Source organism: Rhododendron vialii, chromosome 4a (genome assembly GCF_030253575.1).
Source record: "Rhododendron vialii isolate Sample 1 chromosome 4a, ASM3025357v1".
Classification (NCBI taxonomy): Eukaryota; Viridiplantae; Streptophyta; class Magnoliopsida; order Ericales; family Ericaceae; genus Rhododendron; species Rhododendron vialii.
In genome coordinates, this window is record NC_080560.1 from 33,698,517 (window position 1) to 33,840,228 (window position 141,712).

The window sequence follows — 141,712 nt, forward strand, 5'->3', positions numbered from 1 at the left end:
CCAACAGGGGGGTAGGTGCTTCCTAGGATTGGTTGAAACCAGAAAACAAGGATCAACCTAACACTGTAGGTCCAACAATTAGTACTATTCTTAAATATCTACTCGATCAGTATAACAAAGTTTTAACAACAATGCTACGTACACTCCTACTGACCACACATCTCTCATATTTGTGTCGGCTCCACATATTTAATTATGGAATCGGCCTCACACGTATGTGAAAGAAGTGTAGTCGGGGAGTGGTCGGTACGAGTGTACGTAGACTTATTTGTAGTTTTAGAAGGTGTTCCGGTTTCTCGGAAAAAGAACTTTTAGAAAAGAAGGTAATTTCAAGCTCAAAAATTATGTGTTTACACAAATAATTTTCGTACTAATATGGATCTTGTTTGATAGATCTCATTGAGATCTTTTATACAGTGCAAAAAAAATTGAAAAAATATTTTTCATTTTCATTATATTTGAGTTTGAAATTACCTTCATTTGAAAAAAAAAAACTTTTACAAAATGTGGAACACCACCTTAAACAACCAGTTTCATGGGAAATGTGGAGTGTCATGTGACTCATGTGATCTTCCTCCAGAATCCAAACCAACTACCCTCTTCCTTATTAGTATAAGTAAAAACTACTATAAATTCTGCAGGTCCTCTCTAAAGTATAGTACAGTAGTAATTTTCTTGGGTTTTTCAAGATTATCCTTAGTAAGGGTTAGTACGTACGATAATATTACTAAAAAAATTATAGCAATAATGACAATTAATAGCTCTTTCAATTTGAGTTTGAATTTAAGGATGAGTTATGCTGTATACACGTCATTCCAAACACTTCTCTCGAACACACCGCCCGAAAGCATTAGTTTAACGGACTATTTGACAATCCGAGCGGTTTTATACTGTGGGCTTTGATATGACATTTAGGCGCACAACAATATAGGTCAATCGGATATCGATAAATACCTTATCAAATCAATTGGTGAACGGAGTGACTTATGACGATTTTTATTTCTCAAGAAAAATGTAAAATTTCCAGATTACGACTAAACCAGATCATAACCTTGAATTTTCTGCATGAATAAATGAGATACCGAGACCTATAAAATAAACAGTTCGAATCGTTAAAATAGGTGATGAAACTCACTCGGTTAGGTGGTGTGGTGGAGATGTGTGCAGGTTCCACTGACTTCCGTATTTCTTCATGCGCGAATCAAGGATTTTGTCTCAATTTAAAATTTTAACCCCAGGGATAGAGCACTTTGAAATTGCTAAAACTACTTTAAATATATAGCACAAAGATCCATCAATTGGGCATTTTGGAATTGCTCAAGCTTATAGTAGCATTTTCATTAAAACTATAGGTTGTACCCTGTTTTGGCACTACTATTTTGTAACCCCAGCCCATCTATCCGGAGAATCTAATGACTGGTAAATCAAGGAAATTTGTCCTATTAGTGCATAACATTCTCGTATTCCAGGAACAAGTGTCCTACCCGTGCTATGCACGAGAGCAACAAAAATATTCTATTCTATTTAATGTTATATGTAGTTACCGGTAAATTTCTAGTTATGTTAATTATTTACCCCCATTATGGATGATTTATCATTAAATGTAAAAGTTATAATGAGACAACGTTTGAGGGAACCGGAGGTGCTGTAATGCACCCCGGTGTAGTGCACGTGTAGTGCGGAACACGGATCGTTGATGTCATTGTAAGATAAATTACACACACATCGGTGTACGCAGCAGAAACTAGGATCGTACTAACCTCTAGCTATTGTTGTTCAAGTGTAACACACACTCTAGATTTAGGTGTCTTCTAACATATGCCTGACTTGAGCGCCTATATTTGATGGAGATCATAAGCTTATATAGATACTAGGTTAGGGACCCTATATCTCCTTAAGACCTTCAAGTTTCCTTCCACCAAAGAAACTAATAAACAAGTACAATAAAGAAAGTGGAAAAGCCAAAAGCTTCTTTAAACCACCACTATATCTATAATGTAAGTGAGCACTTTCATTAATCACAATATGACCAAGTGGGCCCTTTAAAATATTTCTTACAGTCATCAATTAACGATTGCAATGTGTTTTTAATCTTTGACCGGTAATAAATATCTTTTACCGGTAAAAGATTATATTTAATCTGGACCGTTGATTGATGATATCGACGGCTATGTGCTGCCCTACACGTGCACTACACAGGGTTGCACTACAGCACCCCCAGATCCACGTTTGAGGATGAAAGAAAAGTTTGAAAGCTTTTTTTTTTTTTTTTTTTTTGGTATTTTTAAAAGTGCAAGGAAAAAAGAATGAATTTTATTAACAGAATGCCACACAAGAGAGAATTATTAAGGAGAAAGCTTAATCTTATTTTTGAAAACTACATTTGCTAAGTATATAGTACAGATATCATATCTGTATACAATCATACACTGGCCGGAATGCTCACTCTACGGAGAAAAAAACACATATTTATCGGCAGGCAATATTGGGAGATTCCACACTGGGAACCTCTCAATATCTCAGTACTCCTCTATGATTCAGGCACACATCTCACTATCTGTTGTTCTTTCTCTTCCAAGACTGATTACGTAACTTAGTAAGCAACAACTAGGGAGGCCAGTAATGGCCAATCTATCTTCAATTATCCTCCCAAGCAGCTAGAGGTCACTCTTAGGTCTCTCATGGGGGACACTCAGACCTCAAAAAGTCAACATCTTATTCTTGCATATACTTCAAATTGCTACCAAAAATGCTTCTAAGTGACCTATCCATTTTAGGGGTTGCCCCAGTGGTTTGGGCAGATGTCCAGACTTTAGGAGTACTCCTCAAGGTTTTGGATTCGATTCCTCATAGGGTGAGTACCATATAGGAAGTGGGAAGCCGTGACTAGTGTGGCCACGCTAGCTCCCCCGAAGGTTTGGGTTGTGCAGTCGGGTCCATTTAGTAGCCTGACTATAGGGCTGTTCCTACGTTACCCAAAAAAAAAAATTGCTTCTAAGTGACCTATCCATTTCACCCTTTCATGGCCCGATGCAGCCATGAACTTACATATTTGACCAAGTGCAAATAATGGTTTTCCAAGATGTTCTCTAGCTCAACCACAAGTGACAAGATTATAGTATCAAATCAGAAAGAGCCCGCGGATCAAAAAAAAAAATCAGAAAGAGCCCTGCTACACACACAGCAGTCTGTGCACAGATTCCGTTGTGGGGCCCACCACGGGTCCAACACAAATAATCCGAGTCGTTCATTAAATGTAAAACAAGTTTTTGAGGGTTCCCGTAAAAAATTAGCTCAATTCAATACCTATAGATGCTCGATCCAATCGTCTAGCTCTTCATTATTCTTAAATCTGAATGAACAGTTCGACAATTGAAATCGAGCATTTATAGATATCGGATTGAGCTCATTTTTTGCGGGAACCCTTAAAAACATATTTTACATTTAATGAACGGCTTGGATCATTTGTGTGTGACCCATGGTGGGGCCCACATTAAAATATGTGCACAATTTGTGCACAGATTGTCTGTGTGTGTAGACTTTCTGAATCAGAAATTGCAGAAAAAAGGAAAGCCAAATTCAAATCCAGGAAACCCTAGTTACGCGTACCCAAAATGAGAAGCCTAGTTACACCATGCGTAACTAACACTACAAAAATGAGTAGCTGATGCTTTCATGAGTTTCATGCATAACTAATGAGGGAATGAGCCAAAAAATATTTGTCCCGTACATAAAAAACATGCGTAGCATGCACAAAAGATAAGCATAATTCCAAGGTATACCATTGCATAACTACTAATCAGAAAACACGTAGCATACAGAAAAAGAATGTGTAACATACACAGAAAAACGCGTAACACTTCTATGGTTCACCTAGCTTTCTCCTGCTTGAAGGCTACAGAAATCTTGCTAAACTGAAAAAAAAAAACCCTAATGAATCCACCCATTGCAATGGAAAGAATCCCATGTTGAAGTTTTTCTGTTCTACCTAAAAATCATCGTAATGTATCAATGTTGACTTGCTAGGGTGACCTAGTTTGCAGGCTCATACGTCTAGGGATAAACACATTGAAGTAAAAGCTCAAAATGCTCTCTTTTCCCTTCAAAGGAAAGTACTTCAAAGCATGTTTCAAGAAATCCTTTCCCTGGGATAGTGGATACGTTTTTGCAAGCAACTCAAACCTTTCTTGTTCCTTTAATGTCCATGACTTGGAAACGTCTTCTCCCATCTCATCGAACTTCCAGCTCAAGAACGCCGCGCCGAGATCAGATTGCAAACGGAGCCTTTCCTCAATAATGTGGCGTTTCGTGCAATCGATAGACCCAGGAGAAACACATGGGCAGGAGTTTGGTCTCCCTTTCCCAACTGCTCTATCATTGATTTTCTTAGTTCGGCATTTCGGAGGCCAAATTCTGGTGCCCAACCACCTTGAAGTTTTCGAGTCAGAAACTTGAAAGTTGAAACTCTCCTTGTTAGGGGGGCCGTTCCACTCTGGAACATTGGCCTGGAAGCCCGGCCCAACTGGGATAGCCATTCTTTGGAGATGATCACCAATGAAGTTCCTTAACCTGATTGACCGTCGACGTTCCTGAAGATACAATCCTTTTCCCACCTCACAACTTGAGTAGTTTGAACTGTTAATTGAGTCATCATCCCAATCAAATGAGGGTGGATCATGGAGGATTGAACCATTGTCCGATTCTTCAGATTCAAGTGCAGGACATACATTACTTTTGGATGGACCCCTGTCTATTCTATCATCCAGTTGGGAGAATTCTGTGGGTACCTGCTTACCTGAAAAAGTATCCTCAGATGTCACCAGACTCTGTGAACTCTGCGATTTCGAGAGGTGAAAACTTTCACCTGTGTCAACTGAACCAAGCAAGCATTTTCTTTTATTCGCATTTCCAACACTATGCTGATCAGAAATTTCTAAATTCAATCGACGTGCAGCCGCAAAATTGTCTTTTATAAACTGCTGCAGTTTCCGCTTTCTCTGGTAAAAAAGGTCAACTCTGTTCTATTAGAATGAGCAAGAGGAAGAGCTTGAAATGAAAGATGCTTCAAAGTGCAGAAAAAAAATACGAACTTTGGTATCTTAGAGTACAATATTGGCATTGATCTTCGATAGGTATAAAGGGAAAAAGACTAGGCTATTATGTGAATGAATACAGTAATAAATTGGATAGCATCAATGGTCATTCTATTGAATCAAGCTGAAGTTCTGACAGGTGATTCCACTCCTTGTTTTACTTTGTTTCAACAGGAATGTTAACTTAAATGTTAAAACAGCTTGACAGAGTACAAAAATGTATATTTCAGAGAGTTCAAAATAGAAGTTTTCAAGCAACACAACATCTTAATCAAGGCATCAGTAATAAGCATCTGTCGTTTGACATAAGTGAAAGAAAGCAAAAGACCAGAGACTGAGGATCATAACAGTTATGAGAAAGCCAAGTTATGGTTAACGAAACATGCATTTGTAACATTTTAGGTAGATCAAATATGTCAAAGAAAATGAGAAAAACGTTAGCAAAGATGGTTTGACAAAGGGACAGCTCCACCATAAGGATTACTGATTCACATTAACACAACCAGTAGCAAAGGCTACTGGTAGGAAAAAAAAAAAAAAGGATGTTCCTCATCTTACCTGCTGACTAGTAGAGTTAGCATTTAAGGCCTTCTAAGCTATCTAGAAGGCATTTTTAGAAACAAAGCAAAGGCTAATGTACCAAAAAGTTGATGTAGAGGTGCATGATTCCCACAACTTGGTAGTGGTGAGCTAAGAAGTACAAACACTTCAAAGAAGGATACCTGCCCATCTCTGACACGTGAGACATCGACACTTCTCAAACACTGATACTTTCTTTTTTCTAGTCCGATAAATAAGACACATCCCCAACATGTCCATGTCCTAGTTTGGGGACATTATCCTTCTTTTTAGAGAAATAGCGTATTCAAGTGTCCAGGTCATGTCATATCAGTATCATGTGTTCTTGCTTGTTAGGTGGTGAGGAAAAAATTACAGCATGAGGTTAAATCACAATGGCATGTGGCTTCCCCAAGAACATAGGGAACCAGTTTAGAATTGATTTAAGGCTTTGTGCTTACCTTCCAATTCCATAAAGCAAGTATCAAGTGTGAGTGAAATAGGAGGGCATGGTGACCAAAATATACAAACAATTCAGCTTACCCGAGGACATTCAGTAACACTCAAAGCCATAACTTTTCGCACTTTAATGTTTTGATTCCACAATGATCGGACTGAACTCGGTGATGCCCCCGAAGAACAAGGATCTAAGGCAAGTCCTTTTATCCATAACAGCATGTCCAAATCAGAATATTTTCCAAAAACAGATAACCTTCGGATTCCACCTCCTTCAAGCAAATAAGCTTTATCAATTTTCTCCTGTTTGTCGCAATCCATCTTAATTTTGACACAGGGGCCTTCACTTGTGCAATGCAGGGAACTTAGTATCTTAACTCTAGCATATCCAAGGCTGAAAGGAAAAATTAGTGCGTGATGAGCCATGCCAACCCGATCAAATAACACTCAAATGTAGTCTATGATTGTAGGAGTGTCAACAGACTGGTTTGCCAGATGATGTATTGAAGCGAGAAGCAGAAGGGAACCTACGGACTACAGTTCCAGAAAATTAGGAACTGAACCAAACTGTAGAACATTTGGAATCTAACTGCTAAAAGATGGTTGCTTTAATTTCATCCATGTTCTATGCTGAAATATCCATCACTACATAGTAGTATAGTACATACAACTATCTAGTTCAAGAAAATAACATCTTACAAGCATCCGAAAAGGTCAATAAGTATAATTCAACATCCATAGAACGTGTACTTCGTTACTATTTCTATCCCAAAGACTGCATTTATGGAGTGTTATTCATGTAAGTATGAAGGACATGTTGCATATAAATCCATAATATATCTATTCAAATTGGTTATAAATATGGAACTGTTCAGTTTCTTTCTATCCCAATTTTGTAGTCTATATCAGAAATCGAGCAGTAGTTAATGGTTCATAATTACTTGAAACCAGAACAAAGCCTTCCTGGAAGTACAGGACCATACCGCACGGTCTGGATTGGATAAGTTCGGTATTTTTGAACACCCCTGCCTAATCGAGATTGTAAAAGAAAAAAACCCATGTTAATTTCAATTACTTTTGTCCCCAAATGAAAGTTGTTTTCCATTTCATTATAGGTCAAGTACAGTGTAACAGGGATTGGGATTGGGGACCAAATCAATTGATGAAAGTTTAGGAAACATGGCAAAGCAGCACCATAACAAAGGTTATCTGCCTCTGATAGGCGACTTATGCAATCAAATAAGACGTAAAAAATCAAAACAAATTATCAAAAATAATTAACATATAACATAGTTAAAAACCCTATGATATGGATACGTATTCTACTGATTCGTATTGTCTCCATCCAAAAACGATTATCTCATCTCGTATCCTATGATTACATTCATGTATTCCGATTCGGTATATATTCTACGATTACTTAATGAAAAAGAAGTCATGCTATTTTTTAAGAAGCGGAACACCAAAAGCGTTCTTAATTGTTTGATCTAATTATTGCGACATTCAAACCATTAATGAAACCAAAACTCAATCTCTTAGAGCTTGAATAGAAGAAAGAAAAAATTTCAACTATGTTTTGCATGAATCAAATCAGGGCTCTTCTTCCCTTTCTTTGACCAAAGGCTCATAAAGCCTTAATGTGATAGACCCTACCTGGAGACTTGAAAACTTCCATCCTAATAATATGTTTTTCATATATAAAAAACACTTATTTTCATAGATTGTAACTAGGTGTAACAAACTTTTAATTGTGAATTTGCTTTTGTTAACGTGCTTACAATACACATACGCATCCAGATAAAGATTTATGAAACGAAAAAACGATACGTATTTTGATTTGAAAACACTTGCAAATAGTACCATAAAAATTTCATAGTAACACGTGAACTTATGGACTCATGAAAAGGAAAGGAAAAAAAAGATTAAATAAAAAAAAACTCCAAAATTTTCCTATATATACCATTTTTCGTAACTACAAACAAAATACACAAGGTAGACAAAGTAAATAAGTACTACTGACATTTATATGCCATACCTGGCAACATTGAACTCCAAGCACTGAAGAACACAGCACGAAACCCTAATTACAGGGATGGAATATTGTCGGAATCTGGAGAGTGAAAGAGCATTTAGGAATGTAAGCGGATGTAGAAGACACAATTAGAGACAGACGGACCCATTATAGCAACGAACTCCTATATTACTTTCATAAACATTGACTTTTGTAATGTATATTCTGCATTCAGCTCAGCTGTAATGACGTCTGGCGCTTCACTTTCTCTCACAAAATTAGGAGAGAGAATCCATTTTGGGATGGCCACGGGTCACCATCAGCGTGCAGGAGTGCACTGTGCACAATCCGAGAGATTTTTGGGCGCCCAGCGGGCACCGTGCCTGCTGAGCGCATTTATACCTTCCATTTCGGTTTTGAACGGCTGGGATTTGGAAAGAAAGGCTCGGATTTGGAAAGAAAGAGGAGAGAGTGGTGGGGTGGAATGAGAGAGAGAGTTTTAAACTAGGCCATTTTTTAATGGCCCAGATGCGCTACTCGGGCACCACGTGAGCACGGTCACGTGGTACCCACCTGACACTCAAAAATTTCTCCCAAGCCCATCCATCATTTGGCTATCAACGGTGTATGATTTCATCTCGACAATAGACGGCAACAACTTAAGGCCTATGTAGTACAAAAGTGTGCTACAAGGCTGTAGTGCACGATCTGAGCCGTCTATCTCGACAATCAATAGTCGAAATTTCAGCTCTACTCTTTCAAAATTTGAGTCGTCCATTGCAGAGATGAAATCTAAATCATTTATATTCAAGATGGACGACCCACTATCTCTGTTGCAGAAGTTAAAAGTACAAAAATGCTATTTGCACAACTGTTGTATTGGTTGTGCGTGTAATTCTGACCATCTAGATGTATTTGAACGGTCTAGATTTTAAAAAAACTCTTCCAAGGAAAAGTTTAACTTTTATGGGGAAGAGTTCGAGCGAATCTTGGCCATTTATTACAGCAACGGACGATTAGAGATTGGTTGTGTGTTGTATTTTACACAACCGTTGTGTGTGTAGCACTTTTATTAAAAGTACTGGGAAAATTTCAAAAAAGCCTTTGAATTTTTATGAACTTTACAAAAAAACATCTAGACTTTAATTAATGACAAAAGATACCTGAACTTATCATTTCATTAACAATTAGGCACTCGCCATCGAATTCCCCATCTATTTTTTAAGAAATTCAACAGCACACCACTAATCAACTCCACAACCAATCGTCAAAAGCTCTAACCCCAATTTCAGAAATTTTAAATTACTTTAACCTCAACTTCCAAAATATTAACTTTTAACTATTTTTTTTAGTAATAAATAAATATGCAATAAAAAAATTTCTTACTATTTTTCAAAAATTACTTTCACCCCTTTTTTTTAACTATTTACGAAAATTACTTTTAATCCCGTTTTTTAATTTTCAAATCATACATTTCCCTCACTCTCTCTCTCTTTTAAAAAAAAAAAAAAAAATCAACCCTAGACCACCAATTAGCCCCATAACCAACCGATATGGGAATTTCAGATTTCTTCGAATCCAAACCTTAAATCTCGTAGAGAGAGAGAGAGAGAGAGAGAGAGAGAGAGAGAGAGAGAGAGGTAATTTAAAAATAAAAAATAGGGGTGAAAGTAATTTTTGATAAATAGTAAAAAAAAAATGTTGCACATTTGCTTACATCTAAAAAATAAAAAGTTGAAAGTAATTTTTGAAAGTAAAAAGAAAAAAAAGGGTTAAAAAAAGGAGGTTGAAAGTAATTTTGAATTTCTAAAATTTGGGCTTGGACTTTGGTGGTTGGTTGTGGGGTTGATTGGTAGTGTGAGGTCAAATTTTTTTTTAAAAAAAAAGAGGGAGGGGGGGGTGGGGGGTGGGGAATTTAGAAGTAAAAAAAAGGAGAATTAAAGTTATTTTTGTAAATAGTAAAAAATGGGGTTAAAGTAAGTTTTGATAAATAATAAGAAAAAAAGAACTTTATTACATATTTATTTACTACTAAAATAAAATAAAGAGTTAAAAGTAAAAAAAAGAAGGAAGGTTTACACCTTCCATTAGCTCCATCCATTATAAGTTGAAGGAATTGGATAGTGGGGGTCTAATTGTTTACGGAATGGTAAGTTTTTTTTTTGTTATTAGTTAAAGTTCAGGTGTTTTACACGTGATCCAGGGGGTGGGCAGTCGGGAATGAGTGAGGGTGGCGAATAAGGCGTGGTAGGGGTAGTGGCAAAGCCAGAATTTTCGATATCAATTAAACAACCCTTAAACTTTGTAAGGAATCGTATTGAAAATAAGAAAAACTAAGGTTGCGCAAGGTCCGGATTGGTTCGGTTCTCTAAAAAATCAGTAACTAGACCATTCTAGACGGTTTTAGAAAATTAAGAACCAAAACCTAACTAATATATGTGTGGAACCTGACCAGAACCAAACTGCAGGACGGGTCCAATTTTGGTTTTGTTCTGGTTCTATTCAATTAGTATCCAAACACTTAGGGGTTTGGTAGGGTTGAGTAAAGATTATAGAAAGATATTCTGCTCGAATAGAAAAGGTAGGAAGAAAGTATTCGAGTAAGAAAAAATGAAACTGGGTACGCTCAATACTCTTAAGAATCCTCAATGGTTTGGATTCCTATAAATATACTACTAGTATATCAAAACTTTCCTAACAAATAAGATTTATTCTCTACATAAATTAACTTTAATAAGGAAAAGATGTCACGAAAAAGATTAACTTACCAAACAAAATACATAATTATACATATATATGTATTATTTTTTATATATTAGTTCTAAACGATCCAGTTCAGTTCTAACTACGAATCTTGAATTGAAAATTAGTAACCGAAATCAAATTAATGATTCTTATTTTTTGAAACCATAACTTGACCAATGAACTGAAGAACTAGACGAAATAAAACAATTCAGTCCAATCAGACCGATTTTGCAGTTTGAGCGACTTTCTTGAGTTCCCCTAAGAAAAACGCAAGAACAAAAACCAGTGATAACATGGACAGATTAGGTAACAAAAAAAATATTAAAAACCCTACAGGGCAGAACTTAGGATTTACCTCAACTCCTGCGACACGAATGCTGGTTGACTTGTTTCTTTACTGAACTAGACTGCTACAGGACACCGATTACTCGTACCTCCCGATTTTCTGTTGTATTCCCTTATATCTCAATCACGTACCCAAGTGTTGACTCCTACGTGAACTCTGTGTTTTCTCTCTCGCAGCCCACTTTTTGAGTTATGAAAACACATGAGACCTGGAGAAACGATATATTTATATAGGGCTAAGACAGGGACCTAAGGGGAAATAAATTTGGGCTTTTTATGCAAATAAAAAAATCCTAATCCTACCAAGAATATATTTCTTATTTCACAAAATTATTATTCACACCAATAAAGAATTACTATGATGCACTCAGCCACTCACGTCCTTATCTCAATTATATTTCGATCTCCATTTTATTAAATACTTGTTATCACCCCACGTTTAAGATTATTGATATCGGTTGATTAAATTGAATTACTGACAATAATATTTAATCAACATCTATAAAATTTCATGAAATTGTCCACTTAATATTCAATTGTCCATATGCAGGATTTGACATAATTAAAATTTATAAGTTACTCAATGGTATATCACCAATCTTTATCGGAATGTGAATTCCATGGATTAATAATAACAAACTATCATACATGTAATCTTGTGGCCCAACTCACCAGAATATTGATCCCCAAAGGAATCTCATTATCTATTGAATCAAAATCAATTAACAATAAATGTATATATTTGTTAATTACCTTTGAATTAAGAATATAAGTATGCATAATAACCATGAGGTCTTAATTATTTTATAAAGTCAATAGAAAAACATTTACCTCAAAGTGATAATGTTCAATACACACAAGACAAGTACCATTTTCCATAGTCAAGATAAACCTACTAAAACGATGTCCTACAGCTCTACGAATGATGTGTCCAGTTCCAACTACAATTGTGAAGCATATCCTATATTCCACAAGACTCGATAACCCAATTTTTCGTGTACAAATTAAACTCTACACACCGAATCATCTACTATATAAAATAAGAGACACAAATGCACAACATACAATAATATTATGCAAATATTATCCATAAATGCACTGAAAATTTTCATTTATTTTTTTGTATATAAATTAAAATTTTCTTAGTATTGTCAGCGCTGAGTTACTCATGCAAGGTTAAAAATATGAAAATCCAAGTAAATTTGGACCCAAAATATTATAGCTCAATAAAATAAAATAAGTTCAGCCTAAATAAGTTTCACCGTTAAAGAATCTAAAACTTTCAGCGGTGTAAAAAAAACAAAAGTAACAAGTGGAGTACTATTCTTTTTTCACGTGAGTAACAAATATTATACTTTTTTCTCCGTATTTTTATGACGAATACATCTAAAACTTCGCTCCAATCATATAACGTAAGCATGGGCGGTTTTACTAGTCTTTGCAAGGGTTCGAGCGAACCCATTGGGATAAAAAAAAAATACTAATTTTTTATATTTTTTTATAATTTAATTTTTCTTTATTATTGTTGCACTGGGTCATCCGTGCATAACCAATATAAGCGAAAATCTACTTAAACCTGTGAGTAAATAGATAGTGTATGACGACAAAGTAAAATTAATCAGACTCAATTTATTTATAATTAAATAAAAATTTGCACTTAAGATAGAGTTTTGCATTGCAAAAAATTTCTACACAATTTTGTCACCGCTGAATTGAAATCTTGGAGCTGCCACTCTAAAATATTCTCATCAAAAGTGCGGTCTTTCTACTAGGCTAACAATAAACAAACAACAAAACAAGGAAAATACATATTCATGTGCAGTATTTATGCATTTTAGTACACATTCACATACTTATTATTATCAGTCTAATTTAGAATTTCCCATAAACTATTATTATCAATATCAGAAGCTAACTTTATAGCTTTTTGTTTTAATATGAGAATTTTTCTACAATCCCGACTGCATCAAATTTTTACCTCAAACAATAAGATTTTACCTCCAAAGAAAAAATCACATTAATAGTACAAATGCAAAAAAGAAAAGCATATTGTGCATTAATGTGCCTCGAAACTCTCACCCAAACTAAAATATTGAGATTCACCTCCGTGTGGGGATTCTCCATTAAAGATTGACATAATTTGCACAAAGTCAGTATAGAAGACATATTTGGGCTATTTAATCTCTCTCTCTCCTTTATCCAGAGAACAAAACCCCCAAATTTGGTTTGGCCGGGATGGGGCTGCCACCTCCTCTTTTCCCCTCCTCCTCTTCTGGCTTTTCCCCCATCTCCCTCTCTTTCCCTCCCCTCTCTGTTTTCTTGGTTTGGAACCTCTCTGTTTGGGTTGGGTTTCGGGTGTGCTCCGATAGATGAGTCCTAGGCCAGAGGCTTGTGTTCTCTTTCTCTTCCAGCTCCTCCTCGGCCCCCTTCTCTGGTAGCTGTGTTCGGCGGGCGGCGGTGGTGGGGCGGCGGTTTGTGGGTGGGTGGTGTGGTTGAGATTTGGGGTTTTTTTCCTTTCCGTTTTGTTTTCATTTGTCGGTGTTTTACAGGTTTCCTCCGGCTGGTTTCCCCAGTCCAAATTTGTATTGGTCTGGGTTTCCCCAGATCCGGTGGGTGGTGATGGTGTGTAAATAAGATGTGTGTGTTGTTTGCTACTGTCTCTTGTTTCTTTGTGGCGCTATGCGGTGGCTGGATGGAGTTGGTGTTCGGCGCTTAATCTAGTTGCTTGGTGGTGTTGTGGCAATAGAAGCGAGTGTTGGAGGTGACGAAATAAGGCTCTGGGCGTGGCCCTAGGCCATGATTCGTTGTCAGCAGAAGGGGTGATCGGCAAGGGAGTTTCCACGATCATCGGCGCCATAAGGCCAGTGATCGAAGATCCTGCCTGGGATTCCTACTTCGATCTCCGTGTCCAGAGCCTGTCGTGCCAGCGGAGGCTTGCCGGAGATGTTTCTCCATTCCTCCGAGTTGAGTTCCAGTTGGTGCCTCAATCGTCGGTATCAGTTGGTGCCTCAATCGTCGGTACCAGGTGGTTCCTCTCAGCTGGCGTCGGCCGTCGTGCTTTGTGGATTCCATCCACGATGGTCGTGTGTTGTCTTTCTTGTCTGTTTTTTACTCCTGTTTCCATCGGCTTGTATAGTTTATCTCTGATAGGGTTCCTTCATCATGCTGGGGCGGTTAGTGGTTAGATGACTGGCTCCTCGTGTCCCGACCCTTTTGTGGCGGTGAGTCGTGCACAGGTCTAATTACTAGCTTTGCAGTTTTGATCGCTGCTCCTGGGTCACATGTGCTTAGTGTTTTCCTTCGGTGATGGTTTGCTGTAGGTTCCCTTCCTCTGTATTAGGATGGATTCGCTGTATTTAGCCTATTTTGGCTGTTAATGAAATGGGTTTTTCTCAAAAAAAAAAAATATGGAAGACATATATGTAGACTAGGGTGTTCGGACAAATAAGCCAAAGTGGCTTATTTTTTGTCCTTATTCAAATTTTTTTCGTATCACTTGGCTTATCCTCATTTTTTTGGGGATTATTGCATCTTCATGACGAGAGAAATCTAAAAAGTATAAAATTTTGATCGAAATCCAATATTTTTTGAATAAAGACGAAAAAGTGGCTTATTGGCTTATTTTTATTTTTATGTGGGTTATTTGGCTCATTTTTTACGGGAAAGCCAATGGCTTTTTTAAAATTGAATGGAGAGTTTGCAAAAAAAACTTTCAAGAATCTTGACATTATTGGTGTTAAAAATTTTTACTACAACATTTTATAATCGACGAGAACGAGAAAGAAAGTTCTAGAAGAAAGAATGTAAAACATGGGAGAAAGTTCTCAGTATGTAGGCTTAGCTAAATTTTTTTTTAAGGGTTTTGTCCTTATTTAAAAAAAATATGTTCGTTAATTTTGTACTAAACTTTTGTGAATTATTGATTCATTTTGACTAGAGAAATTGGAAAAGTAATATTTGTTTTACTTTTATACAGTTATTTTGAACAATAACCACTTTTCAAAAAAAAAAAGGTAAATTTTTTTTATTTGACTGGATAAAAGTAAGAAGTCAAATAAGTCACTTTTTGAACCTTTTTAGTTTGAAAGTGAATATTTCTCAAAATATTTAGGTAAAATTAATTTTTTTTTACTTATACGATTCCTCTTGTCGAGATGAATAAATAATTTATAAAAATTTGGCGCAAAAGTACTAATGGACGCAATTTTTTTTTGAATAAAGACAACTTTCAACAGGGCGTTCACGCTAATGAATAACTTATTAGTTTTGTTTTTATTCAAATTTTTTTTGTGTTTATTAGTTTTACGCCAAATTTTTATGTGATATTGGTTTGTCTCGACGAGAGAAACCCGAAAGATAAAAAATTATTGCTGTGTTTGGATGGGTTTTTGAGAATTTTTGGATTTGATTTTTTGGATAATGAGTGGAGAGAGAAATTAGGATAATAATTGAAAATATGAATAATGAGTGGAGAAAGATAGAGAGAAAAATGAAAAAAATAATTGGAGATAAAGGTAATATTCTATTCTAGTCTATCTATCTAAGAGAGGGAGAGGGAGAGACGTGGGGATTGGGTGTGAATATGGATAAAAAATTATTATACGCCTTTGGAGCACAGTCACATGATGTCCCATACTTATTCTCCACCACACATACATTTTTTCAGTGCATAGAATGTGCATGAATAATGTTAGCGTGAAAAAATTGAATTATCCTTTTTATCAAATACTGTTGTGCTCGTACTTTTGATGCGCGGGACCAAAAAGCACCAATATGAATTTTTTGCCCCGTACATCGAATGGGCATCAACTAGCGTTAAACCTGTTTGATACATTGGGCCGGAAAAAACCAATGTCATTTTTTAAACCCGTATATCGGACGAGTACAACGCTAATATACACTAAGCAAATGTGTTTTGTCAATAAAAACATCCAAACCCCCAATCCAAATTTTCTAGATTTTTGGATTTTTTTTGTTTATAAAGATTGAGAGAGAGATAAACGTGTTAGTGTATAAAATGAAACTAATACTAGCGTGCATCGAACACGAGATCGGAAAAATATTTAATTGTTTTTTTTAATTAACGTTCGCTTGATTCACGGGAGCACCGCCACTTGGTACCCCAAATGCATTTTCCATCAAACATAACTTTCATTGGATAGAATGAGACCAATTAGCATTGTGCCCGTAAAAAATATTAAACTATTATTTTTCTTAATTAGCATTGTGCCCATTTAATACAGGTGACTGAAAATAAAACCAAAATATATGGTGCATAAGAGCATCTCCAACCTTAAATTGGGGATGTCAATTTTTTTTGAAGGCTGATGTGGCATTTTGGCTTCTCCAATTTGACATCAAAGCCTTCCTTTCCAATCCTTATGCCAAATTCTATTTATTTGACATTAAACTATCCTTCTCCAACTCTTACTGTCAAAATCCAAACAATCATTTTTGAAATTTGGCAGACAAGAGGTAGGTAGTCAAAGTTGGCATGCTTCCTCCCTCTTCATACATGTCAAATGCCACGTAGAATTGGGCCTAATAGAAGACATCTCGATTGAAAAGTGAATTGATGCTAAAAGTTACCGTTGCACTGTCCACGTCATGTTTGACATCTGGGAGATGCTCTAAGTTATTCATTAGCGCGAACATCTGACCTAGTTTGACATCGCAAAGCCAAGGTTTTTCCGTATCCAAAAAGATCAACTCCGTCGCTGGCCGAAAACCTCACCTCCGACTAGGGGTGTGCAAAAAAACCGAGACCCGACCTGAAGGGTTTCGGGCGGGGCCGAACATGTGGTTCGGTCTGGTACGGGTACATGTTTCCAAAAAAATCAGTCTTCGGTCCGGGGCTCGGGGGCTGTTTTTTCTTACCCGACCCGACCCGATTAAAAAGGTAACGAATTCATATAGTTTACTTCGGTTTTGGTCGGACCCGTCGGACCCGACCAAAACCCGACCTGATCCGACCAAAAAAATTGGTTACACGGCCGGGTATCCCCCTCCTTCAGTTCGGGGTCGGGGCCGAACCCGACCCGTCCGACCCGTGCACACCCCTACCTCCGACCACAAACCACTCACCTGAAAACCATGGCCCTAAAAACAAAATGATAAGTAAACACAAACATAACTCATGGCAGAGTTACCCAAATCTCTCTCTCCTCACCACCTCCTCACCCTCCTCAAATCCCAGAACAACCCCGCCTCAGCCCTCTCCCTCTTCTACTCCGCCCCCAAAACCCACCCTAATTACATCCATACCCCCGCCGTCTTCCACCACATCCTCCGCCTCCTCTCCCACCACCCCACCCTCCTCCCTCACTTGACCCGAATTATCCACCTCATCCGCGCCCAAAACCTCACATGCCCCGAAGACATCCCACTCACCGTCATCAAAACCTATTCGAAAAACCTAATGGTCGATAAGGCCGTGTTTGTTTTCCAGAGGATGAAAGAGTTTTTCGGGTGCGAACCGGGTATAAGGTCGTACAACTGTTTGTTGAACACGTTCGTTGTGGGTAACCAGTGGGACAGGGCGGAGTTGTTTTTTAAGCACTTGCAGAAAATGGGTGTGTCTCCCAATTTGGAGAGTTACAATGTTTTGGTTAAGATTTCGTGCAAGAAGTTGCGATTCAGTGAGGCGAGGGAGTTGTTGGAGTGGATGTGGGTGTGGGGACTGAAGCCCGATGTTGTTAGCTACGGTACGGTGATTAATGGGCTCGCGAAGAGTGGGGATTTGTCGGGCGCGTTGATGGTGTTCGACGAAATGTCTGAGAGAGGGGTGAGTCCTGATGTGATGAGTTATAACATTTTGATTGATGGGTTTTTCAAGAAAGGCGATTCTGTTGGGGGCATGGAGATTTGGGAGAGGTTGGTGAAGGATTCGGGCGTGTATCCGAATGTTGTTACTTACAATGTTGTGATTAGTGGGTTGTGCAAGTGTGGGAAGTTCGATGAAAGTTTGGAATTTTGGCAGCGACTTAAGAGGAATGATCGGAGGCAGGATTTGTTTACTTATAGTAGTTTGATACATGGGTTGGGTAAGTGTGGAAATGTGGATGGGGCTTCGAGAGTGTATGGAGAAATGGTTGAGAGCGGAGTGTCTCCGGATGTGGTGGTATATAATGCGTTGCTCAATGGCTATTGCCAAGCTGCAAAGATTAAAGAGTCCTTCGAGTTGTGGGATTTGATGGGTAAAGAGGGAAAGCGTAATGCCGTGAGTTTCAACATTTTGATCAGGGGGTTGCTTGAGAATGGCATGGTGGACGAAGGAATTTCTATGTGGGAACGCGTGGCTGATAACAATTGTCTAGTAGATTCCACAACGTATGGTGTGCTGATTCATGGATTGTGTAAGAATGGGTACTGGAACAAGGCTTTAGTGGTCCTAAGAGAGGCAGAAGATAGAGGAGATGCTCTAAATATTTGTGCATATTCATCCATGATCAATGGGTTATGTGGAGTAGGGAGGTTGAGTGAAGCAGTTCGCTTGCTTGACGAAATGAGAGGGCATGGCTGTCAGCCAAATTCATATGTTTTCAATGCACTGCTAAATGGATTGATCCGAGCTTCCAAAATCGAGGATGCTATTCAGTTATTCAAAGAAATGACAACAAAGGATTGCTCTCCTAATGTTGTTTCCTACAACACGCTCATTAATGGGCTATGCAAAGTGGAGAGATTCAGTGAAGCCTATAACTTTGTGAAGGAAATGCTGGAAAAAGGATGGAAGGCGGACATGATCACTTACAGCTTGTTGATGGATGGTCTCTACCAAAGTAAGAAGGTTGACATGGCCATTAACTTGTGGTTTCAAGTTCTCGATCATGGGCTGCAGCCTGATGTGATTATGCACAATATTATGATTCATGGGCTATGCTCTGTAGGCAAAGTGGAAGATGCTTTGCACTTATACTCGAAAATGGGTGAACACCACTGTGTTCCGAATCTTGTGACCCACAATACACTAATGGAGGGGCTTTACAAAACCCGAGAATGCCAAAAGGCATCTATTATTTGGGCCCGAATTTTAGGAAAAGGGTTACAACCAGATATAATCTCCTATAATATTATTCTGAAAGGGCTTTGTTCTTGTAATAGAATATGTGATGCCATTGTGTTCTTGAATGATGCTTTGACAAGGGGAATTCTTCCTACTTACATTACATGGAGCATACTTGTAAGAGCTGTGCTGAATCATGGGGCTGTGACATGACCCTTGCATTGGAAGTGAGCTTCTGACTCCCTGCTACTCTTTTTGTTTCCCTAAGTTGATTTTATAAGGTTTTTTTTTTTTGTTTGTTTGCCAAAGCCGATATACATCAGTGGGTTAGAGAGTTAGGTGTTAGTGGGGGAAATGGGAAGGGTGGCCACCACATAAGTGGGGCACACGGCATGGGAATCGAACCCAGCCAAATGAAAGGGGCTTCAAGTGCTCTAACCAACTGAGACATGCCCACTTTCAAGTTGATTTTATAAGTTGCAAATGCAATTTAGCTGTGAAAATGAAGGTAATAACTGATGCAGCTATCGCTCTTAGTCTGAGTTTCCACAGGTGTTTGAATTTGTAGCCAAAATGCTCGTCTGTGGATTGGAAGAATTTCTTTGAGGTATGAATAACTATTTCTTGAATTCTTTGCTTGAAGTCTGCTGCGATTTTCTTACTTCTGCTGTAGTATCCAAGTTACTAATTTTGAATCCATTGCTGCAGGTGGTTGGTTGAATAATGGTCAGCTAGTTGGAAAATGGTGATTTTTGCTACCCAACCAGTAATGCCTAGCCTTGCTACTCATGGATCTATCTACATATGCTCAGGATTAGGCACGTCCGCAAAATTTGGCAATGGAACCAGTATTGCTGGTAGCATCTAACTCATTAGATGTAAAAAGCTTCTTTGTCTCTGTTTTCTTTTGCAAAATGATGTATAAAAGGGTACAATTTTAAAGCATCATGCACAGTAACTAAGTTACATGGGTTTTGGTGATCAAGGAATATGACCAAAACTAGTTGTCGATGCAAAAGTAAAGTTGCTTGATGTATCAGCTCTAAGTTGTAAAGATCACACTTGGAGTTATATCTCATGCTATATTTCTATCTGGTAATAAGTGTCACAACAAAACAATTAGACTGAGGAAAGAAAAAACATCAATCTTTCTTGTCCTCACTTTTCTCCTTTTCTGTTTTTTCTGTTTTTGACAATATGTTCTGCTCGTAGATGAGTTGGGAAATCAAACCCACCAAAATCGCTCCAAGAATCGCAACCTTTTGCCATCTGGTTGAAGAAGAGATCAACGAATCAGCGATCCCGGCGGCGACCAAGCCAATCAATGCGAGGTAAATATTCCGCCTAGTCTTTGATCCGGCACTGTCTATGGTAATCTCCTTAATCTTCTGCATTTCCTCTTTAGCTTTTGCTTTGTCAATAGGCTTCCCCTGCCCCAAGTTCTTAAAGAATAGCCCTTCATTCCTGTCTTTCTCTATCAGGCCTTCAACTTCTGCTAACTTCTTTTGATTCTCCTCAATCTTAGCTTTGTTCAACTCTGCAGATTCTTCAAATGCTTGCATTTGGCTGTCTAGATCCCCCATTATCTGTAAAACACAAATGACATTAACCGGGTAATATATCCAAAAAGAAAAAGAAAAAATCATTAGAGGATTCTGTTTAGTTGTGGTTTTGTTTCTAGAATCAATTTTGCAAGATGCTTCTCAAAATTTACTGTTGAAAACAAGAGATTGAATCGAGGAACTCAAGGGTGGTATGTCGTGGAACCATGCTCCCAAAGAAACCAGAAGGCATCATAGAGGTAAGGCCCAGAGACTGTCCAATTTTTGCTCATAACCTTGCTTCCTTCATTCAAAATCCAGAGCACTGCTAAGGTGTGGTTATTTCAGTGATAAAACTTCCTGAGAGCAGTCACTTTGTGCATATATTGCAAAATATTAGATTTGTTTCTATTTCTCCCCGTCCATACCCCATTGATTGGGGATTACATGGATTCTACTGTTGTTGTATAAGTATTGTTGAAAACATAACCAATCGCTGTTTTGATATTCCATTCACTTTCTAGCCTAATTGTTTTTGAGAAAATGAATAAAGATTTGTTTTCTTCATTAGAACTCCGACAAAACTAAGTTCCGTAAACTGTCAACTGCTTTGTGTGTGTTTGTGTGTTTTGAGATATGAATCTTGAAAGCATAGACTGAAAACTACCCAAAACAGGTTAAGAAGTTGAGGAGACCTTGGCACTGGCTTCATTGAGATCTCTAAGAGCATTTTCTCCAAACTGGTCGAGCTCGGCATTGGCTTCTTCAGCGAATTTGGTTAGATAGGTGGACCGCTCGTCCAAGTAATCGGTGAGGCGGACTTTTTGCGCTTCAAGCATTGCAATTTTGGCAAGCAGTTCCTGTTTTTGAACATCTCCTTCAGGTTGGGATTCCTCGGCATTGGATTCTTTGGATTTGCAGAGTGAGATTAGTGTGGGATTCTTCGTGTGGAGTACTCTTGTGTGGAAAAGGGCATGCTTTGGAGCGAAGGAGGTCTGCATGGCTTTGAGGGAAATCATCATTTTTGGAGAGAGAGAGAGAGAGGCAGTAGAAGTGTTTTCAGAGCCTCTCATTCAATGTACCTTATCTAGTTTGACCATATAGTGTATATCCTGCTGTTGGGCCACTTCAGAGAATGTACACAACAATACTTGGTCAGAGCGTAGTAAAAAATCCTAGTAATTGCAGGTTTTTTAGTTTTAATTAGCCATTTTCTGGTTTATGTAATTTTTTTTTAATATCTTTTACTATTAAAGTGATGAGACAGAATTTTAATAGAAGGAGAGAGTCTGAACTTTTTTTACTCCCCACGTCCCTGATTTTTGGTCCCAGTTGACATTTTTTGCTGTCCTAAAAATATTGTCACTGTTCGAAAGTAATGGACAAAAATTGAAGAGTTTACTCATTAGCCCTTCATTTTTGAAATTACAGACAGCATAGGACCAAGGAATGATGGTGGTTCGAAGGGTAAAAAGAGACGATAAAAGTATGACTAGTGCAATGATGATGTTCCTGCAATGATGATGTATGACTAGTGCAATGATGATGTTCCTGCAATGATGATGTTCCCTAAATAAGTTGGAATTCTTAAAAGGGATCAATAAATTGTGACAGAGGGTGTATTATAAAATAATGTTGAATATAGTTGCCGAGTAATTCAACATATTTGTTGGGTTTTATTGGAGGAATATTTTAAAGATGTGTTAGCCTCTCTTTTTTTTTTCGATCGGCAGAGAAAACAATTCATCAAGAGGATAGAACATTGCAAGAAATAAAATAAACCGCGCACTTGGCCATGGCTGGAATGAGGAGCACAGCCCAAACTATGTTGATGCCCATACTCATCCCTCCATTGGTCGAAGCCGCAACCCACAAGAACAAATAAAAAACCAGTTTGGCAAGGAGCTAATCTACCAATCTTGAAAAGCAGAAACCACAACAGCATCATGGAGTCCAAACTAATGCTTAGATCTGACCCAAAACAAGCCCAAGGAACTTCTGAAAAGCTAGACATGAAATCCGTTAGTATCTCAACAGCATCCACAGCCTTCATCAGCATCAGCAACTTCAGAATGTAGATCTGGAAACTGCAGCCAAGCCACCCCCACTTCGCCTTCAAAGCAGCAGACAAAGAGAGTGGCTAACCCAAGAGTTAAAAAAGAAGCAACAAAGCTGCAGAAACTTGGCAGCAGAACTAGGGCAGTTGCAACCATAGACTTGGACACTCCAAAACAGCAACACAGACTTGCTCTTGATAGAAACCCCTTTGAGGAGGCTTGTAGTAGCAACATATAACCACATGGAGAGGAGTTCATCACAAGGATCCAAAAACTCTTCAAGGTATAAACAATAGACATGAAAAACTCAACCCCAAGTTGCACCAGCCCACCAAAAACATAGCAAAGGAGAGACTGACCAGAACACAGAACAGAAACACAGACACTCACCACTAGACTCAGACACCAGACTCACATACCAAGCACAAGAAACAAAAGCAGACAACCCACTAACCACCCAAAAAGGGGAGACACATACACCCAAAGCCCACAAGTAGCACTCCCTAGCCCCAATCAGAAAACAGAACATAAACCCCCCAACTTCATTAACCTATTAGGGTTTTTTTTTTTTTTTTTTAAATGTTAACCAGACTTAACATAGTTTGGGAATAAAGTTAAAAAAGGTGCATTTTGTTTAATAAAGTAGTAAGAAAAATCCTAATAGGTTAATGAACCAAAAACAGCAAACCCCAAAACCCACCCCAGCACACAAACAAAACCCCTTGAAACCAAGTATTCCTTCAGGTCATAGCAAACTTTTGTCCATATTGCCACCTTAGTCTTGATGCTATCCACCAACACATCTTCCTCCCATTCTTTATTTCTGAAAACCCCTTGATTTCTTTCCAACCAAATGGACCAAAGAATAGCACAGAAACAGATTTTCCCAAACACCCTTCTTGACGTTACTGAACTTGCTGGAAAACCACTCACACATAACAAATACATGACGGGCGAACCCAATGTATTCCCCACCAATTAATGATCTTTGTCCAGACAGCCCAAGAAACATTACAATATAGCAGAAGATGAACTGCTGTTTCTAACTCTTGGCTGCAAAGTGAGCATGCTCCTCCAACCAGATCTTCTCTAGCTACTATAATGTTTCTCTGGATGAGTTCACTACCCGTAGCCAATCTCTCTTTTGTTGAGGCTGTTGCTAGTCAAAATAGATAAAACTGAGCTTTTGATTGGAGAATATAAACTATAAAGGATAAGTTTCCCTAAAAGAGCCATTTGGCTCTTCTCTTATGTCTTTATTAAAAAAAAACACATTTGTCAGTTTAGCACCAAACTTTTTGTAGATTATTGGTTTGTCTCAACGAAAGGAATCAGGAAAGTAAAAAAATTATGACCGAAACCCAAATTGTTTGGAGAAAATCCACAAAAAAGCCCAAAATAGTGGTAAGGTTATAGGAAGACATATTATGGCACCTCTTACTCAAATTGGCTGTCTTTGAATATTGGGCTTATGAATGGGAAAGAATAAGGGAAAATGACGGCCAAGGACGTGTTTCGAAACACGTCATTGGCCGTCATTTTCCCAAAGAATAAAAAGGAAAGACGGGAAGAATGAAATAGAAACTGAATATGTTTTTTCTTTCATTATACTGGGCTAGATTTAATTCAAAGAAAATATGTTAAATATTTACAAGCAGTTCAATCACCATGTAATCAATTTAAGCCATGAAACAAAAAAGCAGAAACATAACCAAACAAAAACAATCACCAACCAAACAACAGTTTTCATCCTTACCACCATCACTAGGCGGTTCCTTTGGCCTTCTTGTAAGTGTACCATTTGGAAATCCAAAGGTACACAAAGAAATTAATCACACTGAGAATAGCCAAAATCCAGTAAAAATAGTCAAGATGACCCTTATTCAAGTTATCCGGAATCCAACCGAGCTTCCCATTCCTTGTGGTCACATTCGTGACAACTGTAACGAGCAGAGTGCTCAAGTAATTCCCCAATGCTACAGCCGTAAGCGGGAGAGCTGAACACAAGCTCCTCATCGCATCAGGTGCCTGGTCATAGAAAAACTCCAGCTGCCCAATGAAAGTAAAAACCTCCGCACATCCAATGAGTAAGTACTGAGGGACTTGCCAAAATATGGACATGGGAATTTCCTCTACATCATAGTAGTTATGCCTTCGAACAAAGTTGAGGCGAACTACCTCTAACACACCTGCGGCAACCATTGAGAAAATGGAAATGACGAGGCCAATTCCCATGCGTTGAAGCTGAGTGAATCCGCATTCATGACCGGTATACTTTCTTGCGAATGGCATGATGAGTCTGTCATACACCGGGACCCAGAAGATGACGCTGAGGGTGTCAAAGAGGGAGAGGCACGCAGATGGAATTTTGAACCTTGGACCCATGTGCTGATCCATTGTGTTGCCTTGGAGAATAAACATGGTGTTCATTTGGTTGTAGACAGTGGAGAAGACGATTCCAGTTGCCCAAATGGGGAGTAACCGGATGACGGACTTGAGTTCTTCAACTTGGGTTACAGCGCAGAGTCGCCACGGGTTAGCAGCGCCCTTGACATGGTCAGATATGGTCTCCACCGCAGCCTTGTCAAAAAATCTGGAAATGGGTAGTTCTAATTAGAAATTATGGAAAAGCTGAAACACTGGAGACTCAAATTTTTGAAGTAAGCTTGGCAATCCCATTTAAGAACACAAGTTCCTATAAAACAAAGAAACCCTCATGTCCATTCTCGATATCAAATTGTGGTATCAGGATATGGAATGGCATCGGTCATACAGCTATATACTAACCAACAATGGACGCCATCGGCCGATCCATACTACAATAATAGTATTGGAGGTCCAGAATCCCATAAGAACTGATACTGTGATACATACAATCCGTAATGACCAATATTTAGAACCCTGATCTTGAGCAACTCTTAGCATTGAAGGCAGAAAGATACCTCTAGTCTTGCACAATTGTTATACTGAATTATGGGGCAGTGACATTTTTGCAATTTCAAGACTTCCACGTCATTCTATTCTGCAGGGATCCGCTAAAAATGGCATTACTCATTTTTGTGAGATGTAAAACCTAAAAAAAAGCACCCTTTAGACACATATCTATCTATAATGAACTTAAAGGAAATCTAGGAAGATGAGGATCCAATTTGGCATTCATAAATGAGATAATGAGATTGTAGACAACAAAAGGCAATTGCAATCTAATAAATCAAACCATGTTTTCCATTTAATCAATTCACAGATGATTGAGAACATTTTGGGAGCATTAAATACCCGGATGTGGACCCGAAACCTGTAAGATCCAAATATTAGATCTGTCTATAGTCTTAACCCTGCTAACATCCTTGCTTAACCGCACAGTATATAATAGAACCCGAAAGGTGCTCTCTAAAAGTTATTGAATACATAGAACCATAATTTGTGAGATGAATTATTGGAGTTGACATGGCACGTTTTCCATCATCAGCAATACCTACTAAACATACTTACCTCAACTTTCTTGTATGCTCAAGCTTGCGGCTTCCTTTTATGTTACATTCCTCATCAATAGTCTCATAAAGAAGCGACTTATCCTCGGGGACTTTTACATTTGATTTCCTCAAGGATGCAACCAACACCTGAAACATTCGTGTCAGGGCACTCCCACCCGGTTTTTGGAGCCGATACAATCGGCTACCAGAGAAGAAAAACACAACCGCAATCGCCATCGCAACTGCCGGGATACCAAACCCCCATCCCCATCCCACATTCATCTGTATCCAAACCAAAACTGAGGAAGCAATGAGCGCACCCACATTGATAGACATGTAGTACCAGTTGAAGTAGGAGCTCTTCTTCTTCTTCTCAGTTTCGTCGGTTTCATCAAATTGGTCTGCACCAAAGGATGAGACACAAGGTGTGATTCCACCTGTCCCAAGAGCAATTAAGTAGAGTGCGATGAAGCAGACAGCAGTTTGGGATGATGTAGGGTGGCAAACGTCGTTTTCGCATGATGGTTTCAGTCCTTTGACTGAAGCCGATAGAGTTAAGAGTGTCATCCCCTGCAACGCAACAAAGTTCATCAATTTTCAGAGCAGCATTAAGTTAGCTTACTGGAAATTTGTGTCGGTTTTCCCGGTTAGCATAGAATCGGCAATGTTCAGAATATAATTAGGAAACGTTTAAACAGTGACAGAGAAGTTGATAGTACTTCCAAACAGAAACTGAGAATGTTAAAAAGGCCCAAGATTTAATGACGGAACTGATTCTTATCTACAAGAAACCTAAATTTGGGTCAATACAACTAACTGTTTTGGTGTCCTGTGCTATGACATGGCGTGTTTCACGATGTTCAGGTGTGTTCCAGTGGAAACTCTAGAGTTGCATCATCTGACTAATTTTTCATTCCCGTCTTCTGCTGCTTCAACGGAAACGACAGGTAACTTATTTCCTTGCCTATTGGACAAGATGATACAGAGAGAAGATTGTGGATGTGAGTGGCGGGAAGAGTACCTGAGGTTGTCCCTTACGGCCCCTTTGGCAATGGAGGTGAGAAAAGAAAAGAGAGGGGAGTGGTCTCCCTTATTAGTGAGAAAAGAGAAGAAAGGGTTGTGATTTCTCACCCACCCATCCAAACAATCGTGAGAAATCAAACTCTCTCCACATCTCCGGCGACTTCAACTCCATTTCCGGCGACCTCAACTCCATCTCCGACCACCTGAAACTCTCTGTTTCTCTCTTCTCCGGTGACCAAACATCATTTATGGCAACTGGAACTTCATCTCCGGCGACTATAACCCCATCTCCGGCGACTGGTCCGAAATCAAAGTGTTCAAAACTCAGTTTTGATCACAGAAGTAGCTTCTTCTTGACGAGACGAAGACAACGGTGCAAGTACAACGACAATCCGACGAGAGGGTTGACCACACGTGTTGCCGGAAGTTGCGCGAGTGAGATCTACTCTCACCCACGCGCCTCACTCGCCTCACTATCTCCCTTTCTCACGGAATCTCGCCACTTTTGGTGAGAAACGGAACTGAGGTGTGAGGGGGTTCCCGTCTCCATCCTTCTCTCACCCTCTCTCACCTCCTAATCCTTCCAAATGAGGGAGAGAATCCCTTCTCCCTCCGTCCCCTTTCTTTTCTCTCGAAAATCCTCCTTCCAAACGAGCTGTTAGAGAGGGTACGCTCTGTATAGGTGTGTATGTGTATTCGATGTAATCCGTCTCGGTGTTGTGCATGAACCATCCTTATATGGAGGTCTCAAGGATGGACTGACCACAGGGATGGACTGGCTAGGGATTGTTGCTTACCGAGTATCAAGGGTGGTTGTAATAAACACGGTTGTGGTTGTGGTTGTGGTTATAATGAGGGTGGTTGCAGTAATGATGACGATAGTTGAGGCAGATGTCGGATGATGTAGGCGGCACCCCTCTCTCTCTATGGTTGGTCAAGGTGGAGCTCGCCTCATGTAGGAGAGCCTTGACAATCCCCTAGCCCTAGCCTCCAAGCCGCATACATCCTTAGGTCCCAAGCGAGGTACCCAGGCCCTGCTCCCGACCTGGGTATCAAGAGGAGTCTTTGAGAGTCGCCACGTTCATAAGAGCCTTAATTGTTGTATAGAGAGCGGACATGGCTGAGCATGTCATAGTGTCGTATTTTGGAGACTCCACAGAGGAGTTCCCAATATGAAGGTCCATGAAGTCTAGAGTGCTTGCACGGTATGAGGAGTCGTGAATCCGGAGGAGTTCGCTTGCCTTACCAGTGGGGTATTGGGCCCACCGGTAAGTGCCACGTGGCGATCCTCTTTTGGATACCCACAAAGATCATTTCTCCCAGAAGATGTGGAGTTAGCTCAAGGTCTTAAAATACTCTATTCCACCTTTAACCCAGAGTTTTTTGATCGTTTCACCCTCAGTCAAACTGAAAATTAGAGAGCCTTGGTTTCAAAAGGGTTCAATTCGCAGGGAAAAAGAAACCTCATAATAAGTCGATAAAATCTTGAGGCGGCTTGACTCACAGGCATTATATTGATTAAACTTATGGACAACTTGATTCACATATACACCAAATGGAAAAACATATTGCAGTCTGCAAAGCTTGATTTGAATTGATTTTTCTGAATATAAATCCAGGTTTAAAGCTTCCCAAAAAACTTGGAGGGACTACTTACAAACACACAGAGGATTGAGAAACTAGCAATTGTCCAATATCGACCCAAGTAGGAATCAGCTAGAAAAGCTCCAATCAAGGGTGTGATGGAGCAGGTTCCTGACCAATTTGTGATACTATTTGATGCAGCGACATTCCCCATGTTGAGACGTTTTTCAAGATAGTTCACCAGATTGGTGCACATACCATAATATGCCAAACTCTCAAAGCATTCATTTCCTGTGGAAACCATTTCATAGTCAAGTTCATTAGACAACAACATATTTCAGAAGTTGTGGGGAAGTTATTCGGGGGAAAATGACATTTCAACAATGAAGTAAATTTCCTGGTACATGCTCATTTGAAGAAAAAATATCGTGCATGCTAGGGAATTACTTTGAGGGGAAACTAATCTTAGTGGACAAACTAAAACCATGGGTCGCAAGTTCTTGTTAACTGAACAGTAAAAAACGAAAGTAAGCTAATGTTTTTGAGTGCTTTTCTTTCTTTCCCTGAAAAGTGAACAAGGCTTAAGACCTTACCAACAATAAAACGGCAAGCCTTCCAGTTTCCAGTTTCCTTCTTGTTGGCAGGGTTTTTATGGATATCCACCGTCCCATCATTTGTGATTTTTCCATCTTCCGCCATGGTAATTTGCAGCTACGCAATCTGCTAATATCTTCTAAAGTTTACCTGCAATACCCATGTCTCCATCCTTCAAATTCACAGTAAGAAAAAGGGTAAAACACAACTTTGTAAAGAAACTGTTGTGATAAATCTTACACTTTCTAACAGTACTTGATTGTGCTCAAGCTCTTAATTCAAGCTATGTCATTAGCTTGACGCGGAGATACCGAAGGTAGAAAATGCAGAATATTCTGATTCCCATTAGGAAATAAAATTGTCAAAATCATTTTCCTTTGAACTTCCAAGCGGCAACCTCAAAAGAGACTAACCTACCTACTTAAGCTCGCTTTTTCCTAAAGGGAGTAGTGGGAAATACGCCTACTAATATGAAACCTCTGCTAAGAAGTTTTAGATCCATCAAGGCTCATCTCACTAAGAAAGGTAAAGGAAAGAGTCCATTTTGCATTCCATTTGAAACTATTTGATGAAGATGCGCCCACTGCTAATACAGTCCCTTTTCTTACTCACTCAACGGTCATAGCTGCTATCCCAACAGTTCTAGCTTCCTTCTCTTCTAATGGTGTCACTGGCCACAAACTCGCGGGAATTACTTAAGGAGATTACCCTAGCACTCAAACTATAATGGGTACAAGATAATTTGAATAACTTTCAAAATACACAATAACATCCAACAGAATGGAATACCGCAAATTTGGGAAACGTTCATCTAAATACACATTTATGTACAGTTCTGCAAATTTTGACAGGAGCGACAGGACTCCTATCCAACCGCAGGAGATCGATCCAAAGGTCGCAGTTTTATCAGCTTTTATTGCGACCATGGGGGAATATCAAACGGAATTGCCTGAGGTACAAAGTAGAGAAGGAAAAGGACCAAACTTCTGAACCAGTTAGCGTTCAGACTTCGAGATTGAGGGCCGTGCATTACTGGTCAGTGCAGTCGACACGAGCATCGAGAAATCGAACTGGGTGTTACACTCAGGTTGTTCAGTCCACATGTGTGCAGACAGGAAGAGCTTCCTATAAGATAAATAACACACGTACCGGTATGCGCAACGGAAATAAGATCGAACTAACCTCTAGTCATTGTTATTTAAGTTGAACACCAAACTCACACACTCTAGATTTAGGTGTTCTCTAACCTAATTGCATGACTTGGATGCCTTGATTTGATGGAGATCATAGGCTTATATATATAGATCGATGCTAGGTTAGGGACCCTTTATCTCTCTTTAAGACCTTCTAGCTTCCTTCCATCAAAGAAAGTAATTAAACTAGTATCATGATGAAGTGGGGAAGCCAAGAACTTCTTGTAACCACCACAAAATCTATAATGAAAGTGGGCACTGTTAGTAATTTATTATTCACCATGTGGAGTAGGCCATTACATATTTGTTACACTATCCGGTTTACGAGGCATAAAACGGCGGGATTTTCAGGACGGCCAACAACACAACTAGCAAGATAGTTTGCAAAGGGACAGTCCGGTTTAGTATGTCAGACGAAAGGAGGGTGAGGCTCATAGATATCCATCAAGTTCCGGGATTGAGGAAGAATATGATTTCTCTCGGGATGCTGGATTCGAGGGGTTGCGGATTCTCGATGTGTGATGGAGTTCTGAACGTCACCAAGAGAGATGATCCGGGGTTGCAGGGGGAAGTGTTGGTCAACTGTACGGGCTGGAAGGGAGTGTTCTGACAGGAGGAGCTGCTGTCAAACATGGTTCCAACGGTAGAGGGAATAGACAGAGTGGACAGGAGCAAAACATGAATCTTGAAAACATAAACTTAAAGCTATCCAAAACATGTTAAGAAGTTGAGGAGACCTTGGCACTGGCTTCATTGAGATCTCTAACTGTTCAAAGCACTGCAATTCTGGCAAGCAGTTCCTGTTTTTGAACATCTCCTTCAGGTGGGGATTCCTCAGAATTGGGTTCTTTGGATTTGCACAGTGAGATTAGTGTGGGATTTGCATGCTTAATGGTGGGAGTACTGAAGGGGGTTTGAATGGTTTAGGGGCAAATCATCATTTCTGAGAGAGGGAGAGGCAGTAGAACTGTAGAAGTGTACCTTACTGGTTTTTGGAGCCTCTCATTCCTTGCACTTTAAATAGGGTCCCCTAGAGATTCTTATTTCACGTTTTTAAAAAATAAGCAGCTTATTTTTTATTTTTAAATTCAAAAATTAAAGTAAATAAAAAATAATTTTTTAATTTTTTTTGCATCGTATAAAAGATCTCATCGAAATCTTTCAAACAAAATTCATATTGCATATTTTTAAATTTCAATAAATCCATACTTTTTAAGTTTGAAATTGTTTTTTTAAAACATAAATTTTTTTTTTTTTTGGGATTCCGTTCCGGAACGCAAAATAAGTACTTATTTTTTAAGAAGACAATTTTAAGCTAAAAAACGATAAGCTTATTGAAATCTAAAAATATGCAATATGGATCTTGTTTGAAAGATCTCATTGAGATCTTTAATATGGTGCAAAAAAAATTAAAAGTTATTTTTCATTTACATTATTTTTGAGTTTGAAAATGTGAAATATGTACTTATTTTTTAAGAAGTGTTCTGAAACGGGCTCTAAGTCTCCATCCTAGTTGATTTAAATAATTAAGTTGGCATCTTCAAATTCAAATTGCTTAATTACTTATTGTCCCCTTTATTTATACATATTTTTCACTTTACCCCCTCCAACTATAAAACGGTACAACCTACCCCCTTTATCTTCCAATTCATAACATATTAGCCCTGCCGTTAGTTTTGATCGGTAAAGGGCCGTAAAAAAGGAAAAATAATAATAAATACACACTATAAAAATAGATATAGCCACATACCCCAAAATAAAACCCTAGTTCATCTCTTTCACCCACCAACCCACCCCCATATGTCATATGGGGAAACACCATTCTTCCCCCATAGTGAATATTTAATGTGAACTTTTGAGAAGCCATTAAAGGGCTCAACTGCCAGGCATGAAAACAAGGAAAAACATTTAGTGTTTCGGGGACCACAACCAAAAAAATAATCCGTTCAGCTAAAGAAGTCAACTGACTTATTTTTTTGTTTTTATTCAAAAAAAATTCGTATTTGTTAGTTTGTTTTCAATTTTTTGAAAATTATTGCATCATCATGACGAGAGAAATCTAAAAAGTATAAAATTATGATCGAAATCTATTTTTTTAATAAAGACGAAAAAATTAACTTATTAGCTTATTTTTGTCTTTATTCAAAAAAATTAGGTTTCGATCGTAATTTTACTTTTTAGATTTCTCTTGTCATGACCATGCAATAATCCCCAAAAAATTGACGAAAAATTAACAAATACGAAAAAAAAAATTGAATAAGGACAAAAAAATAAGCCCCTTGGCTTACCCAAACGGGGCCTTAGTGAATCTACTGCTACTTGACAAAAACATTATCAAACACAAAAAAACAAACAAAACACATGCATAGAAAACAAATGTACAATATTAACTACAGTTTCCTTGGGCCTACTAGTAATAAATGAAAAAAATGGTATAAATCCTCACAATCACAGCAACAACTTTCACATGCAAATGATTTAACAACCCTTTTAAAATACGAAATTCTATGTAGTGGACATTTTACAAATCATTTCACAAAGGTAAAGGTTCAAACCTTTTTCTGTTTCACTTTGCAAATGAAACAAATTAATCAGAGAGTAAGAAATGGCAGGATTTGATGCTCTGTCCACTGTTTGATAGCTTTAGGTGGCTTGTAGAAAAGCCATTTTTGGGTTCCAGACAAAGAGTACAGTGAGGAATATCTAGGAATGAGAGAATATTAAAATAGAGGTCTCACCTGCCATTCTAATTCCCGCCAAAAAAATTCTAGTACCCATTCCCCATTCCCACCAGACCAAGGGTACATTTGTAATCACACTAACTTCTATTAACAGAGTTTGGCTTATGGCCATTTCTAATAGATAAAGGGGGTAGGTTGTACCGTTTTATAGTTGGAGGGGGTAAAGTAAAAAATGTACTCCCCCCGTCCCTTATTTATAGTCCGGTATTTCATTTTAGGTTGTCCCTTAATAAGTGTCCATTTTGTAAAGTTAGTGAGTAAAAGTTGGTGAATTATCTATTTTGTCCTTAAAAGTAGATTCCATTTTAAAAATTAAGTAAGTAAAAGTGTAATGATGATGGGTAAGTAGGGAAAGTGGAGGAAAAAGTTGATGTAAAAGGTATAATGATGATGTCTTTTTAATAAGTTGGAATTACGAAGCAAAACACTTAAAAATGGACGAATGGAGTATATAGATAAAGGGGGCAATAAGTAATTAAGCCAATTCAAATAAACCCCAAACTATCCTTTCTTTATCCTAATTTTCTAAATATTTCTCTCTCTAAATCTTTCCTAATTTTTCTCAATTTTTCTCTCCTATCTTTCAAATCTTCCTCTTTCCTAATCTTCTCTCCCTTAAAATCTCAAAAGAAAAATAAGATTGGTAAAATACTCAGTGTTGTCGAAATCGTATGATACTCTATACGTATCGTACGATATGTATCGTATCGCATGGAAAACTATACGTATCTTTCAACGTCTCGTAAATGTACAGAAATCGTACGCTACGAGTGGAGTATCATACGATACGACGCGTATTGGGATACATATGTAAATCGTACGATGTTTAACCAACTTCAAACTTACCTTTTTATACCCAATTAAAGCTTTTAATAGAGACCAAACCCATTTATCCTCCCGAAAAAAGCCCTAGTCTCTACAGCGACAAAACTCCTTTCTGCGGCAGTGACCAAACTCCGATGAAATCGACGGCAAAACTCCAACTACTACTCTCCTCCGCTCTGGCCGTCAACTGAGAGGGATGGTTCTCGTCATCGGGTTACCTCTCAGTCGACTGCAAGGTCGGAGGAGAGCGGAGAGTAGTAGTCGGAAAAAAAAAAATCAAAACAACAGATTATTGACTTATTTTTTTCTTTATTCAAAATTTTTTGAATTTCCATCATAATTTTTTTTTCCTAATTCTCTCGAAGAGATGGGCCGATAATTCACAAAATTTAACGTAAAACTAACAGATGAGGAAAAAAAATTAAATAAAGACAGAGAAAACCAAAGTGGATTATTTGACCCGAACTGGGACTTTTATAACGGTTAAAACTTAGGCCTAATAAGTCAAATGTCTTTCTTTTTCTTTTTCTTTTTGTTCTTATTCAAAAAATTTCCGCATTTGTTGATTTTTTATCGATTTTTTTGTGGTTTTTTTGCTTCATCTTGACTAGAGGAAATTAAAAAGTATCAAAACCAAATTTTTTTTAAATAAAGACAATTGACATAATTTTGTTTTTATTCAAAAAATAAGAACCATAATGGGACCTCATATCTCACATTTTCAATACTAGAACTTCAGGAGAGAGAGAGAGAGAGAGAGCATGAAGCAAATACTGGGATAGATTTTAATTCAAAAAACATGTGTGAAATATCTACAAGCGATCACCATGTCATTGGTTCAAGCCGTGAAACAAATAGCAGAAACAGAAACAATCAGCAACCAAACACGAAACAGTTTTCGTCCCTAGCTACCACCATAATACTGTATATATCACGAGGCGGTTCCTTTGGCCTTCTTGTAAGTATACCACTTGGATATCCAGAGGTACACAAAGAAGTTAATCACACTGAGAATAGCCAGAAGCCAGTAGAAATAGTCAAGATGGCCCTTGTTCAAGTTATCCGGGATCCAACCGAGCTTCCCATTCCTCGTGGTCACATTCGTGACTACTGTAACGAGCAGAGTGCTCAAGTAATTCCCCAACGCAACAGTCGTGAGCGAGAGAGCCGAGCACAAGCTCCTCATCGCATCGGGAGCCTGGTCATAGAAAAACTCCAGCTGCCCGATGAAGGTAAAAACCTCCGCGCATCCGATGAGGAAGTATTGAGGGACTTGCCAGAATATGGACATGGGAATTTCCTCCAGATCATAGTAGTTATGCCTTCGGACAAAGTCGAGGCGAATCACCTCTAGTACACCCGCGACTACCATGGAGAAGATGGAAATAACGAGGCCGATTCCCATGCGTTGAAGCTGAGTGAATCCGCGTTCATGACCGGTGTACTTTCTTGCGAATGGCACGATGAGTCTGTCGTACACCGGGGCCCAGAAGATGACGCTGAGGGTGTCAAAGAGGGAGAGGGACGCGGATGGAATTTTGAACCTTGGACCCATGTGCTGATCCATTGTGTTGCCTTGGAGAACAAACATGGTGCTCATTTGACTGTAGACGGTGGAGAAGACGATTCCGGTGGCCCAGATCGGGAGTAACCGGACGATGGACTTGAGTTCTTCAACTTGGGTCACGGTGCAGAGTCGCCACGGGTTAGCAGCGCCCTTGACTTGGTCAGATGCGGTCTCCACTGCAGCCTTGTCGAAAAATCTGGAAATGGGTAGTTCTAATTAGCAACTGTGGAAAAAACTGAAGAACTGGAGATTGAAAATTTTGAAGCTAGCTTAGCAATCCCATAGAAGAAAACAAGTTCCAATAAAACAGAGAAATCCTCATGTCCATTCTGGATATCAAATTGGGTATTGAGATTCCAAATGGTATCGGTCATACAGCAAAACGGACATTATTGGCCGGTCCATACCACAATCCCATAACATAACTACTGATACAGTACGTAACGACCTATAGTTGGAACCCTAATCTTGAGATACTCTAGCATTTAAGGCAGAAAGACTCCTCTAGTCTTGTACTAGTATTATACTGAATGATGGCGCAGTGACAGTTTTCGCAATTTCGAAATTTCCACACCATTCTATTCTGCAGAGATCCCCTATAAATGGCATTACTCATTTTTGTGAGATGTAAAACTAAAACAAGCACCCTTTCAGATACATTTCTAGCTATGATGAACTTGAAGGAAAGCTAGGAACATAAGGGTCCAATTTGGCTTTTATAAACAAGATAATGAGATGGTAGATCACAAAAGGCAATTGCAATCTAACAACTGAAAACATGTTTTCCATTCAATCAAATCCACAGATGATTTAAAACATCTAGGGCACATTAGATACCCGGATGTGGACCTCAAAGCCTGTATGATTCAAATGTTAGATCTATCTAGTCTTAGGCCTGCTAACATCCTTGCTCAACAGCACAGTACACTATCTAGTATCCGGAAGGTCAGAAGCATAATTTGTGAGATGAATTATTCGAGTTGACATAGAACGTTTTCCATCATCGGCAATACTATTTAGTATAATTACCTCAACTTTCCGGTATGCTCGAGCTTGCGGCTTCCTTGAATGTTACATTCCGCATCTATAATCTCATAAAGAAGTGACTTATCATCAGGGACTTCTACATTTGATTTCCTCAAGGAAGCAACCACCACCTGAAACATCCGCGTCAGGGCACTCCCACCTGGTTTTTGGAGCCGATACAATCGGCTACCAGAGAAGAAAAACACAACTGCAATCGCCATCGCAACTGCTGGTATACCAAACCCCCATCCCCATCCCACATTCATCTGTATCCAAACCAAAACTGAGGAAGCAATAAGCGCGCCCACATTGATAGAAAAGTAGAACCAGTTGAAGAAGGAGCTCTTCTTCTTCTTCTCAGTTTTGTCAGTTTCATCAAATTGGTCTGCACCAAAGGATGAGACACACGGCTTGATTCCACCTGTCCCAAGAGCAATTAAGTAGAGTGCTGCAAAGCAGATAGCAGTTTGGGATGATGTTGGGTGGCAAACGTCATTTTCGCATGATGGTTTCAGTCCTTTGACTGAAGCCGATACTGTTAAGAGTGTCATTCCCTACAACGCCAAAGAAGTTCATCAATTTCCAGGGCAGCATTAAGTCATTATACTGGCAATTCGTCTCGGTTGGTTTTTTCCGGTCAGCACAGAATCAGAAATGTTGAATATAATTTGGAAACATTTAGAAAGTGACAAAGAAGTTGATATTACTTCCAAACAGAAACGTGAATGTTCAAAGGCTCGATGATTTAATAACTGAACTAATTCTTATTTGTTTTTTTAAATTTGTGACAATACAATTAACTGGTTTGGTATATGGCGCTAAAAGTATGATATGGTGTGTTTCGTGTTTTCCAACGGAAACACTAGAGTGCCATCATCTGACCAATAATTCATTCCCGTGTCTTAGGAAACAGAAACCTTTCAGCCGCTTCAACAGAAACAACAGTAACTTAGTTCCTTGCGTATTGGACAAGATGGTACCAAGAGAAGATGATCTTTTTTAAAGAAGATGTGGAGTTAGCTCAAGGTCTTAAAAATACTCGATTACAATATGAACTTTAAACCAACAATTGAAATCTCGAGGCTGCTTGACTGATGGGGATTATATTGATGAAGACTTAGGGACAATTTGATTCACATATACACCAAATGGAAGACAAGTTGCAGTTTGCAAAGCTTGCTTTGAATTTAAATCTAGTTTTTAAGCTTCCCAAAAAAAATTGAAGGGTATACTTACAAACACGTAGATGATTGAGAAACTGGCAATTGTCCAATATCGACCCAAGTAGGAATCAGCTAGAAAAGCTCCAATCAAGGGTGTGATGTAGCAGGTTCCTGACCAGTTTGTGACACTATTTGATGCACGGACATTCCCCATGTTGAGACGTTTCTCAAGATAGTTCACCAGATTGGTCCCCATACCATAGTATGCCAACCTCTCACAGCATTCATTTCCTGTGAAAACCATTTCATAGTCAAGTTCATTAGACGACAACTTATTTTAGAAACTGTGTGGGCAAGTTTTGCGGGAAATGATGTTACACAAATGGAGTAAATTTCCTGGTACATGCTCATTTGAAGAAGAATATTGTAAAAACTAGGGAACTGCTTTGAGGGGAAACTAATCCTAGTGGACAAACTAAAAAAACGGGCTGATCAAAAAAAAAAAAAAACTAAAAAAACGGGTCGCAAGTTCTTGTCAACTGAACAGTAAATCTAAGTAAGATAAGGGTTTCGAGTACTTCTCTTTCTTTCCCTGAAAAGTAAACAAGGCTGAAGACCGTACCAAGAATAAAGCGGCAAGCCTTCCAGTTTCCAGTTTTTTTCCTGTTGGCAGGGTTTTTATGGATATCCACTGTCCCATCATTTGTGTAGTCTCCATCTTCCGCCATGGTAATTTGCAGCTAAGCAATCTGCTATATCTTTGAAAGTTTACCTGCAATACCCGTGCTGCCATTGTTAACATTCACAGTAAGAAAAAGGTTAAAACACAACTTACAGTAAAGAAACAGTTGTGATAAATATCTTGCACTTTCTACCGGTACTGGATTATACTCAAGCTCTGTCATAAGCTAGACGTGGAGATACCAAAGGTAGAAAATGCAGAGTATTCTGATTTCCCATCAGGAATAAAAATGTCAAAACCATTTCATGCCCATGAACTTCCAAACGGCAACCTTAACAGAGATTACTAGAACATAATTTGAATAACTTTCAAACACAATAGCATCCCAACTGAAATCCTGCAATTTTGGAAAACGTTCATCTACATACACATTTACGTACAGTTCTGCAAATGTTTGATGACTATTTTCTGGCCCAAGCTCATTCTCCATATGCTACATGAATTCAAACTATACCTCATAGTAATATCCATCGCAAGATTCTCAACACGATAACATCCCAACTGAACGGAGTACCGCAAATACACATATACATACAGTTTCACAAAATGTTACCATTTGTTTTTAACCCAAGCTCATTCTCCATATGCTAAATGAATCCAAATTATAACATCACATTAATATCCGACATTTGAAAATTTATCTAATGAGAGCCTCAACAAGAAAGCTAATATCACCTCCAAATATCATACATACAGCCTGCAACTGACTAGATGGGATAGCCTTAAGGATAAAAAATTGTTTCCTAGTGGATGTTTGCTCTACCATGATCTCGTTTGCGCCTTGGGACGTGTGCTTCATGGGACATCTTCAAATTTTTCGGTTCATGTATTTAACTCCCAAAAACAACAATTACAGACTGTCCGAGTCCAAAACAATTAAGAAAACAAAGGAAATTACAGATGCAAAAATCCTGGGTACTAAATTTGGGTAGTTAGGTATCGCACCGGCCGTTACATAATCAGCTGATATTGGAAGTCCCATAGCTGTATTCCCCTACATATTGGACAATATCGACCTATGTATGACCACATCACCTATGTGTTGCATATTCCAAAAATGCAATTAAAAACCCTGCAAGCATCATAACTGCGTAAGGTTTTTTTTTTTTTTTTTTGGCACGAGTGTATATGTGTGTGGAGGGGATAAGTCCAATTAGTGGAGTGCATACCCTGGGAAAACAGAATACAAGAACCTCTGATATGTAAACAAAATTCTCCATATGATCATCACTTGGTTAATTACGTATCAATAGAAATATACACACAAGTATACGTATATCTACCTATATATCACTAGGGTTAATTTCTCAAGACCCGCCAATGGGCTCTAGTCCAATTGGCATCTTTTAGCTATGTGGGAGGCCAAGATTCGAGCCCTGTCGTGGGTGTTAGGAATTCAGGGCTATGGATAGCATCTGAAACTCCTTGTGGACTAACCTACAAACACCCTGTTAATCCTCTCGACGTATACAATATTGGCAAAATAAAAATAAAAATTTCTCAAAACATTATGATATACACCCTCCTTTGTCGTATTCAACTATACGAATCTCAAATTCTCAATACAGAAAGCACCAGGACAAACAAGACATAAGCACAAATCAAACAATCCAAAAACCCACTTTACAAGAATCAACAATTTCAAGGAAAAAAGTGTGGAAATTTTCTATGAATGAAGTCGGGCATTCGGAAGGTCGAACCGAAAGGTCCCTCCTTGGTTCATCGAATCTGGACAATGCAAAACGCAAAGTACAAAATCAAGCCCAAAGAAATTCCTTCCCCGTCTTTGAGTATAATGGTCAAAACCCCAGGCAAATCCCAAAATCCAAAAGGGAGTGGATCATCTCCGGTAACTGTCCCAGTATCCCGGAAAGTTGCTGAAGTTGTCTTACAAGTACGGATTCTACAAAACATATCTTGGGACAGTTAGCGGAGAGGATCTCATCCCAGTCCGAAAACCCAATCAGACATATTAATAAAAACATACCTACAGCTGTACACCCCTGCCTACATGTATTGTACCCCTTGCAACCACATTGAAAGGGAGAATCTTCTATGCGTGAGAGAATGTTGCAGCATCAAATCAGATCCATTCAAGAATAAAGATAAATAAAACCCACCTAATTGAACTTTAGTAACCCAGATCACGTATACACGTATGCACAAATTTGTACATATATATTCGTAGAAAAAGTACTAACCAAAATATTTGTTCATGCATGCAAATAGCAGAGAGAGAGAGAGAGAGAGAGAGAGAGAGAGATTACTGGCATTAAAACGTGGAGTAATAAATATGTGCACAAAAGGTGAGAACTTTTACCTTTTTTGTGAGGGCAGCCGAAAAGGCAAATATTCTTTTCCAACGACGAGATTCTCTCTCTCTCTCTCTCTCTCTCTCTCTCTCTCTCTCTCGTGATGGTGTGTTGCGGAGACTCTGATACTTGGGTTTTGTGGACGCGAGCAAAACCAGGACGCAGGCCCGCTTCCCGCTCGTTTACGCCCGCTCTATACAGAGAGAGAGAGAGAGAGAGAGAGAGGGGGGGGACAAATCCAACCGGCTTTGTATTCTCTATTTGATGATGTATTTATAGTTGAAAGCAAACACCCACGAGAGACTCAACTAGAAGAGTAGCAAAGGCAATGGATCTCTTCTGTCCAAGGTTGGATTCGACGAGACAGTTCATGTATCAACCGTTCATTTTTGGAATGGATAGGTGAGATTTGTTCAAAGACTCATCTCTTTTACGAGAGAGTCTTTGAATAAATCCAAACCATTGTTTATGCCAATGAATGGTTTCAATCTAGACTGTCTCGCCCAGTCCAAACTAGGATTCACATCCTATAGCTAAATATGAACTCAAATTTTACATTACGTCCATTCCGTTATGAATCCGGATTCGGACTCAGACTGTCTCGTCCAGTTCAAACTAGGATTCAAACCTTTTAGCTAAATATGAACTCGAATTTCACATTACGTCCATTCCGTTAGACTCTTTTGAAGAATTCTAATAAAAATTGGATAAAATAGAAAATACCCATCATAAACGGAAAAGTTTACTTTTTATTTTTTTTGGTTTTTATCCATCTGTTTATTTTTTTTCCCCGAATTTGATCTATATTTTCTATTTGTTACCTTTTCGAAGCAAGATGAATTGGAATAAAAATTTAACAAGAAAATAGAAAAGTCCTCACATAATTTTCATATTTCCCCTTGTCCGGAGTTATTTTATTGCCTTTTTCGTTTTGATAATTAATTAATGTAGACTTGAGATGAGTTATTTAGATGAGAAAACGTACAACATGACGGAAATATGTAAGAATATTTTCAATTAAAACGATCTATCTGCAGAGCAAGCGTTTCTATCATCTTTCTATATTTCTTAGTTGCTATTGCTGACTTGAAACTAAGGGGTGATTTTGGATTAAAATAATAAAGTTGGCTTCTTTTTTTCGTCTTTATTCAGAAAAAAATTGCATTTGGTAGTTTTGCGTTAAACTTTTGTGACTTATTGATTCGTCTTGACGAGAGGAATCAAAAAAGTAAAAATTATGATTGAAACTCATAATTTTTTTAATAAAGACAAAATTAAGTTTTTTTTTTTTTTTCCAAAGTTTAGGATAGATTTTATTAATCTCAGGGAAATAAAATCAAATACATCAAGAAGGGTTCTCATCCTCACATGATGGATGAAAAAAGCCAAGGGGGGGGATAGAATTCCCACGAACGAATCCCACTCCCTCTCACAGCATCTTTGGCCACAACATGCGCCGCCGAATTGCCAATCCTTCGAATAAAACTCACTCTTGTATCTTCAAACTCTTGCCTTAGCCGGGTCACATCCGCAATTAGAACCCCAACTGCTGTGTTGACATCTTGCTGCTTTTGAATCATGCCAATCACCAATTGGGAATCTCCTTCAATATGCACCTTTTGCAACCCAAGTTCTTTCGCAAAGACCAAACTTTCTCGTGCCGCCATCGCCTCCAACACTAATGGGCTCATCAAAAAACCGAAGTGAAAAGCTCTAGCCGCTCTAAAATGACCACGCGAGTCTCTGATCACAATGCCTAGCCCGCTTGACTTCCGGTGATTGTCCAGTCCCCCATCGAAATTAATTTTAACCCACCCATTCATGGGTTTTTTCCATTCAACTTGCTCTCCCACAATGGTGGCATGACCAGAGTCCCCAATCCTTGGTAAATAGGCAGTCTTTTTTACTCTCTTTTTTTGTCTTTTTCGATTCCTCTCGTCGAGACAAAAGTTTGACGTAAAACTAACAAATGTGAAAAACATTGTAATAAAGGCAAAAAAAAAAGCAAATTTGACTTTTTAATCCAAAACTAGCCTTAGTTATGCTTTAGGTTCTTAGATTTGAGCAAATATCAAGCACATCCTTGCGTGCTTGCGATAGTTGTAGATACAGATGTCGATCAGATTTTAGCTTTTAATGGACTATAGTTGTACCCTGTGGGATTGATTATGATTAAATTGTAGTAAAAACTGGTATTGTTTTACTATAAAAAGCTGAAAATCAGTTTCAGGTGTACGAAGAATCTAAAATCTGATAAGAAAAGCACCTCAAAGCGAATACTCAATGCTGGTATATATTGTTTTGATGGATATCAATTATTTTACGACCCGGATACTCAAATTCAATCGTTCATTCATATAAATATTCGGCGCGAGGTTGTAATGTTTTGCTGTTATATAGTCCATATCTTTCGGAAGAATTATTCTAAAATGTAGTTCACGTTTATTAATTCATGCTATATATGGAAAGACAATAATCATGATAGTATTAAACAACATTACCTGTGCACAGTAAGATTCCATATCAAGTGACATACTAGAATTCGAAATGATTAATTAGAGTCCATAAAAACGTATTCGTCTCGTATTTTATTTTATTTTATTTATATAAGATGAAACATATTGAATTGATCATGTCAGATTATTGCACCGAATTTTTATTAATATAACATGTGGTCATTAAAGGTCCAAAAAAAATGCCGATCAAAAAAGAAGAAGAAGGATAATCATAGTAAGAACAGGGCACTAGAATGCAAAATCCTTTCAGAAAAGGTCTAAGATTCTTGGTGCCCACCGATATTGTTTAGGGTGTGTTCCGTTGATATTCTTTGTAATGATCTGTCTCATAAAACATAAAATAATTACTTAAATAATAAGAACCTTCGCGGAACGGAGCCTAAAATCTGGTTCTTTGTCACTTATACTCAAATTTTAAGTTTGAATATTAAAAAAGAAAGAGCTAGATAACAGGTTGCCATAAAAGCATTTGAATAGGAATGTCTAACATAGGAAACTTTTTAATGGATGATTTCCACAACAATCGCAAGTATAGTAATTTTAGTTTTCAGATCACAATCCAGATAAACTTTGACCAGCACAAAAGAAAACAAAAAATAAAAAATTTAAAAAAATTGTAAGAAGTGGTATATGCACGCTTGACAAGATAGCCGACAGAAATGAAATACTACTTAAAGTGTAATCTCAATATACTTTTTCAAAGTATTTATTTCGTATCTTTTGTGTAATCTCATTATACTTTTTCAAAGGATTTAGATTTTGTATCTTTGATCTAAAGTTCTCGCTTTTTAGTTGAATTACGGTGAAATATGAGATATCTATTTGAGGAAATCAAACCTTGCATTGTACTTTTGACATAGTTTTAATACTCCTGTTTTTTGGTGGACGACATAGTTTCATATTGGATGTGGTTAGAACCGAGAAGATGTATCTATTATTAATGAAGGCGTCCGAGACTTCGTGGCTCCGCCTCAACTAAGTTCTCAGCACCAGTAGTCCTCCCCGTTCCACGTATTCCAAGTAATTATCAGAACTAAACCCTAAATCGCAATCTCAAGAGATAAGTGAAGAATAGAATTGCACAACAATCTATCGGTTAAAGCTTGGAAGTGATATATTTTTAACAGGAGGGCCCAGGATTTGAACTTGTCAATTGAGATTTATTTGAATGTGTGATTTGAATAAAATCCAAGTGAATGTCAACCATTGATCTTGAATTCTGAAAAAAGAATCCAAGATTGTAACACACCATAACATAAGACTAACAACACATGATGAGAGGATCATGATTCAATTTGTCCTGGTTCAATCCTAGCACCCCTTTTCAGAAAAAAATTAGTAAAAAATCCTACCACCAAGCAGATCAGTCAAAAATTTTGAAATCCTTAAGATATGGGGTGGGTTGTTGAGTTGTTTTTGTGGCTTTTGTGTTTCTGGTGGTATTTTTGGTTGGCTTCTTGTCTTCTTTTGAGTATGGTTTTCGAGTGGCTTTTGCTAGTGTGCCCGTGATACTTTTAATCTTGGTTTTTCATCTTCGAAAGGTTAATAAAATTTTCTTTTTGCCAATCAAATATATATATATATATATATATATATATATATATGGGATCGGTCGAAGGAGGCAGGATCCTTTGTGCTGAAAATTTCTGTGCCTCTGTACCAAGGAATTTTCTGACGGTTAGATCGCACAGAAATTTTCGGGACAGAAAAGATCGACCCAGATCAAAGGACTTCTAATGAAAGCATTAAAAATAGATCAAGAATATAAATTTCTCAAAGTACGTTGCTTGTTTTGTTTGTGTGAATCTTCTTAATTATTATTTTTTTTTTTGGTTCATAAGAAGGCCTAAGCCTTAAGAAATGAAAACACTTGACGCAGTAGTTCAATGAACTCCAAGATCATCGCGATCATTGCGCAGAGCCTCCATCACTATTGATGAGGCTTTAATCAAACATTTGCTCTCCTCGATCTAACTGCAAATCCAACCTTGCTAGATCGATTATGAGCACAACCATTAACCTCTCTTCAACCAAAGGTTAGCCACATATCCCGTACAAGTTTGAGACGTCTCCAAATACCCCAAAGTTTAGCCCATAAAGCATCCACATTGCCAATTCTGCAAGCAAAACCGCTAGTCCAATTTCCATCGTCATCACGAACCACGGTCATTGGTCAACCGGGTATCCCGATAATTCAGGATTCCGTTACAGCGCAAATTAAGGCCCTGTTTGGCCAAAAGAAATCCTTCGGGCTTTTTTCTTCTTCTTCTTTGACCATAATCCTACGGCCTTTTCAGTTGACCCATTTTTTTTTTTTGCCTAGATTTTGCGGATAATGCTTATTTAATTTAAGATTCATAGCGCGTTAAAAATTTTGTCGCATGAGGTACAAAAAGTCAAATGAAAATATAAACGCTACTTAAACATAGAGAGATAGAAAGCTTCTGTTCGTTTTTTCTTTTTAACTTAGTTTTTTTTTTATTTTCTAATCGTTATCTTATTTTTCTCTTCAATCATTATTCTATTTCTCCAAGACTAGTACATGTACAAGCTACATGAGAACAGTTCAAGACTTATGTGGGAAACTTAGACCACTGCGCTTGGGCGGGCCAATCCTCTGTATTACTAATCATTTTTGGCGTACTCCAATTTTGGTGCACTTTTAGTTGTAGAATTATGCTTCAAAATTGTCAAATTGTCAAAGATTAATTATACTCCTATAGTTGTATATGCACTAAAACGTGAGTGTCGAGTCCAGTGGCAGACCTACTTCAGGACGCGTGTAGTCACATGTTCCACACTTTTTTTTTTAAAAAAAAGAGAATTTGTTTTAGACATAATAGCCAAAGTAAGTGACCTTGTGATGACAACTAGCACCAAAGCTCCCGCATCAAGATCCTCTATGAGGATTCCTCCCTGTGAGGATTTTCATGGAATTCGGACCGTTTATCTCGGCAATTAATGGTCCAGATTAAAAACAAACTCTTCCGGGAATAAATTAAAAGGACAACTTTCAAGCTTTTCCGATGGGGGGGACTATTATCTATGGAAAAAATACTCTCAAAACGCATACTCGGTTTTTCTTGCCTTTTCATTTAAGTTTGCTTTAAACCACTAAAAAAAAAATTTTGTTTCTCAGCTTATTTTTCTTTCAAAACCCAAAATTATCGATATTGATTCCTAAATACATGGTTATGACATCACAATTTAGTTCCAGTACCTGCATATACACAAAAATACATACATATTTAGATTTTGTACTATGTTTACAAACTTTTGTGTTGAATGTTAATGTTTAATTTAGTATTATGCTAAATTTCATTTCAAACTTAAAAAATATGTGCCCCACGTGATGAAATTTCTGGGTCCACCACTTCTAGTGTCCACCATGGTCTAGTGGAGGTTATGTTCCCCTACTGAAAATTAGCTACTGAAGACCGTTCAGGCAATTGCCAATTAACAAATTTTTTGTCAATTAACGAACTTTTTTTGTCAAAATTGTGCACCGGTCTCTGTACTCATGAAACTCACCCTCAACTAGCACATTTTGGGGTCCATAATGAAGCCTATTCAAGCTCTTAGCTTAGTTGGTATGCCTAGCTCCCTTGGTGGAGGTATGGTCCGAGTCTAGGCGGTTTGGGGTTTAGAGCTATGAATAGTCTCTGAACCCCTTGTGAACTAACATACTAATCCCTCTAGACCAAGGCCCCTGTTCCGTTAAAGTTTTTATTTTATAAGTACTTATTTTTCGCTTTACGAAACAGGTCATTCTCTTACAATACATCACATTTAAACTCATTTTTCAAATACACTAAATAAATACTTATTTCCCTAAACGAAACGGGGCCCAAATCGTAAGGGACAGGTCCAGTTTGGTGTTTTTGGTTGGGCCTATTTATACGTTATTTCAGATCGGCTGAATAAAAAAGCCCAGAAGCTTAGCAAAAACAAAAAAATAAAAATAAAACATTAGTGAATAGGTCTCATTTGGGCCAGAACCACCTGTATTAGAATTCAATAACAGAGCTCCAAAATCACCCAACCCATCTGAAGTGGCCGGCGCCTATATAATGGCTACTGAAACTTTCAGAAAGTGAAACATTTTGATAACTCAGGTACCAAAGCAGCTCACGCGCATATCGATTAAAATAAATGGACGGTAAATCTCATGTACAATACGTAACATCCGACTCAGTATCTAATAAACGTTCAAAAGTGCAAAAAAATTCGAAGCCGATCCCCGGTTTAGAAAAACCGAATACAAACATTCGATTCAGTATGTAACATCCAATTCAGTTTTTTTTTTTTCCCCGTTTTTGTTGCATTGACATTTCTAGACATTTGTCCAAAAAAAATTCCTTTTTTTTACACAGAAAAGAGAGAAATTTATAAAAATGGTCCTCCTAGTTTCACCCGAGTCTCATTTTCGTCCTACAAGTATCAATTGCAACTCTTTTGACCTTCAAGTTTGGTTTTTGTATCAAATTGGTTCAATTGATAACTTCTGTCAGCCAAACTGGACGGAAAAAATCAAATCGAGGGTAGACGTTATTAATTGGATCAACTTGGTACGAACTATAAGATCCAAACTGCCATCAATCTGATTTTTTTTGTCCAGTTTGGCCGACAAAAGTTATCAGTTGGACCAATTTGGTACGAAAACCAAACTTAAAGGTCAAAAGAGTTGTAATTGATACTTGAATGACGAAAATGAGACTCGGATAAAACTAGGAGGACCATTTATATAAATTTCCCCAAAAAATTCTACTACTCTAATTAATCTACCCATACTGGTCGATAATGATTTTGTTCACCCTCCTCGTTACCCTCCCTCTGATTGGTGAAAAAGTGTAAGGTCCACTAGATTAGTACACTATTTATAATAAACGTTTAAACTATCTGGCAAACTCCCTTCCTCAGATAAACTCCAAGAACTGTTTATTAAACGAGATTAATAGTGAATGATATATAATCCAACATTCTTTTTTTTTTTTGCTCGGCAAAAATTAATATTGTTTGAATAGTTAGATTAGCAGCTTATTAGAGGATGAGTTGAACTCCTCGTCACCTTCTTACTAATACTAGCTCCTAGCACCTACATGCGCTCATAGATGCTTACTAGGCTAAATGTCTCATGACATATAAACCAACACCATTATGTTTTTATAAGTTTCACACTTGGTATAAATTCTATGGAGTACTTGATTTATATAATTTGAAACCCAATAATTTTAATCACCCCATAATATATGCAGTCAAATTCATTGCCTAGCTATGTATATCCGTTGAGACAAATAGTCCCAACTCCCAAGGGGCAAAATAACACGCCTCCCCAACGTGATGAATGAAGTGGTCCATGTGGTCCATTTTTAGGCCATTATATATGGCAAGATCAATTTTTAGTATTTGTTTGGATCACCCAGCTTGGCTGGACCCTTAAGCTTTGTTTGGAATATGTGGAAATGAAGGAAAAGGAAGAGAGTTCAGAATTTTTTTTTCCTTTGTTTTGGTTTGAGAGGAAAGAGGAGAGAAAATTGCAAAATAGTTATTATAAGAATAGTAAAATTTCCCCCCTCCTTTTCTCCCATTTTCCTTATTAATCATTTTCTCTTCTCTTTTCTTATTTTTCACAAGTTCCAAACAGAGCATTAAGTTTCATTCTTCCAAAAACATCTATAGGTCACTTCCTCCGATTTTCTTAACAATATATAGAAACATATGCATATAAAAGCTAGCCCACTTTTCTATGATTCCAAGTTTTTCGATTAACATAAGGACACGTTTCCTAGCTGGGTCCCATACTCCAGCAGTGCTAATACTTTTTTTTTTTTGGTCAAAAGTGAAAAAATTGTATTAATAAACGTTCAGCGGTACTTACAAAACGAAGATCATTACAAAGAACTTAGACAAAGCCAAACTAATCGTCTAACAAATAAAAACGAGTAAATCACAAGGCAATCGATATCTTTCATCCTAACCCAGGCATGGCCTAACGCAACAGCGAAACTTTTAAACTGCCTAACGTCTAATTAAGAATTTCAAATGAGAAAAAGTGCAAAGTTAAAGATAAAAACACCAAATACCCAAACGATCAGATACACTCTAACCAAGGAGGAACGCACCAATGAACTCCCAAGAATTACAGATCTGCCAAGCCGCCACTAGTTGCCATGCCAAAGACATCATATAGGAATAGAACGTTGAGGTACAGATATCGTTGTGAAGCAACCTTGATTGAGAGAACACCGATCTGTAGACAAAATTCGTCCAAAGGCGAAACTAACAACTCTCGCAAAATGGGAGATAAAACTCTTGTAAAACGAAAGACAAAACTCTCACAGATCAAAAGACAAATTATTGATCTCGAGAGACGGAAGAAAAAAAGAAGAATGTAAAGAAAGTGAGTCGGAATAGTACCATGGTCTTCCCCTTCCGCTGCCGCACATGGGTATGGAACCCACAGAGGAAGGGAAAAGGAGAAGAGAAGTTGTGGTGGCTAGGATTGAGAGAAAGGGAGAGAGAGAATGAGATAGGGTCGGCGAATACAGTAGTGCCTCGTTTGTTAGCGGTTAAATTTCATGAGGGGTTATGGGAGATATAGTAAGAGGGGAGAATGGAGATATAGTATAGTCACAGAAGGGGTGATTAACTATATAGGGATCGTTTGGGTAAGAGGATATGGATGAATAATGACATTTTCAAATAATAATAATGGCAAAATTGTAATTTTGAATGTGGATATGGAGGGGATATAATATGTGTAGGATAACGGGTGTCCAAATTATATTGGGGTGTAGGGGGATATATTATTACCCAGATTTCACATCCGGGTGCGAAAATGGAGGCAAACACCGGATTTGGATAGAATCGGATTTCAATCGGGAGGTTTTTTTTATCAGATCGTCATATCCCTCTCTAATAGAAAAAGTCATAAGGGGTGTAATGCGATTCGGTGGGTTCCACATAAACAATAATTTTTTAGTATGCGAACATTAATATCCCCACGATCAAGATAATTTGTCCCTCATTACATTTTGAAAAAATCATATTGACCGTCCATTTTTATATAACAAATGTTGTTGGAGTAATGAAATATATACGCTTTCTTGGATGATAAAAAAAAAAAAACTCGGCGAACTTTACAAACTAATGCTGTGTTTGGTTTGTGTTTTGAAAAGTTTATTGAAAAATAGTAGAGGTAATAAGTAGAGAGAGATAGAGAGAGAAATGTTGAAAGTAATTATACTATGGGACCCCTCATTTATCACGATCGATCCTTACCCAAGCCATCAATTAAAGGTGGAGTATCAATTTTCCCTGCACATGAATTATTGAATCTTTAACCTCACAGTACTAATTAAGTGCAACTAAACAATCGTTAAGTCAACTTAATTCCCTGATATTTCAGTTCACTCTCTGCATGTGCTAATCAGTTAATTCCGTTTGCATGTACTAGAAACAGACCTAAACATAGCTATATACCTATTAAAAGGAAAAGTTGACCATTAATTCAATTAATGGCAAAATAGATCTTAAATCAAAGAGATTAGGACAACAAACTAATAAATGCCTAATTAACCTACTTTGGATATTTGGTGTCTTTTGTCCTTAACTCTGCATTTTTTTTCTCGTTTGAGACTCCTAATTAGATGTTAGGCTATTTAAAAGTGTCCATGTTGCGTCAGGTCATGCTTGGGTTAGGATGAAAGATATCGATTGCCTCGTGATTTAATCGTTTTGTATTTGTTAGACGATTAGTTTGGCTTTGTCCAAGTTCTTTGTAATGATTTTCGTTTTATAAGTGTCGTTGGGTGTTTATCAATACAATCTTCTCACTTTAAACCAAAAAAAAAAACCTACTCTCTGGTTCCTACTTAGGTTGTTCTCAAGATAATAATAATAATAATAAATTTCTCCAAACTAGAGAACAATTTTAGTGGTAAGAAATTTGTTAACTCACAATGCATTTGAACCTGAACATAGAAAAATGCACAGAATAACCAATGAATATAGCCAACATTCAAACTGTTGTTGTGGGGACCGCCTCTCCATAATGAACTTTTTCGATAATCAGATGTCCGGGCCGACTTACTTACATATATCTTTACTAATTCCAAAATCTAAAGTTAACAAATTGACAATCCAAGATTTATTTGCGAACTGGGAGAGTTAAAGCTGCAAACATGTTAGAGTAAACCACTTAACCATTGTTTAGTTGCACAGAAGTTAATCGTTAAAGTTAACCCGTTGTACTTATACCACAAGAATATCAACACCCTCTCCACAGAAGTTGAGCCCACAAAATACTGCATCTAAATGCAGTAATTTATACAATTACTAGGCCGGTTCTTGTGGTTAATAGACTTATGGGCTCATTTCGGTTGGGTTTGTGGGCAATACATTTTAAACTTCATGACGATCCCGTTCTGCTAAACTAAATAAGTATTTATAAAATAAGGACCTATTTTTAAGTTTAAATTAAAATAATGGACTTACGAATAGAATTTTTCAATTTTTTTCAGGGTCAAACAAGATCCATCATGCATATTTTTTTATTTCAATAAGCCTATTATTTTTAAACTTCAAAATTATAAATAAATACTTACTTTTTAAGGGACCTTAGCGATTCATCGAAACACTAATAAAGCCAATCAATTAATTCTTGTTTTTGTTTTTGTGGGTCCATGTAAACAGCAAATATGAGCTGGCGTATGTTTTTTTTTGGTAAAGCTAGCTGTCCGTACATTGAGTGTATTCAAAGATTATAACTCCAAACCATGTGGGACAGAAACATTATTAATTTTGAACCAAACCCTAAACCCTTTCTTTCTACGAAGCTAATGAAATTAGATGGGCATGGGAGGACTGAATAACTTAACCTTCTAAAACTGCGCGCATTAGTCTAAGGAAACATATACACACGTACACTCATAGTACAATGTTAATTAACATGCAAGAAATCACAGGAAAACCTGGGAAATCTTCTTGCTCAAGAGTTCCTCAATTCACGAAACCAAGGAAACTAAAAAGGACATGGCAGCAATATATATATATATATATAGACTTTAACCCTTTTGCCTGTATAATACTCCACTAGTGTACTTTTGAGTTGGTCAGAGTGCAACTATCTAGAAAGCTTAGACACGTACATGAGCTGAAAGGAAACGGAGAGCCGTATCGGAGATCGAAGGACAGATGAAGCATTGGGTTCCAGTTTTGATCATCCTTTTCGCATGCTTGTTTCCGGCATTCGTGGAGTGCAGGGTTCGTCACTACAAGTTTAATGTAAGCATATCGATGAAATTAATATAGTCGTTTTTCTTGTTTTTCTTGTTGTGGTTGAGTATGAAGATTAATTGGTGCATGCATGATTGTAGGAGGATCAATAGAACTGGAAATTGAATGAAAAATTGATTTATTCGATGAGTACTGGCTGAATGATTTTCAAAATGGATACCCAGAGGAGGAAAATTGAGTGTCTAGGGATGTGTTTCTATGTACGATCAATGCAGGATTATTTTCATAAATCCTAACACAAAACATACACATGTGATATATTCCTATTATTATTTTTTATACATTATAGTTATTTACGGTGTGTCAAGATCGAGTAACGATCATATGCTAGCTTCTAGTGATTATTTCATCACCTAGATTATCCTCAATCCCATTTTCAGTGGAGATTACAAAAATCCGTAGTACTGTCACCTACGGTGAACCTGTAAATGGCCGACATCTGCATGGATTGTTTCTAGCTAACTCGCTGTTTTGTTTCCAATCCTAGTACATTCTGTGACTTTTGTTGTTCATGCATTATCAAACGTTGCGTCCTTCCCCTTAGCCGCGTTTTTCTCTGCTTTTTTTTCTTAACTAACTCATAGTCACAATCCTGATATTTTCCTTAAAACTTTTGTTGTTCATGCAAATGCTCATGATTCTTCTCCTTCTTCTTGGAAGCCATTCCATGTCTTTGTTCCTCAAGATGAGTTTATGATTGATAAAACATTTTTACATCCACATGTAACAAGGTGTTGCATATGTGAATTGACAGAAACACAGAAAAAATACAAATCAATTAAAGAATAAAATGAAAATCAATTGAGGTCCGACTTAAAATTAGTGGAGTGAAAACTATAGAGTACTAGATTTTTTTGGGTGTGTGTATATGATAAAATTATTCAGTGGTCTTCGGGCAGTGTCACGTGTGCCCCGGCACCCCTCTCCACCAAATATTCTTCTTGTGTTGGGCTCACTACTAATTATATGGACCTCACCTCACTTAAATGTGTGATGGAGAGTTGTTGACGTGGCGGTGCCCAATACCAGCTCTGTTCCACTAAGAAAAATAAGTACTTGTTTTTTGATGATGTATTGTATGAGAATGATCTTTTAAAGCGAAAAAATATAAGTACTTAAAAATAATAACCTTAGTGGAACGGGGGCCTCAATAATTACCTAAGATAATTACATATTGATGCTTGTTACGTCACTGCAAGAAAAACTAGATAGAGTAAGAAATACTTAAAACAGGCCCAAGTCACCAAAAACTATATTATAAAAAACATGCATACTCTCACAATTTCTTTTGGTTAGTTGAAGAAACCTAGGGAAAAAAGTTTCAAAAGGACAATGGAAGGTACACCCACATACCATTTTAAAAATCTGAAATTTACTTTTGGCTGGCTGTTTTTGGTGGGTAACTTGTGCAGGTGGTGATGAAGAACACCAGTCGGTTGTGCTCAACAAAGCCCATTGTCACCGTCAATGGCCTGTTTCCGGGGCCTACCATTTATGCCAGGGAAGATGATACAGTGCTCGTCAAGGTCGTCAACCATGTCAATTACAATGTCACTATCCATTGGTTAGTCTTGAAATTAATTACTACTTATACCTCCTAATAATCCCCCTTTAAAAAAATGATGAAAGAAAGAAGAACAAAAATGGTAGATCGCTGCCCGTCCAATTAGCCCATTTGTGGGTGATTCATATCGTTCACGATTTAAAACTCATCGACAACATCATCAATTACGTGAAAAATCAGATGATCGGACACCGGATGATGTAATTTCAGAATGCATTTGTCTTGAGGTATATGGGTTATGATTCGGTGCTGTAATTTTGTTACGTTCTGAAACAAATGTATTCTAAAATCATACCAAACGATATCCGGTGAACCTGATTTTTTGTGTGATTAATGTTCTCGACAGCGCGCTCTAGAATAGAGAGAGTTTGGATCCCACAAACGGGCCAACTGGACCGCCTGGCCCATGAGCTTATTCCCTGTCCATTATGGTTCATTTCCGTCTCAGTGCACCTTTTTTCTTCCTTTTTTTCAAACGAAAATTTACTCAGTGCACTTTTAATTGAACGATATTATCGACTAGAAAAGGAACAAATGATAGTCACGGTGCCCCAGTGGTAAGGGTGAACCTGCGCCTGCAACATGGCAGGATTTGATTCCCCTATAAGCAAACCATGATTTAAGTGGGGGGCCATGACAATGGGTTGCTGTACTTAAAGGTGATAAACGAGCCAAACAGATAGTTGATCAAGCTTGATTTGATAACATAATGAACTTCAAAAATATGTTTGAGCTTAGCTTGTTTAAATGACGAGCCAATTGCAAACAAGTTTTATTCAAGACAAACACGAGTCAAACTCAGGTAGCTTGAATTTTTTATACATAATAAGTCAAACGAACCGAGTAGTAGCTTGTTCAAGCTTTAGCTTGAATCTTAACGAGTTTCAAAAAAAATGTTCAGGCTTACAAACCAACCAATCGTGAACAAGTTTTTAACGAACAAACACTAGCTAAGACTCGAGTACCTTGATTTGTTTAGCAGCCCTAGCTGTGCTAGTCTCCCTGAGAATTTAATCGACGTGCGCGTAGGCTGACCCGGACACCTCGGTTACCAAAAAAAAAATTGATAGTCATCTTTGAATCCAATCATAGCCTGAACAAGAGAAACTGCTTGAAAATGTCATGGCTTGCTATTTCAATAGAGGGACGTAATGTTTTTGGGGACAGTATTTGAGTGAGTAGTCGGTAATGGACATTCAACCCGATGGTGCATAGGTTGCCATACAGGGCTCACTTTTAGGTTTCAAAATAAATGATCCAAGCCGTTTATTAATTTGGAAGTATTGAGTCGATTAGTATTGTGAAAAATCAACTCAATACAAGTGCTTGGTAGTCAGCTTGAAAATGACTGATATGCCCAACAAATTAAGAAAAAATTAGAACAAACCGATTCACACGACATTCAATCGTTTTCAAGCCGAGCCTCAGTTAGAACTAACAGGCACATTCATGTCGATCCATTATTGAAAATTGAGCTCTTTTGTTGGGTGCGTGGTAGGCATGGTATCAAGCAATTTCGAACAGGTTGGGCTGATGGTCCGGCGTACATCACACAATGTCCGATCCAACCTGGGCAGAATTACATATACAACTTCACCATATCCGGCCAACGGGGCACGCTTCTTTGGCACGCACACATATTGTGGCTGAGGGCGACAGTCCACGGCGCCCTAGTGATTTTGCCCAGGCTTGGCGTGCCATATCCATTTCCCAAACCCTACAAGGAGGTAGTCATTGTATTAGGTAAAAGTTCAAACTACATAATTCAATTGTCTCCTACAAGTATGGTTGGGGATGATGATTTCCACTATAGTTAGTATCAAAATCACATTATTGGTATGATGATAACAAGCAAATAGTTGAAAATGCAGGTGAATGGTGGAAATCGGACGTTGAAGCTGTGATCGACGAAGCTCAAAAATCCGGTTTCGCCCCAAATGTGTCGGATGCTCATACCATCAATGGGTATACGGGATTCGTTCCAAATTGTCCTTCGCAAGGTACTTGGAATAAGTTGCTCGATTTCGACTCGGGCTCTGCTTATTGAAAATTCGACTCAGCTGGGCTCGTTACAAAGAGAGCATAATTCGAACTCGATACAAAAATGTGTTTGTTAGAGTTGAGCACTATAACCAATTCTATTTACTGGAGCTCCTACTCTTTGTCGAGAGTCGTAGTCTTGTGAAATTTTTGTTCAATGTTCCAAATAACAGAATACTTTTTTTTTGAGGAAGCAGAAACGTATTACACTCATAATAAAAGACAAGTACAAAGGACACTACTGGTCCGAAAATACGAGAAAAAATTGAAATTTTCATAATCGAAAGTGTCTTGGATAGGAGTATTTTTTTTCAGTTCTGTATGGACCGTATCATTGTTTTCAAACAATCTGCTAATCGAACACTTGTTTTGGTTCTCTTCTTTTGATCATACAGGAGAATTCACATTGAACGTTGAGAGCACCAAAACCTACATGCTACGAATCATCAACGCTGGACTCAACGAACAGTTCTTCTTCCTAATCGCACGCCACAACCTAACCATCGTAGAAGTTGACGCCTCCTACGTGAAACCGTTCAAAACCGACACCGTACTCATCGCCCCGGGCCAAACCACCACCGCCCTTCTCACCGCCGACCATTTCTCCGGCAGCTACGCGATGACCACCTCCACCTTCATGGACACCCCGATCACCGTCGACGCCACCACCGCCACAGCCACTCTTCGCTATCCCAGAACCGTCGCCAATTCCCGGACTATCTTTACCACCGTTCCTCCCATAAACGCCACCCCAATTGCCAACAAATTCAGAGATTCACTGAAAAGCCTCAACTCGGGAAAGTACCCTGTCAGGGTCCCGTTAACTGTGGACCACTCCCTTGTCTTCACTGTTGGGCTTGGAATCAGCCTGTGTCCTTCTTGTAAGGCCACTAATGGAATCCGCCTGGTGGGGACTGTCAACAATGTCACCTTTGTTATGCCAACCACATCTTTGCTCCAGGCCCATTATTTCAAGGAGAAGGGAGTTTTTACCGACGATTTTCCTGGTCATCCCCTGCATGTTTTTAACTACACGGGCCCTGGACCGCGGAACTTACAAGCCACTGCTGGGACAAAGGTGTATCGGTTGCCATTCAACGCTACCGTTCAAGTTGTTTTGCAAGACACCGGGATTATACTTCCAGAGGACCATCCTATCCACCTACACGGATTCAATGTCTTTGGTGTCGGGAGGGGGATGGGAAATTTTAACCAGGATAAAGATCCTAAGAGATTCAACCTCGTTGATCCAGTTGAGAGGAATACAATTGGCGTACCATCTGGTGGATGGGTAGCTATTAGATTCCGAGCAGATAATCCAGGTACATGTAATCACCTGCCTTCGTTTTTTCAATCCGCATTCAATTCATTGCCAACGCTACGGTATGTGTGTGGCTTTCATTCTTTCTCCGTGCAATCCACCATGCGCCAGATTTCGATTAGAATTCGTACGTCTCGTTTTCTATGCACTTTTCATGTGCCGTCTTTTCTTTCTTCGTCTCATTCTTGGAATTGTTTTTTACCTGAATCGTCTCGAAATTTTTGTTCTTTCTTCGTCTCATTCTTGGAATTGTTTTTTATCTGAATCGTCTCAAAATTTTTGTAGGAGTTTGGTTCATGCATTGCCATTTGGAAGTGCACACAACATGGGGGCTAAAGATGGCATTCCTGGTGGACAATGGGAAGTGTCCTAATGAGTGTGTTTTGCCTCCTCCCAAAGATCTTCCAAGATGTTAGCACAGCATCAACAGTCATTCACTACATAGATAGAGTGATTTCGGAAAAACAAAACAAAGGAAATTTAGAAAGAGAAAACTGCAACACACAGAATGGAAGAAGATGATATGATGGACAGAATAAAAAGGTGGGTTGTATATATGCCTGATTGTTTTCATAAGTATGTGAGCATTTTTGTGAATTCGACGATTTTTACAGAAATACATGTATATTTATGCAACGGGTACCGATAAACATTTTCCCCCTTTGTCTTCTGTGATTCTTTGCAAGTCAGGAAGAATCTTTAGAGGTTGCATGGCAATATGATTAAGGTGAGCCATTTCCTTGATGTAGGAATTGCAGAACCCTAATCCAGGAACTTAGAGATGCAAATACAGAAAATAATCAAGTTAAAACAACAAACCAATCGTTTCCACAAACAATGCAGTAATTTAATGAACATTGATCAAATAAAAACAGAGCAAGCATTTCAAACCGATGGCAGAATTGGGGGCAAAAAAGTCAGAATTTTGGAAAGCAATAATATCGACCACAGACGATTGGTCAATTTGCCATTGTCATTCATTGTAACGTCAAGCACAGATGAGTCGAGGCAATTTTGCAGATTCAAGATATACATTACGAAGAAAATGCTCCAACACAGCTACATCAACTAACAGGGATTTGAGGTGGTCGAAAAGAACAAATGACACACCAAAATTCGCAACTCTAAGCTCAATATTCAAGATCAAGTAGTTGAATTCCCATGTTTAATACACTTTAGTTAATTTACAACCAGACTAGTTAGTTTCCTTAAATACTAATGACCGTACACCTGACCAAATCTTGCAGTCCATACGACAATACCAACCAATATATATCCATCACAAAAGCAATCTATCATGGGTATTCCAGAAAAACCTCTTTGAACCCACTAAATATGCTTCAAGAATAATAAATGCTGAAAACCTAGGAAATATATCTATCTGAAACAACTGTAGTTAACTTCTGGTGCCTTAAAAATCCACCTGAATAGCCATTGAAAAGGTCTCAGTAGAAACGGTCTCTTATTCCGCCAAAACCAAATGGCATCTCTGTACTGTTCATCGCGTATCTTTTGTGTGGCTGCCTTCCAATCATACTTCTCCATTTCTTCACGCGCAGCTTTTCCTATGTTTGCTCGTAATTCACGGTTTTCCAATAGAGGCTTCAATTTTCTTACACAATCATCAACGTCTCCTGGATTAAAGCAAAATCCAGTTTTATCCTCGTGGTCTTGGGGAATTATGTCTATGATTCCTCCAGCACGTGCAGCCACCACAGGAAGTCCCGATGACATGGCCTCCAAAACAACAAGCCCAAGTGTCTCGGACTCCGAAGGCATTAGGAAAACATCTCCGCTGGCGTATGCTCTTGAGAGCTCCTCACCTCCTAACATTCCTGTGAATACAGCAGGCATGTCGGAAAACATCTTTTCCAGCTCCCCCCTGCCACAAACAGTTTTTCATGTGATTATCTATATGTGTATAATAATTCTAGGAACCCATCAACACCCTGTAAACTTAGGCCCTGTTTGTTTCAATGAATAACAGTGAGGGGATATAAGATTGCATAGGATGAGTAACACTCCTAAATTACCTCTAAGGATAGAAAAGTGCATGTTAATTCCCATTAAGGATGAACTCAATTTTTATTTACCTCTAAGGACGATCACATTATGAAGATTATCCTTTTACCCTTCAATAAATACAATTTCATACTTTATTATCTTTTCCTATTATAGGGCTAGGGTACCCTAGGTTAGGGTAGGATACCCTAGGGTTTAGGCACTTTCATAGGGTTTTAGGGTGCACTTTGCTATTATAGGGTTTTAGTGGTTTAGGCAATTTCATAGGGTTTAGGATTTTAGGCACTTCCATAGGGTACCCTAGGGTTTAGGTTTAGGCACTTTCATAGGGTACCCTAGGGTTTAGGTTTAGGCACTTTCATAGGGTTAGGGTTTTAGGCACTTTCATTGGGTAACCTAAGATTTAGGTTTAGGCACGTTTTTGTGGTTTAGACACTTTTATAGGGGCAATTTTTAAAAAATATTCTAGAAATTCTAAACGGTGCATTTCCGGTTTTTTTTTCTGGACCGACACGTACAAACCCCCAAGATGTCAGCACCACGCTCAGACAATATTAAGTATCACATGTTATGGTGGGATTGATGGTCCAAGGTATACATAATGTCTCCACAATTGGCTTGACCTAACTGCAGGTATGCAGGCCCCATGCTTTAATCTGCAAATAAAATGTGTAGGGTTTAATATTTTCTTTGTTGTTAATTGTTGGGGGCCTTTTTAAAAGCAGAAATCTGGGCACACATGCTTGATTGTTTACCAATAAATATCTGCAGGCAACCAAGTCCGGAGAAGCCATAAGATTACCCACTACAAAGTTCATCAAATTGTTCCTCTTGACTAGATCACAGGAAAATATTGTGCAGTATTATAGAGCAGGCTGAAAACAAAGGCGGGTAAGAACAGAGATATTATACCAAGCTCCCATGATTGATTGATCTATGCCTGTAATACTTGTTGGAATATAGTCACCTCCAATGTTATGCAGCAAGGTCGGTAGTTGCTTTGGTAAATAAAATGACTTCATGGATAGTTTCGATTTTCATAGCCAACAAGTTCAAGTCTGATAAAAAAAAAAAAACAAGTTCCAAGTCAATTACCTGTATGGCCCATCTCCAATAAAAGCAATTCGCACCCCCGGAAGCTTGTCCATGACCCTGTTCAATCATGCAGCTAAAATGTCAAATTGCTACAACTAACAATTGTAATAAAGACATCTTCACTAGCACTCTTCCAGACTAGAATGGTTCCAAAATAGCTACTACCGTGATTGAACTTTCAAGCACAACTCCCATGAATTCCACAGAAAATGGCAATAATGAATGTGAAATGAAAATGCCAACCCACTCAATCAACCTGAATTGATGAAGTTACTCCAGGGTTGCCACATGGACACAAAAAAACCAATCTCTTATCTAGTTTGTTAAGAATATTTTGGTTGGACACGCAAAGGTAGAAGGTTTTAGCTGCAAAAACTTTACTGACAGAAGTATTAACTGCTCACTAACTAAACTTGGAGCTCGCTCAATTCAGCCCGGAATTGGCCCTGGTGCTTTTGACCATTTCAGCATATATTTTGCATGCAATATCCCCATTGTGTATGCAAATCACATAGTTCCCGACTTTGGAAGGGAAGAGATATACCTTTTGAGTAAATCCAAACTCTTCTCTTTTCCAAGCCGTCCAACATGAACTATCAACGGTTTCTCAGGATCACCATTGCTGACTCAGAAAGAAAGCTATATCAACATGTGTCGAAAATCCTATCTACATGGCAATGAAAATGCAAGGATTAAAAGAAGGCCTACCTTAGTCTTAGTCGCATCTCATGAGAGCAATATTGAGGATGGAAGCTTTTGGAATCAACACCTTTATTCCAGACACGGATCTTGTTCGCTGAAAATAAGCAAAGAATTGACAGGAAATCAGTTTGGACGCGCCCAACATAAACAACAGCTGTCCACTTTCCATGTGATGGAATATCACCACAATTTGCATCTACATCAGAAGTAAAATGCTTATATTGTTCTGCAATGTATGTGAAAATTTCGTGGGGTTATTACGCATGAGATGTTTCTTACCTTCTGTTACCCTAGCATCTTCGAGCTCCTTTGCAAGGGCAGCTGATGGCACCAGTGTAAGATCAGCTCCACCATGAAGAAACTCTGTCAAGAAAGAATACGACTTCAATTTATTAATTCGCAAGTTGGGAAAGTCAGAATCCAATCCAATTGAAGCCAAAATGAATGGTCACATACTTATGACACCCCACATAGGTTTGACCAGCCAAGCAGAGGTGTATCTTGGTATGTATCTGCAGACCGAAAAAAATCAGCTCAGCCAAACCACTAAATTGACTTATCGTGAGCTATGGCAACACAGTGATACATTAAAGCAAATAGTACACAGTTACAGGTTGAAAACTGCTGTTTCTCCATGGCCCGTCCACTTGCTGGGAAAGGAAAAATACGAATATCTAACTGTCCTGTGTCATTTACGTGTCCAATAAGCAGGAAACTTATGGGGCCCACTTCTTTAACTTTCCCACTAGGATCAGTTTTCCCTCAAAAGTTGTCCTACAAAAAGTACAACATTTTGCACAAAACTTTACAACTAATCAAAGTTCCCTACCTAATTAAACTACTACATAATACTCTTACATATTCTTTTATCAAATGAGCAGATACAGGAAAATATATTCCATTGCCCTTAACTTCATTCAGCAATTTTTCCAAATTGGAAATAATTTTCCCGCACCAAGTTCTTAACAACTGAACCAAGCCTATGCTATAAGAAGCATCTGGAGGGGGCCTCCTTGTAGCTTCTACCCACCAAATCCTCAACTTAAGCCCTTTCGACTCCCCTTGAGTCAAAAGAAGTGGTAATGAACCAAGGGGGATCTCTGAAGGTTCTCTACTCTTTTTCTTCTATTTTTTTCTTGGTTTTTTGACTGTCAGCTAAAATAATCTAGATTACATGAGTGACATGCATGCTAAGAGCTATTATCTAAAACATTAGCCGTCAATATCCAACTTACACTGGAAGATGTGTGTGATACGACAGCACTAGAGGAACACACAATAGTTTAGCAATAATGAGAGCACCAAATACCTACAGGTACAAAGAGTAACTGTCAGTGATGCATCACAAGCTAATTTCCATGACTAACCTTTCAGCAGAGAATTTAAAACGAGCTGTTTAGCGAGACCAAGAGGATAAAATGGAAGACTTACCATAATACCAGGGGATGTCGAGTGTATTATATCAGGTTTAAACTGGGCAACCTCTGAGATTATTCTAGGGCTTAGTGCTAGGGAGAGAGGAACGTTCTGGTAAAAGGGACAGGGAAAGCTGCAAAATAATAGCGAACTGTTAAGGAAACTCCTCCATAGACTCTAGATATTTTACTGGCAAGAAAAAGTACACTGATGAAATAAAACTGATTAAATTATATTCAATTTTGAAATGAGAAAGGTACAATTCAAAGCCTGGACATGATTGCTGCTTTTCGTTTAATGACCACAAAGTTATTGACTTATTTCCAATACTTTGCTTTTCAGGATTGCATGATGTCACCCGTTCAAGCACTTGGCCCTCATGTTGTAGATAGATAGACTATCCCAACATTGACTATATAGTGGAAAATCAAAACCTCAAAATTGGTACTAATTCCATTGGTTTAGAATCTTTTGCTTTACCTCGATAGCCCATTCAAAGATGCAATTTTGTATTAGGGAAAAAAATGAGAAATTTGAGGCATTAAGATGCAAGTGAAAACAAAACAAGAAGTAGGCCCATTGCAACTACAAATATCTCAAAAAAATACAAAAACAATAACAACCACCTTTGAGATCCAATAACCTTTGCTCCCAGAAATTCCCGAGGCACTCCTTCATGCGTTGTCACGACTAGCACCTGGAATAGGTACCCAAACGCCAGTTTAGCAGTTAGTCATGTGATAACACTTATTAAACTATGCCAAGATATAAGTTCAAATATATAACTTGTAAACAAATACTTGAAGCGAGTCAAAAGAAAGGTCTGGGCCAAGTATCAACAAGATTCCGAACATTGATTGACACATTCATGGAATAGTTTACGGGCTACTCAAGGCAACAACCCAAGCACTCATCATCTCCGTCAGCGTAGAAGACTTAGACAATCCATGCCAATCAGTTATTCAAATCACAATCACTACAGAATGCACATCCTAGTACACAGTTTGGACCATTGTATTTCCCACGACTCCTGCCCAAATTTACTTGACTATGCACTTTTCAGAGGTGACTCCGACCCTTGTTTTACCACTTGGTTCTCTGTTTCTAATTCATGGTACTTCTGTATAATTTTGCGATAGTTTTATGGTAACTTTAACATTCATGATATATTGCAACCATATAAGTAACAAAATTTTAGACTGATTTGTTTTAGTCTTATAGATTTATCATATTTGTGTTAAATATATCATACTTATTTTCATTTGTTGTTAAATTAGCATTTATTTATTACTCTTTTATTTGCTTTTACTTAGACAAAACATAGATTAAGTCATTAAGGCCCTGTTTGGAACTTGTGGAAAGTGATGGAAAGGAAAGGAAAGGAAAGGAAAATAATGAAGAAGGAAAATTGGAGAAAAATGAAGAGAAAATACCATTCTTGGTACTGTATTTTGTTGTCTTCTCTTATTTTCCCTCTCAAACCAAACAAGGGAGGGGGGAATTTTGGAACTTTCCTTTCTTTCCTTTACCAATCCATATGTTCCAAACAAACCCTAAGATTAAAGATGCTCATACTCATTCTACGACCCCAGACGGTCAAACACAGAATTTGCCCCAGTATGGGACGTGAGGTGGGTCCCCGGTCCCGCACCATTTAACCTTCAAAACGATGAAAGATCAAGAAGTTTCCAAACATTTATTGACACATGTATAGCATAATGGGTACGGGTGTTGGGTGTTGACATGTCCAAGGACCCATGCACACATAAAATACCAGACTTCTTAAAATGGTGCTTCAAAGGTAATTTAGAGCATTTCATTCATAATACAATAAGCCATATCAAAAACTCATTCGTAGAGATCAATATTTCCAATGAGAGGAACTTTTACAGAAATTACCAGAATGTACCTCATCTCCCATTTCCCGTAGATACTTAATAAAATTCTGGAACCGGTTTTTGTAACCAGACACATAGCTGCAAATTTCATAGAAAGCCAAGAGAGGTTAGTGACCCACCAAGTTAAGCAAGGTCAAATTTAAACCACCAAGGTATTATTGAAAGCAAATCAAAATAATCTCTTTGTAGTGAAAGACCTACGAAAGGTAGGGAGATATGTTTATTTTCTCCCTAAACTATCAATTGACTCCATTTAGTCCTTCAATTACCAAATTTTGGTCTATATGGTCCATTCCGTCAGTTCTCCGTTAAATTGATTGATGATACTAACACTCTTGACGTTATTCACAACATCCAATCATCTAAATCTGAATAAACAGAACCGAACAAACGAACAAGCAAAGAAAAACCTGATCACATACCACGTCGTAAGAATAAAAAAAAAACACACACACACAAAGTATCAAACAATATTCGGGAATCACAATTCAAATTTCAAAACATACAGAGGGTAAATCACGGTTCCTAATCAATTCCATAAGCTTAAAGCCCGTGAGAATACATAGCACGTGCAATTTGCCCACCACAGTTAAATAAGCCTAAGATAGCTATCCCAAAAAATACAAGCAAGTCTAGCAACAAAAAACCCGTTAAAACCTGTGTGTTTCTCCCCATCAAATCATATGGTGTCCTTTCACTCTTACTCTCTAACCCAGAGCCTCTCTGTCTAGGAAACAAAAACCCTAGCTGCGTGTTTTATCCATTCAAATCTCCCCCCCCCCCCCCCCCCCCCGGTTTTTCAGCACCCTTTTGCAGCGGGAGGGGATGGCTTTACCCTTGATTTGGGTATTCTTCTTCTCAATCTTGAATCTGAGAGTTTCCCCTCTCCCCCCATCATATCCCATCCTCCTCCTAGCCACCAAGCACCAGCCACATCTCCTCTGCCACTCCTCCTCCATCGTCTCCACCACATGGTCGCTGGTGCTTCGTGGTCGAGTCGTGGTCGCCAATGTGCGGTTGTGGTCATGGTTTCGCAGCTCGTGGTCGCCGTTGGCTCTATCGGAGACGGGGCTCTGGCTGTTGGGATGGTTTGTGATGTTGTGGAGTTATTTTCTTATTTTTTTAGTTTTCTTTGTTTAAGAATTCCATGGTTTTTTCTGTTTAATGAGATCTAAGCTTGTTAATTCCCCTAAGATTTATGACCCTCATTGCCGACTTGCACTATCGCCGAAATTGTTCTCGGTTTGCTGTTTGCAGTATGTGTAAAGAGCTTGAAGCTCGTGACTAAGTGTAGTAGTGTAGATCATAGATTTTCCTTTTATGCTTGGGTTGATGTAATGGTTGGTGGGTTTGTTTTTGCAAGACTCTAATCTTTGTATTTGAAGGAATTCTTGTGAGAGCCAGATAGCTTCTTGAATGGAAATGACTGTCCTCGATGAAATTTAAAAAAGGTACAGTTGCAGTATTGATGTTACAAATCTGAACGTCAAAGAGAAAGCAAGTATGCACATACTCACTATAAGAACTCCATACTTGAAGCAAGCAATTAGAACATGGAAGCCGTGCTAACAACAGCTGGTAGACCCAATTCATAGATTTTCGGTACGAGAACAAAATCATACTTTAAGTATCCCGTGCTGAAGGACCATAAGCCAAGCCACATAACCCGCTCAAATAAGATACAGAAAAAGTCTACGAAAATTAGTGGTTTATTGAAAATCCAGGCTAAGATGCAAATTACAGTTCAAAGTGTTGGAAAATGGAATTTTACCAAAGAGAATTTGGTGGGACTCACACCGCATGAGGTGGGCCCAATAACAGTGGACAAATTCCATTAAGTGACGAATGAGAAATTGTCTCATTATGGAAATTGGAAAAGCCAAATGACGTACGTGCACGCTGTCACCAAACACCTAAATTAGACTAGGGCCGGACCTCAGAATTCGTGGGCCCACGACCTGTAGTTCGAGGTCTGAGGTCTATGGTCTAGTCTAGATTGGTTTGGAATTGATTGTGCTTTATTGGGTCTGTACCATTCGCGTTTCGATGGTCGAGTTACATAATCAGTTGTGCGCAGCAGATTAATATTGGGTAGAATGCCCAGAATAAAACCCACGATTTGATTATGGAATCAATTGCTTGATTAATGACTGTAGCAGTTTTTCTCCAGAACTTGAATTCCTATTCAATTCCCTATATGCAACATGAATATTGAATGGGCAAGCTCCCCCTATTGAATTCTCGTATTCAATGAGAAGGCTCCTCCTCGATTATATAAAGGAGTTTGGTTCCTTTATTTCAAGACACAAAGAAATCAAGAGTTTCTCATTCTTCTTGAAATCCTTATTCTTCTAGAGAGAGAGTACAAACACAAGTTGGTTCGACGGGTATTCTACGGCGGTGCTTCGGCGGCTGAGTGGAAACCGAGTCAACCCTGGGAGACAAACACTGACACAACCTCCAGAACCAGTGAGGCGGCGAATTTGTCTTAAGGGCACCGTTGAATAAAACGAGTCTCGGTTTGCAGTATCTCTATACCGTGCTTACAGTTTATATTTATGTTTCATATCTTGTAATTCCGTTTCATGTAATTTTCTGTTCAATTGTAAATTTCCAAAAATTAGTAAAATCAATTACTGTTTTTCCGCACTAATTTTCCTACACAAAGTTCAATTACCAGCCAAGAAGCAAATTCTGTTCAAATTAACAACTACAACCATCTCCAGCCCTTCTACTCAAAATTTGACTCAAACTTTAAAAAAAATGAATCTCTCAGCACTCTAACTGCCATACTCATCAAATTTAACCACTAGTTAAAGAAAGGTATCAGTTAATGGCCGAGATATAAATCCAAAGCCTTGGAAAATTTGAGTAAAAAAAAATTCATCAGTTTTAGAGAAAAACCGAATTAAACTAATTTCTATATAGTTTGAGCGATTGACGATGTTCTTCACTCAAATCTGACTTCAAGTAACTATTTGAGTACGGGCTGAAGATGCCCTAACTTAATCAAAACCTACCACACAGCAATCTGTCAGAAAATATTTCACAACTCAACCTCATACTCTCAGAGTCAACGCATCAAACACGTAGGGAACATAACAAAACCCAAGCCCAGAACCACCGAACAGGGCAAGAAAATGAAACGGGTCACAATTATTTGGAGTCAATAACAAGCCAGAAAAAAATCAGAAATACTCACGCAAAAGGAGATGGCTCAACAAAGAGAGCGATACGGCGAGGCCTAGAAGAATTCACTCTCAGAGTCAACGCATCAAACACATAGAGTACATAACAAAACCCAAGCTCAAAACCACCAAACAGGGCAAGAAAATTAAATGGGTCACAGTTATTTGGAGCAAACAACAAACCAGAAGCAATCAGAGATGCTCACGCAAAAGGAGATGGCTCGACAAAGAGAGCGATACGGCGAGGCCTGGCAGAATTCACTTCTGAATCAAGCAAAAGATGATCCCTTTCTTGGAGCCTGAGGTCTGTAGTAGTCATGTTGCTAGTAATAGTCATGTTGCTAGCCGCAGCGAAAGGACTTCGAGTCAACTTGTTGTAACAATTGGATCTTTTGGGGAGTAGGAATTGGGACTTTGTGGGGAGAGGGTAAGTGGGTTGGTGTGATCTTAGGGGAGAGAGAGACGTGCGAGAGGTTGTGGTGGGAGTGTAAGATGAAGGTGTGGGAGATGGGGTTGGGGAAGGAGAAAAGAGGGGAGGGGGTGGAGAGAGAGGGGGGTTTAGAGAGAGAGAAGGAGTGGACATGATGATTAACCGAGGTGAGGGAATATATGCATAGTGACTTGTGGGGGAAGAGAGAGAGAGAGTTGAGAGTTGGGTTTTATTATTTGAAAACGGTTGGGAGAAAGCGTATAAGAGAGAGGAAAGGACGAAAGGTAATGAAGCAAAAATTATCGGGTGCTTTCGAGACTAAACACATGGCCCAAAATACTTAAATCCGAGTTATATACATAATTTCTTATATATGCCTAGGAATAGAATCACCTATGTAGACTTTCAATATAGAACGAGTGTCACGATTTCCCCACCTTAATGGCCTTGCACCCTTGAGGGGAGTTGAAAACTAGAATCATAGGGTATTTTACAAGTTTTTTTCCAAGTAACCAGAGCCACCATGATATTTTGGGAATCTTTTATGGCCACCTGCGCCCCGAGCTCAGAATCAAAATGGTCTTTTTCTAGCTCAAGCCCACTGAACGTAGCTTTGATACCCCTTGTAATAACCCGACTCCTGCTAACCATGGACCTTCTTCCAGCCTTACACTACACATCCTATTTGGAGTCGAGAATAAATTATTTATTGAGTGCTCCTCGGCACCGCCACATGGTATTCAACGGCTCTTTAACACCACTGTTTTATATGGGGTCCTCACATATTTATGTTGAGAGCCCGTTTCAGAAAACAAATAAGAATTTATTTTTTGTCCAATAATAAGGGTTGTTCCAAAAAAATAAGAAGGTGATATTTATTTTTTCAGAATTTACATAGGTACCAATGGGCGCCGGGAGGAAAATCATACCGACGGCCTCGCCGGGCCGTCTCCGGCCACCGGACAGCCGATCCGAGCCGTCCAAAAATTCTATAAAAAAAAACCGAGGGGGCAAGCACGGGAATCAACAACATCCAAGGTGTGTAGGGTACTTGATTCGAGCACCTCTTTTCGTGTAAAGTGGTTGATCATACACACACGGAAAAGGGGTGCTCGGATCAAGCACCCTACACACCTCAGATGCCGTTGATTCCCACTATAGCCCCCTCGGTTTTTTTTTATAGAATTTTTGGACAGCTCGGATCGGGCGTCCGGTGGCCGGAAACTGTCCGGCGCGGCCGCCGGTACGATTTTCCTCCGTCGGCGCCCATTATCATAGCAACAGTCTTATTTTTTGTATAAGGCAACTTCAAGCTAAAAAATCATGTGTTTACGCAAATAATTTTCCTCCCACTATAGATCTTGTTTGATAGTTCTCATTGAGATCTTTAATACGGTGCAAAAAAAATTGAATTTTTTTTCATTTACATTATTTTTGAGTTTGAAAATATAAAAGGAACTTTTTATTTGAGTTTTATGGAATGACCCTTCTTATTTTTGAATGAGAAGTGGCAAAATAAGTACTTATTTTTTAAGAAAGTTTCCGGGATGAAGCCGGAGTCATGAAGGAAAAATTTATTGGGTGCTCTTTGGCACCTCCAAATTCCTAACACCTTTTAACACCACACCTTTATTTATGGCTCATGACACAATAAATGTGTTGTGTTAAAATTGGACATCATACAAATGCATGAATGTGTGATGTTAAGAGGTATTGGAAATTAGAAATCAAGATCTGAAACTTAAGAGCAAATTCCCTCCAAAGATTTCATATTCAAAAACCTCTCAAATGTCATAAACTCTAGTGGAACTAGTCCATACAGAATTTTTACGCTGGCTTTAATTCGTACCGCGCAAGCGGGCGACGGAATTAATTCTCTGAGATTAGTCAAAATGCGCTAAACCGGGCACTTGACCAATTGATTGACGTGTCACAAAAGTACGACATCCACTCATATTCGGACATATCTCGGACACCTCACAGTGCGGAAGAAGCACATGGCCACACGGGAATACTACAGTACACTGGAAGGTTATAATATAAAGATAAAAGAGGCTGTGGGGTCAATCAGCGTTAGACAACGAGGAACGGGTCAAGCAGGGATTGGTATTTGGAATATATTCCAAAGGTATTCTGTTTTACATTCCATTTAGGGCCCGTTTGGATGCGGGATTAAGTTTGGACGTACAGTATTATGTAAGAAGGGGGATTAGATAGTAAGGGGGATTAGATAGTAAGGGGTATTGGTTAGTAAGGAATGACCCACGTTGATGTGATGTTTATGGAGGGGGTCTTAAATAGTACTTGGTTTGGATGGAGGATTAATTGGGGGTATAAGGAAGGGGGATTGATGTAAAAAGTTTTTTTTTTTTTTTTTGCTCTGCGATTGATGTAAAAAGTTGTTAAATGACTTTTTTGCCCTTATGCAGCATTTTATGACAAAATTTGTTAGTTTTATTATAATTAGAATAAATACGTATTTTTTTAAGCCGCAAGGGACAGAAAAAAAAACAAAGGAAAAAAGTGCAAAGCCGCAGGGACGGAAAAAGGAAAAAAGTGCAAGGCTTCATTTGGGGAAAGCTTAGAAAAAAATTTAATACTTTGTTTGATTTGTATTTTGAAAAGTTTTTTGAAAAATAGTAGGGGTAATAAGTGGAGAGAGATAGAGAGAGAAATGTTGAAAGTAAGGAAAATTTAGGGGGAATTTTTTGAAAAATTCTTTTTGAAAAGGGAAGATTTTAATCATTTTGAATGAGTGGGAAGATTTTATTTTTCTGATCATTTAATTCTAAAGGGTCATAATTAAATTTTGACTCTAGGGCTCTCGTTGGTTAGTCCTAAGATATTTGGTTGTATGACTTTCTTAGGGCTAATTAACGAGAGTCCTAGAGTCAAAATTTAACTATGACCATTTAGGATAAAATGATCAGGAAACTAAAATATTTCTATCGGTTCAAACGGATTGAAATTTGAAGCACTTAATTTTTTAACAATATTTTTTAATATATAAACTACAGTTGAAAAATTAAGTGTTCCAAATTTCAATCCGTTTGAATGGGTGAGAAAATTTTATTTTTTTGATCATTTAATTCCAAAATGTCATAATTAAATTTTGACTCTAGGGCTCTCGTTGGTTAGCCCTAAGAGATATTTGGTTATACAACTTTTTTAGAGCTAATCAATGATAGCCCTATAGTCAAAATTTAATTATGACCCTTTAGAATTAAATGATCAGAAAAATAAAATCTTCTCACCCATTCAAACAGATTGAAATTTGGAACACTTAATTTTTTTGCTTTTCTCAAGAAATGGGTACATGGGGTTGGGGTTGGGAAGAGAAATTACGAGAGGTATAATCGTCCGAAATGAAGGAGATTAGGGGGGATTCCAAAATAATAGGTGGAACCCTGCCCATGGCTAACACCCCCTCAGGGGGTATTAGGAGGTGTTGTGGAAGCCCGGCCAAAGGGAATACCCCTCCAAAATTGACTGCCAAACGGGGTCTTGGGGTGGGGCTCAAGTACTAAGAGGGGGTATATTACAACACCCCATCCAAACAGGGCCTTAAGTCTATGGATGATAAGTTTTAAAAAAAAATATCTACGGATTTGCAAAGCGTATCCGGTACGAGATAAACATAATTTAAAGATTTATGTTCTCTTTCGATAAAGCCTAAGATAGTAAGATTTGAGCGAGTTTAATAGCCAGAGTGAGTTTGAGACGGGCCCACAAATGCCCTTAACAAGACGGTTCAGTCATATTTTTTGAATTACAAGAATATTCTCGTACAATAATGCACCATTGTGCACTGATTGAAAAAAGACAATTAGTCGTATTTTTTGAATTACAAGAATATTCTCCTGCAATAATGCACCATTGCGCACTGATTGAAAAAAGACAAGTACCATGACATGCAATATCAAGCGCTATTGATATGCAATAGTTGTGAATTTGAGTTTAGAGTGTAGTAAGCTATCGAATCTCGCCAGTCTCAGCTGGACAATCAGTGGTCTAGATTTGTAAAAGATTCTTATCGGTAATATAGTTTTCTTAGAGATACGTATTTGTAACTAAATTTGGACCATTGAACGCATTTATGGACGATTGTCCTCCATAGTTCAAAATGGACTGCGGATAAGCCGAATTCATAAGATGTATATCTTCAATTATAAGAAACTAATCATGTAGGGTAATAAATTGAGCATTGGTGGTATCTAGTTAAGATCAAATCTATGGCATGATAGGTTTTTTTTTTTTAGATGTTAACAACGCCTGGATTTAAAACGAACTCTTTCGGGAAATAGTTATTCTCTTCTGTGGAAGAATTTTTTTTTTTATAATCTAGACTATTGAAAGTATTTTTGGACGACTAAAAAATGGGCACGACAACCCTGTAGTGACTTTACTCACTAGACGGTCCCGAATCCGCCGTGCAATCTCTTTAGGGGCTGTCATTCAATGATCTAATTTATGACTGACCACGCGGAACGAATAATGGAATAGATAGAGCACCATAAATAACCACACACTATAATAAATAGCCTGATCTAGTGACCAAAATCCCTTGACTTTGACGTTATTATTGTTTGGCCTACTACTCCAGCTTTTAATATCAAACAATAAATGGTGGTAGTTAAAAGCAAACGGCAATTCGGCTTTTGGAAACAAGTACTCCAGCTTTAAATATCAAACCATAAATGGGAGACGGACGGAGCAAGCAATTAGGCTTTTGGAAACAAATTAAGTTCGGTCCCGTTAGGCCCCGTTCCGTAATTGAAAATAAGTACTTATTTTTTAAGAATGTGATTTTAAGCTCAAAAATAATATGTTTACGTAAATAATTTTCGTAGCAATATGGATCTTGTTTAATAGATTTTATCGAGATCTTTTATACGGTGCTAAAAAAATAAAAAAATAATTTTTTATTTACATTATTTTTTAGTTTGAAAATGTGAAATAAGTACTTAATTTTTAAAAAGGTGTCCTGGAACGAAGCCTTAAGATTCTTATTTTTTAAATATTTATTTCTCGTTTTACGAGACTTTTCATTCTCTCACAATATATCACATTTAATTTAAAAAATAAGTATTTATTTGAAAATTTTAAATAAATACACTTATTCTTCCTAAACCTTAGCTTTAAGAGTCATTCTACAATCACACCCAACTACACACCCAAATACACACCCACACTCACAATAGGGGTGGAGCCCGCACACACTACACACCCAGTGTGTGTGGGCCCCACCTCAATTGTGAGTATGAGTGTGTATTTGGGTGTGTGATTGAATGTGGTGTTAGAAAAATTGATGTAAATATGTGTACGCGTTGTGATACCGGGGGACAATGTATAAATATGTGTACGCGTTGTGGTACTGGGGGACAATGTATAAATATGTGTACTGATGTTTGCACCCCATTTTTCACTATTCACACCCTTTTCTTTGTCTTCATTCAATCATTCATGTGAATTTACGCTAACCTAAGGCACGGTTTCTTCTTTTTTTTTTGGGTTTTCCCGCACGTTTCACTTGTGAGTTCAATCTCCCAGAGAAAGTCTACTTTTTTTTTTTTCAATTGTTGTTTATCTTTCTAACATCCATGTACATACCCCACATACATGTGGCTTCGGGACCGTAATGTGTCCTCAAAGATGATCATAACTGCTCGTGATATTCAAAGTATTTTGTTTAGGGTTTCTGCAAATAATCAGCTCAATCGGATATTGAAAAGTATGTTTACGAAGTTATCGAGATCCCGATTGACCTGATTTCTTATAAAGGACCTAAACAAAATACTTTGAACAAAAATGAGCAATTTCGGTCATCTTTTCATAAGATCCTGCAAGGATCGTCACACATACGCACATGATTTACGAGTATAAAATAGTAAAGAATCAACACAGAGATATACGTGGTTCTCCAATACCAGATACGTCCACGGGAGCTAAAGCGGCTACTGTTCTTTTTATTATCACCGTACGAAATAGGGTTTACAACATAGAATATTTATATCTACTCTATTCTAACCCTAATATGGTATTTGATCTGTGTCCCAAAAATACCCATGTACGAACCGTACCATGCCCCCCGCAAGGCGTAGCCCCCTGCACCCCCCAATTATGGAACGCCTGGGCCGAAGACCCAGTCTACTTTCACTAGATCATTGGTGATGGGCCAGATGCCGTCACTCCGCTATGCTCCGCTCATTGCACTTCGCTCCACTCGTTCCGCTCCAGCATCTGGCCTTCTATTTAGAACTCCTTAGTATCTCTTCATACTTTAACATATGAGCCATAGTTCTAACAGATTCGATATAGATCCCAAAGCCATATATACGCGGGTACGTACATGGATGTATGTAATCATAGCAAAGCTGATGTCCAATGTGCTGATTCAAGCTTGTCCTTGCTTCTTGATTGGGACCCTTATGGCTTGTTCTGAACCAGTATGTTAAAAATTGTGGCTTAAACTTTGGCAGTATAAAAATATCTTTAGCATCGTAAGATATACCATTCGAATATCCTCTTAACTGAATTTATTTATTTATTGTCATGTGGGTGATGCGGAAATAATGAAATAATACACTTTTCGATGGTCCACCGAAATAAGGTATTGATCCAAATAACATTAATTTATTGAAGTGTACCCAATTAACTAATTTTCCATCATTGCAAGTACTATTATTTTAATAATCCAAAGGGACGTGAGATTGTGTGACAAGAATGATCATGATGTGCCAAAAAGAAGAAGGGTGCTGCTAATAAGTTTGAATTCTGATACACATTTCACGGACATCAATACACTTTTTTAGACATTAATAGTACCATTTTTTGGCTATTGATACATCTTTTACATATTATTCACCGTCGTAAGGATTGTGCTTAGCATTTTCTAAAGAAAAAAAGAAAACTAAAAAGTTTTTTCAGACTAATAAGACAGTTGTTTAACCCTTATTCCGGGAGAGAAAGAAGAGCAATAGTGATTTTTCAGACCACCACCTATTGTCTTTTTCCTGCCACTGCAACCAGAAACCACATTTCCTTCATTTATGTCTATTTCCTTTCACCATAAGGTAAAAATTCACACTAGCTATAATCCTCTCTTGTCCTTGGGCAAAATGCCCTTGTTCGATGGCCGCAAACATTCCACCATACCCGCCCCAACCCCAAGCATCTTTCGCCTCACCACCGCGAAACTTAATTCTTTTAATGGCCATTCAAAAAAATATAGGACCGAACGAGGAAATCTCAAGAATTTAGGTTTTCGTTTCTGAAAAAATCTCAATTGTTCGGATTTAATTCCCGAACAAATCATGAAATGTCTAGATTTAGTTGCCGACAAGCTATAAAGGTTTGTACAGCTTCGTCTATCGGAACAACTCTAGCTCCAAGAGTTGAGGCTTCCATGGCCTTATACGAAGTCACTTTCTCTCTAATTACAAGGGTCAAGCTTGTCTGCAAGACTTGAAGATGTGGGCTGCTCGGCCCCAGCATACCCCTATATTTCAAATCCCTTGTTACCTCAGCAAGAACAAGGGGACGAAAGAAAAAGCAAAGACAATGTCAAACCATAGGGAAAAAAATGAGCATTATCTATAAAATAGGAACGGAAAAAATTAGATGGCGTTTCACCTAGAATTACCTCAACATGTACACGAGTAACACGCCGGACAGCGTTTGTGGTGGGGAGATATTTCCAGTCTGCATAAATATGCACTATGATCGCATTAAAGGTTGAAGCCACCTCTTTGGGCTTCTTGTGCGGCTTCTTAGGGCCATAAGAGGTAGCCTCCTTATTAGGGGGTTTTTTCAGTATGTAGCAGTGGGATTTTCAACATGTAGCAATGGCGTAGAGTCGAAAGGCCCTAAATTGATGCCCACAATGGCATTCAATATGGTAAAAGTACTCATTCCCTTGAGAAAAAGGAGCTATCATCAGCAAAATGAGGGCCTCACGAAGGAGATTACTAATGGGAAACCTAACGTCACTAAGTAATGGCGACCAAGGCTGTAAGAGTCATCTCATCGTCAATGCTAGGGTTGACGACCAAGGCTATAGGAGTCATCTCATCGTCAATGCTAGGGTTTGGATGCTTGCCACTATCCAAGAGACGAATAGACACTGTATCGATAACTATAAGTGTCCCCAACTCCCTACATATTCTTAGTTGAGATCTTGTTTCCAAGGGAAGATTATATTTGAAACTGAAGATGAAAATGAAAAAGGGCTTAAAAAAGCAAGTGAGAAAATCTGCGAGAAAACCACCAGAAAAAATGTTTAAAAAGGTTTAGAGCGTTCAGTAAGGATAAAAGTAGTTTTATCCATATAAACTTATTGATTTTGGGAAAAGGTGGGACCCCAAGAGTCCTAGGAAATGCATCTCAAAGGATACGCACGCGTCGGCTCTCATTAAATACTTGCACAAATTTTGGCACATGAGGTGACGTCACCACACTAATGATCGACCTCTTACCTCCTCGGTATATCACCTCACTCCTCCTCGGCCCGAGCCGGGAAGCAACGACCCGAGGGGCAATTTGGGAGGTGAAAGTCAGCCTATACGGTGTAAAGGACTTCGGGACCAAATAAAGAATGGCAGCCGATAAGTCAAGAAAGGAGGGCTAGCTGAAAGCCAATCCGAAGGGCAAGTGGGTCAGCTAATGTTCAGATATATTCAGTTACTCCTAACAAATTATCGGCAACCATATAATCGGAGAACTCAGATCGGTTGTGTTGGATTTTTCTCAAAAAACCATTGCGGAAAATATATAGTTTCAAAAAATTATTTTGGATCTACTTCTTACGTGTGCGTAAAGTTTCATGAGGAAGGGTTAGAGTTTTATCTTTTCAGAGTTCAAAAACAAAACCCTACTTCTGGTTATGAAAATGTTGATTCCTCCTTACTCCTAGCACTCCAAAAATCTTCAACCCTATGACCCAAGAGAAAAATAGCCAATAGGGTTTGTGAGAACCCTAGAATATTTCTCCCTTCTTTAATCTCTCAATTCTCTCTCAATATCTTGTAGGAGGAAAAATTGCCGTGTCTTACATGAGAGAATTAGAGATATATTTATAGGGATAAATTTACTTGGCCAATAAGTCAATCTCTTGTTGGGCTAGGGTTGGGACATATGGGCTTCTTAAGGCTTAGCTAAAATTGGATTCACGCTCTCTCATCTCCATGAGTGGTGGCCCAATTAAACCAAAATTAATTCCACTATATAATTATGGCTGAACTCTAGGCCTCAAGAATATTAATATATTGTTCCCGATAAATGCCAATACCATAATGTCAAACCCCTTCACTATGTAATGTCCATAAGTAGCAATTGGTCATAATAAACAACTGTCACACCAAAGCATACTTATATTTTAATTCCAATGAATACTAGTTCACTCACTTTTAGTCTAGAAAAAATATTTTAATGAACGCTTCATTAAAATGACTAGTACTAGGTTTAAAGACTAATCCAGTGAACTAACTCAAGGGGACATTATACTCTATAATTAAATAGAGAGTGAACTCCATCTTGAAAATAATGTTCTCACAGTCCTAACATAAATCACCCAACCCACCGAGGTGTTGATCGAGTTAGACCTCACTCATTGGTGACTCAAAGTGACATAGGCTAGAAACTTGAGTTCATTAACTTTCTTAGGATTAAGTGTGAATTACAATTAGCATTATAAGATTCACACTTAAGTGGACAGTAGTTAAAATAGTGTGAGTCTAATAATGGTCCTTCAGTGTATACCAAATACACCAACATATTAACTTGAAGTCTTTCACTTCAATGATTAAAATGTATCATTCTATCTAATAGAAGTTAATCATGTTGCAATTGACCTGATAGATAATCCATTTCTATCAGCAATTGTGAATAGTTCAAATTACAAACATTGGTGATTTATATCTCCCGTAAGTAAATCACATTTACATGCATAAATCATATTCAATGTAATTTGGGACTTTTATATTCATCTCATGAACATTCATCTCATGTATGAAACAAAGCATTTCAGAATAATAAAACAAAAGTCTAATTGATAATGTAAATAAACAAATATTGGTTGTGAGAGCACAAAACCAACAATCTCCTACTTGCACTCATAACCAATCCAGTCTACTTTTGACTCCCATGTTATCAACATGACGGTCAAACGGATTAGAAGGTAAAGCCTTTGTAAAAGGATCAGCCAAGTTTTCTGCAGATGCAATCTTGTTTACTATGATATCTCCTCGCTGAACAATGTCTCTGATGAGGTGATATTTTCTCTCAATGCGTTTCCCACTTTTGTGATTTCTAGGCTCCTTGGATTGCACAACAGCCCCACTATTATCACAATAAAGAATCATGGGTTGTTTTGCCAATGGTACCACTCTAAGCTCCAGTAGAAACTTTTTGAGCTATACACCCTCCTTAATTGCTTCAGAAGCGGCAACATATTCAGCTTTAGTGGTGGAGTCCGCAACACATTGTTGTTTAATACTCCTCCAACTTATGGCTCCTCCTCCAAGTGTGAACACATAACCAGAAGTTGATTTGCATGAATCTTTATCTGACATGAAGTCAGAGTCTGTACATCCAATTGGTACCAAATCTTCTCCACCATAGATCAACACATAATCTCGAGTTCTTCTCAAGTACTTGAGAATATGCTTTACGGCTATCCAATGTTCAGGTCCAGGATTTGATTGATATCTGCTGACTAGGCCTACTACATAACAGATGTCTGGTCTAGTACATAACATAACATACATAAGACTACCCACAGCAGAAGCATAAGGTATTGTCTTCATTTTCTCTTTCTCATCCAATGTATTGAGACACTGATCCTTAGAAAGAGTGATTCCATGTCTGAAAGGTAGGAGACCTTTCTTGGAATTATGTATGCTAAACCTTACCAGAATCTTATCTATATATGCAGCTTGAGACAAACCTATCATCCTATGTTTACGATCTCGTAAAAGCTTAATCCCAATGATGTAACTTGCTTCTCCCAAGTCCTTCATATCAAATGTATTTGCCAACCATACTTTGACTGAAGACAATGCTCCTACATCATTCCCAATGAGTAGTATGTCATCCACATATAGTACTAGAAACACTGCTATTCTACCTTCACCCTTTTAATACACACAAGGCTCATCCGGATTTTGATCAAAACCAAGAGATTTAATTGCTTGATCAAATCGGATATTCCAACTCAGGGAAGCTTGCTTAAGTCCATAAATAGACCTATGCAACTTGCAAATCTTTTGCTCTTAACCATTAGCTGCAAAACCGTCTGGCTGGACCATGTAAATGTCCTCTTCAAGATGGCCATTCAAAAATGCCGGCTTGACATCCATCTGCCAAATTTCATAATCATAAAACACAGCAATGGACAAGAGAATTCGAATGGATTTAAGCATAGCAACATGCGAGAAGGTTTCCTCATAATCGATACCCTCTTTTTGAGTAAACCCTTTCGCCACTAACCTTGCTATATAAGTCTCAACTTTTCCATCGGCTCCTCTTTTTCTCTTGTAAATCCACTTGCACCCAATTGGTTTAATATTGGGTGGAGGATCCACTAGCTCCCAGACATGATTGGAGTACATAGACTCCATTTCACTTTTCATAGCTTGTTGCCAAAGTTCCAAATCTATATCACATATAGCTTCATCATAGTTGGAAGGATCAGACTCATGTGGAGAAGGTTCAGAACCTTCTTCAATAAGTAAAAATCTACTAGGCATCCTAGTTATCCTCCCACTACGACGAGGTGGCGATGTGCTATTAGGCAAAGTATCATCAGAAATATTTGGTGATTCTTCTGTAGTGGTAGGAATTTGTTGAGGAACTACAACTTCATTTGTTAGTTCTTGAAAAACAAATTTTTCTTTGGGTTTCCGGTCCATCATGTAATCATCCTCTAGAAAAACTGCATTTGTACTTACAAATACTTTCTGTTTTGTAGGATTATAGAAAAGCCAACCATTAGTCCCTTTAGGATACCCCACAAAGTAATATTTTTCTGATTTAGATTCCAGTTTACTCATCTTTCCTTTTAGCACGTATGCAAGGCACCCCCAAATATGAAAATGTTGGGATTTTGGATTTGAATTTTTAATGATTAGGGTAGGGAGATAGGGGAAATGATTAAGATAATGATTGGAAAGAAATAGAGATAAAAATGAAAATAATGATTGGAAATATGGGTAATGAGTGGATTTTGGAGTAGGGTAATAATTTAGAATCCAAAATCTAAATCCTCAACCAAACAAGGTCGCTATTCAAAGTACTCTCCATCAACAAGTGGCATAACAGAAATTTGGCGATATGCTTGAATATTACGAATGATTGAAATGAACTACTTGTGTGGCGGAATCATAATCAGAAGTTTACGATGATGATTGAAATGAAAATTGGAATGTGGCAATAAGTGAACTTGAGGATAGAATATTTTCTTCAAATTTGGGAAAATGTATAGCCTATATAGCTTTCAAAAACGTCCATGTCTGAATAACTCCCTCACTTACTCTTACTTGAGAGTTGAAACAACTCATAAGCAGTGGCGGATCCATGAATTTTCTTAAGATGGGTCACTCCTTTAGAACCGGCTCTATACATTTAAAAGTTGTAGGCGAACTCACATCAATTTTTATTTTTCAATTTGAAAATGAGTATATAATATATCACATATTTTTTAGTTAGTGTTAATTAATTTTGAGCTAACATAAAAAATAAACAAACTATAAAAATAAGCATTTTTGTTTATTTTTACGTAGAACTTATAGATTTGTGTAGCAAATAACATTAGTTTTAATGGGTTTGTCGTACCAATGCAACATATGTTAGTTTAATTTTGGGTTCAAGTCGCAATAGACTCAAAATTTTGGGGGGAGAAGTGTGTTTTTTTAATTTCTAAAAACACAAAAAACAAAGGGCGCCGCTATTCGCAGCCCTCTATTTTCTCCCATAGCCCGTTAAAAATTTTCAATTATACTCGACAGTTAATTACCGAAATTGAGATATATTTTCAACATCCAATTACCGAAATATAATATTTTTTTCAACAGCTATTTACCGAAAATGTATGTTCGACAGTTGTTTACCGAAGTTGAACATATTTTCGATACGTAGTTACCGAAATATAATCTTGTTTTCAACAGCTATTTACCGAAATGTTATTTATGATTTTCAACAACCATTTACCGAAATGTAATGAGCTATAGGAGAAAATAAAGGGCTGCAAATAGCAGTGCCCAAAACAAAATTGTAAGCTTTGGGTTTCGAAGCTCCACCGTGCATGTGGAGGCGCCATACTTTACCACTGGAACAATATAATTGGCCTGTGTAGTTTTCGAGAGATTAAATATATATTACTTCCTCAAACTTGGGAGCCCTCCTTTGCAGCCCTATTTTCAGTTGGGTAACATGACCCATCTGAGCCTATACTGGATCCGTCCCTGCTCATAAGCCCTAACATACCTGTCATAAATCTAAGACATCTATCTCTCTCTCTTTTGGTAGTAGCCATATTGATCCTGATTGCCAGGAATATGAGCAAGCTGATCGAGGGACAAACGATTGTGCTTACAATCTAATATCAATGGTGATCAAGCACTCATATAGAGGAGAGAGAGAGAGACTATGACATCCTCTCTCACCTCATTAAGGAGCGAATCATTTGCATCAACGCAGGCCGGCCCATAGTCTATTTTAAGAATGATGTCCTAAACGCTTGACAATTTTTACGAAAAAAGAAAACAAACAGTCAGAGAAAGCCAAAACTATAGTATTATATCTCCTTGAATAATACATACATACATACATACATACATATATATATATATATATATATTTCACAATTTGAAATTTCCCTTCAAAACAATTTTAATTTTAATTCTGATACTTGCTGCACACGTATTGCTCTCACATGCAACCACTCTGTGAGCAAGTGGAATAGATGGAATAGAGGGCTTTATAGGTGAACACTTTACCAATTGAGCCTTTGCTGTGTCGATATGGGACAAACAAGTTGCAAAACAAAACTTTCCACCTATAGTCCCACATCGCTAGTTGAATGAAACAATGAAGGCAAAGAATCTTTTATAAGTAGAAAGTCTTATTGCCTAAATACTAATTCTCTAGAGACTAGGCCTTGCTTTTGAAATTTGGACTCGGCATTTTCTAAAGAGAGTCCTACCCAACCCAAATACTAAAAAAAAATTAAAGTGCCCCAAAAGTTAGGCATTTAGGAGATGTCCAAGGCCCAAGCCTTCTGCCTAGGCCAGCTCTGCATCAACGACCCTATTTCTGATGACACCGCCCATGTTGCATATTGTGAGAAAAAATATGAAGAAGAAAGTAAAGTGTAAAGTTATAGTCGTCTGCATTTTTCGTTGTGAAAAAAAAAAATACTGGCTCGATACGACTCTCTTGTGGTATTCAAATGGAAGGCCATAGGACGCGATTGTCTCTCATATGAACTGATCCTTTTCAAAAGTACAAAATATTATGTTGTTTCCATAGCAATAAATAATCATCATCAGGATGCTGCCAAGTACTTTCTGCTAAGTGGGTGCTGAACGGCATTCGCCTGTTTATCTCGATACAGACGGACTCATTCCGCTAAGATTCTTAAGTAGTTTTTAAGTACTTATTTTTTGTTTTACAAGATAAGTCATCTACATAATAAGGGAGAACGATTTTTGGATCATATTTCTTTATAAATCATAACCATTGATTTGCTCAATAAATTCTACGGCTCTCTCCCTCTCTCTCAAACAATAGTAATTGCACAATTGTTACTAATTAGATCTCATATCAAAATTCATATCTCACTCTCTCCTTGTCCTTCTCCTCCTCCTCCTCCTCCTCCTCCTCCTCCTCCTCTCTCTCTCTCTCTCTCTCTCTCTCTCTCTCTCTCTCTCTCACACACACACACACACACACACACCATCTTCTAGCTCTCCGCTCCCAAAGTTGACGTCCCCCTTGTGATTTTTTTTGAGACCAAACACCCTTTGAGAACGAACACCCCTTAGATTAGTTTTGGTCATGATTCCAATCAATAACTCCTCCTCCTCCTCCTCTCTCTCTATCATTTCAATCACGAAGCAAGTCTATTTCAGGCGCGCTCTCTCTCTCTCTCTCTCTCTCTCTCTCTCTCTCATACACACACTCCCAATGGTAGCCGATTCGAAACAAGATTGACTCTATTTTTTTTTCTCAATTTAAATGGCTATTTCGATTGGAAAGCTCCCACCATTGTCCAATCTGTAAACAGGATTGTCTATCTTTGGGTCAATGTTTGATTTTGCAATGATTCTCATCCCCCCACCAAAAAAAAATAAAAAAATAACAATAATAACCAAACGTTCCATATTCTCTCCGTGTGTGTGCTATTTTGAAATTTTGAACAACTCCTCGGTGTTACATGAACATGTTGATACTTTATTCACGGTTACAGTGTTGATTTGCATGTGTGCTGATTGTTCGATTCGTGTCTTCGGGCACGAGCATATACTAAAAGAACTCTATCTGAACTTAATTTTAAAAATAATATTTCTGTATAAATCAGTTTCGTTGGCGGGGGTGGTCAATAGTTTCGTAATTCATTTTAGTTGTGTTTAACATACGTTGCGTCATGCCTTCAGGTATGGGCAAACCCTAGTTCTCTTATAATACATAACATTAATTTAAAAAACAAGTATTCAGGCCCCGTTTCAATTTCCAAAATAAGTATCTATTTTCAAGCTTAAAAAAATGAGCTTATCGAAATAAATCTCAATAAGATCTTTTGATGGATCTCAATAAAGTCTTTTGAACAATATAAAAAAACCTTAAAAAATTATTTTCGTAAATATATTATTTTTTTAAAAAAATTATCCACATATTATTTTTAAAAAACAAAAAATAAAAACTTATTTTTTAATACAATAAAAATAAAATTAATTTTTTAATTTTTTTAACCGTTTAAAAGATTTCAAATGCATAATTTTTTAGCTTAAAATTATTTTATTTTTTAAAACTTTCTTTTCGGAGAAACTGGAACGACCTCTCACTCGTCACTCTTCTCTCACATTCGAGACAACTCATAAACCCTAATATACCTCATCTCTCTCTCTCTCTCTCTCACGGGGTAGCTTGCTGCAGCAGCCATGCGGAGCCTGATTACCAGCGGTATGAGCAAGCTGCTGCGGGTCGGAAGAATCTCGAACAATCACACTCGCGAAGGAGCAAGGAGGGCGTACAGCCTGATACCGATGGTGATCGAGCACTCCTCCCGAGGAGAGAGAGCCTACGACATCTTCTCCCGGCTCCTCAAGGAGCGAATCATCTGCATCAACGGCCCCATCTCCGACGACACCGCCCACGTCGTCGTCGCCCAGCTCCTCTTCCTCGAGTCCGAGAACCCCTCCAAGCCCATCAACATGTACCTCAACTCCCCCGGCGGTGCCGTCACGGCAGGTCTCTCTCTCTCTCTCTCTCTCTCTCTCTCTCTCTCTCTCTCTGCCTTTTGATTGATTTTGGTCGTCTCGTTTCAATTCGTAAGGATTTTACGTACTTCCTCAGAGCTTCAGTTTTTTTGGATATGATTTGCATTTCGTTGGTAGAAATGATATTTCCTGGTATGCTTCTTGATCCAAATGCTTGTCCAAACTGGGCATTTTTGTGACCTAAGGGGTTGGTTTGATGGTCAAGGTTTGCTCCCTCCTAAGATCTCGAGTTCGAAACCTAACTCCTTTTGGGCCAGTTCACATGGGGCATTTTCTCTGGCTTTAATTGGGCCCCGCTAGTGGGTAGTGGTATTGATCCCAGGATTAGTCAAGGTAGTGATATTGATCCCAGGATTAGTTGAGATGCGTGAAAGAGACACCTGAGATATAAAAAAACGGAAACTGGGCATTTTTGCTCATGATGCCAAATTCATGCTCCATTTGACACGATGTTATCTTGCTGATGGAAATAGTCATTTTCCCTGTTGCTTAAATAAATCAAAAAGTCAATTTTTGGTCTCATTTCAATTCATTAAGTAGGGTTACGTAGCCTAGAGCTTAAGTATTGGATTTAATTTGCATTTCCACCATCGAATTGATATGTGGTATGTTTCTTGATTCAAATGCTTGTGGAAATTGGGCATTTTTTTTGCTCATGATGCCAAATTCATGCTCCATTTGACTCGATCATAAATCCTTACTCTACAAAAAAGTTATTTTTATTTATCTTGCTGGTGGAATAGTTATTTTTCCCTATTGCTTAAATAAGCCAAACAGTTGGTGGGGATTGATTATGAGACAAAAAGAAAAAGAAGAAGGTACAAATTGACATTATCATCAGAACGATTCTTTTGTTGGTGTCTAAGGCTCGAATACTAAAACCCTAGAACAACTGATCCTTATGACGCGATGTTTCAGTAGAGGTTAAGATGAGTGATGATATGACTTTTAAATGATTCAATCACATGAGGCATGAAAAGTAAACTTACAGTTGTGACTGGTTCATCATTTTTTGTACAATACATGTTTCTGTCCTTTTTGTTCATGGTTGCAATCATAGGAATTAAGCAAAGCTACTTCCAGATAATGTTGCACACTTTCTCAACTGATGGTAGGGTCTAGAGCAGAGATGCAGCCATGTTTTAATAAGCAATACGGTCAAAGTTGAAAAACTGGAATTGTTTGATTTAACTAGTATTTCTAGGACGTAGGTTTCATGTAGTTTATGATTTTTAGTAATTTAGGTATATTTTTGTTTGCTTTTTCAGTTAAGTAATCTTGTTAGAAAGAAGGTGCTTATAAGCTACTTGTAAGTAGCTTGTTGACAAATTGGTAGCATGTTTTCCACTCTTCCTATCCTTGTTGTTTAGTAGTTATTTTTTTCAATTCATTGTTTCTTAACCAATAACTAACTTATGAGATATAATACATAGGGCTGTCATACTTGTTTAAGGGGAGTGGGTGATGCCTTTTAGGGCTCGATTTTGAGCCCCATAGCTTGTGGAATCAAGCCTTTGCTTGCTGGATTTTGCAAAATCAACCTTAAAAATGCTATTTTTGTATATTCTCAGCAATGGTCTGTGCTATTCGGGTCCATCTACAATGGTACTTGTTCAAACATCCTACTAATTTATGTCAGTTTTAGTATTAGAGCAAGTTAAATTCCTTAGTTTACTTTCTTTCACAAGTCTTCTCAACATGGTAACAAACACGGAATGTGATGAGAGGTCCCTTCATGATAGGATCTGTGGTATCGAACAAGTTATTGATGGTGTAAAGACTACCCTTGAAGATAGAAGGAAGGAAAACAATGGACGTTTTCAACATTTGGAAGATATGGTTGGCGATATCCTAAAGGAAATTTCTCATGGGAATCGTGGCAAAGGTATTGTTGATCCACCAACTTCTTCATATGCAGCTGATGAACATACATTTAAGATCCATTTGAAAAACTACAATCTCAGCTGACATTTCATAACTACACTCAAGGCACAACATATGCGAGCGGATGGACAAGAAGGCCATCGTAACATGTGTTTTGGAGGCCAAGGACTAGGGCAAGATGATTTTCAGCCAATGGGACATCAATTGTCTAGATCTAATGGCTATGGACTATGGACAGCAGGCGCTAAACATGGCTTCTAATAGCAAGTAGACTTTCCTGAAAATGGAAATTGACCTCGTATGGCTCATCCTCAAGATTTAAGAGACCAACTTATGTGTCACACAAATGTCAGAAATGTGAATGATAATTTTGGATGGGAGATAAAGGGGTTAAATATGAAGTGTCTAACTTTAACGGGAAGATGAATCCAGGAACTTTCCTTGATAGGACGATTAGCGCTGATCATTTCTTTGCTTGGTATCAACTAACTGCAGGAAGGAAGGTACATTTCGCTAGTGCAAAATTAAAAGGTGCATCACTAATGTGGTGGGCAAGAACTCGAGAATCCAATACAAGAAGCGGGAAGGGTGAAGTAGTTACATGGGATGAAATGAAGACTCTTTTAAAACTTCTGAAATTTCATCACCGTTGCCAAAGGAGATTATAGTGTTGATGAATACACTGAGAAAATTTTATAAGTTGTTCATGAGAGCAGGGGTGTATGAAGCTGAAGTACTTGCTGCAAAAATACAAAGCTGGGCTGTGACCTCCAATCCAAGATTACATAGCTGGCTTCATGCTATGGTTTGTGGAGGAGACATATCAGGTCCCTTTACAGACTGAAGAGGAAATGAAGCTGCTACTATGTGCAAACTCGCATTTAGTCCTTCAGTTCCTGCACCAAAATCAGCACCTCAACAGCTTAAAACCTTAGACAAGAAGTCAAAACCAACTTGTTTCAAGTGTGGTGATAAAGTCCACATTGCTAGCACATGACCTAATTGTAGACTCTAGCTTTAGCAATGCAAGAGAATGAAGGCGAGGAAAGTGCCAATGAAGAAAACAAAGACGGTTAGGCTATGATGAGGTTTATGCTGATACAACCGGGAAGTTACTCCTTTGTCAATCTCAAAAGCATTTCCTGAACACAACTCATGATTGGAAGCGTGATACTATGTTTCGCTCTAGAGCAGTCTGTTATGGGCTGCATTACACATTGATTCTTGGTAATGGCTACTTTTGTTTCCCAAGATTTTGTTCAAAGGCTGGGACTTAAAGAATTTCCAATTGCTAAACCACAATCTATGTCAAGTCTACATCAAGGTAATAAACTAGAAGTTAGCACAAGATGTCAAATTAGTTGGAAGTTTTTCAACAGGGGATTTATTGGGCAAGGAAGTCTTGTGTGAGGTTTTTCCTATGTCAACATCTCAAATTTTATTGGGGTGACTATGGATAATGGGTGTATGATAAAGCCGGCATGTATGACATGAGAGCAAACACATATACACAGCCTGTTTGATCACTCTTCGATCTCGATGTGAGAAAGCTCATCCACACCGTTCACATGGAGATACAGTGATGAAGATACTCACTGTAATTCGTCAAGGCCTTATTTCATGCAGCCATGGGGGAATTAAACTAATTAATGCAGTAAAGTTTTAAGAACAAACTTCAGAAAGTAGAATTGTTTGATTGACTAGTACTCTTTTGAATGTACCTTTCATGTAGTTTATGAATTAGAGATAAATGCTTGTTGTTTGATTGACTAGTATGTTTTTGGTATCCTTTTAATTTCAATGTGATAAATCTTTTCTCCAATCAGAAAAAGTTCTCTGTATTTACAATTGCTTGTTGCATGCTAGTGGGCCTGTGGCTTTACTAAAGGTCACTTTGATGATACATTGATACATGCTGATTAGTATTTGGCCTTAGTGAGGCAGGCTTTTCCATATGTGGATAATTTGCTTGGATTGATAAGCAAAGTTATGAGATGTCGTGGCAGTATTTTTTTTGAACGGCAAAAAATAAAAAAATCTAACCTTCTTAAGATATGGGATGGAAAATCCACTATCCTGAATCCCCTGATTAAAGTCAATGTAGAATTCTACTCTCTTTTTTTCGTGAGATATGGATTCCGATGCTTTGTCTATTTGCTGAGATTGTTGATTTAGTAAATCTGATTTTGTACCTTTTGGTGTAGGTCTTGCAATTTATGATACAATGCAGTACATACGGTCTCCTATAAATACCATATGTTTGGGTCAAGCTGCATCAATGGGTTCTCTCCTCTTGGCTGCTGGTGCAAAGGGTGAGAGGCGGGCCCTCCCAAATGCAACGATCATGATTCATCAGCCTTCAGGCGGGTATAGTGGGCAGGCTAAAGATATTTCCATTCACACAAAGCAAATAATTAGGGTTTGGGACTCACTGAATGAATTGTATGCAAAGCATACAGGACAGACCATTGAGGTAATTCAGAAGAATATGGATCGGGATTATTTTATGACACCGGAAGAGGCGAAGGAATTTGGTATTATTGACGAGGTTATTGATCAGAGACCAATGGCTCTAGTCGCGGATGCTGTTGGTGATGAAGGCAAAGATAAAGGTTCAAAGTAGTCTTCAAGGGTAAGACTTCATATCTGGGGCTCTATCTCCTTTTTGCATTCAGTTGAAAAAAATTTGCAGATGTCGATGCCTAACGAAGCCTAGTTTATTTTGTTATGTCTATTGTTAATTTGTTACCACCTTTCTAGTTGCTTTTATTTCATGTTTTTTCTGTTATTATCTTTGCCTTTTATTCTTTTCTATGGGTTAAGGTTGGTTCAATTGTAATTTAGCTGTTTGTTTGGCTGTCTGTTCCAACTGCTGCATTATTTTGATTTCTCACATGTTTATATTGAGGCCTATTGACATTGTTGTCTGTCTCTATGAATGCCTTATCACCGTTTCACTCATTTGCTAGTAGACCAATTCTGGTATTAGCTATATGGATTCTGCCCGCTATGATCCTTAGTTTATTGTTTTGTCAAATGTCATATAAACTGGATTTCTGTTGAACCTGTCGGGATATATTCGCTTGTTTCCATCGATAATATGACTAGGCAATATAATTGAAATTTTGGTTTGCAGGTTGTGGGTTCAAGATTGAACAGAGACTTTAGAAATGGATGTTTTGAAGTGCTGGTTAAGGGCCCATCCAAGAAAGGAAGCTGAGTCACTTTTTTTTTTTGGAGTTCTAATTTTATTAGAACAATGATCTTTCGATGAGTCTTCAGAATTCTTCTTTATGTTGTTTGCGCATTACGTTAATTGTATGCTTTCTTCTTTCACTTCATTCAGGTTATGTTACCCGCTTTTCTTTTTCATGGGTATTGATACTTATCTACTTCGAATGCCGATTAATGGCTTTTTTCTACGAAAGTAGCGGTTCAAAATAATTGCAAAGGAGTAACATGAAAGAAGAGCTTTATATGGCCTGTGCTTTTAGGAAAGTGTCTGAAGGTGCCCTCGGTTCTCAGATATGGTGCGCACCACTAGAATGGAATGAGAGAAGAATTTCTGGAGATCTCTCCTGTTCTCCACTTACTCGTAACAGGACTTGCCCCTTGTTGAAGCAGAAAGTCTACTCACACAGATTTTTTGAGGGTCTCACACAAATGATCCGAGCCGTTCATTAAATTTAAAATATTTTTTCAAGGGCTTCCGTGAGAAATCGACTCAATCCGATATCTATAGGTGCTCGATTCATACATCTAAACTTTCATTCAGATTTTCGGCTTAAAATCTGTGCTGACTAACAAATCTTAAATTAAGATGAAATTTTTTAAAAGTTATAACAAAAAATAAATAATTCTGAAAAGTAGAAGAGCAATAATTTTGGAATAACGGCCTTAAAGCTCTTGGTGATCAAAGAAAAACTAGTTTGAGGGTACCAACAAAAGCATGCACCAATGGTGCATGTATCGGTCTTTGCATAAATAATTTGGACTGTTCATTAATTTTAAAATATTTTTTGAGTGCCTTAACAAATTGGTGCACGGAGTCAACTTTTGAGTCCTCCATAAATAATCCAAACTTTTCATTAATTTTAAAATATTTTTTAAGTGTCTTATGAAAAATCAGCTTAATCTGATAAATGCAAGTGTTTGATGCAGATCCAATAAATCAATGTTCCCTTCAAAATATAGGATCCTTAACTTTGAATGAAAAATTGGTGCATTGAAGCAAGGACTTGCAGTGAAGAATTGCAAAGGAAAAGTGGAGAAATAAAGGGTGTGTCAATCTACCTTCTATTTTCCTTTTTCACCAAGAAGCAAAACGCAAAAAGTTGAAACGTTTAACGAGTGCGACTCCGGATCACCAGAAATTAGCCTCTCTCTCTCACTAAAAATCCCTCTCTAAAAGCTAAAAAACTCATCATCGCCGCCGCGGGGAGGAGGCCTCCACCTCCCTCTCCCCCCTCCCCCCTCCCCCTTTTTTTTGTTGTTCCCTCTCCCCTCCTCGCCTCGCTCTCACCCGACGTTTGACATCCCGTCCTTTTAGTCTGGGCGTCCGTTGTCGTTGGTCCGGCGTGGCCCCCTTGCGACGGTCTGGCGTGGCCCCCTTGCGACGGTTCCGTCCGGCGATCGGTAGTGTCCCACAGTCCGTCGGCCCGCACGGTAATTCCAGATCTATGGTGCTCGAGGCCGACGTCGTGGAATAAGGTGTGCGGTTGTTTTGGGTGAGGGTTTCCTTTCTTTTTCTTTTTTCCGACAGTTTGGCTCGGGCTCTACCAGCTGGTCTCCCCAGTCCGGTCCGTACCGGTTTAGTGCTCTAGATCCGGTGGGTGTTGGGTGGTGGGTGAATAATTTTAGTTAGGGTTTCGGTGGTCTGGTCGGAGTAGAGGGTTTTGGTGGTTCGGCGGCTGTCGTGGGAGAGTTCTGGGGTATCCCGGCAGCAGTGGTTGGTGGTGGCTGTGTTGGGGTTTTCCGAGATCTGTTCCGGTTCTGTTGTCGGCTGCTCCTCTTTGTTTTGGTTGGTGGTCAACATCAGATCCAGCGGGAGGAAATGTTTGTTCTTCGGCTGCCGTGGGCTCGTTGGGCCTGCCGGAGTTCGTTCTCGGCGTTGTCTCGGCCCGCGCGCCCGGAGCCTCTCGTGGCAGCGGAGGTTTGCCTCGGAGCCCCCTGGAGGACTCCACAGCTCTGGATTGGGTTTCCCGGTCCAGTTCCGACCGGCGGCCCTTGAGGCATGTCCTTGGGAGCAGATATTTGTTTTCGCTTTGTATTTTGCTGTTGTGTGATTACATCCGTGCTTAGTGTTTAATGGTTTGTGCTGGGATTTCGTTTGGTATCTCTCTGCCTTGCCCCGGACGGGATTCTTATGTCGACACTTGTATCGGCTGCTTTTGCAGGGCGTCCTTGAGTCTGTAGCCTGTGTGCTTTATGCAGTAACTTGTGTCCCGGGTATAGGTAGTTTGATGCATTCCTGTATATTGTGATGTAATCTTTGCCTTCGGGCATTGTTAAATGAATTGACTGTTTTCAAAAAAAACGAGTGCAACTCCGGGGTGCAATAGCGGGTTCGGGTCAGGCCCCTGCACAATTCCGTATAATTCCATTAATTTTTCGTTTTGTTTGTAAAAATTATGAAAAATGGCTCCTATATTATAAGTCCAAGGCAAATTTTTTTTAGTGTTTTGCTTTTGAGAAAACGTGCACTGCTCATTTCCTCTTCCAAAATTTAAACTAGTGTTCATTGAATGAGGGTGAACATTATCCTCACTCTAATTGGTAAAAAAAGTGTGGTTCTCCCCACAAACTAAATTCATTATTACCAAAAAGTGTTTTGATACCGTAGACTCCACATTTTTTCCATCAATTAGAGCGAGGGTAATGTTGAACCTTATTTAGTAACGATGAATAAATTCGTAATTTCACCATAGATATATTTAGAAAATCTTGGAGTTAACTACTATTTCATAGAACAATGATACAGACTAAATGATTGAGTTACATTAACCTCAATTAGTTGTCAAAATTAATTCAAGAAAAGAAATTTGTTTTATAAAAAGTAGAACTAAATCAAACAACATAATCGAACCATGGAAGTGACGAAATTCTAAGAGAGAAAAGCTTACCTAAAAGGAAAGGAAAATGAAGAGAAAAGAAAATTAAAAAAAAAATTCCCAACTTCAAAGTTTTGAGAGCAGTAAATTTTTTCATTTTTCTCCAATTTTCTTTCTCTCTCTCTCTTTTTTTTTTTTCCACCCATTTTCCCTAACTTCCAAACACAACGTTAGGGTTTCGAATCTACCACCACCGCAGAAACAAGTTACGTACGTGTAAACTGATTCACTACCCAAGTCAGTTCCTACTATCATTATCGCTTCTAGCTCCCGCGAAGCCTTTCAGAAAATCGGATTCCGAAGAGAGAGAGAGAGAGAGAGAGAGAGAGAGAGAGAGCAAGTATTAACAATGGCGACTCTACAGTTTCTCACGACTGCTTGCTCCATCCCAGGAGGAATTAGACCGACGAGACTGTCAACAGCATCGCGCGGTGGTATGAGGAGCAGCAAGCAGCTGGTGTGGGGTGGAGGAATCCGGAACAGTCTTCACAGTGGTGAAAGAGGAGGAGGAGAAGGATTAAGGTCGTACATGCAGGTACCGATGGTGATCGAGCAGTCGGAACGAGGAGAGAGGGCCTACGACATCTTCTCCCGCCTCCTCAAGGACCGAATCGTCTGCATCAACGGCCCCATCTACGACGACACCGCCCACGTCGTCGTCGCCCAGCTCCTCTTCCTCGAGTCCGACAACCCCTCTGAGCCCATCTACATGTACCTCAACTCCCCCGGCGGCTCCGTCACAGCAGGTCTCTCTCTCTCTCTCTCTCTCTCTCTCTCTCTCTCTCTCTCTCCCTTTGATTGATTTTGGTCGTCTCATATCTATTCATTAGGTTTTTAGGTATTTCGAAGCTGCTTCAGTTGTTGATAATTTATTAATTGTAATTATAATTAATATAGATTTTTATTTTTCCCTTCATCGTACTGATGCCCTGTATGGTTCTTGATCCAAATGCTTTCGAAAGTAGAGTCATTTTTGCGATCCCGAGGGGTTGGTTTGGGATTTTGGGTTTGCTCCCTCTTTTTAAGGTTTTGAGGTTCGAAACATCCCTATCAGCTCCTTTGGGGTGGGCCAAGTCTATGCGGGCCAAGTTCAAAACATCACAGGTGCTATCGAATCTTTTGGGGCCGGTTCATGCGGGGCATTTGCTCCGGCTTTAATTGGCCGCCCGCTAGTCTGCAGGTAGGCTTGGTTTCGCAGGTGCTATTAACTTGTTTGAAGCCGGTCCATATTGGGCATTTGCTTGGGCTTTAATTGGACCACGCTGGTGGGCAATGTGATTGGTCTCAGGTTTAGTTGACATGCCAGTAAGCTAACCAGACACCTGAGATATCTTAAAAGGAAAGTGGGCATGTTTTTGCACATGAATGCAAAATTCATGCTCCATCTGGCACGACCTTAAGTCTTTACTCTGCAAAAAAGTTAGTTACTTGCTGGTGGAATGGTTATTTTCCCTTGTTGCTTGAATAGATCAAACAGTTGACTGGGCTTGATTACGAGATCCAAAAAAAAACAGGGAGAAATTGTTATTATCGGCAGAAAGATTCTTAATTTGGTGTCTGAGGCTCGAATATGGAAACCCTAGAACAACTGATCCTTTTGACGCGACGTTTCAGCCGTGGTTAAGATGTTTGATGATATGATTTTACTGATTTAATCACCCGAGGCATGTAGTGTAAAGAGTTATGACTGGTTGATCATTTTTTGTACAGTACATGTTTCCCTTCTTTTTATTCATGGTTGCGATCATAGCAATTAAGAAAAGCTACTTCCTGATAATGTTCCACACTTTCTCAACTGATCATATGTCTAGAGCGGAGATGCAGCCAAGGTTTAAGAAGCAATGAGAACAAACTTAAGAAACTGGATTTGTTTGATTAACTAGTATTTTTTGGACGTTAGTTTCATGGAGCTTATGATTTTGGGTTATTTCATTATACTTTTGTTTGCTTTTTTTAGTTGTTAAGTAATCTCCTTCGAAGGAAGATGCTTATAAGCTACTTGTAAGCAGTTGACGAATTAGCTTGTTGACAAATTGGTTGCTTGTTTTCCACTTGTCCTGTCCTTGTTGAGCCAATAAGTAAGATATCATACATAGGGCTGTAATACTTGTTCAAGGGACAGTGGGTGATGATTGAAAATTTTAGATTTTAGTGCTCTTTTGTAGCCTTGTGTGCTGCCTTTTAGGGCTCGGTTTTGAGCCTCTTAGCTTGTGGAATTGAGCCTATGGTTGCTGGATTTTGCAAAATCACCCGTAAAAATCATATTTCTGCATATTCTCGGCGTTGGTCCTTGTTTATATCAGTTTTAGTATTAGACCAAGTTAAAATCCTCAGTTTGCTTTCTTCCACAAGTCTTCTCAACATGGCAACACCATGGAACATGATGAGAGGCCGCTTGATGATAGGATTGGTAGTATTGAACAACCTATTGATGGTGGAAAGACTACCCTTGAAGATTGAAGAAAGAAAACAATGGACGTTTTCAACCTTTGGAAGATATGGTAGGTGATACTTTAAAGAAAATTTCCCATGGGAATCGTGGCGAAGGTATTGTGGATCCACCAACTTCTTCATATGCAGCTGGTGAACATACATTTAAGATCCATTGGAAAAACTACAATCTCAGCCGAGGCACAACATATGCCAGCGGATGGACAAGAAGGCCATCGTAACGTGTGTTTTGGAGGCCAAGGACCAGGGCAAGATAATTTTCAGCCAAGGGACATCAGTTCTCTAGATATAATTTCTATGGAGTATGGACGGCAGGCCCTAATCATGGCTTTTAAGAGCAAGTAGACTTTTCGGAAAGATTATAATCCACCTCGTATGGGTTGTCCTCGAGATTCAAGAGACCAACTTGTGTGTTGCACAAATGTTAGGAATGTGAATGATAATTTTTGGGTGGGAGATAAAAGGTTTAAATACGAAGTGTCTAACTTCAACAGGAAGATGAATCCAGAAACTTTCCTTGATAGGTTTATACATTAGCGTTGATCATTTCTTTGCATGGCATCAACTAACCGCAGGAAGGAAGGTACATTTCGCTAGTGCGAAATTAAAAGGTGCAACACTAATGTGGTGGGCAAGAACTCTTGAATCAAATACAAGAAGTGGGAAGGGTGAAGTAGCTATGTGGGATGAAATGAAGAGACTCTTTTAGAGGGATGGTTTCTTTCCATGTACTATCCACAAAAGTTTATTTCTAAAAGTTCATCGCACTCACCAAGGAGATGAAAGTTTTAAGAAATACACACGCTGAAAAGGTTTATAAGTTGTTCATGAGAGCAGGGTTGTATCAAGCTGAACTGCTGAAGTAATTGCTGCAAAATACAAAGGTGGGCTGTGAACTCCAATCCAAGATGAATTGGCTGGCTTTAGGCTATGGTCTGTGGAGGAGACATATATACCAAGTCTCTTTACGGACTAAAGAGGAAATGAAGTGACTATATACGATGAGCAAACCTGCATTAAGTCCTTCATTTCCTGCACCAAAATCAGCACCTCAACAGCTTAAAACCATTGACGAGAAGTCAAAACCCACTTGTTTCAAGTGGGGTGATAAAGGCCATATTGCTAGCACATGGCCTGATTGTAGATTTACTTTAGCAGTGCACGAGAATGAAGACGAGGAAAGTGCCAATGAAGAAAACAAAGACGAGGTTCATGCTGGTACAACAGGGGAGTTGATCCTTTGTCAATCTCAAAAGCATTTCCCGAACACAACTCATGATTGGAAGCGTGAATCTACATTTCCCTCTAGAGCTGTCTGTTATGGGCTGCATTACACATTGATTCTTGATATGGTGGCTCCAAAAAAAAAAAATCGTAAGGTTGGGACTTAAAGAATTGCCAATTGCTCAACCACAATCTATCTCATGGCTGGCTACATCAAGGTAATGAACTAATAGTTAGCACAAGATGTCAAAATTTTCAACAGGAGATTTATCGGGCTAGGAAGTCTTGTGTGAGGTTGCTCCTATGTCAACATCTGAAATTTCGTTGGGGTGACGTCGGAGCGAGACTTCTTTGGGAAAAAGAACTTGAGGTGGAATGGAGAATGGAAAGGCACAAGGGTGGTCTTGCTTGGAGCAAAGGCTGCTGGTTCGGGGTATGATAAAGCCGGCATGCATGACATGAGGGCCAATACATATACAAAGCCGGTTTGATCACTCTCCGACCTCAACGTAAGAAAGCTCATCCACTCCATTCACATGATACTCACTGCCATTCGTCGGAGCCTTATTTCATTCAGCCGGGGGGATTAATGCAGCCAAGTTTTAAGAACAAACTTCATAAAGTAGAATTGTTTGGTTGACTGATTTATTTTTGAATGTAGGTTTCGTGTAGTTTATGAATTAGGCCTTGTTGCATAAATGTTTGTTGTTTGACTGACTAGTATTTATTTTTTGGTATCCTTTTAATTTCATTGTGATAGATCTTTTTTTTCCCCATCAGAAAACGTTCTGTGTTTAAATGCTTGTTACATGCTAGTGGGCCTTTGGTTTACTAAAGGTCGCTTTAATGACACATGCTGATTAGAATATGGCTGTAGTTAGGTAGGCTTTTCCCTATGTGAATAATTGATTGGATTGATAAACAAACTTTTAAGACATCGTGGCAGTTAGGGGTTGGAAAATCTACTATCCTGAATCCCTGATTAAAGTCAATTTTGCATTCTAATATCTTTTTTCCTTTATTGAAATAAAATTCTTTAAGATAAGACATCAATTTTGATGCTTTGTGTATTTCTTGAGACTGTTGATTTAGTAAATCTAATTTTGGACCTTTTGGTGCAGGTCTTGCAATTTATGATACAATGCAGTACATTCGGTCTCCTGTGAATACCATATGTATGGGTCAAGCTGCATCAATGGGTTCTCTCCTCCTGGCTGCTGGTGCAAAGGGTGAGAGGCGGTCCCTCCCAAATGCAACGATAATGATTCATCAGCCTTCAGGCGGGTATAGTGGGCAGGCTAAAGATATGACCATTCACACAAAGCAGATAATTAAGGTTTGGGACGCTCTGAATGAATTGTATGTCAAGCATACAGGGCAGCCCATAGACATAATTCAGAAGAATATGGATCGGGATTATTTTATGACACCGGAAGAGGCGAAGGAATTTGGTATTATTGACGAGGTTATTAATCAGAGACCAATGGCTCTAGTTGCGGATGCTGTTGGTGGTGAAGGCAAAGATAGAGGTCCAGAGGTTCAAAGTAGTCTTTAAGAGTAAGATTTCATATCTGGGCCTCTATATCCATTTTGCATTCGGTTGAAATAATTTGCGGATGTTTATGTAATGAAGCTGAGATTATTTTATGATGTGTGTTGTTAATTTGTTACCACCTTTCTAATGGTTTCTATTTCTTTTTTTGTTTTATGTTATCTTTGTGTTTTACCCTTTTCTATGGGTTTAGGTTTGTTCAATTGTAATTTAGCTGTTAGTTTAGCTGTCTGTCCCAACTGCTGTATTATTTTGCTTTCTCACTTGTTTATATTTAGGCCAATCGACCGTTGTTGTCTGTCCTTACCTATGGCTTATCACCATTTGCTAATAGTCCGACCAATCCTGGTATGGCTATACGATTCTGCCTGGTGTGATCCTTAAGTTGTTGTCTACTTGAACGTCTTATAAGTTGGATTTCTGTTGAAGACGTTGGGATATATTTGCTTGTTTACATAGATGATATGACTCGGCAGTGTGATTGAAATTTTGGTTTGCAGGTTGTGGGTTCAAGATTGAACAAAGACTTTAGAAATGGATGTTTTGAAGTGCTGGTTAAGGGCCCATGCAAGAAAGGAAGCTGAGTTTTTTTTTTTTTTTTTTGGGAGTTTTAATTTTATTAGAAGAATGATCTTCGATGAGTCTTGAGAATTCATAGAACAGTAATTTAAACCGAGTATCGTTCTTCAGTGGCTGAAATTGAGTTACGTTAAACTCAATTAAGTGCTAAATTGATTCAAGAAAAGATATTTGTATTTGTAAGAACTAGAACTAGATTAAACAATATACGCTAATAGAAGTGATGAAATTCTAAAAACGAAAAGCTGCTGGTTTGTTTGGAATATATGGAAAAGAAGGAAAATTAAAAATATTTCCTCCCCTTGTTTGGTTAAGAAAGAAAGAAAGTGGGACGAAAATAAAAAAAACCTAATTCTTTGTTTGGAACATGTGGAAAGAAAAGGAAAATAAGAGAAAATTTAAAAATTTACCCTTCCTTTTTTGGTTTGAGAGGGAAGAGCAGAGGCAACGGCAAAATTTTGTTCTAAAAGTGGGAGGAAATGTTTTCTCCTAATTATTTTTTCTTCTATTCTCACTTTTCTTACGCAAAGATGCTACATGCACAACGGTTGTGCAAAATATCAAACACAACCAATCTCTATCCGTCCATTGTTATAATAAATGGTCAAGATTCGTTCAAACTTTTCCTTGGAAGAGTTCAACTTTTCATTGGAAGAGTTTTTGTAAAATCTAGAACGTTCAAACACATCTGAACGGTTAGAATTTGTTACACAACATACACAACAGTTGTGTGAGTATCATTTCCGTTTCTTACGTTCCACTTAAGTTTCTTTATTTAGTTTGGGTTTTACGGGGAGGGGGAGGTTTATAGGATAATGAGTAAAGATTCTGAAAAAAGATAGATAAAGGAATATGAGTAATAATTAAAAGAAAATCTATTGGGAACCGTGTGTAAAGTAGGTTAGTTTCAGGACCTACTTAGGGGTTTCACATAAATGATTTGATTTGCTCAATTTTTTAAAATATTCTTTTAAGCATTTTTGTAAAAAATCAGCTCCGTCGTATCGGTAAGGACTTGATCGATTCTGCGTCCAATTTACTGGCAAATCGGGCGTAGAATTCATTAAGCATTTATCGATATTTGTCGAAGCTGAAGTAAGGATGCTTAAAAAAATGTTTTGAAAAAGTTGAACAACTTCGACCATTCGTGTGGGATACCTAAGTGGATCCCATAGAAGACAGTATACATTTGGTGTACACAAAATAATGTGCCCATAGTTAGAGACCCCAAATCAAACACACTTAGAGCATCACTGGCCCTTACCCATTTCTTCACCAAAATTTGGGTAAAATTTTTTTATTTGGGTAAGATATCTCCGCTAAGCTCTTATTTTTACCCAAATCTCTTGGTGAATAACACACTTGTAATAAATGAGTGACACACTTGTAATTAATGAGAGTGAAAAATGTGTGAGAAAAATGTGTATGAGTTTAGGTCTCCCCAAATTTGGGTGAAAAAACAGGTAAAACTAGTATGACATTGGAGCTGGTTTCGGGCTTTTTACCCTTTTTATCCAAATTTTGACTATGGGTTGTAATTTTTTTTGAATATGGGTAATAAAATGGGCAAGAATTGGGAGAAATTTTTCAGTGCCAGATGGGTATCACGTGGTGCCCATTCAGTGCATCCGAGCTGTTCATTGTGTTTTTGGACGGCTCGGAAGAAGAGGAAAGAGAGAAAGTTTTAATCTGAACCGCCCAAAAGTATATTGGACGACCTAGATGTGCCGAACAGATATCACACGTGATATATCCACCTGGCATCCAAAAATTTCTAAGGATCGGAGATGCTTTCCTCTTCTTTTTTCTTACATTTTCCATTCTTTTTCTTTCTCTTTCTGTTCCACAAGTTCCCATCCGAATCGCCACCAGAAAACCAGTTACGTGTAAACTGATTTACCGTTCAAGTCACGTTCAAGTCAATTACTATGAATATTGCCAGGGCTGGCTCCCGCGGGGCTTATAGAAAAACAGATTCCGAAGAGAGAGAGAGAGAGAGAGAGAGAGAGAGAGACAACACTACAACTCTACAATGGCGACTCTACAGTTGCCCATGAGTAGTGCTTGCTCCAACCCAGTAGGAATTAGACCGACGAGACCATCAACATCAACATCATGCGGCGGAGATACGAGGAGGAGCAACAAGCAGCCGGTGTGGGGTGGAAGAAGAATAATACCGAAAAACAACCGCAGTCGTGAAAGAGGAGGAGGATTCACGAGGGGGTACACGCCGATACCGATGGTTATCGAGCAGTCGTCTATGGGAGAGAGGTCCTACGACATCTTCTCTCGGCTCCTCAAGGAGCGAATCATCTGCATCAACGGCCCCATCACCGACGACACCGCCCACGTCGTGGTCGCCCAGCTACTCTTCCTCGAGGCTGACAACCCCGCCGAGCCCATCTACATGTACCTCAACTCCCCCGGCGGCGTTGTCACCGCAGGTCTCCCCCCTCCTCTCTCTCTCATTTCAATTCATTTGGGTTTTTTTTCTTTGCGTATTTCATTAGCTGCTTCAGTTTTGGGTATTTATTTTTTGCATTTTTTCCTAAGTCGAGCTGATACCTGGTATAGTTATTGATCTAAAATGCTTTCGAAAGCAGGCATTTTTGCAACTCCGAGGGGTTGGTTTGGGATTTATGGTTTGCTTCCCCTTTGGATGGTGAGAAAGGATGAGATAAGAAGGGGAGTTTTTGATGAGGGAATGGCCAATCAAGAAATTTCATTTTTTTGTACTTTTCTCTCCATTTTTAACCAAAATGGTCAACGCAAATGAGTGATTTGACTAGAAACAATAACCCTTTATTATCTCTTGAAACTCCTCAATCCAAAAGGGCCAGTCTGTACCGGCCCCAAGTTTGAAACTCGGAGACTCTATAGTACAGCAGCCGTCCAAAAGTGTTTTGATGGTCTAGATTCAATTACTCTTTCAGGGAGAGTTTTTTTTTGAAATCCGAACCATTGATTGTTGGAATGGATGATAGGCGTTTTGCACTACAGCCCTGTAGTTCGGGGGGTGCACTATTGGGTCCTCAGAATCTCGCAGATTGTAATGGCCCGGAATAAGCGGGCTCGGTCCGACTCCGAGGCATTTCGTATTGAGCGCCTTGGGGTTGGACCGAGCAGACTTGAAAAATTCCCAGTCACCGAGCTCCTTGAGAACCACTCTCGAGATAGCTATAGGTTCGACAGAAAGAAGGACCGGGGCGAACACCGCCCCCAGAAGTCAGGGAGCGTTCCATCGAAACCAAAAACCTATCCGAAGTCGGACCATCTCACACCAAAGAAGCGCATCGCGACCGAGCGTCCAGACGACCGTTCGATCCAACCTCATCGTGATGCGCGTATGGAGAGACTCACGACCTCTCCGTTTAATTGAGAGATCGATTCAATCACCCCTCCAAAAGGATTCACCCAACCCAAATTTGTCAAGTACGACGGCAAGTCTGAGGCCTATACTCACCTGGTGCAGTACAAGCTCGTCATGTCTCTGTTCATTTAGAACGGCCCCTCAGATGACGTCATCCTTTGCAAGGATTCCTTGCAAGCCTTTGAAACCTGGGCCTTACATGGTTCAACCAACTGCCTCTCATATCCATTTCCTCATTTGACTCCCTTTGTGACGCCTCTATGGTTCGGTTCATGACAAGCAACAAACATGCAAAGGAAATCAACTCTCTTCTCTCACTGTGCAAGCAAAGTGACAAGACGCTCCACCAATACGCCGGCCGCTACTGGGAACTCTTTAACGAGATTCAAGGATGCGACGAGGTCATTTCCGCCCGAGGTTTTAAGCTTGGTCTCACTTCACAAGATGAGCAAGTATACGATGACCTTGCTCGAACAAACCGAGGTCCATGCAGGAGCTCATGATCTGCATCGAAGGGTGGTGTCAATTGATCGAATCCAAGGTTGAGCAGGGAATTGGGAAGCCCGTCATGTCCTGACCTAAAAAAAACATGTCAACAATATAAAGCAAACACCGAAACGGGGACCGAAGCCCAGCGATTTTATTGCCGGAAAAACCGTCTTCATCGTCCCAATCTACAGGGTCATTGACCAAGTTAAGGACCGGCCCTTCTCTTTTCCGAACCAGAAGTTTGGCACCGAGAATGGGAAGATCAAGAACCCGATTGTTCGATGTAGCTACCATAATGAGCAAGGCCACTGTTGGGATTAAGCCCGGTAATCCCACCCGCAACGGAAGCGCAACAAACAAAAAACAAAAACGAAATCACACACAACCAAAATACGTGGTTCCCCAAACTAGGGTACGTTCACGGGAGAGAGAAATCTTCCACTATATGAAAAATAGAGATTACAAAATGAGATGTAAAACCCTCCCGAGCTCCTAACACACGGCTCTATACAATGTTTTACATTCACCCCCGCAACTCTATTTTTCCCTCACATCTTTTCTCTCTCTCACACAAAACCTCACAGTGGGGGAGACCCCCCAAAAGGGTTCTCGGACTGACTCTCCTCTCCGCTCAGTCTCTCTTTCTTTCTCCCCACTCTCTCTCACTCACTCACGTAGCCCACATGCACCACTTCACTTAAATAGGGCCAGAAGAAACATCTACACACTTGACTTTTCATATTTCAAGCATCACAAATGCTCTTTGAGATCCAAAACGTCACAGCCGGCATTCCACTTCCAAAGAGCACAATATCATAGGCCAATAAATATATGATCAGCCAACCAACTCTTTCACTGCTACACCACCGAACCAATTAAAACCAAATTAACTATAATTATTTTCTTTCTCTTTCACATGGGCAAAACCCAATAAACACCCCCTTTTGCTCATGTGAAATTGCACCCCCTTACTCGGGCGCCTCGCACCCCCTCGCTCGGATGCCTCAAACCCCCATTACTGCGTGAACGTCTAGTCATCCGCGACTTGCCTATTCACTTGCACCCGAAGCTTTCACGTGAACGTCTAGTCATCCGTGACTTGCCTATTCACCTGCTCCAATCTTAGGACCAGCACCATTTCCACTGCCACTCTGGTAAAGCGCCTGTGTCATTCCCTCGAATGTATCCTTGCTCCACCTAGAGTCACCGTAGAATTTCCTTTTTCTTCTTCTTGGTTTGCCAGCCCAAATACCCACTGATTTATTCTTCAGAAAACCCATGGAGATACACATACACATATGCACGGCATCTCCATGCCACATGCACACATGCCATCACCATGACCATGAGCATCCATACCCATACACACATACATGCTTGCACTCTCTCACTCTTCTCAGAGCACAAACACACACAGTGCACTAACATCTCTTTCTTTTCTGAGGGCCCAACAAAGCAGCACGCCCCTTTGCGTGTTCCTCCCGATAACCACAGTCCGGATCTGCAACCGTAGACTGCTCTGCCTCCACTGCTGTGTCTCCACCATCCGGATCACACCTTCAGCTTTTCTAGGATCGCCAGCCGTCGGCTCTTCCCCGAATCGCTAACCATTAGCTTTGATACCAGTTGTTGGGATTAAGCCCGGTAATCCCACCCGCAACGGAAGCGCAACAAACAGAAAACAAAAACGAAATCACACACAACCAAAATATGTGGTTCCCCAAACTCGGGTACGTCCACGGGAGAGAGAAATCTTCCACTATATGAAAAATAGAGATTACAAAATGAGATGTAAAACCCTCCCGAGCTCCTAACACACGGCTCTATACAATGTTTTACATTCACCCATGCAACTCTATTTTTCCCTCGCATCTTTTCTCTCTCTCACACAAAACCTCACGGTGGGGGAGACCCCCCAAAAGGGTTCTCGGACTGACTCTCCTCTTCGCTCAGTCTCTCTTTCTTTCTCCCCACTCTCTCTCACTCACTCACGTAGCCCACATGCACCACTTCACTTAAATAGGGCCAGGAGAAACATCTACACACTTGACTCTTCATATTTCAAGCATCACAAATGCTCTTTGAGATCCAAAACATCACAGCCGGCATTCCACTTCCAAAGAGCACAATATCATAGGCCAATTAATATATGATCAGCCAACCAACTCTTTCACTGCTACACCACCGAACCAATTAAAACCAAATTAACTATAATTATTTTCTTTCTCTTTCACATGGGCAAAACCCAATAGCCACTTCACCACCGCTTGCAAACCCTTCAAGGATTACTTGGAGTAGCTTGTCGCGGGTGGTCGCCTCAGTAATCTCATTGACCATGAGAAAACTAGGTCCCGGGCACTACGGGTTGAATGACAAACCGAAGAGGTTCAAACGATCCATGTCATCCATGGTCCTATGGATGCCGAAGCCTCACAGATCATCCACGCCGAACTTAATAAAGCTTCTTCATCCAACGAAGTCATCCTGGTAGATCCCTAGCCAAAGTGTGCTCATACAGACGATGGCTCTGAGTAAACTATCTCATTCACCGAGAATGATCTGGATCGAGTCCAGCTCCCACTCAACGTCCGATGTGTCCTCGTAGACCAGGTCAGTTCGGCGGAAGTGATGTACTATTCTTTGTTCAAGGATTTGAAGCTCAAGGAGTCCGACATCCAGCCTACCGAGGTCCAGGTTCATCTGGTTGGTTTCAATGGAGCCCCGGTATGGCCCCTCAGACAGATCACCCTTCTTGTCCGAGCCGGGTCGGTGACGCACCAAATGGAGTTCATCGTAGTAGACGTTCCGAGCCCTTACAACGCCATCATCGGACGCACCTGGCTTCACAAAATGAAGGTTATTGCCTCCACCTATCACCAGGTTGTACCATTGATCGACGCTTACGGCCGTCAGGAAGACCTTTATGGGGACCAAATTGCCGTTAAGAAATGCTACATCAATGCGGTCCGAAGCAACAAAAAGACAGCTCAGGTAAACCTCATCGAGGTCCCCAACGACCTAGTGCTCGAAGACGTCGGAAGAAGGGCCGACGAAAAAGCAATTGAAGATCTAATTACCATTTTTATTGATGAGGATGGCTCCCGATTCTTTCTTGTTGGGTTGTCCCTCAATGATACTGAGGGAGCGTAACATCGAGGTATTTGCCTGGACGTTGTACGAAATGCTCGAGATTGACCCCTTGTTCATCTGTCACGAGCTTAACGTCGACAAGGATAGGTGTCCGATCGTACAAGAGGGCAAGGCAGTCCTCCCCGATACATTCTGAGGCCGTCATAGAGGAGGTCGCACACCTCTTAGATGCAGGAGCCATCCGAGAAGTTCAGTACCAAAAATGGCTGGCAAACACTATTGTTGTGAATAAAAAGAATGGAAAATGGCGCGTCTGCGTTGACTAGACCAACCTCAACGATGCATGCCCGAAGGACTACTTCCTTTTGCCTCGGATTGACCAACTAGTCGACGCCACTTCAGGGCACGCCCGCCTCAGCTTCATGAACGCATACCGAGGCTACCACCAAATTGCAATGAGCAAGGATGATGTTGATAAAACCGCCTTCATAACCCTGCATGGTATCTTCGGCTACTTGGTCATGCCCTTTCGGTCTAAAAAATGCAGGGGCTATATTCCAACGGATGATCACTAAAATGTTTGAGTGACTACTTGACACAATGGAGGCATACATCGATGTCGTTAAAAGCATGCTCGCAAGCGACCACCTGGCTCACCTCACCGAAGCCTTTGATATCCTTAAGAAATACAAACTGCGCCTCAACGTAGAAAAATGCGCCTTCGGGGTGAGCTTGGGCAAGTTCCTTGGCTACCTCGTCAACCATCGCGGGATCGAGGCGGATCCGGCCCAGCTTCTCGCAATCGAGAAGCTTGTCGCACCGCACAACAAAAGGGACATCCTGCGCCTTACGGGCATGGCCGCGCTTTAAACCGATTCATTAGTCGGTCCTTGGACAAATGCCACTTGTTCTTCCAACTTCTGAAGGGGAGCCGACGCAGCTTCACCTGGATCGAGGAATGTGACCGAGCGCTCCAGCAGCTCAAAACTTATCTCTTCGAGCCTTCGCTCCTTGTCAGTCCTCGGGATCAGAAGGACCTATTCCTGTACTTAGCCGTCTCTCCGCATGCATTAAGTTCGGTACTTGTCCGACCAGAGGGTCGGGACCATCAGCTAGTGTACTACTCAAGCAAAACCATGACCCCTGCCGAAACAAGATACCTCCCTCTGGAGAAACTCGCCTTCACGCTTGTCTCGGCCTCAAGGAATCTCACTCTTTACTTCCAGGCATATAGCATCATAGTCCTAACCGAGTTCCCACTCAAGTCTCTCCTTCGGAAAGCAGATCTCTCCAACCGAATCTCTCAATGGGCTGTCAAACTCACAAATTTCGATATTCACTACCAGCCCTGCACAGCCATTAAAGCCCAAGCCCTTGCAGATTTCTGTGCAGAGCTTACACCGAGCAATAATCCCGAGCCAGATCCGGCTCCAAATCGGTGACACTTCAAGCAGTTGTTCCATGGCGACATTTGGAAGATGTACGGTGACAGAGCCTCCAACAACCGAGGCGCTTGGGCTGGAGTTGTGCTTTTGTCTCCCTCCGGCAATCTCCACGAGAGCTCCCTCTCCATCACCTTCCTAGCTTTCAACAATGAGGCCGAATACGAAGCGCTAATCTCCGGACTAAAAATTGCCGAGGCCATTGGAGTCGATGAACTTATAATCTATAGTGACTCGCAGCTGGTAGTCAATCAACTCACAACAGAGTACAAAGCCCGAGATGATCGGATGCGCACATACCTTAGCCATGGCCTAAGCTTGATCCACAAGTTTAAGGGAATACGCATAGAGCATGCGGCTCGGGAACAGAACTCGCACGCCAACGCTTTTGATGGATTGGCCTCCTTATACATCGAATCCGGGCCTCGCTCTATCTCATTTAGTACAATCGACAAGCCCAGCTTTGAGCTCGACGTCCTAGTGCACAAAATCCTAAACATCGATCTCGGCCCAAGCTGGATGGACGAGATCATCTGCTATCTTCGGACGATATCCTCCCCTCTCCCCTCTGATAAGAAAGAAGCGCACCGACTTCGTAACAAAGCTGCTCTCTATTGTCGAAATCCTAACGGCAAGTTGTACCAACGGTCCTTCACCGGCCCGTACTTAACTGGTGCACATCCGCATCAGGTTCCTAGAATCTTGGAAGAACTGCACGTTGGCGACAACGGCTGTCTCTCGGGGGATCGGTCCTTATCCCACCGAGTTATAACCCAAGGCTACCGGTGGCCCACAATGAAACACGATTTTGAAGGTATGTCAAGAGGTGTTGGACTTGCCAGATGTTTTCCCCAATCATCCACCAACCCGCCCGAGACCTGAGCCATCTCACCCGACCGTGGCCATTTTCACAATGGGGGATGGACATCATGGGCAAGCTCTCCGTCGCTCCTGGAGGATTCAAATTCCTCCTCACAGCCATGGACTACTTTTCCAAGTGGGTCGAAGCCGAACCTTTGGTTCACATCGAAGAGGTCGACGTCATCCGCTTTGTCTGGAGGAACATCATCCCCCATTTCGGGATCCCATTCGCCATTATCATCGACAATGGCAAACAATTCACCGGACAAAAGTACCGAGCCCTCCTCAACGAATTCGGAATCAAGTTCAACACATCCACTCTAGGATACCCACAAGGCAACGGTCAAGCCGAAGCCGCCAACAAAGCTATCTCTGCTTGAATAAGCGTTGGCTCACATCCTACCGAGGCAAGTGGGCGAAAGAGCTCCCGAGGGTGCTCTGGGGGTACCGAACCACTCCCCGGTGCTCTACCTGCCGCACCCCCTTCTCTCTAGCCTATGGCATGGAAGCTGTCATTCCTCTCGAAGTTGGGCTCCCTACTATCTGAACAGAGCACTTCGACGAGACGGTTAACAAAGAAGCACTTGCCCCGGACCTAGACCTAGCCGAGGAAGAACGTGAGAACGCTCGAATCAAACTTCCCTCTTATCAACAGGAAGTTGCCAGAGGCTAAAATAGGAGCATCCGTCTCCGGTCATTCAAACCGAATGACCTCGTCTAGAAGAAAATAATTGAAAAGTAAAAAAAAAAAGCTTATGCCTAACTGGGAAGGACCGTTCCGTGAAATCAAGCACATTGGTTCAGGAAACTACAAACTTGAAAAGTTGGAAGGAACCCCCATTGCCAAGTCTTGGAACGCCAACAATCTTAAGAAGTTCTACGGCTAGTGATTAGTTGTCTTGGGGCAGCCCTGTTAGGCCTCCTTCCCGTTTTTTGTTGTTTCATTTTCCAAGAAAAGCTTTATTGTAATGACATTTAAGCAATTATCAATGAGAAGCCTACTTTCATTTCCATAAATAGTGTTATCTACTATCATTTTCTCTTTCACGACTCGGTTTGCATTACCTTATAGATCTTTTTATCACGACTCCCGAGATTTGGTCCTTTGGGAGATTTATCGCTCCTTCTCGGCACAATTTCCACTAAGTCGTCCCAGCCATTAGGGTTGCTTGGGCTTTCGAAGGATTATTTCAAGGGCCCTCGTTCTCAATGTCCCGAGCCCCTTGAAATAACCCATTCTCAAAGCCACTCCCTGCTCGGAGGCCTCCCAGCCAGCCCCACCCGAAACGGTTGGATGAGAACGAGGGCAAGCTCCCCGTTTCGGAGGCCTCCTAGCCAGCCCCACCCGAAAGGGGAGTCGATGGCCCTCCAGACAAAGCGGATGATGTCCGCCTCTTTGATGTGAACCAGAGGTTCGGCTTCGACCCACTTGGAAAAGTAGTTCGTGGCTATGAGGAGGAATTTGAATCCTCCGGGAGCGACGGGGAATTTGGTGGATGATTGGGAAAAACATCTGGCAAGTTTAGCACCTCTTGACATACTCTTCGAAGTTGTGTTTCATTGTGGGCCACCAGTAGGCTTGGGTTCTAGCTCGGTGGGCTAGGGACGGACCCCCTGAGTGAAGCAGAATGCCCTCTCTTTCGTCTAGGGTTGGCAATGGGGCGGGTAGGGGGTGGATACCACTGTCCCCATCCCCAATCCCCAATCTCCAATCTCCACCGGGGAATAATTTTTACCCTTCATTCCCGCCCCAAACGGAGAACGGGGATCCCCGCGGGGAATCAGGGATCCAAATTGAAGAAAAAAAAATAATAATAACAAAGGATACACAAGTAACACAACCAACAAATGAGTTACTACAACACAGATTATCCTCGAATATCAGTCATTACCAGCCAAATGAAACATATATAATTAGTTCATTACAACTACTCATAACAAATTTAACCATCAAAATTATAGTAGGAACAGTCAACACAACAAATTTAACTTATTTATGTATATATAGAAGGTAATGGCGTAAATAAATGAAACCCTAACTTCTTATGTATATATATAACGGGGATTTGGGGCGGGGTAGGGTGGGGACTAACTCATACCACCTCCTACCCGTTCCCCCCCTTTTTTTAAAAACTATCCCCATACCCTACCTGATCCCCAAATAATCCCCGAATCCCCTATCTATTTGGGGTGGGGAATGGATCGGGTTGGGTCGGATTGGTCGAAATTGCCATCCCTACCTTCGTCCCCCCAACTGCCAGCCTCAGGTTGGCCAGTTTTCTCTCCCTCCTAACCATCTCTTCACTTTCTGCTGAAGGCTCCGGCGTCGGTCGATCGATGGGCTCGCGCAGTCTCCCAAGTGGAGGCTAACTGCTACCAGTTGCCTAGAAAGATATCACCACTCCCCGCTCTGCCTCTTCCTCTGCCCCTCCTCCCTCGTCTGCGTGCCCGAGTCGGGTTCACACTAGCATCCTTTCTCAGTTTCTTTGTGAGAAAGCTAGTATAGGACGGTTTATACCTGAGGAGATAAGGGAGCCCTCCTTTCGATTGGTACGGCGTAAGCTGCTGTTATCACCAAACGATTGCGCCTCCTCCGGTAACGCTCAACGACGTTCTTCCTTGCGAAGGTAAACAAGGGGCAAGGGTTAGTAACAAATTACAACAAGAGCAATAAAAGTCAAAGATAAGGACAAGTGCATACCGGGACTGCCCGTATTCCACTGTACTGGATCAGTGGTGGCCTTTCCGGGCCCGAACATAAAATTGCCCGACACAACAACGTATGTGTTCACGTAAGATTCGGAGTCGGGCAAGCTCTCAATCAACAAATCCTTGTATTCGGGCTGATTGGCAATGTAGTACCTACCGTAACCAGGGTTCTTCCCGAGCATGTACACCCGAATAGCTCTTCAATCCCGAAGGCCAGGTTTTCCCTCCTCTGCAACTCAATGATGCTTGTAATGATGCAGTAAGAGTTGGTGGAGAGCTGGGAAGAAGTGAGGGACAGCTCTCGAAAGACGTGTCAGACGAAATAATGAAAGGGAAACCTAACCCCATCCTCAACGATAGCCATCAGGGGGAAGGTCAGCTCCCCCTCTCAGTATTGGATGTCGTCCGGGTGCGACGCCCCTCTTCTAACTTGGACGTTTGGGGGAATGGAGTAGGTCTTTACGAACTTCTCGTAAGATCTCACCTCCCGATCGAAGAAATGGAGGAACGAGCAGGGATGCTCAGCCTTTCCTTGTCGAACCTCTGCTGTAGCCCCGGCCTCAGCGTCTTAGCTCGAGGTGCTCGCGGGATCAGTGACAGGGGACGGCACCGGGGAGCCCAACATCTGTATGGAAGAAGGATCAAAGGGCTCAAAATAATCCATGGGGACAGGAGTGGCCCGACGCATTCGGTCTGGACTATGAAGGAAGTCGTCTACGAAGTCTTCTTCACTTTGGGTGATTAATGTCGAAGAATTTCAAGAGAGGTCCGAGGAGATCACAATGACCATTCGCCCGAACCTAACAAGATGCACATGTGAGAGCTGTTAGCTACATGGATGCTCGGAATCAAAGAAGTCCTATCGTTCGGGCATAATTGGTCATCACTCCTCGGACACCTAAATACTAGGTTATGAGCCTGGGTGAGGGGTATTCCTCCTCGGGAAGAATATCAGGAAGAACAATGAAGAGTGCATGTTCATCTTCTTTCCCGTTTTTCAGGCAACTTAGTCGTTGCTAGATGATGGATTTGATCAGAAAACGTTGTAGAATACATTAAAGATGCTCAAAAACTTGAAATAAGTCTTGATCGATCAACATACCTGAAATTGGAGAGAGATCTCATTGCCAAACGCGTGGAAAATCGATCCAAAGCTCTGAAAACTCGAAGTCTAGAGAGGGAAGCTCTAGTGGCGATGAACTGGAGAGAGAAAGCAAGAGTGTCTCTCCCTTTCCCCGCTCGCCCTTATATACTGACGGTTCAAAAGTTGAGGAATGCGAGGGAAGCAAAGCGACACTTTAGAGGCCGTCGGATGTGCGACACGTGGCAAATTTCAACGACTCGTAGCCAACCAGTAGCGTCAGGAGCAGCGCCTCGGTTGTTCGAGCCACTAGGATTAGGATTGCGACATGTGGTGGTGATTTGACAGGACGTACCAATCAACTAACACGGCACGTGCCTAGCCACCTACCACCGTACGATCTGCGAAGCGATGACTGACGCGTGGCTCCTAAGGCTGGGGCTAGACATCTGGCGGACCGAAGGAGTTTCAGGTATTCCCTCGAGCAAAATTCTCGGCATTGGCAACTTCTAATGTCAACCCCCCTGTGCTGAGGAAGATGCCTAGACGGGTTGAGGGGCTATTGTAGTGGCCCAAAATAAGCGGGCTCGGTCTGACTTCGAGGCCTATTGTATTGAGCGCCTCGTGGTTGGTCCCTAATACTTGCCGGGGTATAGCTCGGGGCCTATGAAGCACGGATACGGATACGGATACGGGATACGGATACGACACGATACGGATATGGTGATATGGCAAAACCTAAAAAACTAGGATACGGATACGTCGGGGATACGGTTGTGCAAATTATATATTTTTATAATTATTAGTCTCATACTAGGCACAAGAAGTCAAAAAGTAGTTAAATTGCCAATACCAAGCATTAAGCACATGTCCAAGACAAGACAAAAGTCATTCCAAACAAAGAGAACCTAACAAAAACTAATACGAAGCATCCAACATCCAATACATGCCAAAAGTCCAAAGTCCAAAACAAGAGATGAAAGTTCCTATCAATCTCCACTAAATATCGATGTTAGATTGTTAGCCTTCAATTATCAACTTCAATTACATCTCCTTCGCCTTCATCGGTGAATATCACAGCTTCCATGTCCGGCTCATCAAGGGAAAGATTTGCAATATCAAGTATACCAGCACCCTCAAGGGAATCAAATGCATCTCCTCCAACATCCCATAATTTGTTATCTCCCTCCGTGTATACTCGAGTTCTCCTTGATAGGAGACGAAGATTGTTGTGCACGTAAACCAAATCTTCCGCTCGTTGTGGTGTCATTTTGTTCCTTTTGATAGAAAGAATAAAAGAGTACGTACTCCAATTTCTTTCACAACATGATGAGGAAAATGGTTGACTAAGCAACTTCAACGCTAAAGATTGGAGTGTAGGTGCGGGAGACCCATGTGCAAACCACCAAATAAGTGGTTCTAGTGCCCCTCTGTCATTTCTTGAGTCGTAGTCTCCAAAATTTTCTAAGCAACCCGAAAACTTGGCATACTCCACATTGACAATCCTTCTCTCATCTGGATTCGGAAAGTATCTTTGGAAACACTTGTTTCTCATACTTGAAATCTCTTCATCCCTATGAGGAGGAACACGCTCTGGATTTTCATCCAACCATGTTGTACTATAGTACCTAGATAAAGAGTTGGAAACTACAAAAAATCAGATTATGCAAATAATATTTAGTACAGATATGTAAATGCATTGTCAGTTTGTTACCTTGGATTCAATGAATGTGCAAGGCAATGAAGAGGTGTGTTACTTTTGGCCCACCTGTCAACTAGTATATTGTGCACCACAGAATAAAAGACTAGCTCATCAGTTTGATTCTTATTTTTATGCTTGTAAATGGCTGCCCTCACCTTTTCAATCATTGCATCCCACATCTCATAAACCAAGTGAAGACATGGTTTATCGGTGTCACAAGCTCTAAGCATCTCATAAATTGGCAATGTGAACGAAAGTATATAATCAATATCACCCCACCACTCCTCTTTCAACAATAAGGTCCTCACTGCATCAGCTTTCTCAAAGTTATCCTCTTTGTAAGCAACCCATTTTTCACTTATAACCATCGATTGCAGGCCACGCTTTATAAGTTTAAACCTTTTTAGCATCACAACAGCAAATGCAAAGCGCGTATTTGCTACAGCAAGTAACTTCAAGGGCACGAACTTATTGAAAATTGCTAACCTCATTGAATGATTCATTATGAAGTTCTTAATATCAGCCACATCATCAACAATACTGGTAATCCATTTGCAGTCATTATAAGCAAAAGCAGTACCTCTAGTCTGCTTTGGGGCACAAATATTTTTAAGAGCAAGATTCAAGGTGTGCACTACACAAGGAGTCCAAAAAATTTTGGGATACTTGCCTTCAATAAGTGCACCAGTAGCAGAACAAACAGGAGCATTGTCCGTAATCACTTGAACCACATTTTGAGGCCCAACATCTTCAAAAGCTCGAGTCATCAACTCGGAAATGAAAAACTTATCTTTGTGCTCTCCCTCACAATTAACAGCTTTCAAGAACATTGCTCCAGCTTCTGATGCTGCCATAAAATTAATAAGGGGCCTTCTTTGAGAATCAGTCCATCCATCGGTAACAACACTCAATCCCTTTTCATTCCATGACTTTCTAGTAGGCTCCAACAACCTCTCCACATTTGCCCTTTCCTTTTGTAACAGAGTTGTTCTCAACAAGTTATAACCCGGCGGGACATAACCACTAATCAAGTTGTTTGCAGCATATTGAAAAGCACTCACATAATACGGGTTTCTAGATAGATGGAATGGCAACCCACCTGAGTAGAACATGCGAGCAATCTCAGAATGCAACTGTTCTCGAGCACCAGGATTGAATGCCTTCTCAATAGCAGTAGTTCCACTTGCCTTTCTTTTTCTTGTTTCATACCCTTCCAACCTAAATCCTCCAGTTTCAAAACTCATTCCACCAATAGAATTAGATTGGCAAGACGAAGGTGGCAAAGGAACTTTTTTGGGCATGTTCATCTTCTCCTCATTCGCGGCATCATCAATTTGTTTCCTCATTTCAGCAAGGTGTTGAGGAGTCACCTTGGGACATACTCTGGTCCCATTACCGGTAATTTTCAAGAGATGTGCCTTGACCCTAAAGTATGACCCCCTATATTCATTTAGACAAACACGGCATTTAAAAATGATGTTTCCACCTCCACCTCCCAATTTTTCTACCCTAGTAACATAAGCCCAAAGAGGAGCTTCTTCTTCATTTGTGTTCATGGGATTGCTACTACCGCCTGTAGAACCTAAACTTCTGGTTCCAGAACTGCTCATCCTAAAAATGACAATTTTGTGCAAAAAATAAAAAAATTCAGCAAGTTATCTACACATTCAGAGAGTAAGAAAGAGGGAGTATCTAGATTCTAGACCAATCGAGGGAGAGGGGGAGGAAGAGAGAGAGTACGATCAGGAGAGAGAGAGAGAGAGAGAGAGAGAGAGAGAGTACGATAAGTCGATCAGGAATCGAGAGGGAGAGAGAGAGAGAGTGTGTACCTGCATGGAGAAGGAATCGAGAGGGAGAGTAGGAATCGATCGAGATTCTATGACTTGGACGTCGGTCGAGAGGGAGAAGAGGAATCGATTGAGATTCTAGGGTTTGGACGTCGGTCGTCGAGGAAATCGTCTGGTCTGCCAACACTCAACAGACTTAAGTATTTTATACTCCTTATAAAACTATTACACTTTTCCCCCCTTTTAATTTATAATTTTATTACACTTTTCTCCTTATAGTTCTATTTTTTCTACTTAAACCTTTAAAAAATTTCATTTTTGACCCTGCCGTATCCCGAAAAGTATCTGGCCGTATCCCTCGTGTATCGCTTGCGTATCCGAAACGTATCCGAAAATAAAAGCCTTTAATTTAATTACAGGATACTTATTTGCCGTATCCGATACTTATCGGGGCGTATCGGGCGCGTATCCGTATCCGGGAAGTATCCGATACATGTACGTGACTAGTTTTGGAGTATCCGTGCTTCATAGCTCGGGGTGATTCTTTAAGAGCTCGAGCAATCAAGGAGACGTTGCTCGGTATATAACGGCATGACAACGCACTGCACTTCAGACGACACCCTCATCCTCATGCATCTAGAATGCTCGGGCATGTGCGTCATCATGACGTAAGCCAAGGCAGTTATGGCACGAGGATCATCATTAGGGCCGATCTGGCCATGTGCTCCGTAACTGCCTTATCCCGTACGTTGCCTATGACGTCACCCGAGGCGGTTACCCGAGCGTATCCTTCATGCACTTGCTTGGGGACCAAGCAAAGCAAGGTTTATAAAAGCAAAAGGATTCTAACCTAAAGAGGTATGTAATTCTACCCTAATCCTAGACCGACCTACACGCTTCTCCCTAGATCTAACTTGATCGTCGGAGTGTCACTGGGCTTCCATGGCCCTAGTGACTTATTGCAGGTCCGACGGCGGGCGCACGGAGCATCGGAGGAAAGAGCCGGAACCCACTCATGATGTAGATCCCGATTAACCAAACCCCCACACAGACCTTGCAGGTGCTATCACTCCTTTGGGGCCAGACTATACGAGCCCAAGGTTTGAAACATCGCTCGTGCTATCAGTGGCGGAGCTAGGATTTTTGATAAGTGGGGTCAGAAATTTGAACTATGTATAATTCATGAACGAAACCCTTGATTTGTTTTGAGGAACGAACAAACTAGCGCTACGTTTGGGAATTTTGTGGGTAGAGATTCTATTTTGACTCTTTTTTTCCTTAAGTACAAAACCCTTATATGGACCGTGGCAAAAATAAATTTTAAAGTGGGGTCAAATTAGTAAAAATGGGTTAAAATTGTACCTATTTCTATGAAAATTTGGCAACTTGTGGGGTCGGCTGCCCACCCTTGTCTCTATGTCCCTCCGCCGCTGCGTGCTATCATGTCCTTTGGGGCAGTCCGTGCGGGACATTTGCTCCGGCTTTAATTGGCCACCCGTTAATCAGCGGTGGGATTGGTTTCGCAGGATTAGTCGAGATGTGTGTAAGCTGGGCCAGACACTTGAGATAACAAAAAACAGAAAGTGGGCATTTTTGTTCATGATGCCAAATTCATGCTCCATTTGACACGATGTTATCTTGCTTGTGGAATAGTTATTTTCCCCCGTTGCTTAAATAAATAATCTAGCTATTTTTGGTCTCATTTCAACTTATTCATTAGGCTTAAGTATTCTAGAGCTTAAGTAATGGATTTAATTTGCATTTCCTTCATCGAACAGCTGGTATGTTTCTAGATCCAAGTTCTGGTGGGCATCTTTTTGCTTATGATGCACTCATGCTCCATTTGACATTTGTCACTCCCGCAAAAAAAGTTATTTTTATTTATCTTGCTGGTGGAATAGTTATTTTCCCCTGTTGCTTAAATAAATCACACAGCTGGTGGAGATGAATTGTGAGGCTGAAAAGCATGTAGAAATGATATTATCAGAAGAAAGATTCTTATTTCGGTGTCTGAGGCTCAAATATGGGAACCCTAGAACAACTGATCCTTTTGACACGATGTTACACTGCATACATACTTTTCTTCTTGTTGCTGAAATTGTAGTTTCCCCATCAATTTGGGTCCACACAAAGCTCCATTTATTTCGGGCAGAAACTTTTCACGAGAAAATGTTTTTCCCTTTGCTATTATTTTCCGTCGCACCAAACATCAGGAACACCAAACTCCAAGATGAAGTACGTGGTGAAATTGGTGGGGATTAATTGAGCCCCGATAGTGGGTGGTGGAATTAGTTCCCAAGATTAGTCGAGTTGCGCGTAAGCTGGCCCGGACGCCTAAGATGGCGAAAAAAAAAAGTGGGCATTTTTGCTCATGAGCCAAATCCATGCTCCGTTTAACCCGATCTCAAGTCTTTACCCTTCAAAAAAGTTACCTTTAATTATCTTGCTTGTGGAATGGTTGTTTTCCCTTGTTGCTTAAATAAATCAAACAGTTGGTGGGATGATTATGAGACCCATAAAACAGGGAGAAATTGATATTATCAGCAGAAAGATTCTTATTTTGGTGTTTGAGGCTTGAATACGGAAACCCTAGAACAACTGATCCTTCTAACACGACGTTTCAGCAATGGTTAATATGAGTGATGATATGATTTTAGTGATTTCAGATTTTAGTGATCTGACATCACTAAAATCAGCCTTGTGGAATCGAGCCCCATAGCTTGTGGAATCGAGCCTTTGCTTGCTGGATTTTGCTAAATCAACCATAAAAATCCATATATCTTCAAATTCTTGGCGTTGGTCCGTGCTATTCGGGTCCATCTACAATAGTACTTGTTCGAACCTCCAACCAATTTACGTCTGTTTCAGTATTTGAGCGAGTTAAAAATCCTTAGTTTGCTTTCTTTCACAACTCTTCTCAACATGGCAACAAACAGAGAAAGTGATGAGAGGTCCCTTGATGGTGTAAAGACTACCCTTGAAGATCAAAGAAAGGAAAACAGTGGACATTTTCAACCTTTGGAACTTGGAAGATATGGTAGGTGATATTCTAAAAGAAACTTCTCATTGGATCCACCAACTTCTTCATATGTTGCTGATGAACATGCATTTAAGATTCATTTGAAAAACTCAATCGCAGTCAATATGCATAACAAACCCACGGCACTACATATGCAGAGGATGGGCAGGAAAGTCGTTGATACGTGGGCAAGGTGATTTTCAATCAAGGGGACAGCAATTGTTTAGATCTAATGTCTATGGAGAACGGACAGCAGGTCCTAAACATGGCTTCTAATAAGTAGACAGTTCTGAAAATGAAAATCCACCTCGTATGGGTCGTCCTCAAGATTTAAGAGACAACTTTTGTGTCACAAAAATGTTAGAAATGCCAATTGTAATATTTGGATGGGAGATAAAGGGGTTAAATATGAAGTGTCGGGGAAGATGAATCTAGAAACTTTCCTTTATAGGTGACGATTAGCGTTGATCATTTCTTTGTTTGGCATCAACTAACTGCAAGAAGGTACATTCGCTAGTTCAAAATTACTAATGTGGTGGGCTAGAACTTGAGAATCAAGTACAAGAAGTGGGAAGTAGCTACATGGGATGAAATGAAGACACTTTTGAAGCTTATTTCTTAAATTTCTTCGCCCTCACCAAGGAGATTGCAGTGTTAATTAATGCAGTCAAAAAAGCTTTATATGTTGTTCATGGGAGCAGGGTGTATGAAGCCGAAGTACTCGCTGCGAAATACAAAGCTGGGCTGTGAGCTCCAATCCAAGATGACATGGCTTTCTTTAGGCTAAGGTCTGTGGAGACATACCAAGTCCCTTTACAGAGTGAAGAGGAAATGAAGCAGCTACTATGTCCAAGCCCAGATTAAGTCCTCCAGTTCCTGCACCAAAATCAGCATCTCAACAGCTTAAAACCTGACACGAGAAGTCAAAACCCATTTGTTTCAAGTGTGGTGATAAAGTCCATATGGCTAGCACATGACCTAATTGTAGAAAACAAAATTGGTTAGGCTATGACAAGGTTCATGCTGATACAACTGGGGAGGTACTTCTTTGTCAATCTCAGAAGCATTTCCCGAACACAACTGATGATTGGAAGTGTGATTCTATATTTCACTCTGGGGCCCGTTATAGGCTGGATTACACATTGATTCTTGATAATGGTGGCTCCAAAATTTTGTTTCACCAGATTTTGTTCAAAGGGTGGGACTTCAGAGAATTTTCAATTGCTAAACCACATTCTATCTCATGGCTACATCAAGGTATTAAACTAGGAGTTAGCACAAGATGTCAAATTTGTTGAAAGTTTTTCAACAGGAGATTTATCGGGCAACGAAGTCTTGTGCGAGGTTGTTTCTAGGTCAACATCTCAAATTTTATTGGGTTGACTAAATTTATGGTAAAGCCGGCGGGTATGACATGAGGGCAAGTACATATACAAAGCTCATCACACTGCAATGCGTCAGAGCCTTATTTCATTCAGCCAGGGGAAATTATGTTAATTTATGAATCCAAGGTTTAAGAACAAACTTTTTAAAAGTAGAATTATTTGATTGACTCGTATATGTTTTTGAATGTACGTTTCGTGTAGTTTATTAGGGGTAGATGCTTGTTGTTTGATTGACGAATATGTTTTTGGTATCCTTTTAATGTCGTGATAAATCTTTTTTCTCCAATCAGAGAGAGTTTTCTGTATGTACAGATGCTTGTTGCATGCTAGTTGGCCTGTGGCTTACTACAGCTCACTTTGATGACACATGCTGATTAGTATTTAGCTGTAGTTCGACAAGCTTTTCCATATGTGGACGGAAAATCCACTATCCTGAATCCCTGATTAAAGTCAGTTTAGAATTCTAATCTCTTTTTTCTTTTATTGACATAGAATTCGTAAGACACCAATGTTGATGCTTTGTGTATTTGTTGAGACTGTTGATTTAGTAAATCTAATTTTGTACCTTTTTGTGCAGGTCTTGCAATTTATGATACAATGCAGTACATTCGGTCTCCTGTGAGTACCATATGTATGGGTCAAGCTGCATCAATGGGTTCTCTCCTCCTGGCTGCCGGTGCAAAGGGTGAGAGGCGGTCTCTCCCACATTCAACGGTAATGATTCATCAGCCTTCAGGCGGGTATAGTGGGCAGGCTAAAGATATGACCATTCACACAAAGCAGATAATTAGGATTTGGGACTCGTTGAATGAATTGTATGTGAAGCATACTGGACAGTCCATCGAGGTAATTCAGAAGAATATGGACCGGGATTATTTTATGACACCGGAAGAGGCAAAGGAATTTGGTATTATTGATGAGGTTATTGATAGGAGACAATTGCCTCTAGTTGCGGATGCTGTTGTAAATGATGGCAAAGATGATAAAGGTCCAAGTCTTGAAGGGTAAGATTTCATATCTGGGCCTCTTATCTCCTTTTTGCATTCAGGTGAAAAAACTTGCAGATGTCGATGCCTAATGAAGTTGAGTTTATTATGTTATGTCTATTGGTAATTTGTTACCACTTGTCTAATCCTCCGTAGTTTTTATTTCTTGTTTTTCGGTCATTGTCTTTGCTTTTTGTTCTTTCCTATGGGTTAAGGTTTGTTCAGTCGCCTATCCTCGTTTTAGGACACGAACACAGCTGTTTGTTTGGCTGTCTGTTCCAACTGCTGTATTATCTTGCTTTCTCACATGTTTATATTTAGGCCTATTGACCATTGTTGTCTGTCATTACCTATGGCTTGTCACCATTTGGTAGTAGACCAATTCTGTTTTGGCTATGCGATTCTGCCTGGTATGATCCTTAGTTGTTTACTCAAAAGTCTTATAAGCTTGTTTTCTGTTGAAGTTGTCAGGATATATTTGCTTGTTTATATTGGTAATATGAGTTGGCCATATAATTGAGAATTTGGTTGGCAGAATGGGGGCTCGAGTTTGAACAAATACTTCAAGGCTTCAGAAAAGGATGTTCTAAAGTGCTGGTTAAGAGCTCAATCCAAGAAAGAAAGGAAGCCAAGTCGAAGTTTTTTTCCCCTTCAGTTTTAATATGATTAGAAGAATGATCTTCGATGAGTCTTGTGGACTTTTGTTTCATATTGTTGGGTAAATTGCATGAAACCTCCTTAAACTATGAGTCGATTCCGAGTTGCCCCCTTACTGTTTGAACTCAAACACTTGACCCCCTTAGGGTGTACTCCACTAAACTAAAATAAGTACTCCTACTTTTTTTAAGGTGATGTATTGTGAGAGAATGATGTATTTCGTAAATCAGAAAATAAATGCTTAAAAATAAGAATTTTAGCGGAACGGGGCCTTAATGTATTTTGAGTGTTACAGTTGGATGGAAAAAGGCATGTGAGAGGAGGTACTTGATGCACTCAATAAAAGTACATGACAAAACTATCCTTCATTTTGTACGTATATATGCATATGGACGCATAGATGTGTATAGACTGGAAACCACCACAGCCGGATACAATTATCAACGCCGCCATCAACCACCACCTCCTCCAAGAAATTGCTCCTCCGCCGCTGCCTTCCATCACTCACTCCTTCACTAACACAAGCACTGCCGAAACCCATCTATCTAAAACACTCTCCGTTGAAGCAACCATGTTTGTCTACGACATCCACAAAATGTGGCTTTTGTTTTTCTCCCAAAATTAAAATGCCACTCGGCGTTTCTTTTGCCGTCTCGGCATCCAAACATGTTATGTGTGCAATTTTTGTTAGCAAATGGACGAAAATCAACACCGGGTGCCAAATTTATTAACAACAGATTAGGTTAGGTGTTTAGTTAAAATTAAAGAAAATTTATGAGACATTGAGGTGTAAGTTGATAGATTTTTTCCAAAATTTTATGAGCCTACCAGTTCAATGACAAGGAATTGCTTTAATCTATAAACAATTTCAAATGTCCCCATAATCAAAGCTGGCATATTACATTTACAGCGTATACCCTTTTAATCACTGGTGATCATGTTGTTTTCGTATCAACATACATTTATAAAATCTTGGAGTTAATTACTATTTTTTTTTATAGAACATTGATTTAGATGTTGTTCTTTAGTGACTAAGGCCCCGTTCCGGAATGTAGAATAAGTCCTTATTTTTTAAGAAGACAATTTCAAGCTCAAAAATAATGAGTTTATTAAAATTTGAATATGCAATATATATCTTATTTGAAAGATCTCGATGAGATCTTTTATACGGTGCAAAAAAAATTAAAAAATTATTTTCTATTTACACTATTTTTGAGTTTGAAAATGTGAAATAAGTACTTATTTTTTAAGAAGGTGTTCTGGAACGAGCCTAAATGATTGAGTTACGTTAAACTAAAGTAATTACTTTATTAATTCAATAAAAATATTCTATCCGTCTCATTTTGTTGTGCCCTTATTCCTTTTTTGGAATGTCCAAAAATGATGCGTTTGTTTCAAAAATTTTCAATTTTAGATGTCCATATTACCATCTACCCCTCATTTCTCCCTCCCAAATTCAAATTTTGAACTTGATTTGAAAGAAAAGTAGAGCAAATTTGATTTGTCTCCATTTTCTCAATGACATAACAAGGAAAGTTGACAAAAAGTCTTAAGTTACAAATGGGTAAAATGGTAAAATTGACACAGTCAATATAATTATGATATTTTCTTAAATTACGTAATAATCAAAATAGGCACAACAAATTGGGACGAAGGAAGTATATATATTTGTTCTATAAAAGCTAGAACTAGATTAACAACATAATTGAAGTGATGAAATTCTAAAACAGAAAAGCTTTCGTTTTGGTTCTCAAAACCCAACTCCTCCCTATGCATACGGTCACTAATAAATTTCTCTCTATCTCTCCATTTATTACCCTCAAAATCTCATTCAAAACCGAAAGCAAACAAAATTAAGGATTTCGAATCTCTCATCGCAGAATCAAGAGGAATCTGTCTGGAAGAGTCTAAAGATGAATTGAGGATAAAAATGTCAGACCAAGGAAACCATTGTGGCACTAACAAGAAGACTCGTGGCATTATCACCACCCTATGTGGTATAAAACCAAATACTCTAGTAATTTACTATTCGAGTCAATGAATTGCTACTATGATTATTTCTTGCCAAGGATAGCTCCCGCGAAGCCATTTACTAGAAAATCGGAGATTTCGAGAAGGAGAGAGAGAGAGAGAGAGAGCTACACAATGGCGACTCTACAGTTGTTCATGACTGATTGCTCCAAGCGAGTAGGAATTAGGCAGAGACCAATACCATCAGGAGGTGGAAGCTCAAGAACTTGTGCTATGAGGAGCAGCAAGCTGCCGGTGTGCGGTGGAAGAATGATCACAAACAATCACAGTGGCGAAAGAGGAGGAGGGTTCACGAGGGCGTACACTCCGGTACCGATGGTGATCGAGCAGTCGGAACGAGGAGAGAGGGCCTACGACATCTTCTCTCGACTCCTCAAGGAGCGAATCATCTGCATCAACGGCCCCATTTTCGACGACACCGCACACGTCGTGGTTGCCCAGCTCCTCTTCCTCGAGGCCGAAAACCCCTCCGATCCCATCTACATGTACGTGAACTCCCCCGGCGGCTCCGTCACTGCAGGTTGCTTGTTTTTTTTTTTTTTGCTCTCATTTCAGTTCATTAGGGTTAGGTATTATTCTAGTTAAGTCACATAATTTTATTTTATTTTTGATCCGATTAAGTCACATAATTTGCGCCCACGAGCTTGTGCTTATTAAAAAAAAATATCCCAAGCTATTCTAGGTTAAGTCACATAATATTCGCCTACGAGCTTGAGCTTGATATCCCAAACTATTCTAGATGACTAGGTTAAGTCACATAATTCGTGCCCGCTAGCTTGAGCTTTAAACAAAATATCCCAAACTATTCTAGGTTAAGTCATGTTGATGTCAAAATCTGGACGGTCAATCCGAGCTTCGTCTTCGAGATGGTTCCTGCAAGAAGTCCAATGACTGGAGGGGTTTCAGTCGCAGACCCTCCGATGGTTAAGTTAATATATGGTTGAGAAAAGACTGTTTGCTCTGTAATTCGAGGGATGGAATAGAGAGCGTACCTTGCACACCATCTGCTGTTTCTATACTACTTTGCACGACTGCCAACCACGGTGGTGATCGTGGAGGAGGTTGTCAGCGGTTATCTCCAGTAATGGGCCGCGGAATCCGGAAGCTAGGTGCATGTGAGGTCGTGGGCGACCCATGACCTCCCCCCGGGGTTATCGAGAAACACTATCCCATACGTGCGATCGTGGGACAGTCGCTCTGCAAGAATCAACCCGGTCGGCCCCTCGTAAGCCGACCGACGACCCCTGGGACAGGTGTCAATCACTTATCGCTCGGCAGCCATAGTACAAAAATCCCCTCATCAAGTCACATAATTCATGCCCACGAGCTTGAGCTTTTTAAAAAAAAGAAAAAGAAATCCCAAACTATTAAAATTCGCAAGAGCGAAGAATTGAGAGTGCCAGTGCACATCGAGGATTAAGAGCATGAGCGGAGGGTCCTTCTGAATGAATGATTACGTGAGTAAGATTCTAGGGCTCAAGTTTTTACTCCTACTTAATTTGCATTTCCTTCGACGAACTAGTACCTGGTATGCTTCTTGATCCAAATGCTTGGGGAAATTGGGCATTTTTTGGCTCATGATGCCAAGTTCATGCTCCATTTGACATGATTTATCTTGCTTGTGGAATAGTTATTTTCACCTGTTGCTTAAATAAGTCAAATAGTTATCTTTCTTGTCTCCTTTCAATTCACTCATTAGGGTTATGTATTCTAGACTTAAGTATTGGATTTAATTTGCATTTCCTTCATTGAACTGATACCTGCTATGCTTCTTGATCCAAATGCTTGTGGAAATTGGGCATTTTTGGCTCATGATGCCAATTCATGCTCCATTTGACACGATGTTAAATCTTTACTCTGCAAAAAAAGTTACTTTTATTTATCTTGCTCGTATTTAACTATCTTCTTCAAAACTCGTTTATGAGTCTGGGCGGCCTCTCGACTCATTGTCAATTGGTCTTGGGTTGGATGCTTTAACATTCCCCCGCGCGTGCGACCCCCGACTCGCACGTGGAGAGGTAAACAAAGGATCCATAACATGTGGATCACAACAAACAATGGTGCACTTATGGCACAAACAAGGGGGAACAAATTCTCTGAAACCCTAGCTCTAATACCATGTTAAAGCATCCAACTCAAGACCAATAAACAATGAGTGGAGAGGCTTCCCAGGCTCATATACTAGTTTCGGAGAAGATAATTAATCAATGTGGGACAAACTACCAATAGATATTACCAGCAGAAAGATTCTTATTTTGGTGTCTAATACGGAAACCCTACAACAACTAACTTTGGACACGATGTTTCAGTAGTGGACCTAGTGGTTAAGCTGAGTGATTATATGATTTGAATAATAATTTACCACTTGAGGCATGTAAAGTAAATTATAGGGTTACGACGGTTGATCATTTGTTGTACAATACATGTTTCCCTTCTTTTTGTTCCTTGAGTGTACTCTTGGCTGCAATCATAGAAATTAAGAAAAGCTACTTCCAGATAATGTTTCGCAACTTTATCGACTAATGGTAGGGTCTAGAGCGAGATGCAGCCATGTTTTAAGAAGCAACAAGGACAAACTTAAGAAACTAGAATTGTTTGATTAACTAGTATCTTTTGAAAGCAGGTTTCATGTAGTTGATGATTTTGGATAATTTAGGAAGATTTTTGTTTGCTTTTTAGTTGTTTAGTAATCTCCTTAGAAAGAAGGTTCTTATAAGCTACTTGCAAGCATCTTGTTGACAAATTGGTTGCATGTTTTCCACTCGTCCTGTCCTTGTTTAGTAGTCTTTTTTTGTTTTTTCCATTCATAGGTACTTAACCAATAAGTAAGCTATTAGATATCATACATGGGACTTTAATAATTATTTCAGGGGAGTAGGTGATGATTCAAAATTTTAGATTTTAGTGTTCTTTTGTAGCCTTGTGTGCTGCGACAGCTGCCTTTAGGGCTCGTTTTTGAGCCCCATAGCTTGTGGAATTGGGCCTTCGCTTGCTGGATTTAGCAAAGTCAGCCTTAAAAATCATATTTCTGCATATTCTCGGTGTTGGTACATGCTATTCGAGTCCATCTACAATGGTACTTGTTCGAACCTCCAACTAATTTACATTAGTTTTAGTATTAGTATTAGAGCACGTGAAAATCCTTGAGTTTGCTTTCTTTCACGAGTCTTCTCAACATGGTAATAAACACGGACCTTGACAAGTGGTCCCTTGATGATAGGATCAGTATTATTGAACAAGCTATTGATGATGTAAAGAGTAAAGACTACCCTTGAAGATAAAAGAAAGTAAAACAATGGACATTTTCAACCTTTGGAAGATATGGTAGGCCTTATTCTAAAGGAAATTTCTCAAGGGAATCGTTGCAAAGGTATTGTGGATCCACCAACTTCTTCATATGCAGCTGATGAACATACATTTGAATGTTCAATTGAAAAGCTACAATTGCAGCCAACATGCATAACTGCACCAAGGCACAACATATGCCAGCGGACAAGAAGGCCATCGTCATGTGTGTATTGGAGGCCAAGGAAAAGGGCAAGATAGGCAGTCATCCAGAAGCCTCCACACGTCCTTCTGCTGTACCTCCTTCAGAGAAACTCTTCCCCTAGATATAAGATTCCCCAGATCATCACAAGTGGTTGTTCAGACCAGATCCATTCGCCCTTATCACCGTATGATATGGATCCCATACTCATATATCTCACTGCCTCTCTCTCTCTCTCTCTCTCTCTCTCTCTCTCTCTCTCTCTCTCTCAGATTGCGTTGGGTTCTCTCCTCCTCCGCCTTCGGCAACCCCGAGTCTTCGAGAACTTGTTGATCTCCCCGGATCATCTTTAGGCCTAGCATAGCCCCTCAACCTTACACACAACTATCAAAAAAAGCTTATTTCTAAAATTTCATCACCCTCACCAAGGAGATGAAAGTATTGCTGAATACACTGAAAAGTTTTGTAAGTTGTTCCCAAGAGCAGGAGTGTATGAAGTTGAAGTACTCGCTGCAAAATACAAAGCTGGGTTGTGAACTGCAATCCAAGATGACGTGGCTGGCTTTAGGCTATGGCCTGTGGAGGAGACATACCAAGTCGCTTTACTGACTAAAGAGGAAATGAAGCGGCTATGTACTATGTGCAAACCACATTAAGTCCTTCAGTTCCTGCACCAAAATCAGCACCTCAACAGCTTAAAGCCTTAGACAAGTCAAAACCCACTTGTTTCAAGTGTGGTGACAAAGGCCATATTGCTAGCACATGGCCTAATTGCAATAAGTCTGGGTACACAACAACCAACCACAACCCCCTCACATACACGTGGGGCCCACACCCAATTATGGGTGTGGGCCCCACGTGTATGTGAGGGGGTTGTGGTTGGTTGTTGTGATGGGTGTGGGCCCCACGTGTATGTGAGGGGGTTGTGGTTGGTTGTTGTGTGTGTAGCATGGTTGGCCTAATTGTGGAGTTACTATAGCAGTGCGAGAGAATGAAAACGAGGAAAGTGCCAATGAAGAAAACAAAGACAGTTCAGCTATGACGAGGTTCATGCTGATACAATTGAGGAGTTGCACTGTTGTCAATCTCGAAAGCATTTACTTAACCCAACTCATGATTGGATGCGTGATTCTATATTTTGCTCTAGCGCAGTCCCATATGGGCTGTATTACACATTGATTCTTGGTAACATTTTGTTTCACAAGATTTTGTTCAAAGGTTGAGGCTTAAAGAATTGCCAATTGCAAAACGGCATTTTATCTCTTGGCTACATTAAGGTAATAAACAAGTTAGCAAAAGATGTTAAATTTGTTGAAAGTCTTTCAAGAGGAGATTTGTCGGGCAAGGAAGTCTCGTGTGAGGTTGTTCCTATTTCAACTTCTCAAATTTTATTGGGGTGACTATGGATGTATGATAAAGCCGGTATGCATGATATGAGGGCAAATGCATATACAGAGTCAGTTTGATCACTCTCTGACTTTGACGTAAGAAAGCTTGCCCACACCGGTCACTTGAAGATACTCACTGTAATTTGTCGGAGCCTTATTTCATTCAGCCAGGGGGATTAATGCTGCCAAGTTTTAAGAACAAACTTCATAAAGTAGGATTGTTTGATTGATTAGTATTTTCTTGAATGCAGGATTGCGTGTAGTTTATGAATTAGGGATAAATGCTTTTTGCATGAATGCTTTAATTTTTTATTGACTAGTACTTTTTTGTCCTTATGATTTTGTTGTGACAAATCTTTTTTTTCTTCCCAATCAGAAAAAAGTTATCTGTATGTATAAAATGCTTGTTGCATGCTAGTGGGCCTGTGGCTTACTAAAGGTCACTTTGATTACACGTGCTGATTATTAGAATTTGGCTATAGTTAGGCAGGCTTTTCCTTATGTGGATAATTGCTTGGATTGATAAGCAATGTTTTAGGACATTGTGGTAGTTAGGGATGAAAATTCCACTAACCTGATTAAAGTCCATGTAGAGTTCTAATCTGTTTTTTCCTTTATTGAAATAAACTTTGTAAGACACCAATTCTGATGGTTTGTTTATTTGTTGTGACTGTTGATTTAGTAAATCTAATGTTGTACCTTTTGGCGTAGGTCTAGCAATTTATGACACAATGCAGTACATTCGGTCTCCTATTAATACCATATGTATGGGTCAAGCTGCATCAATGGCTTCTCTCCTCCTGGCTGCTGGTGCAAAGGGTGAGAGGCGGGCCCTCCGAAATTCAACTATAATGATTCATCAGCCTTCAGGCGGGTATAGTGGGCAGGCTATAGATATGACCATTCACACAAAGCAGATAATTAGGGTTTGGGACACACTGAATGAATTGTATGGAAAGCATACAGGGCAGCCCATAGACATAATTCAGAAGAATATGGATCGGGATTATTTTATGACACCAGAAGAGGCGAAGGAATTTGGTATTATTGACGAGATTTTGGACAAGAGACCAATGGCTCTAGTTGCGGATGCTGTTGGTGATAAAGGCAAAGATAAAGATTCAAAGTAGTCTTTAAGGGTCAGATTTCATATCTGGGCCTTTTTTCTCCTTTTTGTGTTCTGTTGGAATTTTTTGCAGATGTGGATGCCTAATGAAGCTGAGATTATTGTGTATGGGTATTGTTAATTTGTTACCACCTTTCTAATAGTTTTTATTTCTTGTTTTTCTGTTATTACCTTTGCTTTTGTTCTTTTATATAGCTGTTAGTTTGGCTGTCTGTTCCAACTGTTCTATTATTTTTGCTCTCACATGTTTATATTGAGGCCTATTAACTGTTTTTGTCTGTCCATACCTATGGCATATCACCATTTGCAAGTAGACCAACCCTTGTATAGCTATTTCAGTAGGGATGGCAATTTAAATCGACCTGATGAGTACCCCAAACGTAACCGAAGTTTTTCCTCGAACGATAACTGAAAGTTTCCCCGCATAAGAAATATCTGTTCGGGTTCGGTTCGGTTATGGGTTGTCTGCCCAACCCGACACCTGACCCTTATTGAACGCAAACTGTGAAATTACAAAATTACCTCTTTATATAAATACTTTATAAGGATTTTTAGACTTTTACACTTCCAAAGTTTAGGACTTCCAGAAGGATGTCTCCCCACCCAAGGAAGTCAGAAGGGGCGCCTCCCTCTAACCTCTTCTGCGCAACTCTCTCTCTCTCTCTCTCTCTCTCTCTCTCTCTTTGTGTTTCTTCTTTTATTTGATGGTGTTCCTCCTGGGTCTTCAAGACTAAGGCTGTAAGTCTTCAAACTTTCAGGATTTTGTTTACAGATGACTGGATGAACATAATCTCTTGTAGTTGTGGGTAGCCCTATTAGAGAATGAACTGTTGACCTATTTTATTCATCTTCTACCGATTCATATTTGATGGGAAACAAATGACCTATTTTACTGTGATTTTGTACCTCCATTCGGATACCCATTCTGTTCGGGGAATACCCAAGTCCTGTTTCGTTCGGGTATGGGAGAAGTCCTCTCCCCCATTCGGTTATCGGGGCGGATTAGGGTAGGGTAATCGTTTCGTGTATCGGGTACGGAAATTCCCATTTGCCTTTGTCAGTCCTAGCTATTCGATTCTGCCTGGTATGATATCCTTAGTTGTTTTTGTTTACTCAAAAGTCTTATAAGCCGGATTTCTGTCGAAGATGTTGGGATATGTATTTGCTTGTTTATGTCGATAATATGACAAGGCGATATAAGTGAAAAATTTGGTTGGCAGGTTGGGGGTTCCAGATCGAACGAAGACTTAAAAGGCTTTAGAAAGGGATGTTCTGAAGTGCTGGTTAAGGGCCCAATCCAAGAAAGGAAGCTGAGCCATTTATTTTTTCGAAACTTTAATATGATTAAGAAGAATGATCTTTGATGAGTCTCGAGGATTCTTCCTTTTATTGTTTGCGCATTTTACGTTAATTATATCCTTTCTTCTCTCACTTCATTCATATTCTGGAGTATCTGCTTTCTTTTTCTGTGGGTGTTGATACTTACTATCTACTTACAACTTCAATTCATGGCATTTTGAAGTAACATGAAAGAGGAGCTTCGTATGGCCTGTGCTTTTAGAAAGGTGTCTGGTGCTGAGAAGTTTTTGGGTGCCGGGTGTGGTACCTTGTCGGCAATCCCAGTCATCCAAACGTGTTTTGGATGGTCCGGATTTTAGAGAAAGAAAAGAGGAGAGAGATTGGTCGGGTGAGAGAAGAGAGGGAATAAATCTGGACCGTCCAAAACACGTTTGGAGGGATTGCTGACAGATACTGCCATGCGGTACCCAGTACCCGAAAATTTCTCAGTCAAGAGGATTTAACTTTTATGTACGTATTCTTCTGCAATTCGGCAATTGCCGGAATTGGGAATCAACCATAGAGAACGGGATTCGAACAAGAGGTTATTTTTCTGTCTGCGGCTTTGACGTAAATCTGTGATGAATCCTTTCTTTCTTAAACTCTATCCTAAGTCCTTTCTTCTTTCCCTTTCCCTTTTTATTTTACTGGTAAGCCAAAAAGTTACCCATCGCTTTGTTTCACCCGGGGATTACGTCAAAACAATCCCAAAGCCGAGGGCCGGTCGAGACAAACCACTATACTGAACTACCTATTGGAAAACACTTGTGCATCACACTAGGTATGCCGCTACGAGTTCCTCTGTAACACTTTAGAGCAAGTACACGAGTTTAGCTAAAATATGAGCTAAAAATGCTTGTGAACTGTGTAGATTTTGCTATTCTTTAATTTCACCACTACACCAATACTATTCATTTTACCTATGCTTTATTTAAATATCATTTTGCTGGGTTCTATGGAACTACGTGTGCTGGGTTGGAGGAGGGAGAGAGGAGAGAGATAGCTTAAAGTAAAAATAATACTACTAGTATTTAATTCTGAAATTCCTTTTTCGCTATCAAATACTCAAAAGCAACGTAATAAAGGAACGAAAAGCAATAACAGGTGAACACAAGAATATACGTGGAAAACCCCTTAAAAAGAGAAAAAACCACGGGAGGAAATCGAACCACTAAAAGTAATCATCGTGCAGTTACAAACGATCTTAATTAAAACAATCGTGAATCCTCACCGACTGACCAAAGATCGATTTGTCGAATCCATGTACACCGCACCAAGTGGTTGATTGCCGCACGCCTTGAATCCACAAGTCCTCCGATATTCTTCCAGAATCCACCGGAAGAATGTTTCAACTAATTGGAGCAATGGTTGAAAAGAACGCTTGGAGTTTATGTAGAAAGATTCATGATCACCGAATCATATGTAACTCCAAGAGGTAAGAACAGTCACCATTAGTCGATACTCGATATTGGACACAAAAGTAGAGAGCTCTAATATCTTTCGGTAACGTCGAAATCCCAACCAACCGTATATAAATAGATAGAGGCAAAAACTGTCCAATTGCTCAAGCACAGGTGAAAACTCTTTCAGAATTGCTCGAGCACTGAATTAATGCACGTTCCCTTATTTCCCCCACTGATTGCGTGATCCCCTTTCTTTTGATTTGCTTATTTCCCCTACTTAGGGCTGTAAATGAACTGAGTCATTCGCGAACTGTTCGAGGCTCGGTTCGGTAAGAGCTCATTCGAGTTCGATTCGTTTGCTAAACGAACTGAACCTGAACCTCAATTCTAGGCTCGTTTCGTAAATGAACCGAACCTGAGCCTAACGGTATTCGGCTCGGTTAAGTTCGCGAACCTATACTTAAATTTAATTAATAATTCAATAGGGGTCTATTTGTAAATGTAAAAAATTTTAAGGTTGTATATATAATTCAATACTTATTTTTCTTCCAAATTCTATAAGATCAATGAGAGAGTTTGGGTTCGCTTGAGTTTAATGAGTTGAGCCAAATTAAACCTGAGTCTTGACGAGCTCAATTCGAGCTTAGATTCGGCTCGGCTCTATTCATTTGAGTTTAACGAGCCGAACTCGAGCAGAGATGTACAAGTTCGAATCGAACTCGAGCCGAATCCGATCCGAACTTGAGTCAGACTAGTATCTTAACGAACCCCAATCGAGCCGAACCCGAGCCTTGAAAAATTTTAACGAGCCGAACTAGAGCCGAGTTGTTCAGGCTCGAATCGAACTCGAGCCGAACCCGAGCCGAACTCATACCTTAACGAATTCGAGCCGAACTTAACAAGGTTCGGCTCGATTCGGTTCGTTTACAGCCCTACCCCTACTGAATTAATGCACGTTCCAATTCCTCTTCACAACTCATTTCCTTCCATTACAATTGCCTTGATAATCTCACCTTCTTTGATTTCCTTTCCTGATAAGCACAAAATCCTCTTGAAATTGAATTTCCTTCCAATCTACTTTCCTTTGACAACCTCTGACTATCAATTAAAAAATACAATTGAAGTTCTTTCCTAAAGCAGGTGCTCTAGAACAATAAGTTACAGCAAAATTAATGGGATACAAATCAAAAGAGATTTTGTCATGGAATTTGCCAAAATATGGACTTTACAAATTCAATGATTGTGAACAGTTCTTAGCTAAAGGTACCGAAGCATTGAAGACAAAGGTAAAAAGATACTATTTTACCTAATTTGGTGCAGCTCTCTTTTTTAAGTTTTTCTTCTCTAAAATAGCTAAAAATGTATTTTACCTAGACTGATTTACATGTTCTAAGAACCTTAGTTGGAATCTTCCAATTGTGGCACATATTCCATTTGCTTGACTAAGGCTACCCTTCGCTTAAATTTTTGGGTTTTTTGACGGAGTTTTTTTTGTTGTTATTTTCTCTTAAATTTTATTAGATTCGGGTCAACTTATAAATTAATTATTTGTCTCGATGAGAAGAATTGCAAAAGTAAAAAAATATAGAAAAAAGTTGTAAGCATAATAATGAGACAAGTTGGCATTTGTGTCAGGGACCTTTTAAACTCACATTTAAAATGTTGGGGACTAAATTGGTGCAATGTTTAGGTTGGGGATCAAAGCGACAGCTCACACATATTTTGGGATCAAAAAGGTAAATAAGCCGATACTAAAACTAAAGACAGTCGACGATAAAGGACTAAAACTGTCCATTTTTTTAGTGAACTTTTTCCAATTTAGGTGTGAATTTTTTATACTCTTAATTTTCTCATTTAAACGAATGATGTGATGTAAAAATTGTAATGAAAGTAGAAAAAGTTAATTAAAATTCAAATCATACTTACTGTCATTACAAAATAATTAATTTAGTCCAAAGGGCCCCTAAGGCAAGCCTTTTGTTGATCAAAGATTTAAAAAAAGAAAAAAGAAAAAAAATCCATCTCTAGGAGGAAAAATGCGTGTGCAACACGTGTTCAGTTTTTAACCATATCCTCATGGGATTTGGAGACGCTTTAAACCTCCCGCGAAGCCTTTTACCAGAAAATCGGATTCCGATAAGTAAGAGAGAGAGAGAGAGAGAGAGAGAGAGGAGAGAGAGACCACCACAACTACTACAATGGTGACTCTACAGTTGCTCACTGATTGCTCCATCCAAACTCTGAGAGCTTGTTCTAGTAGTCGTCCTCAGCGTTACAAAAGCAGCTCCGCCGTCCAAGCTCTGAGTACTAGAGCCTGTCTCCACCACAACCCCCAGTCAAAGCCGACTACTACTTCGTTGCCTTCTTATCTCAGCCGCAGGCATCTGATAGCCGACACGGCCGCCGTTTCGATTGCGGTTTCTTCCCCTCTCATCGGCATTTCGAAACCGGCGAAATCAGAAGAGGGTGGTCTGTCCGAATGGGAAAGAGTTTTCCTGCCCATTGATCCCGGTGTCGTCCTCCTCGACATCGCTTTCGTTCCCGACGACCCCAATCACGGTTTACACCCCTCTCTCTCTCTCTCTCTCTCTCTCTCTCTATATATATATATATATATATATATATATATTATTACACTGGGTAGTAGAATACAAATATCTAAATTACATCAATAATCTATATAATCCCGGAATGGGTGAGTTCACACTATTGTTTAAAGGGTATTTTAGTCAAATAAGTGACCCACTATTTCCCTTAATTTTGTTGTCTAAATTGTATTTTTGGTATTTTTACTGGAAACAAATGGTAATTTGGCATCTATTTGAATATTTTAGAAATATAGTGTGAACTCACCTTTAGCCCAACTAAAATCTAGCTTAAATCTTAATGTCAAAATCTTGTATGCCTATTTTGTCGGTTTTGGTGGAGTTAATCCAGTTGCATTCCCTTTCGCTGCAAAACCTTTGCTTTGACAAAATTACTATGCCCAACCTCCTCCTAACCAACTTGGGTAGCTCAGTTGGCCAACCTTTACACTTCCTCTCTTCCACAAGCCCTTTAGGGGCAATCCTTAGTTGCACGAAGCGGGGCGGGAGGGCGAGGGGAGGACTGGAGGATTCTAGGAGCTCCTCATTTGAGAACGCCACGGGGAGAGGGGAGGACTGGAGGATTCTAGGAGCTCCTCATTTGAGAACGCCACGGGGAGCGTCTAGGAATAATACACAAAAATACAAATGTGTAATGCAAGTAAGTATTGTTAACGCCGTTCGTGTCAGTTGCAAAGATTGTCTTAGTGATCAAGTAATACTATTATGTTTATATTACGTACTTGAGCAAATTGAAGTTAATATTTTTCTAATATCTTATCATTACTTTGTATTTTCTCTTGCTTGGTATCTTTTATTTTTGTTTCTTTTGGAATTTTTATGCCTAAGAGGTTCAATCTTAGTTGGGAGCGAGTTTCTTTCTCAATGGGAGTGAGGTTCCCAGGAGAATCTGACTTGGGAGCACATTCTCGGAGCGAGGTTCTCAGGTGGATTCGCCACCCACATACGAGATTGCTGCAACTAAGGGTCAATCATTGCCAAAAGCAAGATCATCATTTCTTTCCTGATTGGGGCTTATGTAGATGTAATTTTGATTCTTGTATTCTTCCACCAAAAAAAACTTCATCTTTCTATTTCCCGTTCTTCCATGACCTAAAGGCAAGTCCAACAGCATGTAGGGGTGATAAACGACCCGAACGAGATGACCAGTTAGTTTTTATTTATTTTTTTGATAAGTATAGAGACCTCCAAACTGACCAGTTAATTGTTCAAGCTTGTTTGTGAGATGAGCCAATCTCGAACTAGCTTTAATTGAGCCGAGTAGTAGCTTGTTCAAGCTTGGTTTGTTTATGAACGAGCTTTTGGCCTTTGCCCTCCTGAAAATTATGCCATTTCCTTTTATTTCAACTTCTGTTATAGTTTTTGGCGAAATAAACATAATGGAGCTGTGTCCTTTATTTATTTATTTTTTATATATTTATAAAGAAAGTTATTCCTGAGAAGCTCTACTGTAATGCTTTTGGATTCTGCTTTCAACAATCAGCTTTTTTGAAGTTACGCTTCAACGAACACCCAACTTCTGTTTATAGTTTTTGGTGAAATAAACATAATGGAGCTGATTCCTTTTTTTATATTTATAAAGAAAGTTATTCCTGAGAAGCTCTACTGTAATGCTTTTGGATTCTGCTTTCAACAATCAGCGTTTTTGAAGTTAAGCTTCAACAAACACCCAAGTTGTATTGTTGGTCCTTTGTCAGCAGTGTTTTCTTTTCTATGGTGCTGAAGGTCAAAAGAAATTGCAGCTTCCACACAATTTCACATTTAGATGTTTCTTGTTTCAACATTTGGTGAAAACTGCATTATATTGCCTCTGCAATTTAAAGTTGATTGGTTTCTGGTCGGTTTTCTGATTAAATAAATAGAAAATTTGTTGCTTTGGCAGGTTTTGTACTGGGCACTAGGCAGACTCTTCTAGAGACAAAAGATGGGGGGAAAACTTGGGCTCCACGTTCGATACCTTCTGCTGAAGATGAAGATTTCAATTACAGGTTCAACTCCATCAGCTTCAATGGGAAAGAGGGATGGATTGTTGGAAAACCGGCTATTTTGTTGTACACTTCTGATGCAGGGGATAGCTGGGGGAGGATACCATTAAGTAATCAACTTCCTGGTGATATGGTAAGATTGAATCAAAACTGCTGCTGCTATAGTTGAACATGTGAAATGTTGGAGATTATATGAATCGATGTTCGAGCATTAAATTTTAAGTATAGCTGCTCATTCTTGATTAAACCTTGTTACTAACTGTACCAACTATATGCCTGTACTTGATGGCAACTTCATCACCTGCTTACATGCTGTTAACTTGTCACAGCACTTTAGTTTTTACACGACTGGTGACAATTGAAATCCCATATGGAAATCGACATGGAACTTTTCAGGCCTTGTACAACGCAATCACACATGTTATTATGTTAATGCCCAGTGGAGCAGCATTAGTTTCTTAACAGGTTCTGTTTGCTTCTATGGATGTAGAGTCGCCATCAAACCCTTTTCCGTAAGTGAACACAAGATTCATTGTTGAGCTACAACTTAGGCGTTTGACTTGGTTGTAAATTTTTTTTTGGGCCATCTCATGGTGTTTAGGTGGCCTGTCCTTCCAGCGTCAACGTCGGTAGACCTGTAAAATGGCCCCTGGCCCTCCTGTATGTACCCATTCTAAGATGTATAAACCAGAATAAGTAAAGAACTCTATCCAATAGAACTCCGACTTGACATGAAAATACGTCTAAAGTTGGCCTATTTAGTTTCTAAGTTTTGCATCATTCACCCGGAGTTGACTTCTGTTGATAAGACTACCCCGACTTGACTTGAGAATACCCTCTCTAAAAGAAATAAAGATAATATCCACAGGCCAAATGTTATTTCATTTAGAGATACCTTTGAGTGATGCTATCTATCTGGAATAAACGCGTTAGTGGTTGCAGTAACTTGCATATTAGAACATCCTTATGCCAATCAAGAGAAGGAAAAAAGAAAAGGCGTAGTGGTCCAGGTGGGCTTCATCTTTCTAGGGACCAAAGAGATTAGCTCTTTTGTGGTTTCTTTAATCGCCAAAATCCTAGTGAGTCAGAATCAATTAAATGGAGAAAACTGTGTAAATGTAAAATGTTATATGTTGGCCGACTTCTCGTTTTTTGTGGACTAAGATTCATTGATAGGGACTTCGTCCCTGGACTCCTACAATATGGATTTCCTAAAAAACATGTATGAGATCAAATCGACAGTGAGGACACATTGACGTCAATGGAATCATGCTGAAGTCTCTGTCTGTCAAATCAGAAAGTTACTATAGTAGCACAGACACATTGACTGCTAAAACCTTGTAGTATATAAAATAGAAAAAGAAGTTCTAGCAACATACTACTTGAAAGAAGCATTGAATTTAGACGCCCTAAACTTTATAATGTCCAATAATTGCTCCATGCAACAGTCCAGCTTCACTCTTGTCTCTTGTTTGGAGTGTCTGCATATTTTCTAACCACTCACACTTTCAGTCAGATTTTTATATAGATAATCCAGGCATTAATACTTGTTTTGTTTATTTGTATCTTTGAAGGCTACCAGTCTATATTGTGACATATGCAGGTTTACATAAAAGCAACTGGAGAAAAGAGTGCAGAGATGGTAACTGACGAGGGTGCAATTTATGTGACATCAAACAAGGGCTACAACTGGAGGGCTGCTGTGCAGGAGACTGTTTCAGCTACTCTTAATAGGTGATTTTCTAACCTAATGCTGTGATCAGCCTAATGCTGTCCTCTTAAAGTGCTAGTTTCTGTCCATTGGCTACGTGTGGTTGGTAATGAAGCTGGTCACTGAATAAGAAACTATGGTTAACATTATTGTCTCTACAAGTTTATTTGATTTGGTGCCTATAGTCATTCTCGTCAATTGGAATCTATGAAGCACAGTATGGGTATGTCAAACGGTTATGGGTAACTTGATGAAGCTACCTAGAATAGTATCTATACACAAGACATACCTACCTACAAAGTACGTAATTTTATTTTCAGATGAAGCTAACTTGATGAGACATTTTTTTATCCTTAGCATTGCTGTGAAATTAAGAGTTCTTTAGTGTAGTGACATTAAACTTGGGCTTTTACTGTAAGTTGTTCAACTATGATTTTGATGATAGAGTTTTAATGACCTGAGTCATTTAACTATTTTCTTTCTTATATTAGCAATTATTTCATGTCAGTCTTCTACAGAATAGAGATATATTTGTTATGTATGTATCCTAGCATACCTGTACCCTGTTTTTTTTCCAGATATTTCCATGTTGACGAACACGAGATATAGTAGTACCCGTGCTCGTACTCGTACCCTTACACATGCTTAATCGGTGGTTCCTCTTTTTTAATTCAGCTATCTTTCTTTTTGTTTAGTTTGTGATGCAACTCCAAGACAAGTATGATCATCTTTATTCATGGATGTCCACCTACACTTTAAACTTGAGCATCCTGTACTCTTTTCTTTTTCCCGTTGGTACTTTAAACTAGTTTGTTTGTGAATATGAACATACAGTGGAAAAGATATCTATTCGCCTGGACCATGCCATACCTATGCTTACGTGAAGACTAAACGTTTCCAACATTTTTTAATATAACGTATTCTAGCGATACCTTATATATATATTTTTTGGATTTTCTCGGTGTTGTCGTATTTGTATCGTATCGTGTCTGTATCCTGTATCCATATCCGTATCCGTATCCATATCCATGCTTCGTAGCCTCCAATATACTTGTCTTGTAGTTCCCCTTATCCTTTGCATTTCCCTGAAGATCAACTTATTATTCAAGCACTGGCTTTGAACCATCATCTAACTTATTAGTTGCAGTTTTCCACTGATTTCATTTCTAGCTGTCAAGTTACTTCATAATTGTGCTCTCACTTCAATATATTCTTGGCTCTTTACCCGTTTGATAAGGGCATTAGCTCTTAGGATTGGACTACCAATCCCAGGGGACTACCAATACCTTGTTTGGTAACCCAAAATGGGTTGGGACTATTAGTCCAATGGACTACCAAGGTGGACTTTAGGGGGTATACACAATACCCTCTCACACTTGGTATTGATAATCCAATCCCAACACAAGCCATGCGAAATTACTTTCCTATCCTTGTTTAAACGAATTAATGACAAATCCTTCCTCCCTGTTACAGATTTTAGTTCTTGTTTTATGGGTTCCATACTTCCATTAAACACGGAAAAATAGCTAACTCCATTTAGATTAGGTTTGCTACTATTACTGATATATAGATTAGGTTTGCTACTAACTGTTCGGTATATCTTCGAAATTTCCATATGCATAATAATTTTTTTTCAAAAGTATTTTTTTTGATGTTGTGATAGTTTTTTGGAAAATTGATTTGATCTGGAAAATATTCATCTGGGTTTGAGTTGGTTTGACTAAATATTGAATAAATTAGTTTTGCATAAGGGCAAAAATGGAAATGTATACTATCAAACCAATCCTATCCCATGTGAAACAAATATGATATTAATAATCCCATCATCTAATCCAATCTCAAACAAACATACTCATTACCAATCCCTTCTCATTACCAATTACAATCCTAATCTCATCTCCTTACGAATCCCAACCATCTATCACTGTTATCAAACGAGGTAATGTCACTTTTCTTGTTCATGTTTGGTTCAATTTTTCGAAATGTTGCTAGGTATGCTAGCACTAATCCACTACTTATGCTATATTTATTCTTTGACTAGACTTTGTAGGGAATGTCAGCCTATAGGAAAAAAAGCCAAATAAAGATCCGAACAAAAAATGGAGCCAATAGTTAATGGAATTCAAAGTTACAACTTTATCCATTCTGGAATATGAAAATGATATTCACGTACTCTATTGTTGTTGCAGAACAGTTTCTAGTGGTATTAGTGGTGCAAGCTACTACACAGGAACTTTTAATACCGTGAATCGCTCTCCTGATGGAAGTTATGTTGCTGTTTCAAGCCGTGGCAACTTCTACCTGACATGGCAGCCAGGACAGGTGAGTTTTTTTTTGGGTGCTATACTACTATTAGTTTTGTGTTGTGAAATTTGATACCTTTTCCGGGAGTTAGTATTTTCACTTGAAAAGTATTGGGCCAAAAGAGTAATATAAAACACATGTATATGTGCATAGGCGTACACCATTGGTCCATAACGCATTCAATAGGAGGCCTTACCTAAATATTTAGTGGTATAATGTAAATATGTATAAGAAAAGAAATTATATATTAATCTGTCGTGTCTTGTGTTAGTGTTCATATTTGTGTCTGTATCCATGTTACATAGATGAGTTCTAAATAGATGTAAGCAGACAATATCACCTTACGAAAAATCCTATTCTGATTGATGTTGGAGTTTGTCCCACATCGGTTAATTACCTCTTCTAAAACTATTATATGTGCTTGGGTGGCCTTTCCACTCATTGTGAATTGGTTTTGAGTTGAATGCTTTAACATGGTATCAGATCTAAGGTTTTAGAAAATTTGTTCCCCCTTGTTTGTACCATAAGTGCACCATTATTTGTTGTGATCCATGTGTTATGGATCGTTATGTTTACCTCTCCACGTGCGAGTCGGGGGTCACACGTGCAGGTGAGTGTTAGGAGTTTGTCCCACATCGTTTAATTATCTCATCCAAAACTAGCATGAGGAAACCTCTCCATTCATTGCCAATTGATTTTGAGTTGGATGCTTTAACAATCAGTATTTGAATTTGATTCATATTAATCAATGAGACAAGAAAAAAATATGATGAACAAAGCATGAGAAGCCACTACTATGGAAATCTATTTATTAGTGTTTTTAACTAACACAAAAAGAAAAAAAAAACACTTGCAAACAAAATTTGTCTTTGAAATAATTGTCCCTCTCCGAAACCTAAATGATGCACCTATGAAGGAG

At 39.4% G+C, this 141,712-nt stretch overlaps 13 protein-coding genes across 20 annotated transcripts in view; 7 read left to right on the forward strand and 6 right to left on the reverse strand.

The window, feature by feature from the left end:
* Nucleotides 1-3,760: 3,760 nt before the first annotated feature.
* On the reverse strand, nt 3,761-8,436 carry LOC131324819 (AT-rich interactive domain-containing protein 2-like). Of its 2 annotated transcripts, XM_058356957.1 has the most exons (4): nt 8,284-8,436; nt 8,143-8,187; nt 6,195-6,501; nt 3,761-4,997 (listed from the first exon to the last, which is right to left on the reverse strand). In XM_058356957.1, the coding sequence occupies exons 3-4, from the start codon at nt 6,426-6,428 to the stop codon at nt 4,023-4,025; spliced, it is 1,209 nt and encodes a 402-aa protein (XP_058212940.1). In that variant the 5' UTR covers nt 6,429-6,501; nt 8,143-8,187; nt 8,284-8,436; the 3' UTR covers nt 3,761-4,022. The 2 variants fall into 2 exon arrangements, with proteins under 2 accessions (XP_058212940.1, XP_058212939.1); XM_058356956.1 differs by lacking the exons at nt 8,143-8,187; nt 8,284-8,436 and having other exon boundaries at nt 6,195-6,759.
* Nucleotides 8,437-16,839: 8,403 nt separating this feature from the next.
* LOC131324821 (pentatricopeptide repeat-containing protein At3g09060) lies at nt 16,840-22,062 on the forward strand. Its single transcript, XM_058356958.1, has 5 exons — nt 16,840-16,942; nt 17,272-19,820; nt 19,922-20,091; nt 20,426-20,544; nt 21,431-22,062. The coding sequence occupies exon 2, from the start codon at nt 17,345-17,347 to the stop codon at nt 19,424-19,426; it is 2,082 nt and encodes a 693-aa protein (XP_058212941.1). The 5' UTR covers nt 16,840-16,942; nt 17,272-17,344; the 3' UTR covers nt 19,427-19,820; nt 19,922-20,091; nt 20,426-20,544; nt 21,431-22,062.
* Nucleotides 20,276-21,827, reverse strand: LOC131324822 (uncharacterized). Its single transcript, XM_058356959.1, has 2 exons — nt 21,450-21,827; nt 20,276-20,799 (listed from the first exon to the last, which is right to left on the reverse strand). The coding sequence occupies exons 1-2, from the start codon at nt 21,825-21,827 to the stop codon at nt 20,356-20,358; spliced, it is 822 nt and encodes a 273-aa protein (XP_058212942.1). The 3' UTR covers nt 20,276-20,355.
* Nucleotides 22,063-23,416: 1,354 nt separating the features above from the next.
* On the reverse strand, nt 23,417-31,660 carry LOC131324824 (protein NRT1/ PTR FAMILY 8.1-like). 4 transcript variants are annotated; one of them, XM_058356965.1, is made up of 6 exons: nt 31,416-31,656; nt 29,485-29,635; nt 28,965-29,182; nt 26,304-26,854; nt 24,568-25,404; nt 23,417-23,964 (listed from the first exon to the last, which is right to left on the reverse strand). In XM_058356965.1, the coding sequence occupies exons 2-5, from the start codon at nt 29,588-29,590 to the stop codon at nt 24,576-24,578; spliced, it is 1,704 nt and encodes a 567-aa protein (XP_058212948.1). In that variant the 5' UTR covers nt 29,591-29,635; nt 31,416-31,656; the 3' UTR covers nt 23,417-23,964; nt 24,568-24,575. The 4 variants fall into 4 exon arrangements, with proteins under 4 accessions (XP_058212948.1, XP_058212947.1, XP_058212949.1 ...); XM_058356964.1 differs by lacking the exon at nt 23,417-23,964 and having other exon boundaries at nt 24,390-25,404; nt 31,416-31,660; XM_058356966.1 differs by lacking the exons at nt 23,417-23,964; nt 28,965-29,182 and having other exon boundaries at nt 24,390-25,404; nt 31,416-31,657.
* Nucleotides 31,661-35,003: 3,343 nt separating this feature from the next.
* On the reverse strand, nt 35,004-41,322 carry LOC131324823 (protein NRT1/ PTR FAMILY 8.1-like). 2 transcript variants are annotated; one of them, XM_058356963.1, is made up of 5 exons: nt 41,063-41,322; nt 38,623-38,772; nt 38,074-38,291; nt 36,841-37,391; nt 35,004-36,007 (listed from the first exon to the last, which is right to left on the reverse strand). In XM_058356963.1, exons 2-5 carry the CDS (start codon nt 38,726-38,728, stop codon nt 35,176-35,178), a joined length of 1,707 nt encoding a protein of 568 aa, XP_058212946.1. In that variant the 5' UTR covers nt 38,729-38,772; nt 41,063-41,322; the 3' UTR covers nt 35,004-35,175. The 2 variants fall into 2 exon arrangements, with proteins under 2 accessions (XP_058212946.1, XP_058212943.1); XM_058356960.1 differs by lacking the exon at nt 41,063-41,322 and adding an exon at nt 40,730-40,895.
* Nucleotides 41,323-52,681: 11,359 nt separating this feature from the next.
* On the forward strand, nt 52,682-58,286 carry LOC131324825 (laccase-4-like). The gene is made up of 6 exons (XM_058356968.1): nt 52,682-52,855; nt 54,280-54,431; nt 55,930-56,174; nt 56,303-56,431; nt 56,867-57,793; nt 58,078-58,286. Exons 1-6 carry the CDS (start codon nt 52,766-52,768, stop codon nt 58,206-58,208), a joined length of 1,674 nt encoding a protein of 557 aa, XP_058212951.1. The 5' UTR covers nt 52,682-52,765; the 3' UTR covers nt 58,209-58,286.
* Nucleotides 58,287-58,907: 621 nt separating this feature from the next.
* LOC131324826 (sulfoquinovosyl transferase SQD2-like) lies at nt 58,908-68,772 on the reverse strand. Of its 2 annotated transcripts, XM_058356969.1 has the most exons (12): nt 68,320-68,733; nt 68,128-68,169; nt 64,937-65,003; nt 63,654-63,724; nt 63,043-63,160; nt 62,847-62,920; nt 62,068-62,123; nt 61,891-61,974; nt 61,618-61,705; nt 61,454-61,531; nt 60,910-60,966; nt 58,908-59,674 (listed from the first exon to the last, which is right to left on the reverse strand). In XM_058356969.1, the coding sequence occupies exons 1-12, from the start codon at nt 68,694-68,696 to the stop codon at nt 59,170-59,172; spliced, it is 1,617 nt and encodes a 538-aa protein (XP_058212952.1). In that variant the 5' UTR covers nt 68,697-68,733; the 3' UTR covers nt 58,908-59,169. The 2 variants fall into 2 exon arrangements, with proteins under 2 accessions (XP_058212952.1, XP_058212953.1); XM_058356970.1 differs by lacking the exon at nt 68,128-68,169 and having other exon boundaries at nt 68,320-68,772.
* Nucleotides 68,773-84,563: 15,791 nt separating this feature from the next.
* On the forward strand, nt 84,564-90,361 carry LOC131324829 (ATP-dependent Clp protease proteolytic subunit 2, mitochondrial-like). The gene is made up of 3 exons (XM_058356972.1): nt 84,564-85,007; nt 89,125-89,552; nt 90,057-90,361. Exons 1-2 carry the CDS (start codon nt 84,698-84,700, stop codon nt 89,541-89,543), a joined length of 729 nt encoding a protein of 242 aa, XP_058212955.1. The 5' UTR covers nt 84,564-84,697; the 3' UTR covers nt 89,544-89,552; nt 90,057-90,361.
* A 2,711-nt stretch (nt 90,362-93,072) lies between these two features.
* Nucleotides 93,073-98,375, forward strand: LOC131324827 (ATP-dependent Clp protease proteolytic subunit 2, mitochondrial-like). The gene is made up of 2 exons (XM_058356971.1): nt 93,073-93,776; nt 97,827-98,375. Exons 1-2 carry the CDS (start codon nt 93,380-93,382, stop codon nt 98,258-98,260), a joined length of 831 nt encoding a protein of 276 aa, XP_058212954.1. The 5' UTR covers nt 93,073-93,379; the 3' UTR covers nt 98,261-98,375.
* A 2,250-nt stretch (nt 98,376-100,625) lies between these two features.
* Nucleotides 100,626-121,604, forward strand: LOC131324832 (ATP-dependent Clp protease proteolytic subunit 2, mitochondrial-like). Of its 2 annotated transcripts, XR_009199460.1 has the most exons (4): nt 100,628-101,280; nt 120,349-120,775; nt 121,293-121,475; nt 121,519-121,604. XR_009199460.1 is itself a non-coding variant. In XM_058356976.1 (3 exons), the coding sequence occupies exons 1-3, from the start codon at nt 100,869-100,871 to the stop codon at nt 121,309-121,311; spliced, it is 858 nt and encodes a 285-aa protein (XP_058212959.1). In that variant the 5' UTR covers nt 100,626-100,868; the 3' UTR covers nt 121,312-121,604. The 2 variants fall into 2 exon arrangements, 1 of the variants encoding a protein (XP_058212959.1); XM_058356976.1 differs by having other exon boundaries at nt 100,626-101,280; nt 121,293-121,604.
* LOC131324830 (uncharacterized) lies at nt 112,564-114,454 on the reverse strand. Its single transcript, XM_058356973.1, has 2 exons — nt 113,593-114,454; nt 112,564-113,506 (listed from the first exon to the last, which is right to left on the reverse strand). Exons 1-2 carry the CDS (start codon nt 114,432-114,434, stop codon nt 112,906-112,908), a joined length of 1,443 nt encoding a protein of 480 aa, XP_058212956.1. The 5' UTR covers nt 114,435-114,454; the 3' UTR covers nt 112,564-112,905.
* Nucleotides 121,605-123,379: 1,775 nt separating the features above from the next.
* Nucleotides 123,380-130,886, forward strand: LOC131324831 (ATP-dependent Clp protease proteolytic subunit 2, mitochondrial-like). The gene is made up of 3 exons (XM_058356974.1): nt 123,380-123,965; nt 129,032-129,459; nt 130,667-130,886. Exons 1-2 carry the CDS (start codon nt 123,407-123,409, stop codon nt 129,448-129,450), a joined length of 978 nt encoding a protein of 325 aa, XP_058212957.1. The 5' UTR covers nt 123,380-123,406; the 3' UTR covers nt 129,451-129,459; nt 130,667-130,886.
* A 3,397-nt stretch (nt 130,887-134,283) lies between these two features.
* The window catches only part of LOC131324833 (photosystem II stability/assembly factor HCF136, chloroplastic), a 13,734-nt gene continuing 6,305 nt past the window's right edge, over nt 134,284-141,712 (forward strand). Inside the window, exons 1-4 of the mRNA XM_058356977.1 lie at nt 134,284-134,746; nt 136,676-136,911; nt 138,382-138,512; nt 140,679-140,811. Coding sequence (XP_058212960.1) covers nt 134,386-134,746; nt 136,676-136,911; nt 138,382-138,512; nt 140,679-140,811 — 861 coding nt within the window. The 5' untranslated portion in view covers nt 134,284-134,385. The remainder of the gene's footprint in view (nt 134,747-136,675; nt 136,912-138,381; nt 138,513-140,678; nt 140,812-141,712) is intronic.

Excerpts from the sequence above, each read along its gene's own strand:
- LOC131324823 (XM_058356963.1), bottom strand. The coding sequence starts at position 38,728 with ATGGCGGAAGATGGAGACTACACAAATGATGGGACAGTGGATATCCAT. Across the intron at positions 38,292-38,622 it reads GGCTTGCCGCTTTATTCTTG|GAAATGAATGCTGTGAGAGG; the intron begins GTACGGTCTTCA and ends TGGTTTTCACAG. Across the intron at positions 36,008-36,840 it reads GAGCATACCGGAAAGTTGAG|ATTTTTCGACAAGGCTGCAG; the intron begins GTAATTATACTA and ends ACCCATTTCCAG.
- LOC131324822 (XM_058356959.1), bottom strand. The coding sequence starts at position 21,827 with ATGAGAGGCTCTGAAAACACTTCTACTGCCTCTCTCTCTCTCTCTCCA. Across the intron at positions 20,800-21,449 it reads TCAATGAAGCCAGTGCCAAG|ATAATGGGGGATCTAGACAG; the intron begins GTCTCCTCAACT and ends TGTGTTTTACAG.
- LOC131324829 (XM_058356972.1), top strand. The coding sequence starts at position 84,698 with ATGCGGAGCCTGATTACCAGCGGTATGAGCAAGCTGCTGCGGGTCGGA. Across the intron at positions 85,008-89,124 it reads CGGCGGTGCCGTCACGGCAG|GTCTTGCAATTTATGATACA; the intron begins GTCTCTCTCTCT and ends CTTTTGGTGTAG.
- LOC131324832 (XM_058356976.1), top strand. The coding sequence starts at position 100,869 with ATGGCGACTCTACAGTTGCCCATGAGTAGTGCTTGCTCCAACCCAGTA. Across the intron at positions 101,281-120,348 it reads CGGCGGCGTTGTCACCGCAG|GTCTTGCAATTTATGATACA; the intron begins GTCTCCCCCCTC and ends CTTTTTGTGCAG.
- LOC131324826 (XM_058356969.1), bottom strand. The coding sequence starts at position 68,696 with ATGTCCACTCCTTCTCTCTCTCTAAACCCCCCTCTCTCTCCACCCCCT. Across the intron at positions 61,706-61,890 it reads AGATGCTAGGGTAACAGAAG|CGAACAAGATCCGTGTCTGG; the intron begins GTAAGAAACATC and ends GCTTATTTTCAG. Across the intron at positions 59,675-60,909 it reads ATTGGAGATGGGCCATACAG|GGGGGAGCTGGAAAAGATGT; the intron begins GTAATTGACTTG and ends TGTTTGTGGCAG.
- LOC131324827 (XM_058356971.1), top strand. The coding sequence starts at position 93,380 with ATGGCGACTCTACAGTTTCTCACGACTGCTTGCTCCATCCCAGGAGGA. Across the intron at positions 93,777-97,826 it reads CGGCGGCTCCGTCACAGCAG|GTCTTGCAATTTATGATACA; the intron begins GTCTCTCTCTCT and ends CTTTTGGTGCAG.
- LOC131324824 (XM_058356965.1), bottom strand. The coding sequence starts at position 29,590 with ATGGCGGAAGATGGAAAAATCACAAATGATGGGACGGTGGATATCCAT. Across the intron at positions 26,855-28,964 it reads TCTCAATCCTCTGTGTGTTT|GGGATGACACTCTTAACTCT; the intron begins GTAAGTAGTCCC and ends GTTGCGTTGCAG. Across the intron at positions 25,405-26,303 it reads GAGCATACAAGAAAGTTGAG|ATTTTTTGACAAGGCTGCGG; the intron begins GTAAGTATGTTT and ends ACCCATTTCCAG.
- LOC131324819 (XM_058356956.1), bottom strand. The coding sequence starts at position 6,533 with ATGGCTCATCACGCACTAATTTTTCCTTTCAGCCTTGGATATGCTAGA. Across the intron at positions 4,998-6,194 it reads GTGTTACTGAATGTCCTCGG|AGAAAGCGGAAACTGCAGCA; the intron begins GTAAGCTGAATT and ends CTTTTTTACCAG.
- LOC131324830 (XM_058356973.1), bottom strand. The coding sequence starts at position 114,434 with ATGGCAGCATCAGAAGCTGGAGCAATGTTCTTGAAAGCTGTTAATTGT. Across the intron at positions 113,507-113,592 it reads GCACATTCATTGAATCCAAG|GTACTATAGTACAACATGGT; the intron begins GTAACAAACTGA and ends CTCTTTATCTAG.
- LOC131324831 (XM_058356974.1), top strand. The coding sequence starts at position 123,407 with ATGTGGTATAAAACCAAATACTCTAGTAATTTACTATTCGAGTCAATG. Across the intron at positions 123,966-129,031 it reads CGGCGGCTCCGTCACTGCAG|GTCTAGCAATTTATGACACA; the intron begins GTTGCTTGTTTT and ends CTTTTGGCGTAG.
- LOC131324821 (XM_058356958.1), top strand. The coding sequence starts at position 17,345 with ATGGCAGAGTTACCCAAATCTCTCTCTCCTCACCACCTCCTCACCCTC.
- LOC131324825 (XM_058356968.1), top strand. The coding sequence starts at position 52,766 with ATGAAGCATTGGGTTCCAGTTTTGATCATCCTTTTCGCATGCTTGTTT. Across the intron at positions 52,856-54,279 it reads TTCGTCACTACAAGTTTAAT|GTGGTGATGAAGAACACCAG; the intron begins GTAAGCATATCG and ends TAACTTGTGCAG. Across the intron at positions 57,794-58,077 it reads ATTCCGAGCAGATAATCCAG|GAGTTTGGTTCATGCATTGC; the intron begins GTACATGTAATC and ends AAATTTTTGTAG.